At 55.2% G+C, this 127,106-nt stretch overlaps 44 protein-coding genes and 1 non-coding gene across 45 annotated transcripts; 21 read left to right on the plus strand and 24 right to left on the minus strand.

The window, feature by feature from the left end:
- Positions 1-1,066: 1,066 nt before the first annotated feature.
- Positions 1,067-3,810, minus strand: EV422DRAFT_534850 (uncharacterized protein). Its single transcript, XM_053070699.1, has one exon. The coding sequence runs from the start codon at positions 3,444-3,446 to the stop codon at positions 1,182-1,184; it is 2,265 nt and encodes a 754-aa protein (XP_052924339.1). The 5' UTR covers positions 3,447-3,810; the 3' UTR covers positions 1,067-1,181.
- Positions 3,811-3,918: 108 nt separating this feature from the next.
- EV422DRAFT_534855 (uncharacterized protein) lies at positions 3,919-4,743 on the plus strand. Its single transcript, XM_053070700.1, has 3 exons — positions 3,919-4,117; positions 4,210-4,270; positions 4,353-4,743. The coding sequence occupies exons 1-3, from the start codon at positions 4,082-4,084 to the stop codon at positions 4,556-4,558; spliced, it is 303 nt and encodes a 100-aa protein (XP_052924340.1). The 5' UTR covers positions 3,919-4,081; the 3' UTR covers positions 4,559-4,743.
- Positions 4,744-5,261: 518 nt separating this feature from the next.
- EV422DRAFT_113877 (uncharacterized protein) lies at positions 5,262-7,556 on the minus strand. Its single transcript, XM_053064623.1, has 2 exons — positions 6,570-7,556; positions 5,262-6,500 (listed from the first exon to the last, which is right to left on the minus strand). The coding sequence occupies exons 1-2, from the start codon at positions 7,394-7,396 to the stop codon at positions 5,552-5,554; spliced, it is 1,776 nt and encodes a 591-aa protein (XP_052924341.1). The 5' UTR covers positions 7,397-7,556; the 3' UTR covers positions 5,262-5,551.
- Positions 7,557-8,040: 484 nt separating this feature from the next.
- EV422DRAFT_558770 (uncharacterized protein) lies at positions 8,041-8,372 on the minus strand (the record flags this gene model as incomplete). Its single annotated transcript, XM_053071929.1, has 1 exon — positions 8,041-8,372. A coding segment is annotated over one exon (317 nt), but the record flags the coding sequence as incomplete, so codon positions are not given.
- Positions 8,373-10,215: 1,843 nt separating this feature from the next.
- Positions 10,216-13,773, plus strand: EV422DRAFT_497948 (uncharacterized protein; the record flags this gene model as incomplete). Its single annotated transcript, XM_053067978.1, has 7 exons — positions 10,216-11,952; positions 12,222-12,332; positions 12,410-12,487; positions 12,557-12,667; positions 12,751-12,826; positions 12,904-13,040; positions 13,117-13,773. 7 exons carry the CDS (start codon positions 10,216-10,218, stop codon positions 13,771-13,773), a joined length of 2,907 nt encoding a protein of 968 aa, XP_052924343.1.
- A 6,351-nt stretch (positions 13,774-20,124) lies between these two features.
- Positions 20,125-20,894, minus strand: EV422DRAFT_114041 (uncharacterized protein). The gene has a single exon (XM_053064624.1). The coding sequence runs from the start codon at positions 20,755-20,757 to the stop codon at positions 20,308-20,310; it is 450 nt and encodes a 149-aa protein (XP_052924344.1). The 5' UTR covers positions 20,758-20,894; the 3' UTR covers positions 20,125-20,307.
- A 641-nt stretch (positions 20,895-21,535) lies between these two features.
- Positions 21,536-22,916, minus strand: EV422DRAFT_114118 (uncharacterized protein). The gene is made up of 3 exons (XM_053064625.1): positions 22,671-22,916; positions 22,160-22,607; positions 21,536-22,095 (listed from the first exon to the last, which is right to left on the minus strand). Exons 1-3 carry the CDS (start codon positions 22,689-22,691, stop codon positions 21,791-21,793), a joined length of 774 nt encoding a protein of 257 aa, XP_052924345.1. The 5' UTR covers positions 22,692-22,916; the 3' UTR covers positions 21,536-21,790.
- A 714-nt stretch (positions 22,917-23,630) lies between these two features.
- EV422DRAFT_568901 (uncharacterized protein) lies at positions 23,631-24,557 on the minus strand (the record flags this gene model as incomplete). Its single annotated transcript, XM_053072697.1, has 3 exons — positions 23,631-23,716; positions 23,788-24,033; positions 24,098-24,557. 3 exons carry the CDS (start codon positions 24,555-24,557, stop codon positions 23,631-23,633), a joined length of 792 nt encoding a protein of 263 aa, XP_052924346.1.
- Positions 24,558-25,115: 558 nt separating this feature from the next.
- On the plus strand, positions 25,116-28,057 carry EV422DRAFT_568902 (uncharacterized protein; the record flags this gene model as incomplete). Its single annotated transcript, XM_053072698.1, has 8 exons — positions 25,116-25,149; positions 25,193-25,487; positions 25,549-25,637; positions 25,694-25,871; positions 25,938-26,055; positions 26,120-26,304; positions 26,371-26,623; positions 26,687-28,057. The coding sequence occupies 8 exons, from the start codon at positions 25,116-25,118 to the stop codon at positions 28,055-28,057; spliced, it is 2,523 nt and encodes an 840-aa protein (XP_052924347.1).
- A 566-nt stretch (positions 28,058-28,623) lies between these two features.
- Positions 28,624-30,956, plus strand: EV422DRAFT_568903 (kinase-like domain-containing protein; the record flags this gene model as incomplete). Its single annotated transcript, XM_053072699.1, has 5 exons — positions 28,624-28,848; positions 28,931-29,011; positions 29,083-29,294; positions 29,363-30,642; positions 30,751-30,956. The coding sequence occupies 5 exons, from the start codon at positions 28,624-28,626 to the stop codon at positions 30,954-30,956; spliced, it is 2,004 nt and encodes a 667-aa protein (XP_052924348.1).
- Positions 30,957-31,673: 717 nt separating this feature from the next.
- EV422DRAFT_507521 (ribosomal protein S5, C-terminal domain-containing protein) lies at positions 31,674-32,281 on the minus strand (the record flags this gene model as incomplete). Its single annotated transcript, XM_053068666.1, has 2 exons — positions 31,674-31,924; positions 32,008-32,281. 2 exons carry the CDS (start codon positions 32,279-32,281, stop codon positions 31,674-31,676), a joined length of 525 nt encoding a protein of 174 aa, XP_052924349.1.
- A 675-nt stretch (positions 32,282-32,956) lies between these two features.
- On the plus strand, positions 32,957-34,846 carry EV422DRAFT_114182 (WD40-repeat-containing domain protein). Its single transcript, XM_053064626.1, has 7 exons — positions 32,957-33,194; positions 33,258-33,327; positions 33,476-33,557; positions 33,622-33,757; positions 33,817-34,009; positions 34,069-34,498; positions 34,582-34,846. Exons 1-7 carry the CDS (start codon positions 33,041-33,043, stop codon positions 34,726-34,728), a joined length of 1,212 nt encoding a protein of 403 aa, XP_052924350.1. The 5' UTR covers positions 32,957-33,040; the 3' UTR covers positions 34,729-34,846.
- A 117-nt stretch (positions 34,847-34,963) lies between these two features.
- EV422DRAFT_568906 (kinase-like domain-containing protein) lies at positions 34,964-37,078 on the minus strand (the record flags this gene model as incomplete). Its single annotated transcript, XM_053072700.1, has 3 exons — positions 34,964-36,036; positions 36,105-36,799; positions 36,903-37,078. 3 exons carry the CDS (start codon positions 37,076-37,078, stop codon positions 34,964-34,966), a joined length of 1,944 nt encoding a protein of 647 aa, XP_052924351.1.
- A 2,288-nt stretch (positions 37,079-39,366) lies between these two features.
- Positions 39,367-40,390, minus strand: EV422DRAFT_534879 (uncharacterized protein). Its single transcript, XM_053070701.1, has one exon. It carries the CDS (start codon positions 40,173-40,175, stop codon positions 39,711-39,713), a length of 465 nt encoding a protein of 154 aa, XP_052924352.1. The 5' UTR covers positions 40,176-40,390; the 3' UTR covers positions 39,367-39,710.
- Positions 40,391-40,466: 76 nt separating this feature from the next.
- Positions 40,467-44,834, plus strand: EV422DRAFT_534882 (uncharacterized protein). The gene is made up of 13 exons (XM_053070702.1): positions 40,467-40,588; positions 40,663-40,746; positions 40,821-40,906; positions 40,979-41,061; positions 41,137-41,271; positions 41,344-41,541; positions 41,607-42,749; positions 42,818-43,264; positions 43,325-43,511; positions 43,593-43,861; positions 43,935-44,039; positions 44,115-44,299; positions 44,381-44,834. The coding sequence occupies exons 2-13, from the start codon at positions 40,676-40,678 to the stop codon at positions 44,517-44,519; spliced, it is 3,048 nt and encodes a 1,015-aa protein (XP_052924353.1). The 5' UTR covers positions 40,467-40,588; positions 40,663-40,675; the 3' UTR covers positions 44,520-44,834.
- A 397-nt stretch (positions 44,835-45,231) lies between these two features.
- On the minus strand, positions 45,232-46,536 carry EV422DRAFT_568908 (protein YIPF6; the record flags this gene model as incomplete). Its single annotated transcript, XM_053072701.1, has 7 exons — positions 45,232-45,246; positions 45,337-45,431; positions 45,509-45,645; positions 45,729-45,848; positions 45,938-45,980; positions 46,049-46,130; positions 46,204-46,536. The coding sequence occupies 7 exons, from the start codon at positions 46,534-46,536 to the stop codon at positions 45,232-45,234; spliced, it is 825 nt and encodes a 274-aa protein (XP_052924354.1).
- A 2,037-nt stretch (positions 46,537-48,573) lies between these two features.
- On the plus strand, positions 48,574-51,505 carry EV422DRAFT_534892 (uncharacterized protein). Its single transcript, XM_053070703.1, has 10 exons — positions 48,574-48,869; positions 48,962-49,015; positions 49,113-49,167; positions 49,256-49,400; positions 49,467-49,546; positions 49,623-49,799; positions 49,865-50,080; positions 50,157-50,342; positions 50,413-50,559; positions 50,625-51,505. The coding sequence occupies exons 1-10, from the start codon at positions 48,691-48,693 to the stop codon at positions 51,174-51,176; spliced, it is 1,791 nt and encodes a 596-aa protein (XP_052924355.1). The 5' UTR covers positions 48,574-48,690; the 3' UTR covers positions 51,177-51,505.
- EV422DRAFT_598946 (putative glucose-6-phosphate 1-epimerase-like protein) lies at positions 51,296-52,847 on the plus strand (the record flags this gene model as incomplete). The annotated part of the gene is made up of 4 exons (XM_053073648.1): positions 51,296-51,879; positions 51,963-52,488; positions 52,595-52,677; positions 52,755-52,847. The coding sequence occupies exons 1-4, from the start codon at positions 51,700-51,702 to the stop codon at positions 52,845-52,847; spliced, it is 882 nt and encodes a 293-aa protein (XP_052924356.1). The 5' UTR covers positions 51,296-51,699.
- Positions 52,848-53,394: 547 nt separating this feature from the next.
- EV422DRAFT_568912 (uncharacterized protein) lies at positions 53,395-57,982 on the minus strand (the record flags this gene model as incomplete). Its single annotated transcript, XM_053072702.1, has 5 exons — positions 53,395-53,603; positions 53,701-53,882; positions 53,973-54,310; positions 54,385-54,810; positions 54,923-57,982. The coding sequence occupies 5 exons, from the start codon at positions 57,980-57,982 to the stop codon at positions 53,395-53,397; spliced, it is 4,215 nt and encodes a 1,404-aa protein (XP_052924357.1).
- Positions 57,983-58,944: 962 nt separating this feature from the next.
- Positions 58,945-60,275, plus strand: EV422DRAFT_568913 (short-chain dehydrogenase/reductase SDR; the record flags this gene model as incomplete). Its single annotated transcript, XM_053072703.1, has 5 exons — positions 58,945-59,161; positions 59,352-59,488; positions 59,558-59,851; positions 59,922-60,034; positions 60,110-60,275. 5 exons carry the CDS (start codon positions 58,945-58,947, stop codon positions 60,273-60,275), a joined length of 927 nt encoding a protein of 308 aa, XP_052924358.1.
- A 484-nt stretch (positions 60,276-60,759) lies between these two features.
- On the minus strand, positions 60,760-61,713 carry EV422DRAFT_114390 (uncharacterized protein). The gene has a single exon (XM_053064627.1). It carries the CDS (start codon positions 61,478-61,480, stop codon positions 60,887-60,889), a length of 594 nt encoding a protein of 197 aa, XP_052924359.1. The 5' UTR covers positions 61,481-61,713; the 3' UTR covers positions 60,760-60,886.
- Positions 61,714-64,123: 2,410 nt separating this feature from the next.
- On the minus strand, positions 64,124-66,528 carry EV422DRAFT_497889 (uncharacterized protein; the record flags this gene model as incomplete). Its single annotated transcript, XM_053067973.1, has 6 exons — positions 64,124-64,204; positions 64,290-64,670; positions 64,741-65,417; positions 65,483-65,680; positions 65,756-66,143; positions 66,223-66,528. 6 exons carry the CDS (start codon positions 66,526-66,528, stop codon positions 64,124-64,126), a joined length of 2,031 nt encoding a protein of 676 aa, XP_052924360.1.
- Positions 66,529-67,442: 914 nt separating this feature from the next.
- Positions 67,443-68,820, minus strand: EV422DRAFT_534912 (uncharacterized protein). The gene has a single exon (XM_053070704.1). It carries the CDS (start codon positions 68,418-68,420, stop codon positions 67,749-67,751), a length of 672 nt encoding a protein of 223 aa, XP_052924361.1. The 5' UTR covers positions 68,421-68,820; the 3' UTR covers positions 67,443-67,748.
- A 109-nt stretch (positions 68,821-68,929) lies between these two features.
- EV422DRAFT_534914 (uncharacterized protein) lies at positions 68,930-70,557 on the plus strand. The gene is made up of 5 exons (XM_053070705.1): positions 68,930-69,281; positions 69,347-69,354; positions 69,428-69,482; positions 69,574-70,260; positions 70,332-70,557. The coding sequence occupies exons 1-5, from the start codon at positions 69,243-69,245 to the stop codon at positions 70,449-70,451; spliced, it is 909 nt and encodes a 302-aa protein (XP_052924362.1). The 5' UTR covers positions 68,930-69,242; the 3' UTR covers positions 70,452-70,557.
- A 298-nt stretch (positions 70,558-70,855) lies between these two features.
- EV422DRAFT_114800 (AAA domain-containing protein) lies at positions 70,856-73,178 on the plus strand. Its single transcript, XM_053064629.1, has 7 exons — positions 70,856-71,033; positions 71,100-71,197; positions 71,271-71,365; positions 71,430-71,780; positions 71,870-72,317; positions 72,441-72,516; positions 72,581-73,178. Coding segments are annotated over exons 1-7 (1,581 nt in total). The 5' UTR covers positions 70,856-71,031; the 3' UTR covers positions 73,092-73,178.
- A 29-nt stretch (positions 73,179-73,207) lies between these two features.
- On the plus strand, positions 73,208-74,054 carry EV422DRAFT_114727 (AAA domain-containing protein). Its single transcript, XM_053064628.1, has 5 exons — positions 73,208-73,294; positions 73,382-73,455; positions 73,525-73,652; positions 73,736-73,815; positions 73,914-74,054. Exons 2-5 carry the CDS (start codon positions 73,411-73,413, stop codon positions 74,006-74,008), a joined length of 348 nt encoding a protein of 115 aa, XP_052924364.1. The 5' UTR covers positions 73,208-73,294; positions 73,382-73,410; the 3' UTR covers positions 74,009-74,054.
- A 701-nt stretch (positions 74,055-74,755) lies between these two features.
- EV422DRAFT_534920 (uncharacterized protein) lies at positions 74,756-75,605 on the plus strand. Its single transcript, XM_053070706.1, has one exon. The coding sequence runs from the start codon at positions 74,825-74,827 to the stop codon at positions 75,455-75,457; it is 633 nt and encodes a 210-aa protein (XP_052924365.1). The 5' UTR covers positions 74,756-74,824; the 3' UTR covers positions 75,458-75,605.
- On the minus strand, positions 75,606-77,336 carry EV422DRAFT_534922 (WD40-repeat-containing domain protein). The gene is made up of 5 exons (XM_053070707.1): positions 77,110-77,336; positions 76,850-76,980; positions 76,694-76,776; positions 76,211-76,619; positions 75,606-76,127 (listed from the first exon to the last, which is right to left on the minus strand). Exons 1-5 carry the CDS (start codon positions 77,236-77,238, stop codon positions 75,872-75,874), a joined length of 1,008 nt encoding a protein of 335 aa, XP_052924366.1. The 5' UTR covers positions 77,239-77,336; the 3' UTR covers positions 75,606-75,871.
- Positions 77,337-80,547, plus strand: EV422DRAFT_534924 (import receptor). Its single transcript, XM_053070708.1, has 9 exons — positions 77,337-77,734; positions 78,056-78,171; positions 78,230-78,385; positions 78,444-78,480; positions 78,551-78,640; positions 78,706-79,089; positions 79,166-79,342; positions 79,430-79,735; positions 79,824-80,547. The coding sequence occupies exons 1-9, from the start codon at positions 77,455-77,457 to the stop codon at positions 80,126-80,128; spliced, it is 1,851 nt and encodes a 616-aa protein (XP_052924367.1). The 5' UTR covers positions 77,337-77,454; the 3' UTR covers positions 80,129-80,547.
- A 656-nt stretch (positions 80,548-81,203) lies between these two features.
- EV422DRAFT_114981 (SOR/SNZ family-domain-containing protein) lies at positions 81,204-82,269 on the plus strand. Its single transcript, XM_053064630.1, has 2 exons — positions 81,204-82,092; positions 82,174-82,269. The coding sequence occupies exons 1-2, from the start codon at positions 81,334-81,336 to the stop codon at positions 82,231-82,233; spliced, it is 819 nt and encodes a 272-aa protein (XP_052924368.1). The 5' UTR covers positions 81,204-81,333; the 3' UTR covers positions 82,234-82,269.
- A 1,692-nt stretch (positions 82,270-83,961) lies between these two features.
- Positions 83,962-84,841, minus strand: EV422DRAFT_568921 (uncharacterized protein; the record flags this gene model as incomplete). Its single annotated transcript, XM_053072704.1, has 3 exons — positions 83,962-84,343; positions 84,433-84,522; positions 84,591-84,841. The coding sequence occupies 3 exons, from the start codon at positions 84,839-84,841 to the stop codon at positions 83,962-83,964; spliced, it is 723 nt and encodes a 240-aa protein (XP_052924369.1).
- Positions 84,842-85,873: 1,032 nt separating this feature from the next.
- EV422DRAFT_534935 (uncharacterized protein) lies at positions 85,874-86,597 on the plus strand. The gene is made up of 2 exons (XM_053070709.1): positions 85,874-86,262; positions 86,334-86,597. Exons 1-2 carry the CDS (start codon positions 86,183-86,185, stop codon positions 86,533-86,535), a joined length of 282 nt encoding a protein of 93 aa, XP_052924370.1. The 5' UTR covers positions 85,874-86,182; the 3' UTR covers positions 86,536-86,597.
- Positions 86,598-86,666: 69 nt separating this feature from the next.
- Positions 86,667-86,749, plus strand: EV422DRAFT_t93. Its single transcript has one exon. It is a non-coding gene; the product is annotated as a tRNA-Leu (tRNA).
- Positions 86,750-86,861: 112 nt separating this feature from the next.
- On the minus strand, positions 86,862-90,094 carry EV422DRAFT_534940 (uncharacterized protein). Its single transcript, XM_053070710.1, has 4 exons — positions 89,951-90,094; positions 89,252-89,813; positions 87,836-88,829; positions 86,862-87,750 (listed from the first exon to the last, which is right to left on the minus strand). The coding sequence occupies exons 2-4, from the start codon at positions 89,612-89,614 to the stop codon at positions 87,212-87,214; spliced, it is 1,896 nt and encodes a 631-aa protein (XP_052924371.1). The 5' UTR covers positions 89,615-89,813; positions 89,951-90,094; the 3' UTR covers positions 86,862-87,211.
- Positions 90,095-90,996: 902 nt separating this feature from the next.
- Positions 90,997-93,161, minus strand: EV422DRAFT_534946 (uncharacterized protein). Its single transcript, XM_053070711.1, has 7 exons — positions 92,904-93,161; positions 92,658-92,755; positions 92,439-92,582; positions 92,266-92,373; positions 92,052-92,193; positions 91,749-91,967; positions 90,997-91,644 (listed from the first exon to the last, which is right to left on the minus strand). Exons 1-7 carry the CDS (start codon positions 93,137-93,139, stop codon positions 91,326-91,328), a joined length of 1,266 nt encoding a protein of 421 aa, XP_052924372.1. The 5' UTR covers positions 93,140-93,161; the 3' UTR covers positions 90,997-91,325.
- On the plus strand, positions 93,060-94,986 carry EV422DRAFT_574182 (Non-canonical ubiquitin conjugating enzyme 1). Its single transcript, XM_053073183.1, has 5 exons — positions 93,060-93,592; positions 93,734-93,793; positions 93,875-94,166; positions 94,263-94,397; positions 94,527-94,986. Exons 1-5 carry the CDS (start codon positions 93,474-93,476, stop codon positions 94,848-94,850), a joined length of 930 nt encoding a protein of 309 aa, XP_052924373.1. The 5' UTR covers positions 93,060-93,473; the 3' UTR covers positions 94,851-94,986.
- On the minus strand, positions 94,987-96,951 carry EV422DRAFT_534952 (uncharacterized protein). Its single transcript, XM_053070712.1, has 2 exons — positions 96,756-96,951; positions 94,987-96,687 (listed from the first exon to the last, which is right to left on the minus strand). Exons 1-2 carry the CDS (start codon positions 96,843-96,845, stop codon positions 95,116-95,118), a joined length of 1,662 nt encoding a protein of 553 aa, XP_052924374.1. The 5' UTR covers positions 96,846-96,951; the 3' UTR covers positions 94,987-95,115.
- Positions 96,952-97,036: 85 nt separating this feature from the next.
- EV422DRAFT_534953 (uncharacterized protein) lies at positions 97,037-98,437 on the minus strand. The gene is made up of 5 exons (XM_053070713.1): positions 98,215-98,437; positions 98,033-98,135; positions 97,745-97,807; positions 97,604-97,679; positions 97,037-97,538 (listed from the first exon to the last, which is right to left on the minus strand). The coding sequence occupies exons 1-5, from the start codon at positions 98,351-98,353 to the stop codon at positions 97,437-97,439; spliced, it is 483 nt and encodes a 160-aa protein (XP_052924375.1). The 5' UTR covers positions 98,354-98,437; the 3' UTR covers positions 97,037-97,436.
- Positions 98,438-99,601: 1,164 nt separating this feature from the next.
- Positions 99,602-100,691, plus strand: EV422DRAFT_497883 (S-adenosyl-L-methionine-dependent methyltransferase; the record flags this gene model as incomplete). The annotated part of the gene is made up of 2 exons (XM_053067972.1): positions 99,602-99,946; positions 100,017-100,691. The coding sequence occupies 2 exons, from the start codon at positions 99,602-99,604 to the stop codon at positions 100,689-100,691; spliced, it is 1,020 nt and encodes a 339-aa protein (XP_052924376.1).
- Positions 100,692-107,414: 6,723 nt separating this feature from the next.
- Positions 107,415-108,815, minus strand: EV422DRAFT_115397 (uncharacterized protein). The gene is made up of 3 exons (XM_053064632.1): positions 108,492-108,815; positions 107,669-108,418; positions 107,415-107,566 (listed from the first exon to the last, which is right to left on the minus strand). The coding sequence occupies exons 1-3, from the start codon at positions 108,612-108,614 to the stop codon at positions 107,456-107,458; spliced, it is 984 nt and encodes a 327-aa protein (XP_052924377.1). The 5' UTR covers positions 108,615-108,815; the 3' UTR covers positions 107,415-107,455.
- A 2,518-nt stretch (positions 108,816-111,333) lies between these two features.
- EV422DRAFT_115417 (glycosyltransferase family 2 protein) lies at positions 111,334-115,993 on the plus strand. The gene is made up of 7 exons (XM_053064634.1): positions 111,334-111,425; positions 111,525-112,706; positions 112,795-113,492; positions 113,561-114,385; positions 114,459-114,705; positions 114,778-114,886; positions 114,952-115,993. Exons 2-7 carry the CDS (start codon positions 111,611-111,613, stop codon positions 115,766-115,768), a joined length of 3,792 nt encoding a protein of 1,263 aa, XP_052924378.1. The 5' UTR covers positions 111,334-111,425; positions 111,525-111,610; the 3' UTR covers positions 115,769-115,993.
- Positions 115,994-116,157: 164 nt separating this feature from the next.
- EV422DRAFT_115414 (Extradiol ring-cleavage dioxygenase, class III enzyme, subunit B) lies at positions 116,158-117,740 on the minus strand. The gene has a single exon (XM_053064633.1). It carries the CDS (start codon positions 117,420-117,422, stop codon positions 116,547-116,549), a length of 876 nt encoding a protein of 291 aa, XP_052924379.1. The 5' UTR covers positions 117,423-117,740; the 3' UTR covers positions 116,158-116,546.
- A 3,116-nt stretch (positions 117,741-120,856) lies between these two features.
- On the plus strand, positions 120,857-122,626 carry EV422DRAFT_507545 (uncharacterized protein; the record flags this gene model as incomplete). The annotated part of the gene is made up of 2 exons (XM_053068667.1): positions 120,857-120,955; positions 121,013-122,626. The coding sequence occupies 2 exons, from the start codon at positions 120,857-120,859 to the stop codon at positions 122,624-122,626; spliced, it is 1,713 nt and encodes a 570-aa protein (XP_052924380.1).
- Positions 122,627-123,531: 905 nt separating this feature from the next.
- EV422DRAFT_598977 (uncharacterized protein) lies at positions 123,532-123,980 on the minus strand (the record flags this gene model as incomplete). The annotated part of the gene is made up of 1 exon (XM_053073649.1): positions 123,532-123,980. A coding segment is annotated over one exon (357 nt), but the record flags the coding sequence as incomplete, so codon positions are not given.
- Positions 123,745-126,103, minus strand: EV422DRAFT_621215 (uncharacterized protein; the record flags this gene model as incomplete). Its single annotated transcript, XM_053074129.1, has 8 exons — positions 123,745-123,990; positions 124,051-124,249; positions 124,317-124,486; positions 124,735-125,012; positions 125,075-125,283; positions 125,363-125,887; positions 125,969-125,978; positions 126,047-126,103. The coding sequence occupies 7 exons, from the start codon at positions 126,101-126,103 to the stop codon at positions 124,227-124,229; spliced, it is 1,272 nt and encodes a 423-aa protein (XP_052924382.1). The 3' UTR covers positions 123,745-123,990; positions 124,051-124,226.
- Positions 126,104-127,106: the final 1,003 nt, after the last annotated feature.

Below are 127,106 nucleotides of genomic sequence, written 5' to 3' on the forward strand. Positions count from 1 at the left end.
CCCTATCCTACTACTAATTACGTTGGTCACACGCGCACAAATACTAATCTTCCCTTGAATCTCCCCATCTCCTCGTACGCCGTCGACCTGATCACTTTCACAACGTATTCATCATCAGTTTCAAAGTCTCTGAGTCTCCAGCCTTCGTGTGTTTGGGCTAGATTCGTCTGTTTGGAGCATGTGGACACGTTTTGTGATGACGTTGTATTGTTGACCGTGTTTTGGGTGTGCAGGCTCAACATGCGTAACGAGGAGTTCCAAACGCCTTCCAGTTAGCCTTCTATCCTACGAATGCAAAAACCAACGCTCTCAACGAATGACTTCTATAAGGCAATGGATTCGTATGTTACGGAGTTCAAACGCAACCTGGAGGTTATGCACTCCTGACGATTTGGATAACTTGTGTATTCGTGGCCTTACCCGTGATAAGAACAACTGCAATGTAGACGGGCGTTTACAGGGCTCACAAGGTGATGTCCGCCTATACTGCAGTGGTAACAAAGGATAGACAGACGAGATGATGTGTTCCGTGCTAGTAGAGAGGTACTTGCTTAAAGGAATCCATCATCGCCTATAAAAAATAAGAGATCCGCAAACGGTGTGTCATTAGCTATTGAAGAACACGCTGAGTGTGACTTGGGCGCCATGTTTGTTTTGAAATGCTTTTCTGTCAAACTGACCAGACACATTGAGCAGTTGTCAGTGCACGTTTTTGGCCAGCATTTCTTGGGTGTAATGTGTGTTCCCACGGAGAAGCTGGGGTTGCAGGAAAAAGGAATAGATCAAAGGAAACCTGTGCGTGGGGAACGACTGCGAAGTGTCTGCCCCCAAAAGCTTTCAAAGTGGTGTGGTAGGACATTTATTCAGAAACAAGCATCCCTTTCCTTACACAAAACACATAGAAAACACCAATACCCAGGCGCTCACCCCCAAAAACTATATGTAACCTGCCGACAATCGGGAATCGAACAACCGGCATACCACCGGCATGCATTGCTGGCAACCAGCTCGATACTCATATATACACCTCTCCTCATAATACCGGTGTGACTCCGCACCCCCTCCCCCCATCCCCGACTCCCACCTCCTATTCCGCCCAGGCCAAACAAGCAGCACCCCACGCACCTATCGCCCCCTCCTCGGCGACGAACTGGGCGGCAGGGCGCCGCTCCCTGGGCGCCTCAAAAACACTTCACGATCATCCCCCCGACCTCGGACATGAGCACCAATGGCCAGCTCCATAGTTTCCACACGATCCAGACTGCGGAGCCTACGACGCCGGTTGCGGTTGTTGTCCAGGTGAGGATGCGGAGGCGCCAGGTGTCGGGGGGTTGGGCGGGATGGGGTTGTTTTTGAAGGTGGCGCGGTATGGAGGTGTCGGGTTTTGAGGGGGGTGGTGAGGGCGGGAGTGGGGATGCATCGGTGGCACTGTCCCGTTCCATTTTCCGCTGAAACTGCCTCGTGAACTCGAAATCAAAGTATTCTTGTTCCGCACGCGCCTGTTTACTCGTGATGTAATCCGTCGATCGAGGCGTGTTCGCTCCGCTATTATCGATTTCCGCAGTTGATGTCCGGCTCCTGCTCCCGACGGGCGAAGAGGGAGGTTGTGGTGAATGCTGCGGGGATGGTTTGACGATCTGTACGAGGCAGAGGAGGTGCCGGCTCATATCGCTTGGGTCGGGGGATTCGTTCCCGGGTGCGGGGCACGGACCGACGGTGAAGTGCACCCATGTCGATGGGGGAGGGAATGGTGGGTGGGATATGTGGGGAGAAGGTGATGAGGAATTCTGTGATGAGGTCGAATTTTGTTGTGCGGCGTTCTCGTCCTGTGGTGGCTTCATGTCAGATAGTGACTGCGTCGAAACTGCTGGCCGCAGATCAGGGGACGGTAGGAATGGGCCTGGCGGTAACTCTGTAATGCTCTGCCTTCTCGACAAAGACCGGGGTGGCGGTGGTAGAGGCGGGGTCACTAAGCCTCGCGAACTATCGTGGTTCCAAGGAAAACTGTTATGGCGAGAACGGGTCGAGTCCCGATCTGGCGTCCAGAGATGGCCGAGGCGCGGCTCGGTATTTGAGGACGCGAACACCGATGACATTGTGGGAGTCGTCGACCTGTCCACGTCAGCAGTGACGGAAGTAGTTCGACCGGGTGAAGCGTTTGGAGACGAAGGGTCAGATAACAGCAGCTGCTGCAGCGGATCCATGTCTGACGATATCGTGGAAGTTGAGTGGTGGCGTTGTAATGGTAGGGGCAATGGCGATAATGGCGCCGAAGGTGCGAATGCGGAACAGGAGGCGGACATGGATGCGAACGAGCTCGCCCGGGAATTGACTCTCGCGGTGATGTACGCTTGGATCTCCGCCAGCCGCTCTTCAGTCTCAGGATCCACGTCGTCTTCCTGTTCTTTTTCCGGATCGCTCTCCTCATTTACTACGGTTTCCTGGCTGCCTAGGCTGTTATGATTTGTGCCTGTCTCCTCTGTCGTCGGATTGCTCTTAACCGTTTCGTGGGTCTCTATCTCGAGCCATGTATTCCACGTCCACCTGACCATGAAGACGGCATAACCGAACGGTCTGCACGCGCGGCTGAGACTTCTGCAAAGTTCTGGCACATCTTCTTGGACGATAAAGCGCATGAGGAAACGGTTGAGCAGGAGCTGCGTATCTTGACCCAGGAACGAGGTCATGGGAAACGACTGGATGATCCGCCCAAAACAGTTCAAGCGCAGCACGATTGTTTGAGTTTCCGGCGGTCGCTGGTCAGGTATGCTTCTCGGTATCGAACGGCCCGCATCGTCCGTTGATGCGCCTTCCTCACCCTCGTCTTCCGCAAAACCGGGCGGAATCTCATCTCGTTCGACCTTCACAGCGACGCAGAGGTTCCGAACATGGGTCACATCGTCCATGAACCATAGTACATGGGTGGGGACGGTGTTGGCGTATTCGTTCACGCGATGCCCGCACGCCTGAACATAGAGGCACCCGCTGTTGTCCTCCTCCTTCTCTCCTGCATCGGCCGCGCCGGCAGCAGCCGCCCCTCTCCTCCGCGGCAGGAAGGGCGAGTTTGATATCGGCCGTGGGAGAATTCGGCATAATGTCAGCTTCTGCAGGACACATTGCGGGTTGTTTTGCTTCGCTGTCGCGTTCGTGGAAGCATCCACTATCTGCACAAAGTCGCTCCATTTTTGTCCGACAACCAGAGTCGAAGTGTGCGATGGTCCGTGTGGGTTGGAGTTCAGGAACGCGAAAGCGTCAACGTCGGTAGACGGAGCGAGCAGCAGTCGTAACGCGTGGGTAGAGGCCGATATTATCGTTCCCGTTTCGTAGTCGACAACCACCACCGCGTTCGTTGAGATTGGGCAAGAGGCGAGGGAATGAACACTTGGGTGAGGGCGATGGGTGTGATGGCGTGGTTGGGCCATTGGATGGGAGGTCGTCGCTTCCATCGCGGCTGGCTTTTCTACCTTCCAACCCAACACGGAGCCTCTCCAACCGCTCGACGCCGGTGCTCTTCACACAGCACCAGGGCAAGTCGTGAGAATAACCCGTCCGTTATGGAATGAAATCCTGTACAGAAGTTTGAGTTTCAGAAAGAAATGCAGTCGCATACGCAGCTTGGGAATGCGGATATCGTACGGCTGAAGGTTTGGAAGGCAGGTTGAATACGCGGAGTATGGCCCTCGTCCTTCTTACCCCAAGGGACTCTCCTCGTAGCTGTGTTTTGTTATGCGGGTATAGAGTGCGTACATAAGATACGAGCTTGTGCCGACAGCGTACGAGCCCAAGTTCTGTTTGGGAGCGAGCGAGAGGTTTTTTGTCACGGGGGGGGGGGGGGGGGGGGTTTGCTGAATCCGTTTAATCCGTGTAATCAGACGGGCTGCTGCACTCGGCCTTTGAATTTACTTTAGGCGCGCCATTAGAAGACGTCGGCACGTGGTGGATTCTGGACCATCATTGTTGTTGAGAATTGGCAGCAGGAGAACCTTCCGGGGGAAACGCCTTCCGCGCTGCCCATCCCAAACAGCAACAGCAACAGCAACAGCAACGCATCTCACCTGGTACACCCTCACCACACGGCGCAATGGTGGTCTTGACAGTTCTGAGTAACAAGGAAGAGGTAACGCTACACTGCGTCGTTCGTGGATAGTTGCCGATTCTCACCACTCAGGGGTGTGGTGGGCTGGTCTCTCACGCGCCTGCTTCCGCCAGGAGCTAATCCACAACGAGCTCAAAAAGAATGCGCTGTCGCAATGCTCCCGGCTTGTGCAAGGTTCGTAAAGCAAAGCTCAAACGTTCCCCAGTCCAAGCTCGCTCCTACGTCCGAGCTGAATCTACACCCCCGCCCCGTCCAGAACTCGTTGCCTGCACAAAAGTCCGCACAATAACAGTCTACTGGGCCTGCAAAGACCAAACCGCCGCGCTCAACAAATGCCTGGCGCCATACACCACCGAAAACGAGCGCGACAAGCTACGCGAGAAGCATATCGCGTTGAAGAACGAGTGGATCGCCGCCGGGAAGCCGCTGCAGGAAAAGCCGGGGAGAGGAGCGGGGAAGTAGGGCATCCAGCGGGGGGCGTGATGACTGTTGCGAAAGGGGAAAGATGAGGGAGCTATTGGCCGGACCAGCTTCCGATCGAAACATCACCGACATCGAACCAGGGCGTAGCCGCACGGTAACATATCGCGGAGAACCATAGAACGGCGGAACATCTTACCCAATACCTAGCGGTCGATGGGGGGGAGGGGAGGGGGGGGGGGGGGGGGGGGGGGGGGGAAGGGGGGGACACGCCGGGTACTTCTTTCGAATGGACAGCGAGGCTGGCGCGGATGGGATCGTACCATAGACACCCTCTAGCCTCTCAAATTCCATAGACTCCCTTCTGCGAGAGACGATTGGAGATGATTCCCAGACAGACGGGGCACAAAGCTCCGGAATGCTGATGGAGGATTCTGGGCCAGATAGTAGCCGTCTGGGATTGTCGGGAGGTCGAAAAAGCCGAGTTTTATTCCCGGTATTCCGGTGGCAGCTGTACATGTTTCTATCACATCCGGAAAATTATCGCAATTCATCGTCCCCCTGTCGCTTCAGGCCAGTCCGTACAGTCCTCCCATTGTTGTCTCCTCAGGATGTTCCATCTGGACCCGCATAATGACCTCCCACACGCAAATCCCCAGAAGAACAAAATATCAGATGTTTCGAGATGATAATCATCATATTATGAAATCAGAAACGAAGAAAGAGAGAAATATAGGGGATAGGGGGGGGGGGAGGGGGGGGGGGCGGTACGATGAATGTGCTATTATAATTGTGAATCGGGGTTGTCGTGTATCAAAAGTATAATGTGAGAGAAAAGGTGGGGAGAACCGTATTATGGGGAATGAATCAGAGAGGTGTGTTCGTCCACCAGGTTTGGGTGGGGGCAGCTAACGCGCCCTCAAATCTATATGGTAAGAATAAATATGGGGCGGCAGTGGGGGGTGGCCAAAAGCCGATCGGTCAACGATTGGCGTGTTGAGGGGGCGTGTGCATGCGGCGTGGGGGCTAGACGTCTCAGAGGTCCGTCCACGGTCTGTCCTTGTCGCCAACCACCACGACCACATGGTCCGATTTCGCAGCAGCGTTGTTGCTTTTCACGGTTGCGCACTCGCCCGAACATGGGTACCCACGACACTCGCACATCTCCCCAGCAGACGACGACGTTACAGTCGTATCGCTCGCATCGCTGTCCTCGCGTCTGTGCCGTTGCCGTTTGGTTTTCATCCACGTGCTCTTCTTTGCTAATAACGGTGACGGGACGAGTGACACCGTTGCGGACGTTGCGGGCGATGAGGGGACGGAGGTGTACTGCTTTGCGGGGAAGGGTGATGTGGCGCGGCGTTGGCGGCGAAGGTAGCGGAGCTTGAGGAGGGCGAGGAAGGCGATCAGGGTGAGGGAGATGAGCATGAGAGTTTGGAGAGGGACGATGTCCGTGTTTGCGGGTTCGGTATGAGAGGGGAGGGTGTGGTGTGCGGGGTGATCTGGTGGGGATGGCGAGGTTATTGGTGCGGGCGCGGGGATTTCGGGGACGGTGGATTCGGGTAGTGGGATGTGTTCGGACGCGGGTAGAGCGGGCGCATCGCCGGTCTGTATCTTCTTCTCCGTGCCAAAGATCGGCACCTTCTTCAACCACTTGCCCAACTTGACAAACATCTTTGCGTCGCCTTGGTGCCATGAGCTGGCGCCCAGATGCCTGAACAACGGGGTGTTGACCTTGCCGCTAAGACGATTCCGTTGTCCGCCAAGGACTTTGAGCTCGTCGCGCTCTGGGAAGATGTTGTGCAGCGCGGAGATGTAGGTGCAGCCGGTGCTGAACATCACACTTGCGTATGGCGAGATAAAATACTGGTTGAACAGCTGCAAGTTGTCAATCACGTTGGCGATGAAGCGTGACTTGGCTGGGACCATGATGAAACCGTTGGAGACGCCGATGGGGTGTGCGGCGTTGGCAAGGAATGGGAATCTAAATGGAAGAGAGGATGGTGAGCACATAGTCTTCCAAGGTGCGGATACTGTCCATACGTGTACTCACTTCCTCAAAGGGTCCAACGACCTCCGGCACATCAGGTCCATGTCCAAGTATGTTCCACCATACGTGTACAACACAAGATATCTCAACGAGTCCGCTTTCTGGATGTTGAACCTGTAATTCATCCACGTTTCCCAAAACCACGCATGCTCCTCCTTAATAAACTTCTCCGCTGCCGCGTCATCCCAATACATCCGTTTCCAATGTGGGTGAATGACGCTGCATGCGTTCGCAGCCTGTAACCATTGCTTTGGGGGCTCGGTTTTCATGCCGATGGCGATGTGGTGAAGAATGGGTGGGATAATGAGATCGGACGCCGGTACTGGTGGTCCCCAGTCGAGCGCCTTTTCGGATGCCTGGATGTACGTTTGCGCCGAGGTGCGGGTGAAGGGTAGTTTGTCGAGCTCGATCAGCTGGGATAGTCGTGGCTCGGTTGACGATGCTGGTGGTGGGAGGTCTGTGACTCCTGCTTCCGCCGCTGCTTGCCTTGCAGCGTTCTCCTGCACCTCGACTTCCAGCTCTACCGACTCAGCCTCCTGCTTGAGCTCCTTCACGACCTCCTCAACGTTCTCGCCTGCGACAACCCTCCTCGCAATGGCAAGGTACGCCAAATCGACATCTGGTGGTGGCGGTGCCAGCCCATCCAAATCCCTCGTTAACCCATCGTCGTTTGACCCAATGAAATTGACTGGCTTGAGATTCCACGTTATGAAACAGTTGGCAATGACCCCCATGCAATACAGCCAGTTGCGGTAGACAACGACTAGAGTCGCCGTGGCAGCGAGTACCACGTAGCGCGGCCGTAAACGGCGAATAGATGATATCCGCATGTCTGATCTACCCGCGTTGAGTGTATGGTCTTATATACGCGTTTGTCGTGTCGAAGTTCAAGCAAGTCGGATGTGTCAAGTTTGACGGCGTACAAGGTATACTGTCAAACTCTAGACCTCACGTTGGCAGGGGGTCGACAAGGGAGACGACGAACGGTGTGAGGGACAAGCAGGGGTGGATAGGCTGTCTGCGGAGACGGTATTCGGAGAGCGCGTTGCGTCCTCGCTTTATATCAGTGGAATGGGCCCACCTCAATGATTCCTGTCATAAAGAAAAAAATAGCTATGAGAAAGAGTGCTTTTGCCCAGAAATGGTAGCGGAGTCTGGGCGCCTCGTAGCGCTTGGATCGGGGCCCGGGGCGCTTAGGAAATAGGGAACATCAACAAGCTCAAGCCTGAATGGGATCCTCTCAATGAGGCCAGACCCGTGGGAAAGGCACAATGTCATGGCAAGCACGAGCGTCAGAGCCAAGCGAAAGCTTATGGCTCATAGAGTGCGATCGGAGCTGATCCGAACAGAATAGCGACACCGTACCCCACAGCCGAGTCCACCCCATGTAATTATGGTGCGTATGCTACTCCTTTGGGCGACTTCACTTACCTATTGGCGATATGCCAAGAATCGGAGTTTATTTACCGAGACTTGGTGGTAGAGACGTTCAATTGGCTATGTAGCATAAAGGAAGAGGAGTCAGTGGAGAACTTGGAGAGCGCCAGTGAGCGGCAGGCAGGGCAATGCTGCGACGGGATACTAGGACAGGACAATATAGTACGTACGTCAGCTTGCTCAGCAAATGTTCCCACGTGTGCGGAATTTCTCGACCTCTAGCAACGTTGACGAAGTGGAATTCAATTGGGTGGTGGCGGCCGGGGTTATATGTACCGACTGTGGGCTGGGAGGCGGAGAGCGGAATGGCAACGCTGCCGACTGTTGTGTAGCGGGATAAGGGGGGGGGGGGGGGGGGGGGGGGAAGGGCAGCTTTCCAGGATGTTCCCAAGGAGGAGTGCGAGTGGGGTTGTTGGTTGAGGAGGGGGGGGGGGGGGGGCCTAAGAGCGTAGGGTCATGTCTGCAATAAGAACAATACGTCGCCGAGAACGCTTGGCGTCTGTCCCGTTGCGCAAAATGTGGCAGCGTACAGGACAGAGGAATTGCAGCCGGCGGTGACTGGTAGCGAGCGGCCAGGCCCCCGTCCGCCCGTCATGTCCATTGAGTGAGGGGGCAAAAGTTGGGCCGCAGCGCGCCCAGGCTCCGAGGATTCCACGATTCACACGCCCGCAGCACCCACCATACCATGATGAACAACATGAACTACTACTAACTACTACGGGCTGTGAGAGAAAAAACTTCATGCTCCAGGCTCACAGGATCGCCACCCAATCATTGGATGTTGTTTCCACCTTCATATCTATATAGCCTCTCTTAGTCCCGCTCTAATCAAAATGGACCCTCATCGGCAGACTCATGCATGGCTGATTCAGTGATTCCACCACCCATGCCTTGAAACCCGGGACTGGGAATTCCGTGCCACCATGATGTTGTGGGGAAATTCACGCCGAAACCTCAAAGCCTCTCTCTCTCAAGACTCAATTCGCCGTTCGGAGCCTGGGCGGATCCAAATCGAATGCAAATCCGTCGCGCATCATCATCAAAAGCTGTTTCAGCAGTGAGCACTACTCTTCTATTTGTGGCCGTAGCATTTTTCGATGTGCGCCGCCCGATTGGTGGCCGCTCTGTTCCGTTCTCCCAATTGAGCCCTTAAAACTGAACGTGAAGTCACGTGCGAGGACGAGATCGCAGCCGTATGGACTTTCGTTCCTCGATGGTTAGGGTTAAGGGTATAGGGCTGGGTGTCGATGATCTCACCGCTTTTTGACTGCACCAAAACCACGCATCGTGAAGATCAAAAAAGACATCTTGCACGTCGGCTGCTACATATCTTATATAGCGACAAGAAAGTTGGGGGGCTGGGAGGAGAGTGCAGTAAAAGGGAATATGTTGCTGGCCCCTGTGACAATCCTCGTTCCCTACCTTTCACTCCGAGTGTTGGCGCGGCTGTATATGTACCGGGATACGGAAGGTCTGCACCTCAACTAACGTCATGCCCAGAAAGAAACCAAACAGTGCCAGTCTGAAGGCCGATAGCGGCAACGCCGAGGCGGAAGAAGAACCGGCGATACCCACTCCTTTCTCCGCAACCCCGCTCCCAGCCACATCCGCCGACCATGAACTCCAAATGGATTCCGTAGACAGCCCGGGCTCCATCGAAGCGATCCACCCCCACTTTGACCCAGCGTCTGTAGAAGCAACCCTTCTCGAAGCGATCGATAATAGGAGCGATGCGGCGAGCTCGGATAGGAGTGATACGGGAGTAGGGGAGGAGGAAAGGCAGTCGAGGACGCCGGAGAACCTTGTTGCGAAGGAGCATATCTTGGAACGCGCTGAGGAAATTGCGACTGTGACGTTCAAGAAAGCGAGATCGCCTGAGCGGCAGGCAAAGGAAGAGAGGGAGGGTGGTGTGAAAAGCGACGACGGCAATTGGTCTGCGGGAGGCAAGGGTATTGTCTCACATACATTGGACGAGAACGATGTGGATGAAGAGAGGGGTCGGGAAATGCCATTGACGTTGGCTCAACAGGGAGTTGGAACCAGTGAAAACCCCGAAGAGGATGATGATGAGGAGGAGAGCGAAGAAGAAGAGGATGAAGAGGAAGATGAAGATGAAGAGGAGGAGGAGGAAGAGGAGGAAGATGATGAAGAGGAAGAAGAGGGAGACGAGAAAGCTGACGCAGACGAGGAGGAAGTAAGCGGAGACGCAGGGATGAAGAGCCAAGACAATGACGAAGATGAGGAAGACGAGCCAAAGCTTAAATACGAGCGACTGGCCGGAACTCTCAGCGAAACCTTGAAAAAGGACGCCGTGAGTTCCATGTCCGTCTCCGACCGGTTTCTGGCTCTCGGGACACATTGGGGCGTTGTGCACATTCTCGATCTCATAGGGACGGAGGTCAAGCAGTACCGGTCACACTCAGCCACGATCAACTCACTGAGCATTGATACCAACGGCGAATATGTCGCTAGTGCGTCTGATGATGGCAAGGTAGTCATCAACAGCCTCTATACCTCCGAGAACCAAATCATCAACTACAAACGACCGGTCAAAGCGATCGCCCTAGAGCCTGACTACAGCAAGAAAAGTACGCGACAGTTCGTATCAGGCGGCATGGCCGAAGTCCTGAGCATGTCCGGCAAAGGCTGGTTTGGAACCCGGGACGCGACGATCAGCTCCGGCGAAGGGCCCATCTACTCCGTCCTCTGGCGCGAGAATTTCATCGCCTGGGCCAACGAAGCCGGCGTCAAAATCTACGACGTAGCCGCGCAACAAAAATTCGCCTACGTCGACCGGCCCCCCAACAGCCCACGCGCCGACCTCTTCCGCTGCCACCTCGTCTGGAAATCCGACACTCAGCTCCTGATCGGGTGGGCAGACAGCGTCAAACTCTGCGTCATCAAAGAACGCTCCAAAATGGACATCTCGTCGGGCTTACCCTCCCGCTACGTCGAGATCGTCTGTCAGTTCAGGACCGAATTCATCATCAGCGGCATAGCGCCCTTCGACACCGACATCGTCCTCCTCGCCTACATGGCCGACATGACCGCCTTCAAAAACGTCGACGTCATCCAATCAGGCCCTGCAAAGCGATCCAAAGCAAAGCCTCCCGAAATCCACATCGTCACACCTACCGGCCAAACAGTTGCCACAGACGTCCTCTCCCTCTTCGGCTACGAGCTCTACAATGCGAACGATTACAGACTCGAATACCTCCCGGCGAGTGGCAACCCGGCCGATAACACCTTTTACATCGTCTCACCAAAAGACATTGTCGTCGCGAAACCGCGGGATCTAGATGACCACGTCGAGTGGCTCGTCGAACGCAAACGCTATGAGGAGGCCCTTTTGGCTGCTGAGAGCGCCGGGCCGAACCACGAGGGACGGCTGCAGGTGCATTCGATCGTCAGTATTGGGTTGAAGTACCTGGAAACGCTGCTCGATGAAGGGCGGTTTGCGGAAGCCGCAGCCAGTTGTCGCAAGATCCTACGCACTGATGCGAAATTGTGGGAAGACTGGATTGGGAAATACGCCGCTGCAGGGCAGTTGAACGTTATCTACACGTATATACCCACCCACGACCCGCAGTTGCCGCCGGAACTCTATACCCGCGTCCTAGACTTTCTGCTGCATAACGACCTCCCAGCCCTCCGCGCCGTCCTCGACACATGGCAGGCACAAATCTACGACGTCGGAGCTATGGTCACCAGCGTCGAAGAGATGCTTGCGAAGGACACGGAAAACGACTTGTTGAGGGATATCGCCATACTGCTACATACCCACTACAAGAAATTCGACCGCGCGCTCTACTACGCACTCACCCTCCGCCGCCCTGACGCCCTTGACCTCGTCAAACAGCACAACCTGTACGCCTTCGTCCAAAACCACGCCCTCCTAGTCATGCAGTACGACGACTACGTAGTCACCACCGACCCGCACATCGCTAACGTGATTGAGAAGGCAATTGCGGCGTACGAAAAGGGGTCGTCAATGGCGTCGTTGGATGCGGATGAGGGGGACGGGGTGACGGTGGAGCAACTGGGGGAGATTGGACGGGATGCGATGTTGGGGAGGGTGAGGGCTGCTGTGTTCCAGAAGGGGGTGGGGATTTTGGTCGAGTTTCCTGATCGGATTTTGGTGGGTTGGAGTCGGTTACTAACCATGTGAGTTGGAGACGTTTTCAGCTCACCTTTGACCTTCGGGTTTGATGAAACTAGGCACATCAAGTTGTGGAACAACTGAAACCGACAACAAAGTACCTGCATATCTTCCTCGACGCGCTGTTCCGCAGGAATCGGTTGGAGAATAGCGAGTTTCATCCCATGCAGGTGCGTGGCGTTTCCGAACCGCTGGATTATGCTGCTTTTCCTTCCCCATACGAAAGCTGAACAGTGCAGTTTTGTAGGTCGGCTTGTATGCGGAATACGATTATCCCCGCCTCATGGAGTTTCTAAGGACTAGTAGTTTTTACTCGGTGGAGAAGGTGCGTCATCGGCAAAAGCCACCGGCTATATTCCAGTACGCGCGTGTCCCCTTACAATCAGTCTCCTAGGCGTATAAAACCTGCGAGCAGCGCGACCTCGTCCCCGAGATGGTCTTCCTGCTAGGCAAGATGGGCGACAATCGACGGGCGCTGAACTTGATTATTTCGCGGTTGGGTGATGTTAAGAGGGTGAGTAATCCCATCACCTCGCCTGGTATAATGGAGGACGTGGGAACTGACTAGGCTCTTTGGTTGGGTAACAGGCTATAGAGTTTGCAAAGGAGCAGAACGATGAAGAGCTGTGGGAGGATTTGTTGACTTATTCTATGGATAAACCCAGTACGTTTTGTCTCATCTCTCATGGCCATTACCAACCGCATAATGTTGACACTAAAAACGCCCTATCTTTCGCACAGTATTCATCGTGGGCCTACTCGAACACCTGGGCTCCCATATCAACCCCGTCCGCCTGATCCGCCGCATCCCGGACGGGCTGGAGATTCCGGGACTGAAGGACGCTTTGATCAAGATTATGACTGATTATGGGATCCAGGTAACGTTTTTATGCGTCAGATAAGCTTCACTCGAAAGTGCCAAGGAATTGACGCCTTCACTCTCGATTCGGAAAGATGTCCCTCCGCGAAGGCTGCGAAAAGATCCTTGTCAGCGATACCGTCTCCCTTCTCGAAACCCTCTACAAAGCGCAGCGGCGCGGCCTCACGTTCACCGAAGATGTCGCGTGTTCGATCTGTGATATTCCGCTGGAGCGAGCGAGTACGGTCACGCCCGCGGCGGCTATGGAGGAGGATGTGGATGGGGAACTGGAGGTGGAGAAGGCAACGATTGTCGTGTTTTTCTGTAGGCACGTGGTTCATAAAGGGTGTTTAAGGGCGCCTGTGGACGAGATGTCGCAGACCCGGGCGGGTGCGGATACACCAAGTAAAACAAGCGGCCGCGGGACACCGGTACAAGGAATCAGCAAACCTCCCACACCCGTCTACCCCCACTACCACCCCCGCGACACAGACCGTGACCTTGCCATCCGCCGCGTCTACGACCGTCCTTCTCAAATCTCCACCCCCGCAAAAGCCCAACTTCTCTCCCCGTCCTCTGCATCTATACCCACAATAGCCCTCTCGTCATTGGCGTCAGAGGGAGCACCACCGAGTAGGAAAACAAGGGTGTTGTCACTGGGATCCGGGCATGGGTTTAGGCCGCCGAAACCGGTGCTGGTGTGTCCGATTTGTAGACGGGATAAAGGGCCGAGGAGGGGGGTGGGGGTATGATGGGTGCTGCTTCTGTAGATGTCCCTCTTCCTGGCCGTATTTGCTGAATCTTGTATTTGTTTTTTTGGGTTTCTTTCGTGTACGTTTTGTTGGGGGTTATGGCGGTAGTGACTACATGGTGCAGATGGGTATCGGCTCTCTTCATGACGGGTTCTTATGGTCTTCATGAACATGGATATGGGAATCCGTTGCATCGACGGCGTTGCCGGCATTGGTCAAGCCCTTCTACTAAGGTTTATGATGTAGATTACGGGTTGTCCTTCATGACGTCTCATAAGGTTTTCGAAATGTTGACCATTACCCAGCCTGGGGCCTCTGATCGAGTCGGCTATCGACCGATCCATTCAGCCAACCCCTTGGGCGAGTCCCACAGCGGTATCCCCGCCCGCGTGATGCTTTCTGCTCCGAAGCCCGTCCGGCGTGCACGGAAGGTGTCGTTTGCTCTTTCCAACTGTCAAAACGCGTGATTTGCTCAGCGGAAACGTGGGGCGGCAAACTCCGCTCTTCCTGGCCGATGACGGCCTGTTACGACACATGGAGGAATGTAGACATGGAGGGAATGTCATATCAGTGCCCCCCAATAATCTGAGACATGGATATGAAAGGTTAACATCGAACGTGAGGGTGGTGCGAGTTTTTTGCCAGCAGACAAGTAGTATGATGCAGCTGGTGAGAGAAATGAAAACCATCTCTTGGTTGAACGCGGCCCGTCAAGAATTTAGAGTTGCGAGTAAACTGTCGAGGCGGGAAAGCATGAACGACACTTTTGCCCTGGCCGCTCCAACTTCCAACCGGCAGTACGCGCCAGGAGAACGAAAAAAACCGACACTTTTGACTGGTGTCGCTCGGTTTTCGGGGGCGAAAAATCGGGACCTTCGTATGATGGCCAGCCCACGGTGAGCCTAACCTTTCATGACCATTACAATTAGCCTTTAACCCGGCGTCGCGCGCCTGCACCAACCAGATGCCCGAGAACGTCGCAATCCCATCCCGTCTTTGCGCTCTTGGCGGAAGGCCCGGCTCGGGAGGAAGTGCAGAGAGCTTGCACGCCAGAGCTGCCAGTTCGTAGAGCGTATAAAAGGCGACCAGATCCGTTCGCCCGCTTGCAACTTTTGTTTTCAATCCCACTTCTCGCCCAGCTCATCTGTCCTGGCTTTTGACTGCGTTCATCTTGATCGCGACTGGCCCTTACGTCAAACAAATACGGACAGCGCATCGTCTTCACTTCCGAATCAGTCTAGAACAACCGTCATTTGACGTGGTATACGACAGACTCACACAATATGCAGTACTCGCTCGCGATTTTGGCGGCGGCGCTTTTGGCGTCGAACGTCGCTGCTGTTCCTGCGCAGAAAGCAGGTGATTTGACCAAACATTTGGGGTGCTTTGGTGGATGGTTCGTCGTGGCTCTCGGACCACATCAGTCTCATTCATTGTGCATTTTCTCTTCCCTGTTTCACAGATCCTGCTTCGCTCATTGAAGACAATTGGACCGAATTCTGGGACATCGAGGAATCGACGACAACTTCTACAAGTCCCGCGTCGACATGGGCGTCTCTGGCCACTTTAGCGCCCCGAGCATTCGAGCGTCGACAAGTCGGAGGACGTACTGTCAGAATACGCTGTCTCGAGAACTGTGCCACTGCTTACAAGCGCACCAACGCAATCTGCAAGCTTCGACCCAACGACAGAAACTGTGCACGGTACCGCGACCAGTTCGACCGGATCTGCAAGTCCAACTGTAACACCAACAACCCCGTGCTTACCTCGGCCGTCGTCGCTGGCTTGACACCGGCTACCAGCACCAGTCGCGCAGTGGCACTGCCAACTCCTGTACGTCAATCCACTACCGCTGCCGTTGTGCCATCATCTGCTGCTCCCAAGCCCACCACCGTCATTGTTGCTGGCACCACAAGTATCGTCAACCCTGCGCGTACCACCGCTGCTGTCCCCGCCGAAACCACACCCGTCGTATCTGGGTCCACCGCTGTTACACCCATCGAGACCACGGCTGCTCCTGTGCCGGCTGGTACTACACTCTTCGTGGATGGCACCACCATCATCGTTCCCGCTGAAGAAACCACCATTGTTGCCCCGGCTGAAACCATCATCATCGTTGACGGTACCACCATTGCCACCGCAGCTCAAGAGACCACGGCGGCACCTGCTCCCGCGGCAACCACTATCATCGTCGACGGCTCAACCGTCATCGTGCCTGGTGAAGAGACCACTGCCGTTGTCGAGCCCGCTACTACAATCATCATCCCAGCCGAAACGACCCTCATCGCGCCAGAGGCGACTACCTTCGTCGTCGGCGGAGTTACCACCATTGTCGTGCCAGCCGAAACTCAAGTCGTTGAGCCCGGAACCACCGAGATCGTACCGGCTCGTACCACAGTGTTCACACCCGAGGAGACTACCTTCATCGTCGCGGAGACCACCGTTGTCGTTCCTGCTGAGGAAACCACCGCCGCTGAGCCTGCGCAACCTCAAGCCACGACCTTCATTGTTCAAGGCACCACTACTATCGTCACGCCCGAGGAAACCTCCATCGTTGAGCCAGGCACTACTGAGGTCATCGCTGGTGAGACCACGATTATCGCGCCTGAGGCTACTACCATCATCGAGGGTGTCACCACGGTCGTTGCTCCGGAAGAAACCACGATCATTATCGAAGGCACAACTACCTTCACCGGTCCCGAGGATACCGTCGTTCCCGAAGCTTCTACCACAGTTTTCATTCCAGGCGCTACAACCATCGTGACTCCTGAAGAAACCTCTGTGGTTGCTCCCGGCACTACCGTCGTTACCCCCGGCGACACGATCATCGTCGTTCCCGGAGCCACAACGGCCATTGAAGAGACAACCATTTTCGGTGCACCTGAGACCACCACCATTCCCGGCGGCGAGGCTACAACCATTGAAGCGACAACCACCACCGAGGCTGCGCCTCTCGAGACTACCAAGGTTATCATCGGCACAACTGACATCTTCGTCAGTGGCACCACCGAGAAAGTCTTCCTCACTTCTGAAATCGTGCGCGGAGGAGAGCTCACTGAGGCCAGTGCCGTTCCTACTACCTTCGGTATTGTCATTACTCTTGAGCCAACTGCTACCGACGATGAGACCACATTGCTCACCTTCAGCACTGTCGTCACGCCCACTCCAGATGCCACGCGTACCCAACTCGACTTCACTACCGACCTCAGCGCGGCCACTACTTCCGCTGGAGGTGTTGTCGTCATCCCCGGATCTCCCACCACGACCTCCGGCGAAGAGGCTACCCGCGCACCGGAGGCTACCACTGTCGTCATCGGTGGAGCCACCACGGTCATCATTCCGGGCGAAGAAACTACCGTCATCGAGGAACCGGCTACAACCGTCATCAGCTCTGAGGAGACCACCGCCGCTGTCCCTGAAGAGACCACCTTCATCGTCGGAGGCGCCACCACGATCGTATCGCCCGAAGCGACCGAGGTCGTTGAGCCGGGCACCACCGAAATCATCCCGGCCCGCACAACCGTCTTTGTACCCGAAGCAACTACCGTCGTCGTGGATGGCGTCACCACCGTGATCATCCCGGAAGGCACCACCGTGGTTGAACCCGCTACCACGGAGTTCATTCCTGCTCGCACCACTATCATCGCTGTCCAGGAGACCACCGTCATCGTCAACGAACCGACTACGATCATCAACCCCGAGGTGACTGCTACTTCTGCAGCGGAGCCGTCGCCTACCCCAGACGTCCTCTCGGAAGCCATCTTGGACTGCCTGGACAACTGTGACAATGCATACGAACAAATCACCGATTCGTGCACGTCTGATGGCCAAGACAGCGGCACTACTGACACCGAGAGCTGCCTTGAGTTTAGGAATATCTATGGTATATTGTCATTGTTCTCGAGCATTCCCACTCTACTACAACATTTCCTAATCTCCACCCTTCGTATCAGCCGACCAATGTAGGTTGTCTTGCCGCGGCCAAGCCTTTACCGAGTCCGTCCAAGCTGTCGACACCTCGTCCGAGGCTGGCCAAGCCGAGCCTACTGCTACCACCGAGAATGTCGATGCAGCGGGCGATATCTTAACCACGGCCGCAGAAGCAATCGATGCTATCCAAACTACGGCCGCAGAAGCGATCGATGCTATCCAAACCACCGCTGAAGCTGAGATCACTCGAGCTGCGACCCTCGCTCCTGGAGTGCCCATCGTCAGCGTCGAGACCACACCCGCAGCCATTGTCAGCACTGTCGCCGGAGCCGCCGGAGCGGTTGAAACCTCAGCTATCTCCGCCATCGAGTCGGTATTGAGCACCGCTGCTGCAGCCGTCGAAACCGGTGCACCCGAAGCCAGCCCCATCGTCAACATCGGAACCACCGCAGCTGAAGTCGCTAGCACGATCGCTGACATTGCAGGAGCCGCCGAGACTTCCATCGCCTCGGTCGCCGAGGCAGTGGCCAGCACAGCCGCCGTTGTTGCTTCGCCTACTGCAGCAAGTGGACCAAGTGCCAGTCCTGTCCAACCCCGACCTACCACCGTTGCAGTCGCCCGCACCATCGATGAAGCTGCCCAAACCACCGCCATCGTGTCTGAGGCTGAGGGCATCCGAAGCACCATCGCTGCTGCCGCGACCAGCGCCATTGCGGAGATTTCCGTCACACCTATTGTTATCGCTCCATCCGCTGCAGCAACGGCATCTCCCGTGGCTCAGATCGTCAGCACGCTCGTGGCCTCTGCGGAAGCTGCTCAAACTTCAGCAATCATTTCCGCTGTTGAACAAGGTTTCAGCACCGTCGCGGCTGCCGAGACGAGCGCCATCGAGGCCGTGTCTCCGTCCGCCGTCGCTGTCGTGTCAGAGACACCCTCCGCCGGAGATGTCTCTGCCCCAACTCCCACGCCTACTGCGGCTCCATTGGGTGCCGTCGCTTCTCAATTAGGTAAGACTTCATACCGCTCTCATCGAAACTATCTTTTTGTGCATGTTTCCTGATTCACGGTCTCGCAATAGGTGACGTCCTTACAACAATCCTCTCCAACATCTCCGCCACCGCCACTGCAGCCGCAACCGCTTTCTAAAGGCTGACGCCGACCGCAATAGCTAAGCATCCAATCACCATACATCCGGAGTAGTCCCGACATTCGACTATACATTATTTGCGTTCTCTTTCCACATCATCGCCTCCAGTCACCGCATGTTCATTGTGAGCGATGACCGTCCGAGCGATGTGTCTGTGACATTATTTTCCTTCTTCTTGTGTACGTTTATGTTTTGTTTTGCCTCTACCCCCCAACTTGTTGATATGAGGGCACATACAGTTGAGGTTTTGTATTCGAATATTCGGACAATAGTACAGTCGTAAAACGTAATTATTGAGCACAGCTACATACATACTTCGAATTTTTTCACCTTTGCCCAGGGCAGCAGAGTAGGAACGGGCGAAAAGGAGCTGTTCTAGCCTACGCCGTGCCCAATGCGGTAAACTCCCTCCCGCGTGGTTTTTGATACAGAGAGATACTTATTGATGTGGTGCCCATACGAGGGAGAACACATTTCCCACCATCTTCCTCTTTCGGTTCACCACCATTAGACTTGATACAAAGGATTGACTGCTCCATCAGTGCTTCTGGCCGATTTCGATCTTTTTGAAATGGAGGCGAACAGCAGTGGCGGAACGCCCGGTATGATATATCTCGTTCAGCACGTCGGCGATTTCTTGCCAGCTTTTATCCAGTTTTCGCCCGAAGACTATGGAGCCCTCTTCATGAGGGGTCCAAGGAATCTATGCAGCAGTTTTTCGGGGTGATGGGTTAGGCCGTTGACCGGTGATTAACCCGGGAACAGGCATATATGCACACACCGGTCTTTCATGCTTGGGCTTTTGCTCTTCAGACCCGTTCATTGTTGCTTCGAGGTGGATGAGTGGACCTGGGTTAGTTCTCTGGATAAAACAAAGCCTATGAATGCGGAAGAGACTTTATGGGTTGGGAGCAGGAGAGGGTGTGTTGCTTCGAGGTGGATGAGTGGACTTGGGATAGTTCTTTGGATAAAACAACCCCGCCTGGGAGCTTTCAATTCGATGCATCCCGAACATGAAGCCTAAGAGGCCCCCCCCCGTTGACTCATGACGTTCAAGTACAGTACATCAGTGAACTCGTGGGGAAGACCGCCGTTGGGGGTGGTGACGGGGGGCCGGCCAGCCGCGACATAGTATTAGCCCAAATGCCGTCAATTCCAACGCCCGTCGTAACCTCCGTTTTGGCATCCTACTGTCAAGTACGGTCATTGCCACACTACCAACATGGAGAACAGCCTAGTCAAGAAACATTACGCCGATTATATTCACAAAACCCTTCTGCGATGAACTATTTTTTGACTAATTACAGAAGGGATTTAGAAAGCTATTTACAAGAGGAGAACGAGATCGGCTGGCTTTCGGTCGCTTCATTTGTGCTAGCACTAGTGGCCAGCGACTTTGACTTTCTCCGCATGCTTTCGAACAGCATTCGGCGTGCGGTCCGTGTGGTACACCTGGTTCAACAAGTCGGTGATCTCTTGCCAGCCTTTGCCCATGTGGCGTAATACCAATATCGGACCCCCTTCGTATTCTGTCCATCCGCCCTTCTCCTTTCCTTGGTTAGGTCTTTGAGCAAAACCCGGTTATCGATGACGAGGACCTCTGCACCACATACCGGCTTATCATGCTTGAGCTTTTGTTCCTCGGATCCGTTCATTGTTGCTTTTCGAGAACGATGAGCGCGAGTGTGGTACTTTCGTTTTACAGAATAAAGCGTTGGGTTGTGGAAGCGACTCGATGGGTTGGATCCAGACTTTCGCAACGGCGGTGAAACCACATACAACGTGCTTTTCTGTGGAGGTGTCCGTAAAATGATGGAGAAAAGGAACCCCCCAATGACACATTCGAGCGATGCGCTTACCCCCACCCCATATGGAGAGCGGTCTAATTGCGAAGCATGCGCTACCATTTGACACGCCGGTGGGGCAAGGATACAGCAACACCAACATACGACACCACCACCGACAGCACGAACAACGCCATCAACATCAACACCATCATCGACAATGCGCCTCCTCGTCGACGACACTGAGACAATCGGTTTGAGCTTCTCAACATCTCACCTCATCGAAGTCGCAGTGGCCTCGTTCTGCACGTCGACACGAACGATCCTCACGAGCCTACAGTTCATCATCCCCAGAGAAGGGGTAAACCAAGCCGAGCACATCAACGGCATTACGCAGGCTATGCTCGCGCAGGCGGCCGTGCCCGGAACACAGGCCATGCTCGAACATATGTGGTCCAGCAGCGATTGCATAATCGCACACAACGCAGGTTTTGATCGACCTTTTCTAAGCCGCCCACTTCCCGACGTTGCCCGATAAACCCTGGTTGTGCACGGTGGCCGACATCTCGTTCCCTCGCACGAAGAGATCCAAGGTGCTGACGCACATTGCGGTCGATCACGACATACCCGTTCACAAGACACTTCGTGCACTTGATGACGTGCTGTTGCTCGCTCAACTGCTCGCCGTTGCTCGAGTCGCAAGTGCGCCACAGCCTTTCCATGGTATTGTCGACGTCTGCATCTGCGCCGGCGGCCGTTCCTGTTCCTGCACCGCCCACACCTGTGTCGGCCGTGTCCGTGCGTTTAGTGTCTGGTTCCTCAAAGTAATGAACTGGGTAATGATCAAAGTAATCATGCAATACATAAATACGCAAATACGCAAATACACAATTGAAATGCTATCTGCCATGCATAAGATGCTCGAGACGTTTGCATCCGGTCGCTGTTGTGGCGTATCAAATGGACTCCCACCGAAAAGAGCTTTACAGAGAAAAACGAGGACCCTTTTACCTTTTGCCCCCCAGACTATGAACGAATTTACGCTACCCCTCGCAACGGCTACTTTGGTCGGAGGGCTCAAAGCTCCCCTCGACTATGTACACGACGCAACTATGAATGTTTTCGCATTGGGCCATGATGACGGTGTTGAACGCCATCACCCATCATACTCAGACGAATCGTCAACAAGCAAAGCAGCCTCGTCAAAGCGCTTCAGGTTATCAAGCCGTCGCTGATTGCCTGCTATGGCTGCTTGGCGCTTGCTGTGGCGGATCGGTGCTGTATTCGCCGGGCTGACGCGCTTCCCGTGATTGTTGATGTGTGGAGCGGGATCGACCGCTTGCACTTGGAACGGTGTTGCGATGTGCTGCTCGCCATTCATGGGTTCGGCAGGATGGTGGTCTGATTCGTGGACGTTGATGTTGTCGTTGTGCGTGTCCTCAGAAGGACCATTTCGGGAATCTTGAAGCGCGAGTTTGTCAGCAGTGGTTCTCCCTACAACCAGCCATGTATATCCATATCATACCGATGGTTGTTGCGTCTGTTTCATGAGCGGCCCCCTGGTGCATCTCTTCCTTGAGAGGTGGGGCCTCATTTTGGCTTTCACCAGTTAATCGGGAACCTTGTGTGTCCATGTCCACATGACTATTGAATGCTTCTGAGTTATTCCTGCCAGTTTCTGTTGGTACATCTTTCTTGCCTTTGGCACTCTTCCCAGTTTTACGTGGTTTCTTTGTTGTCTGTTTGCTTTCCTGCTTGACCGGGGGAGATGCCCCACATCTGGAAGCCACCTCAGGGTATTCACGCAGAATGACTTGATGCCAATGGACTCCAATTGCCGCGGGCGTGCGATCGGTGCCAAAGCCTTTGGCTAGGTTGTTGGAGATTTCAGGCCATCCTCTGCCCATTAATTTCCCCATAATTATTGCGCCGTCTTCTAGCTTGCTGTATGCAGCAGCTTTTTTTACAGGGGCCTGCAGAAAACAAAGCGATATCAGATTGGGGATTAAGCTTTTGGGAAGTTCAGCATGACCAACCTTTTTCTTTTCATCAGGCATTGTGGCATGCTCAGCCTGGAACCGAGTTAACTACTTGCTAAGTTCTACCTCAGGTGGGGAAGATTGGAATGAAGCTTTCGAAAAGACGAGCAACGTGCAGGTTTCTGGCTGCTGGGATGCAAACTTTGCCTCGGGGACTTGGACTTCGTGGAGAGGTGGAAAACAGAGGCAACTGTGACGCGGGTTCTGGAATTATGTCACGAATGGGGGGAGAACAACGTGCGAGAGTTGGAAGGCCGTTGAGGAAGGGAGAAAGGGGGGGGGGGCAAGGACGAGCGGGTGCAAATGCAAGAAATTCGACAGCGCGTAGCATCCCGTGAGTCATGTGCTGTCAATCGTCTCGCTTTGTCGTCGGGCTTAAGTGTTCGGACGGGATGCTTGTGCTGTGAAAGGAGTAAGAGTGTAGATGAAGAGCAATCTGGCGTCGCAGCATTTTGCTCACAGGTTTGAAGAGGTCAGCCGGGATCCAGCAGACTTTGACTGGAATTGTAAAAAGGACTCTTGCGGGCTTAGCAAGAGGGCTTAAGGATTCGCAACGATGCAAACCTTGAGGATCTGGACAAGCTCAGTGAGATCCGTATAATGCGGTTCACATCATATATGTACAAGACGTCGATGGTTCTGTCCTTCTCGTCCTTAAAAGTCCTGTGGTCCAATGGGTGGGGTAACGTCCTAGGGAAGCTATCCGTGTCGAGCCTTTTTGCTGTCAAAATGTCTGGGATTGGCCTATCAGGGAGGTCCCTCTCCTTCGTGTCCTTCTTAGCACCCTTCTTGGTGTTTCTTGTAGCCATATGAAGGCCTGCATTCGACGTAGCGACAGCAGGCCCCACTTGCGTCAACACAGTAGCCGTCGTTGTCGAGACCATACACATTGTAGTTGCCGTAACAGAAGCAGTAGTAGTTGCGGTACCCCTAGCACTCCCCGCGCGAGTCTTCATATCAGAGCCGACTGGTTTGATTGTCGGTTGGATTGTCGCCGTGGTCGTCTCCGTCACCAGCAGCAGCAGCAGCTCTATCACCAGCATCTGAGAAATAGGAACCCGAGGTGAGAGGGATGACAAGTATGTATCGCCATGGAATGAGTTGCCATCATCACGATCATCGCCTCTATCGCCTCCGCCTCCAATGTCATCTTCCTGGTCCTCATCCTCACTCTCGTCCTCATCCTCATCCTCATGCTCACCCCCGTCCTCGTCCTTCTCGTTACCCCCCCGTCCATTTTGCCTTCGCTGGCCTTCCCGCCCAGACTGGATCTCTCTGCCTCTCCACGCGTAACGCAGCTCATCCTGGGCCAGGCCAGCCAAGTCACGCTGCCGAAAGAGAAGTAACCTGGATGCCAGGTCTATGAGCGCGCCGATGGTGAAGAAAACTGGTCCTTCCCTGTGAAATATGATTTGCACAGGTACGCCAGAAGCTATTGTTCTTATCGTGGCCCTCGTGACGACGATTGCATAGCTGAGTCTGGAGCTGCCGAAACGCCTCTTCGCGCCGGCCTTCCGGAGTTTGAAGGGTGCGTTGCGGAGGAAAATGCATTGGCTGTTTGCCCGCGCTCCACTGAAGGATCTCTGTGGCGATAACCAGTATGTGTTCGGGAATAAGCGCCTCTCCCGGCGCGTCGAACTTTTTCAGATCTCGTGCCTGCTGGCGAACCATTGCCTCCAAAAATGTTCTGGTGGCCGGATCGGTGATGGATTCGAGCGGTGGCAAGACTTCTCCAGCCTCCCATATCTTTGCGGTGCCGCGGTAAAGGAATCCACCCTTGACATGACAAGCACCAAGGCTTGCGGCGGTATGGTTCTTCAAACGGCAAGTGCCATGTGGTGTAGTAGTGCGGGAAAGCAGTTGGACGGCCACATTTGTGCGCATACGTTTGATCAAGCAGGTCACATTTGGGTCACATTGCCCCGCCGGACGGTTGGCAAGGTAGTTGCAAGGGGAGATCTCGTTGCGCCTGACACGGCGGTTGTGCAGTATTGGGAGCAGCGATGGCAATGCGGGCAGAGTACCAGAGCGTAAGAAGCCGCGACTGACGGAGATGAGTACGTTGGTGCACGGGAAGGGTTTAAGAGCGGCCTTGTAGAGCGAAGAATTCCGAGCGAGGGCAAAGGTCCTTCCGATTGGACAAATGAAAGTGCTCAGTTAAACAACCACCCCGCCGCGCCCATCAGCCCATCAGCCAGCACATACCCAGTCAGATACCCAGTACAGACGGGCGGACAGAAGATACTCCGGACGCATAGCTTTTTGGATTTTACACTTGGGACTAGGGGCGGCTTGGAGATATTCTGGCATTACACTGCAAGAGCCGCAGCGTATTCCGCGGTTTTGGCCTCCACTGCTCCGGCTTGCAAGCGCACAGCGTCCCCGCCCATTGGCAGCATGTGGGTCCTGGTAGGGGACACAGACGGTTTGAAAGGTACAGACATGGAAGGCGGAAAGGGCCTTGCTCTGCTACCACGTATGTGTGCAGCGCTCAAGGACTCACTTTACCATCTCTCCAGACTTTTCCATGTGGCTGCAACCCGGCAAAACATACACAGTTGGCCGTAAAGATGCAGACATCACGCTTGCGACGGACAAGGCAGTCAGTCGAAAACACGCAACCATAACCGTAGCAGAGGCTATACCCATCGAGCAGATTGGCGACCTGGCTGCAAGGTGTAAAGTCACGGCCACGGACCAGAATTCCAAGTTCGGCACGTATGTGGGAACGGGATCGCTGCAGAGGATACCGGGCAGCCAGGAGTTGAAGGATGGTGAAATTGTCGCCTTTGGACACGATAACTCCGCATTTCGGTATTTGCTGACATTAGTTGGCACGTCAATGGGGTTCAATCACTAACCCACATCGAAACAGGTTAACGTATGTACCGGTGGTGCTGTGCACATCGGGAAAGCTACGCACTAAGCAACGCAACGAGCTGCATGCAACTGCTCGGCAATTTGGTGAGTTGGTCTCGCAGACGGCTGCCGGTCATTGCAGAAAGTTCATGAGATCCCAGATTTCAGGATCGTGAAGGAATGGACGCCAGATGCGACGCACCTAGTGATGGCCGCGTTACGCGTGACGATGAAAGTTGTCCTGGCGATCGCGAATCGCCGGTATGTTGTGACGGAGGATTGGGTGAAGGAGTTTGCGAATGTAGACCCGGCACGGTTTGTTATGCCGGATCCCAATAGGTAAGAGAGGATCCCCTGGACCGGTTTTGTCGTTCGGCTACTGACGGGGATTGGTTGGAACATAAGGTTTTTGCCACCGATAATGGAAGAGGTGATCCAAGTCACCCCTGCCGCCTTTGAAGCGAATCCGGCTCGTGCAAATCTGCTTTCTGGCTACGACTTCTTCGTGTTCAGTGACAACGAGGTGACCTTTTCCATCGGGTTTTTGTGGGAAAGAATCTCCCAGTCCACTGACCTTTACAATACAGATGTCAGTTATGGGGAAGATCGTCACGGCAGTCGGAGGAACTATCTCTCAAATCTCATTCCCGTCAAACCCGCGTGAAACATCTCAACTGAAAACGAAACTGGGGAACTGTCGCCATCCCTGCGTCATTCAACCGTTTGACTCTCCGGACGACGGTTGGGCTAACGTACAGTCTGTCCTCGAAGAGTAAGCATTTCGAACGCATCGTGTCATTGGGCAGCCGGAGCTCCATTGACATTTAAATTTCTGCAGCCTGAACCTTCGCACCCTACAACAGGACGATGTAGCGAGATCGGTGATATACGTCGATGCGCAATACTGTGACGCTCTCACTCGTCCCGATGACATGGTAGAGGCTTCGCGGACTACCGCGAGGCAATTGGCGCAGACTTCATCGAATCCACCTCCTCCTGAGACGGGTTTCGGAGGAGGTGGTGAGCACAATGCGGATGTCCATCAAAATGCAGGTGGATCGTCGCTGTTACCGGTAAAAGATGAATCACAGGTACGAACGTGCAACTGTAGAAAGGTACTGGCCGTACGCAAAGCCTGATCCTTTGATATACAGCAACCCGCCGTAGTACCATCCAAAGGACGGGACTTTGACGACTTCCTAGACGTGCTGATGGACGATGACCTGCCAGCCCCACCTCCCTCTTCGACAAATCTCGCTATCCCTGCACAGCCAGTGAAATCAGAAATCAGCGGCTCTGGAAAGACGAAAGGGCGGCTACGGCCGCAGTCTACTGTCAGTTTGGCTGAGAAGTTGGGGATACGTGTTCAGTCGCAGTCTCAGCCCCAGCATGTGGATGATGATGGTGACCGTATGGAGGGGGTGGAAGGGGCGGGAACCGGGCGGAAAAGGCCGCGAGGGGTTGCGGCGACACCACAAGCCGCCTCCGCATCCAGAGCTACGCCTGAGCATACCGCGGCAATCGCACAGGAAGAGGGCATACCCGAAAGCCCACCACGGCGCTCGAAGCGGGCAAAACTCGCCGCAAACGACGAGCCAGCACCGCCGCAACCCACCGTCACAGCCTCACCGTTCGAACTTTCACAACCACAACTCAAAGCAAAAGTCACCTCCGACCCAAGCCAAATGGACAAACTGACAAAACTAGTAGTCGTCAACGTGGTCCCGCTCATCGTCCAGAAAGGGCGCGGAGTCGATACTGCCAACGGGCGAACAACGACGAATGCAGGCCCGAATTTCAAGCGGTTTCGGAAAGTGCAGCATGGAGCCCGAGCGGGGTTGAATCAACAGGGCGGAGCCGGTGGCGCTGGACAGCCTAGAGCGTATATCGCGGTAGTCGACCCAAATAAAGACGATTCGCGGGTCGTCGGGGCAAGAAAGAATACAGGGAATGGAAAGAGTTCCGAGTGGGCGCCGCGGGTGTCCCAACCAGCCGCGTCGTCTTCTCTCCGAGCGAATGGAAAGCGACCGTCGTCTGCTGGGACTGGACAGGAAGACGATCCGGAATTCACTTCAGGCCCCGTTCGACGCGTGCAGCGACCTACCCGGACACTCGCCGTGACTGGTAAACGGAAGCCCAGCGAGGAACACATTGTTATTGAGGATAGCGCGGATGAGGATGTGGGAACGAGGAGAAAAACACCGGCTGCGCGGCCTGTACTCTCCGACGATGACGACGATGAAGACGACCCCAGCTACGTTGCAAACCTACCGATTTCCGGGTCTTCAACCCCTTTAAAAGCATCCGCATCAACATTATCCTCAACCAAACGCAGAGCCCCGCTGTCAAGCAGTTCCCGCCGACATACAGTCCTAGACAGCGATGACGACGATGAATTCGGAACATCTGGAGGTTTTTCGTCGGCGTCGGCAAGGGGTCGTGTGATGGGTGAGGCTGAGGGGGGGTCGGATGAGGACGAGGGCATTACGTTTTCGAAGTTTGCTGCTACTCGGAGGAAGCGGTGATGATGGGATCGTAGACGTAGGATGGGAGGTCGGTTAGATAGGAGGTGGGCAGTGATAGATACTCTTCGTGTTCGTAGCCTTCGTTATCGCTATTAGGCTTGTATTGTGTGAGGGCGTGGCATCCCTCATCATCTGTGTATGTATGTGCAGGTACAGTACGAAAGTCGGGAGTAACGGGAGCCCTGCTGGCGCGTTGTGACTGTCAACGCGCGAGTCACGGCCCCCACGCGTCCGATTCCTCCTGTCAATTACCCCCTTCTCCCTGGACCCCTCCCACCCAGGAGGCACGCTAAATTGTGGCATTTGCAGGAGTTCATGGCCACTTGCTTTGCAGGGCGGATCTATAAGGAGCTGGCGACGACTCTACAAAAGCTGCCATGAGGTTTCTGTTGCGTCCAGAGTTTTCATTCCCTGCCTTTTTTTTTCGGAAACTCTGGGTTGCGTCGAGGATGGGGCCATAGACTATAACCTCTATCAACCTTTAGGGTCCGCCATCAGCTTTATATTACTACTTCCTGTGATTTTGAGAAGCCCTCGCCTCGCCCCACCAACACAGCAAACAAACAATGAACGGTTCCCTGACCCCCCCGCACTCGACAGCACAAAAACCAAGCAGCAGCAGCTATCCCCGGCCCCGTCGTTCCAAACCTTCCCTGACGAAGCGTCTGCGGCCTACTGTGCTTCAGAAAGCGGCGACACCTGTTGATAGGTTCAACCCCGAACAAATCATGAAGGTCCCACGGACAGGGAGGGATCTGCGGGGGTGTACGGTGGCGAAGCGGTGGAAGATTGTACGTTCTGCGCGGGGTTATGTAATGCATTTTTTCCCTCGGGGTCTCCGTACATCAGATTTTGCTAATCGTTTTGGTGTAGGTGGACAGCATTGCATCGGGCGGTTTTGGCGACGTTTACCGAGTCGTAGACATTTACAGCCATCGCAGCTACGCCATGAAGGTGCGGTATCGTTTCTCAATACAATACCCCATCGCCTGTTCCCCCACCTGATTCAGATCCACGCCATACAGGTGGAAAAACCCAAACCCTCCCGCTCACCCCTCAAAGTTGAAATCTCTCTCCTGCGGCAGTACCACGAGCGTGTGCGGAAGCAGAGGGAGGTGGCGGCGTTTCCGGAGATGGTTGGGCATGGGAAGTTTACGCTTCCTGGGGGTTGTGATGAGGGCGATGGTGAGACGGAGGTCACGTATTCGTTTTTGGTGATGGGGTTACTGGGGCCGAGGTGAGGGGGTTATATCACTTGAACGCGCATGGGAGAATTCACCAAGGTCCTGACACGACGCGCTTTAGTTTAGCGGAGGTGAAGAAACGCACGCCCGGCCATCGGTTCTCCGCCAAAGTGACGGCGCACCTCGCCACCAAGATGCTCGCGGCGCTGCGGGTCCTGCACGGCATGGGGATCTGCCACCGGGACGTCAAGCCGGCCAATTTCTGCACCGCCGGGTTCGACACGTCGCTTCTGACCAGTCACACCCATGCCGTCGAAGACACCCTCGCATCCACCGGCATCCTCCTGATCGACTTTGGCATGGCCCGCCGGCACTCCCATGCCGGGACGCTCAAACCTGCCCGCGCCGGCATCGGGTTCCGCGGCACCTCCCGCTACGCCTCCCTCCGCGCCCACTCCGGCCTCGATCTCGGCCCCGTCGACGACTTGTGGTCACTGCTCTACACCGTCATCGATTGTCTGAAGGGGGGTTTACCGTGGAGCCGGTTGCGCGCGGAGGAGGTTGAGGCGTGTAAGAGGCGGCATCATGCGGGGGAGATGGAGGAGGGGGAGGAAAATGTGCTGGAGGGTGTGCCGAGGGCTGTGAGGGTGTTGTGGGACTATTTGAGTGGGTTGGGGTATGAGAGTAGGATTGATTACGGGCGGGTTGACGCGTTGTTGGAGGGGATTGGGGAGGCGGGGGATGGGGTGGGTGATGAGGAGGAGCGATGGGAGGTGGGTAGTGGGGATGGAGACGGGGCTGTGGCGATGTCTGCAAGTGCGGATGGGCCGATGGAGCGCACTGGTAGCCCGCTACTGCCCTTCGAACGGGATGGACTGCTCAACGACGGCGGGGAGGTGGAAAGTGCGTCGCAACCCACATCAGTGGATACCGACCGCCGGCTTCCGAACCAGCCATCGCCTCTTGCTCTTCAGGTGGAGTCCCACGCCAACGACGCCGACGTTGCAAAGCCCGCACTTACCCAACACGAGACCCAAACCCGGATACCCTCAGCATCCGCATCCCATCACTCATCACCGCATCCCTCAACATCCCCGGACATCCCACAGCCATACCCACGTACACGACAACGAACCACCCGCCCACCTCTCTCCTATGGCCGGTACCTCGCCTCAACGCCCGCAGAGCCGTACACACGGGTCTCGACAGTTCTAGAAGACCGCCATGCCGCCCTCCTCCCCCACCCGGGCCCGAAGGCCGACGCAGACACTATGGATCAGATAATACCATTGATGCAGGGGTTGGGGTGTGAAGGAAAGGAGGAGGCCCCGACTTTGGGACCGCCCATGAGACCGGATGGGCAGTACATGCCACGCCCGCCGCCGTCTGCGCCGCCGGATGGTGTATATATGCGTTATATCCGACGGTTGAGGATTGCGGCGACTCATACGTGAAGTGCGAGGATATGTCCCCAATCGTCTGCTCCCACGCGCATCACCCCCGCTGTAGCCACCCTGTTCACGCCCAAACATGACGGCGATGTCTTTCAGGTCTCCGCGCGGTCGCTGCGACGCATCGGAGGCACGCGGACGGCCCCGAAGTGGGTCACGCACCTCGATCCAGACCTGATCACGTCAAACCACACCACACCACTTCAGACCGCCTCTTCATCACGGCCTATGCATGAGAGTACCCGGTCTCACGGCGACGGCTGAGAGAAGCATTCCTGAGCGACCGGCGGACATGGAAGAGATGGCGAGGTTGCGAATGGGACGGTGCTCGGCTGGACCGCACAAGCGCCCTTACAAACGATGGCATTTCGGACTGCGATGCTGCGCCCGTTCTTGCCGGGGGCATGTCTCGGCCATTCCCTTATCCCGGCTAGCATGGTCGCTCATACAAATGACGACCGGTTGCAGCGCAGCGTGTCCCGACATGTTTACATATGTACACCTCGCATCATCTCGCGCACGCCAATCTGTCCCGCGCACACCATCTGACGGGGATCGTCCCCGTTAGGACTGAGGGACCAACTTTTTCTGGACGACTACACATATAGCAGCAGTGCGATTCGAGAGCATTTGACGATGTTTATGTCACAGATTCATAATGAACACAATCGCATGCGGTACATATACAGGTCATTGCACACGGTCATCCACTTTCCAGTTTTTTTTTTCCATTTCCCCTGCCACTATTATAGTGATGGGTGGATTATGTCGTAGTTTATTGTCGTTTCGTTCGCCTCCGTCATCGAGACCCGGCGCGATCCTCGTGCTTTTGGGTGCATGAATACACTCTTCACGGAGCACGTAAACGACCAGACCGAACACCGTCTATTGCGAACTGCCCATAGGCGATATCTACAAGCTCTAATAAAAGGACCTTTCGGCCTCCCTCAGCGCATATACAACCATCCAGCTTCGCCACCCTCATCGCTCCGGCTTAGCCGTATCCCTCGTATTCTCCGCATTATGCCCATAATACGCCAGCTCAACATCCATAACCTTCTTCCCCCTCGCCAAGGCAATATCCTCCGGCCGCCTCTGTTGCGCGAGCGCCGCAAAGGTGGCTTTGATCACGTTCATGGGGTTGCGCGAGCCGTAGACTTTGGCGCCCAGATCGGAGATGCCGATGCAACGGCAGATCTCGTGGATGTGGTTGTTTGCGACAATTCCGTAACCTAGGGGAATCACGAATGAGTTAGACCATACGCTCATGGGAGATAGTTATGAGTGGTTGTTCAATGGTAAAATGGAAACGCACCTGGAGGCGCACTCCTCAAATGTAACTGCACCGACTTCCAATTGAAATCGATGTTTGAGAAGATCGTCCGGTTATTGAACCTCGAAAAGGTCGTCATGTTCTTCTCGGCCGACCTCGTCGCTTTCTGCACCGCCGCGGCAGCATCAACAGCCCTGCCCTCGCCATATCCCGCCGCCCCCTGGCCATTCCCCACCACGACGAGAGCAGAGACGGACCGCACTTTTCCACCAGAGTTGACGCGGGCGACGTTACGAACGTGCAGCACTCGTTTCATAAGCGGGGGTCCTCTTTTGAAGTCGTTGTCTTTGTCACGGGGTGGGCCGCCTTTTCGGCGGTAAGGGCGCGGACCGCTGGTGTTTCTGCTGTAGTTTTCGCTTCTGGGTTCGGGCGCTAACGATTTTGAGGCTACTGGCTCTGGGGCAGCTGGCGTAGCCACTGCTGATTCTGAGGGGGTGGACTCTGTTGAGAATGGTGCTTTTTGTTGAAGGGGCGATGGTACAATTCGGGATAGTGCGCCAATAACAGGTGCCGTTCGAGACGCTATTGGGCGAGCTTCACGGGGAATGAGCGCTTTAGCATTGGTGCGGCGGTTAGTTCGCCTGCTGCAAAAGTCATTAGGAAACTCACCTTGTGCTGGCGATCTGCCGTGAAAGCTCCGCAGACCAAGGGAGGCGGCGCATCTTGGCAGGCTTGTCACAGCCGTAGCGGGCGATATCCTTGCTGCCATTGCGCTTAGGCACATACGTTGTGGTAGGGTTGCTGCCATTGCCGCGACTTTGGGGCAAAAGATGGCTGGGAGCTTTCTCGTCGTTGGCTTGCGACCGAGTCTCTCGGAGGGCTCATGTTTAAATCTAACGCACGTGACTGAGCAGTTAATCCCTCTGCTTACGTAACATTCAGAAGCGTTCGAACGCGTGAGTCCCTCCTTCCCCATTCGGCCGGCAATCACCCTCTTGATCTGGCAGAGAAGGAGTGAAGTCGGTCCATCTCCCAAAGCGAAAACGCCGAAAACACAGAACACCAGGCCCGAAAAATGTCATTGAAAACGCAATCACATCTCTTCGGAAGCACAAGCTCCCTAGGCGCAGCATCCAGCCTGCTGCCCACGGCCCTCTCGCGTGAAATGTCCCGGGACAGGCTGGCAGGCGAGGCAGCCAAATTGAAGAAACCGAAGCTGTCCTCATTAAGTATGCCCTGATTTTCAGAGAGCTTTTAGGAGGAGATCTTGTGTTGATGGTTTCTTCTTCTAGGCAACCTGGTCAGCCAGCGCGACTCGTCTGCGACGGGCCAATTGGCGCCGCGGCCAGGAATTCCTCTCAAGTGCGTTTTTTGATCAGGGTGAGGGTCTAAATGGATGTGAGGGAATTGAGCATTTGGAGCTATTGAGATGGGCAGAATGGGGCTTGGATGCAAACCCTGATATTGGAATGCATGGGTGAAGCGGGACTGATTTCGAATCGTCTTGCAGGGCATCATCGGAGGTATACAGCGTGAAATTCTCGCTAAACGACGAGTATATTGCATCGGGCCTAGGGGACTCCAAGATACTGGTAAGCATAAAGATACGATGTCTGCAGCTAGTATCGTCAATGCTCAGTGAAGTTCCGTCTCCAGATCATCTCAACCCAAACGGGCGAGCCACTCAACCTCCTAACCCCAACAACACTGGACACCTACCTTCCCTGCACATCCCTCGCCTTCCGTCCCGACAGCAACGCATACAAAAACAAAAACGTCCTGGCCGCTGCATGTACGGCCAATCTTCCTCACACCTCAAACCCTCATTACAAACACTAACTCCATTACTAGATGCATCCGGCCACATCATCCACTGGCACACGACCTCCAACCAGATCATCTCGACCATCGACGAGGGCGATCATCAGACCCAGTGTGTGGTGTACAACAACGCCGGCACGAAGTTTGCGACGGGTGGGAGTGATTGTAATGTTAGGGTGTATGATGGTGTGCAGATGAAGGAGGTCGTTAAGATGAATACCGGGTATGTTGGGAACAAGTCGGGGGAAGGCACATCTGCGAGAGGCTCACAAGTTCCAACAGCACCGGCGGCGCCATCCCCGAAACCGCCGGCCACTCCAACCGCATCTTCACCGTCAAATTCCACCCCACTTCTCCACACATCCTCTACAGCGGCGGCTGGGACAACACGATCCAAATCTGGGACACCCGCTCGCAAAAATCCATCCGGAGTATCTACGGCCCGCATATTTGCGGCGACGCACTCGACCTCCTTCCCAATTCCGATCTTCTCCTCACCGGATCATACCGCAAGGACTCCCCCCTGCAGCTATGGTCGTTCGACGAAGGCAGGGTGGTGGAGACGTTGGCGTGGACGTTACCGGAAACTCCCGGGGAGGCGGTACCCGGGTCGTTCTTGTATTCGGCTAGTTTTAGCAAGAGTGGGAAGTATGTGCTTGCGGCGGGGGGTATGATGAATCAGGTTAAGTTGTTTAGTTTGGCGCTGAAGAGGGTGAGTTTCGTTGTTTTTCTTCCCGCTGACGTTGATCTCGAGACACGGAGACTCATATCAACCCATCTTGTTGATTTATACAGCCGGTCGGGATGGTCGTCAACCTCCCCGCGACCGTCTACTCCGCCGCTATCAGCTATAAGGAGAAAACGGTCGCGTTCGGGGGCGCCGATGGCGGGCTGTGGATCTATGATGTTGATACCAACGGGCTTACGGATTTCGTGTATTGAGTTGTTGGGGAGGCTCGATGGTGTTTTGGGTATTGTGGGTGGACGGATGTGATTGCTGAGCAACGGGGGAGACAGACAGGACCTGGTTGATTGAGAACCATCTCCATGTATAGATGATATCATCGTGAGATCCTATCAAAAACTAAAGGAAGCCCAGCTGTCCTATGTCTGCGTCCTACAAAAACCATCTACATCAAAAAAGAAACACTACGCCGTAACAGAACCTTGCCCACCCTCACCCTTTTCTAACATTCTCCACCGGCCCCTTACACTCCCCACACCCCCCAACTCTGGGACACACCGCGGTCCCCGAACAATGCACACAAACATTCCCCCCACCATTAACCAGCACCCTCCCCACAACAAGCACAGGCGCCAACACCAGCATCCCCGCGGCAACCGGCAGCGCGGCGATCCAAACCAGCAGGCCGTTGTTCATGGTGCCGTCCGGCCCGTGCCGGCAGGGGAGGAGGGCAAGACCGAGCAGGCCGCGTGTGTAGCAGGAGGTTACGGTGCCGGTGCCCCAGCAGGTATTGCACATTTTTTGGATAGGTGGGGAGGGGGTGGTGGTTGTTGACGGGGCGGGAATGCGTAGGGGCTGCGTGGCTGGGCTGCGGTTGGCGAGTTCGTGGGATTCTTCTGGTACCGAGACCGATACCGAGACCGGGATGTCGGCCGTTCCGTCGTCCTTCGTGGTCGCGTCGCTCGAGGCTAGCCCCGCCGATCCAGCGTACCCCGAATCCGACGCCGCCAGTTTTCCCCCTTGCAGCGCCATCCCAGTCCGTTCCGCCCCTCTCCCCACCGCCTGTCCCAACGCAACCGTCACCTCCGCCATCCCCGGCCTGCACCCCGGCTCCGCCTGCCACATCCGCTCCGCAAGCGCCCACACACCACTATCACTCCCGCGCGGCCGCTCCGGCCTCTTGCCATCAAGCACCAGCGCTCTAAACGCGGCGTTATCCACCACATGCTCCCACGGCACCTCCCCACCGCTCATTGTCTCCCACACCACCATGCCGAAGGAGTACACGTCACTAGCGGTCGTGAGCTTCCCACCCTGCAATCGTTCCGGCGCCGCCCACCGCATCGTTCCCGGCCCGTCCTGGTATGATTTATAACTCTTGGAATTCGAGTGGGCGCGGATGGCCGCGAATCCGAAATCGGTGAGCTGCACGTGGCCCGCGCCGTCAACGAGCATGTTGTCGGATTTGAGGTCTCCGTGCACGATCCCCTTTTTGTGCATGAAGGTGATGGCTTGGGCGGCTTCGTAGAGGAGGCGGAGGGAGGACTGCGGGTGGGTTTTTATGTCTGGGTGTGCCGCTAGAAAATGAGACGTAGTCGAAATGCAGGTAAGTTGGTTCAAGGCCGAGACTTACATTGCCGCAAAGTCCCGTTCGGCATATACGGACACACCATGAACGGCTGCTTCGAACTAACGCCTGCCCCCAGAATCGGCAAAATATTCGGATGCCTTAACGAATACCACACCCGCACTTCATGCTCAAACTTCCCCCGGTCCACATCCCCATCTACCAGTTCCTTAATCGCCACATCCGTATGCCCGTCCATCACCCCTTTATAAACCGTGCTGAACCCGCCGCGCGCAATCACCTCGCCCTTTTCGATATCGAAATGCGTCATCCGCCATTCTTCGACGGGCGTGTCCTGTGAGCCAGAGACGCGGAGGAGGGTCGTGTAGGCCGCGCGCGCGAATTTGGCTTCCGTTGCTTCGCCTCCTGCATGGTTACTCCCCAATTGCTCCATCTTCCGCGCCAAGGCCTCCAACGCCTCCCTGATCTCATTCGTGCGGATATTCAACGCGTTCAGTAACAGGTTGTCGTTAGCGAGCAGCGTTTCCAGCTTTGCATTGAGGTCAGCCGCGTCGGCTTCGCGGGCCTGCCGGTCGAGACGGTCGTCGATGGCGAGGGCGACGTTGAGATCGGTCGCGAGCAATGTTAGGTCGGAGTTGAAACCGTCCAGGCGGTGTGCGATTTCGTTGTGGCGGAGGAAACGCTCGATTAGGGTTAGGGATTGGAGTTTTTCGATGTAGAGTTGGATTTTCTTGAAGAGACTGAATGGAAGAGAGAATGGGGATGAGAGGCGAGCGATGGTTGGCTACTGATGCATGGAACGACATCCTGGTCGCTCCGTATCGCTCGCTGTCACTCACGCACCTCTCAACAGCCTCGACCTGGTTGCTCGAAACCCCTCCCTCATCCAACCGCTTCAGAGCCTTCACAAACTCATCAACCCTCCCACTAAGCACAACACATTGCTCGCGGTTGGCAGGCAGCGCGTGGACGCCGTGTTTGATCCAGAGGGCGATCTTGTAGATTTCACCGGGTGACATTGGGAGCATTTTTTGGGAGTGCGGAGACGACCAGAAGAGCGAAGTGGGGGGATGCTATCCTGGATGAAATTCAACGAGGAGGCACCCTGAACGAGCGGCCGCCGTGGGCAGGGGGTCTATCATTCTCATCTTGCCTTTTATCTGTGTTCGCCAAACTTCGATGAATTTGTCGGTGAGCTCCGCGATGGAAGTTCTCGTCTGCCGCAATAATTGGTGATCGGGTGCAACGTTGAACAAAAGCGCAGCGAACGTATGACAAGGGCTTGTTGCTGTTGTGGGACAGTGGGAGTCGGGCGACGGGCAGAGTCGGGACCGCTGAAAGTGAATTCGGGTTTGAGCGTGAGGGGAAAGGAAATAGTGCTTGCCACTGCTTGGAGACCTTCTGGACGAGATGGACGCGCCCAAGACTAGGCATCGGGGCCATGAGGACTATGAGGAAGCCAAGATTGGAGTGGTGCCATCGCGTCCAAAAACGTTGCGAAGAACAGAAGCCCCCCGCACCCATCGAACGTGGGGAACAGACTGCGTCCTGGACATGGACGACCGCGGCCACCCTACCCGCCCCCTTGAGTGGTTTGTGCATGACTTTGTCAATTGAACCGTACATGGTGCAGTGCCCTTCACTTACGTTACCCTCTTGTAGGAACCATGGCTGCACCGGAAAACCGAAATCCTGCCCAACACGCGCAGATCACAGACCCAACATCCGGCTGAAACCTCTTGCATCGGAATCTTCAACCACCTGGCTGCCCCTCTCTACCTTACTCCTGTTCCTGCGTGTTCGTGCTCAACCGGTCTGTCAGAGGACGTCTCTGAACGCCATTTTTTGCTCCAATACTGGCTGCCGCCCGATTGGGCAACCGTTCAGGCAGAGCACAGCGCGAAGCATCAATCGCCGGAAAGCAAGGTATACCCAGAGGATCCGATAGCTTATTTCATGGAACAGATGAACAGCGTCGCCGTCGAGGTCCTTCGCCGCTCCTATCCGAGGTGCCACCCAACAAGCTCTATGACCTGATCACAGAACTAGCTGGCCCAATACACAGCTCAGTTCCTTGACAAATATTCGCGTCAGAAGCAACAGAAGCATTCATAGCCAAAGAAGCTCAAACGAACTTCAGCTCCCACCCCCCACGGGTTCAAAAAGATGAGGACATTCCAGCCCAAACATCGGAGGTCGTATCTGACCTGATTCTGCGCACGCTTTTTGCCCTCCGCCGATACGTCCAGGAGGGAAATGCCGACATCAAGCCTTCTGTGGCCCGACTGCTCAAGCGGAATCTGCCAGCTGTGACCGAACGGTTAATGTTGCCTGGCATGCTTGACGATTCCCAGCGCAGATGGCTTGCCGAATGGTGCCCAACACCACTCCTCCGAGAAGTGACGCACAAGAATACTCACCCTGGCGTTTACCTCTATACCGTCGACAACCAGAAATATGTTGGGGTGAGGAAAAGATGGACATATTGATGACCTCCGTTGAAAGTTTGGAACGGAATGGGCTCAACGCCCAGCTGGTCTGAATGGGACCTTCCTTTTCATTGTTTTTGGGAGTCAGTCTCAACTTTCCGCTTGGGAGGCCGCCGGAGCGAGACGAGCCAAAGTCAGTCAAAAGGCACAAGGAAAAGCGCATCATTTCAAGCGCAGATATGCCAATCCCAAGCGGACGCAGCTTCAGCAGTCTCTCAACAATAAAGGAATTCGGTCACTTTCCCATCAAGTCGCAGCCTTGCACTCCTGGAAAGGAAGAAGGTCAAGATAAGCGCGCAAGGTTATTCGGGATATCGAACCTCAGCAACTACAGTGTGCCCCTCCTTTCAGTTCACCCTGTAACAACATCTATTTTGTAAATACCAAAGGATGTGCTGGGCTCAACAACTTCGTGGATACCATCGAGCAGCTGAAGTCGGCGGTACTGAAGCCATTTTGGGTATTCATGTCAACACCGGCGGACCACACCCGAAACCCAATTTGACCTGGGTCCCATATTGTCCCACTAGAATATGAATGGTCCCACTTCCAGAATATCAGCAAGCATGTGGGCACAGCGGCCGTCGGGGTTCTGACATACAAATGAGCTGCTCCGTGTTCTCTGTCAAAAAGGCCAAGGCGCGCGAAAATGCCGTCAATTTGGCATGTCAATTTGGCATGTCCCATGTCGGAAGTTTGTCCCAACAGCACGCTGTGCTCTGTCCATGTACATGTACTATACATGTACTGAGCTTTCTCCCCTTTTCTTTTCGAGGGCCCAAATACCACTTCTGAAACCCTTGAATATATGGGACCACCCTCTTTAACCCATCCAAACCCATGCACTCCCCAGGAACTTCCCAGCGCACTCGAATACGCCTAAGAGATGGGTATGGAAGCTGTGTCTATCGCCTTTGATAAGTTCACTCAACGTGAAACTAGAAGCAGCTTAGGGAGCACACCTCCTCTTCATCCCATGTGGACTCCAGAGGACAACGTTCATCACGCAGAGCACGCCATACTTGACCGGGCATTTGCTATGTTCATTGTTGTGTAGACTCCCAGGGGCTTGATACATGGTGTATAGTTCCCAAACACTTATCACCGGCTACCCAAACATATACAGTACGCTATGACACTTTTGAAGTTGTGCCGCCAATGACTATGTACACTTGATGCATGACAAAGACAGAAGAGGTATATAGTGGGTGCACATGGACCACTGTTTCCGATAGTGATGGCTAATAGGGTTGAGCTCCGACGAGAAGACTATAAGCGAAGTTACGCCCCCGAAGCCGGTTGACATCACGAAATTCTGCAACTCGGTGTCCAGCTCCGAGAACAGCTCGTGGTTATGGATGTGGTCAATCAAAGCGACAAGGCGGACATGATCGAACTTTCCGCTATCCAATGCCCGGTTTTTATACATCTCAACAGTGGCATCATAGAGGCGGTCCCCCGGGATACCTGTGTCCACAATCTCCAATACTCCTCCACCATTGTACTCCTCTGGTTCCTGCATCCAGAGCTCTTCCATGCCACCGGATCCACCTTCATCATACGTCCAATCCTCACGAGGAATATAGCAGAGGAATATAGCGAAGCAGCCGCATAGGATTTCGCTCATTCCATCGCGGAAGTAGCGTATTGTACGTACTGTTCGCAAGTCACTTTTAGCAAGCAGATTCTTTCCGGAAACTCCCAGGCGATTTCACGTTCCAGAGACCACGGGAGCTGCACGCGAATCTGTGTCAAACTAGGAAACGGTTCCCAGTCGTCAAATCAAGGTCGACCCCAGAGAGAAAGAGGGGGGCATTGCAAAAGCGAAGAAGGGACGCGTGGGCGTGTTCTCCAGTCGTGCCTGGTTTGAAATGGGCCCCTCCCACAACTGCTCCCAGAACGTCCGGATGCCAGACCCCTTCATTCGCAGTTTCATTCTACACTGACAACAGCAGCATCGCTCGGTTCCCACGGACTCATCACATAAGCTTACACTACTACACTCCTCAGCTGCTACCACCAACTGCCCACTGACTGAAGGTGCGACCCCAGCTGCCCCCTCCCCCGCTTTTCCCACGGCATTCTGACCGATCTACGCTTCCCCATCTCCGCAGTCTCTCTGCAACCATGGCTACTCCTATGGAAATTGCCTCGGTCGATGCGACCACCATCGATGAGAGTCTATATTCTCGCCAACTGTAGGTTTCCAATTTGTCGCTGCAGTTTGGGCGTGACGTGGAATGATCTAATGTCAAAACCTGGTGCCGTTTAGCTACGTCTTGGGACATGCTGCCATGGCGAGGATGAGCGCGTCTAATGTGCTCATTATTGGCCTTAAGGGACTAGGAGTCGAAATCGGTAGGCTGCCGGAAAGAAGTTCTGGTGGGGGCTCTTTATCTTGCTACCGCACCTGACCAACATCGCCCATAGCCAAGAACGTTATTCTGGCCGGTGTCAAGTCTGTCACTCTATATGACCCCAACCCCGTACAAGTCGCCGACATGTCGTCTCAGGTAAGAGGTCGCATGCATTCCTACACTTGCCCTTTGACCGAGGTGGTTGATTGTTCTCTTCCGCACACCGCACAGTTCTTCCTATACCAGGAGGATCTCGGCAAACCAAGAGCGGACGTTACATCTCATCGTCTCGCTGAGCTCAATGCCTACGTCCCGGTCTCAGTTCTTCATGGAGAGCTGACTCCGGAGCAGCTGTCCCACTACCAAGTGAGCGCCGGGAATGCATATATGATAAGAAAGTCCGCAGGCTCCAACTAAACCCCCTTTCATCGACAATAGGTTGTCGTTTGCACGGAAACGCCATTAGCGAAACAGTTGTCTATCAATGAAGTGACGCATAAGCTTGGAACAGCCTTCATTTCCGCAGATGTCCGCGGTCTATTCGGTTATGCCTTCGCTGACTTTGGCCCGGAGTTCACCGTCATCGACACGACTGGAGAAGAGGCCGTCACTGGGATTGTTGCCAACGTCTCTCACGTACGTAGCGTGAGCGGATCCTACTGGATTGTTTCTCCTCCGACTCACCGCAATACTCTCATCAGGATAAGGAAGGCGTCGTGGCGTGCTTAGAAGAAACCAGGCACGGACTCGAAGATGGAGACTACGTCACCTTTACCGAGGTTGTTGGAATGCCCGAACTGAACGGAATAAAGCCGAGGAAAGTTGAGGTCACAGGCCCGTACACATTCAAGATCGGAGACACATCCGCCTTTGGGGCATACAAGTCTGGGGGCATCTTCACACAAGTTAAAATGCCAAAAACCCTCAAGTTCAAGAGTCTGAAGGAGTCATTAGCGAATCCCGATCACGTCATCTCCGACTTTGCAAAGTTCGACCGGCCCGCCCAACTGCATCTTGCCTTCCAAGCGCTTGACGCGTTTGCGACGAAGCACAACGGGGAGCTGCCCCGTCCCAGGAACGAACAGGATGCGGCTGAGGTCCTTGCGATTGTGAAGGAGCTGAATGAGAAGGCGACCGACAAGGCTGAGATCAACGACGACCTGATCAAGGAGGTCTCTTTCCAGGCTCGCGGTGACCTGGCGCCCATGGGTGCTGTTATCGGTGGATTGGTCGCGCAAGAAGTGCTCAAAGCTTGCAGTGGAAAGTTCCATCCCATCTACCAATACTTCTACTTCGACTCCCTCGAATCGCTGCCCAAAGGCCTGAAACTGACGGAAGAGAACACTAAAGCCCGCGGCTCGCGTTACGACGGACAGATCGCGGTCTTTGGCACAGATTTCCAGCAAGTTATCGCCGACACGCGGGAGTTCGTCGTCGGCGCGGGTGCCATCGGCTGCGAGATGCTAAAGAACTGGGCCATGATGGGTCTCGGGACCGGCCCCAAGGGACAGATTTTCGTCACGGACATGGACTCGATCGAGAAGTCGAATCTGAACCGTCAATTTCTCTTCCGTCCGGGAGATGTTAGCAAATTGAAGTCGGAATGCGCCGCGGCCGCGGTGGAACGCATGAACCCTGATGTGCACGGAAAGATCACCTCCTTCCAGGAGCGGGTGGGGACTGAGACGGAAAACATTTTTGACGACAAATTTTGGGAGGGGTTGACGGGAGTCACGAATGCTTTGGACAATGTTGAGGCGAGGAAGTATGTCGATCGCCGATGTGTTTACTTTGCCAAGCCGTTGTTGGAGTCGGGCACGCTTGGAACGAAGGGCAACACACAGGTATGTCTCCGGATTTCTAAATGTGATCGTGATTGTAGGCAACAACTAAGCGTGTGACTATGTTATAGGTCGTCATCCCGTACCTCACAGAGTCCTACTCTTCATCACAAGATCCTCCGGAAAAGTCCATCCCCATTTGCACTCTGAAGAACTTCCCCAACGCCATCGAGCACACGATCCAATGGGCCCGTGACCTCTTCGAAGGCCTGTTCAGACAGCCAGCCGAAAACGTAAACCTCTACCTCAGCCAGCCCAACTACATCGAACAACTGATGAGCCAAGGCGGGAACCAGAAAGAGGGCATCGAAAGCATCGTCAACTTCCTTGTGACGGAGAAGCCCACCCTGTTCGAGGAATGCGTTGCTTGGGCTCGGTTCAAGTTTGAGGAGCTGTATTCGAATCAGATCAAGCAGTTACTGTTCAATTTCCCGAAGGATGCTGTTACATCTACAGGAACGCCGTTCTGGTCGGGACCGAAAAGGGCGCCCGATGCTGTTACTTTTGATCCCGAGAACGTAAGTTTGTGATCATATGATGTCTCATGCTGGTCAACCGCTTCTAATAATTGTCTCCAGTCCCTCCACCTTGACTTTATCATCACGGGCGCCAACCTGCATGCGTTCAACTACGGCATCAGGGGCCGCACGGACGAGGAATACTTCAAACAAGTTCTGAAAACGATCGACGTGCCGGAGTTTGTCCCCAAGGCGGGAGTCAAAATCCAGGTTCAGGAAAACGAGGCGGCTCAGGCTGGGCATGCTGGTGAGTAGCGGTCGATTTTCGCTTCTTCAATGCTTCTCGAAATTTCTTTGCTCAAGCCTCCGTTCACTCCCGTCCACTCAGACGAAGACGAACTCGACACTCTGGTCAAGTCCCTCCCCCCACCCTCCCACCTCGCCGGCCTGCGCCTCAAGCCGGTCGAATTCGAGAAGGACGACGACAGCAACTTCCACATCGATTTCATCACTGCCGCGTCAAACCTGCGTGCCACCAACTACGCCATCACGCTTGCGGACCGGCACCGGACCAAGTTTATTGCGGGCAAGATTATTCCGGCGATTGCGACTACGACTGCTTTGGTTACTGGGTTGGTTTGTTTGGAGCTGTACAAGGTTTGTACTTTAGAGGACGGTCTTGCTTTTGGGTTTTGGTTTGACGATTCTGATCCAACGCTTCCGCTGTCAGATTTTGGGAGGCGCCGACAAGATCGAGGACTTCAAAAACGGGTTTATCAACCTGGCCTTACCCTTCTTCGGATTCTCGGAGCCCATCGCCGCGCAGAAGTTGAAGGTACATTCCCATCCCCTCCCCCCTCTCATCCCCCCGCGTCAGTCACAATAATCAACACCCCCCTCTCTCCTCCAGTACCACGAAACAGAATTCAGCCTCTGGGACCGCTTCGAAGTACAAGGCGACGTGACCCTCAAGCAGCTAATCGACCACTTCAAGGAGAAGTACGAGTTGGAGATCACGATGCTGTCGTGCGAGGCGACTATGCTGTATTCGTTCTTTATGGCGAAGAAGAAGTTGGAGGAGCGGTTGACGTTTCCGTAAGTCTCTTCTTGCATTATCACGTTTTGAAATGTTTTCCCAGGGATGTTGTAACTTATTATTTGGTTTATGTACGGTAGGATTTCGAAAATCATCGAAACGATCCAAAAGAAGCCCATCCCCCCGCACGTCCGGGCCCTGGTGCTCATTGCGTGCGTGAACGATCGCGAGGGGGAGGATGTCGAGGTGCCGTATATTCGGGTTGTTATTCGGCCGTAGATTGTGTAGATTCCTTGGGAAGATCACAGGCTATGCTGGCTTGCGGTGATGTGAGACTCGCGTCCTGTAACGGAGTACGGCGCGGAGTACAGTACGGCGCTGTCTCTGGTTCTCTTCCGTACTTTATGTAGCTATAGCCCCCCCTTCTTCGTTGTGCTAGGGCTTTACCCTTCCTTTTTTTGTTGTTTCTACTCCCTTTTACGGTTTTTGTAACTGGTTGTACGCCTTTACCCTTTTGCAAAGATTTGACGTATGTAGATTGCTCCTGTTCCTGCTGCGTTTTTAATGCCATCGATCTCTCTACCGTGCACTTCAAACTCCATGGGGGGGTTGGGTGAACCTACTCACTTCAGGTTCTATCTCCGCCGAATGAGAGAAACACGGGCAAACCGTCTTCATCTTTTTCATGACCCCTCCTCCCTCCGTTCTTGGTTGGAGTGCATGCGCATGGCCCGGAATCGGGTAAAAAAGTATATTTCATAAACGGGGTCGTTCCATGCCCCGTCCGTAAGCAAAACGGGGGCTTAGATACATACAAAGGCGCCTCCGTGTCGTCGCGGGACCCCCTGGCGGAGAAGTGCCGTCCCGACTCCGAGGGATCACGGTCCGAACCTCCTCAGCACACACCCACCCCCCCCCCCCCCCCCCCTCCCTCACACACACACACACATAGACATATATGCCCAGCATTGCACGCAACCCCGCGGCCGGTCTAAGAGATCAGGATCTAGAAACCGGCGATCGGGAGTGTTAGCCAGACAGAATCCGCAGGTGTACGTCTCAAACGGCGCGAACGGGGGGGACCCAAAAAACGCACCATCCACCCGATCACGAAATAGAACAAGAAGATGGGATAGATCGCCAGCACGCGGCGTTGGTTCAGGTTCAGGTCCGAGAAGAAGCCTATGGAGGCTGGTGTGCCATCCGAAAAATTCGTAAGTGATTGATTGATGCATTGAGGAGGGAGTGGGGAGGGGGGGGGTGGTTACCGTAGACGGCCCAGAGAAAGGCGCCGAGGATGACAATCATGCGCACAAAGACGGGGCGGATGATCCCACAGACGATGGAGGCGATGACGAGGGGGAAGACGCAGTAGCCGAGGACGCAGACGGATTGGAAGAATGATCTTTGTGGTGGGTGGTGATGGGTTAGTGGTGGTGGGGGGTTGATGAAAGGATTGGGGGGGGTTTGTTGGGACACTTTTTTTACATTTTACCACCGAGGAGTTTGGCGTTCAATGTCACTGCTGCGGCGCCGCACCACAGGATGATGAAGATGGCAGTGAACATGCCGGCGGCTTGGTCGTTGGGGGCTGTTATGCTGAGGCGGCTGTTTTTGCGGGGGGAGATGCCAGGAACGAGGGTAAGCTGGGGTTTGTGAATGATGATATCTGCGTGGGGCGGTGGGGATCCCCTTACATGGAGAGGACGAGACATAGGAGTAGCGGGCCCCATAGATCCCCTGTGCGAAACGCAAGGGTGTCAGCTGATGCAAATGTGAGATGAGTGGTCCACGAAGCGAAAACGGACAATCTTTGAGGATATTCGTCGTATTCGGCCGAGGTAGCAGCACTTGTTTCAGCTTGGCCCAGATGTTCAGCAGATCGCGTCGCTGTAGCAGCGAAAGTAAACGTGTCAACAAGTTGCATGTAACTGCACACTCCATTCCCAGCAAAGTAACATACAATGGTCTCCCAAACAGGCTCGTCCAACGTATCCAGCGTCGGTCTCGGCTGTCCCTCCGCGTTCCCATACCCCATATGCCCCGTCACGGTCGGTGCACTGACAGGGATGGTGACCGACGACAGGTCCCCCGCAGCACCTCCCATCCCCGATGCCGGGCGAGCTGGTGATGGTGCACCGCCGCCGAAGCCTGTTTGTGATTTACCACTTGGGTTGTTGCTGTTGGGGTTGTTTCCGAGGGAGGATTGTTCGGAGGCAAAGTCGCCGAAGGTGTAGGGTTGGAAGTCGTTGGCGCCGCTGCCGGTGGGGTTGCTGCCTGTGCCGTAGGCGCTCATCTTGATATAGCGATATGGTGATATACGGGACTGATATAGTGTGAGGGAGGATAGAGTATGTACTGTATGTATAGGAGGGTTGTTCCAGAGGGCGATGGGCGTTGGTTGCGAGAAGGGCGAAGGAGGCCGCGCGCGGAAGGTGTTCCAACACTGCGGAGGGCACTATCTATTCGTTCTCCCACTTTCAGACCCCCATTGCGGCTTCCTATAATATACAACCACCGCTAGACTGCAGACTGCAGACGGCCGCTTTGCCAGGTCATAGCTCGTCGGCAGAAATCTGACCACCGCCCATCTTCGGTCTACGCGAACAGAACCCTGTCTCATCTTCGCGGGGAACCGGCCATCTTCTTACGCCTCTTCGCCAAAGGGAACATCTTCCGCCGAGCCAACGCCGCTGAAACGTTGCGATGGAAAGGTGCGTAGCAAAGAGACGGCTCACACTCAACTGCATATTCTTTTCGCACGGTTTTTACGCGTAGAGCTAGCTCTGCATATCGCCGTTCGCATATATAAAGGGTACGTAGATAGCGTTCCAACCTTCCCGTCCACCTCGGCAGATATGATGAGCACAACCCCATCGCGAGAATGCGGACGAGGACGTAGACTATAGACTCTCATGTTGCCCAGAAGCGACGAGTTTCGGAAACCACTACCGGAGAACAGCTCCACATCTCTATGACCATGGCCCGTTTCGACAAAGTCGTCTTCCATCTCTTACGCCGTGGATAAGGCCGTGAATGGAGTCGACCGTCCGTATGCCTTTGGATGGATTGATGGACACCAGTTCTTCACCCTCGCCGAATCAGTCTGCCATCAGCACGCCCCCAAAACCACCCACTTCTGAAACCTCGGCATCGACTTCTCCGTCTGGCCCAGCTTCCCCCGCCTACGCACAGTAGCAGGCCACGCCGAACAACTCAGCGAAGAAAGATGGTGGAGAGTCGCGAGCATAAGGAGCGTGTGGATTTGGGGATCACGTTGACGAGCAGGAAGTTTGATGAGGTGCGGTGTAGGGCGATGCCGCCGCGTTATAGGTCGTTTCGCGATTTACAAGGACAGCCGGTGCCTGAGGTGGAAGATTGGAAAAAGGTAGAAAAGTTTTCCTTCTTTCTTCCTGGGCCGCGGCGGACAATCGCAAATGTAAGATCAACGGAGATGCGCTGTACATAAAGGTGGGTGGAACGGAGAACAGTTCAAACATTTGACATGAGATTGGATGGCGGGAGGCGATGTAACTTCAAAATCCCAGGAACGCAGACGGAAAACGGGGGTGCAGTTCAGTCATCTTGTAAATAAGAAAAGATACATTTCAAAAAACATATTTCCGGCGTCAAGCCGTCGGATTTCGCATCCAAATCCCTCACAAATTCTCAGGTCAAAATGCCCCCCCAAAAAAACAACCTCTCTCACCCCCTTCCCTCAGCCCCCCTCTCCCCGACCCTAAACTCCCTATCCCTCTCGGCACTCATCACATCGCGTTTCGAGAACGAGTTGTTGTCCCCCGCGCTCAACAAGTCCAACGTGCTCTTGCCCTTCCCATCCTTCTTCTCATCGTTTGCGAATGAGTAGAGGTTTTGAGTCGACGATGAAGGGACGGAGGTGGTGATGGACGAGAGAGAGAGGGAGGATTGCCGGATGCGGTCGGGGAAGTAGGCGAGGGGGGAGGAGGGGTGGTCGGGGTTTAGAAGGCCTGTTTTGGTGTTGCGGGTTAGATATGGGGAGGGGAGGAAGGGCAGGGAAGGTGGGATCGTGACGTACCTGTCCAGGAATCTTTTGTGGCGGATGCGACGGGGTTGGCCAGTGGGTTCGACATTGCGTTCTTTTTCCGGTTGTGGTGGTAGTAGTAGTCTGGGTTCGATGGATGTTTGCTTTCTCCAGCTGAGGCACTTGTTGCATAAACAACAACAGCAACAAGCTCAACCGAAACCACATGGATGAAAGCCACGACGCCCCCATTGTTTGCGCGCTGTCGATATCCCGTCAAAGAATCATCCCGACTGGCTACGTAATCCCTTCCGATGCCCCGATTTTTTTCGGCGACGCAAAGCCTCGAATCGACTCCAACCTCACACCGATTAACAGCATCGCAAAATCCGAGCAAGAAGAAATACCCCGGAGAATCCAACCCCCGCCCCACCCTTCCAAAAAAAAATGTCAGACCCCGACCGCCCCAAATCCGCCGTCCCCCCCAGCTCCGCCGACGGCGCCAAACCCACCAAAAAAGGCAAGAAGAAAACCGGCAAGAAAAAACTCCCGGCCATCCCGCGCGACATGGCGCTGAATGCCAAGGGGGAGCTGGTGCCGAGTCGGGAATATGTGTTAGAGCAGACGTAGGTGTGTTTGATTTGCGGGGGGGCTATTCGGGAAAGTGCGGTGATGGGTTAGGACTGACTTGGAACTGTACCGTTTGGTGGGACGGTAGGTTGGAGGCGACGAGCAAGAGTCTGGATTCGTATCGGGAGCGGATGACTGGGTTGTACGTATCGGTTTTCGATTTCAGTGTTTCTGTCATGCAATCATGCGGGACATGGGAATGCTGGTGGGGCTGATTGATGCTGGGGATTCCATGATAGAGTGCATACAAACGAAGACCTCCAAGAAGCCCGCGAGCAGCAGGAAAAAGATGCGGTATTTATCCCCCCTCCCCCCCCCCCCCCCCCCCCCGGCCCCCTCCCTCCTAACCAACCCCCGTATCCCACTCTCCCATGTTTCAAAGCTGGACGTCATCTCCGCCCTCCACCGCGAGAACGAAAAACGCGAGCTGCGAATCAAAGAATTACGCGAGAAGATGGAGGAGAGTGCGCGGTTGAGTGCGGAGGAGAGGGGGGAGTTGATTGAGGAGTATGAGAGGAAGATATCAGGTGGGAGCGAGCCGCGAGGGGGGAGGGGGAAGGCGCGGAGGGGTGAGTTGATGATTTTTTGCTTAGATCTGTCGACGATGATGGCGGAGAAGGAGGCGGCGTATAATGTGATGCAGCAGGAGTTTTCGACCATTAAGGATTTCCGGGTGAGTTTCCACCCGTTTTCTGAATCGTAACCTCGCCAAAAAAGAAAGTACCAACTGCGGCATGTTTGCTTCCTAGAAAAAACGGCACGACCTCATCAAAGAGCTCGAGCAGCAGAAGATCCTGTTGACGGATACAGAGCGCCGACACGGCGAGACGGTGGCGCGGATGGAGCGCAAGTTTTTTGAGGAGAAGATTCGGCTGCAGAAGGAGGCTAATCGGAAGATTTCTGAGCTTGCTACCAAAGCCCACAAAGTACGATTTTCATCCCCCCATCTACGTTTTCACCCTATCCAGAAGGGACTAACACCGCCCCTCAGGAAGCAGTATCGAACCTAAAAGAAACCGAGAAAGAAGTCTTCCGCCAAAACATGAGGATGACGGAAGCGCTCCGGTACCACGTACAGGAAGGCGAGGAGCTCAATAAAGCGAACGCGGAGCTAGTGCTGACGAACAAGCAGCTGCTGGAGGAGAAGAATCTGCATGATGTGATGGTCAAGGAGAAGATTTTGCAGAATAAGCAGCAGAGTAAAGATGTATGTCAACAACCCTTCCTGCAGTTTCGGAATGTGGAGAGCGGGTGGGGCAATTGATAGATTGTGAATTGCGCAGATAAAAGAACAACAACAAAAGATCCAAAGCCTGGAACATACCCTCTCGCACGTCGTCCGCGAGTTCGAGCGGGAACGAGATATCATGGCGCAGCGGGCGCAGCGCGAGCTGCAGGAGGTGCGGACGATCGCGGCGGGGTTGAAGGAGAGTTTGGATCGCAAGTCGAAGGAGATGAGACATATCAAGGTTTGTGTCACTTGTCCCTGGGGTGAAACATAGTTCTCAGATTTCTGATGGACTTTTGGGATGTCAACAGAGACTAGCACAACATATCCTCGACCAACGCACGGATCTCGAACGGTTCTTCATGGATGCGCTCGACCACGTGCGGGGCGAGATCGAGCAGGAGCAGGAGAACGCAAAGAAGGCTGTGCAGGCGGAATACACACGGCGGATGAAGGCCGTAAGATTCTCTCACACTACAGATAACCTGCCTCCCCCGAAAATCTGACCCGTTTCCCTTTACAGATCCTAACAAGTAAAGGCATCCCAACCCCACAACCCACCACCGACGCCAAAGCAGGCGCCCTGCCCGCCTCAATCATCATGCCCTTACCCGCACCACCTTCACCAGCGGCCGACTCCGCACCCGCCCGCGTAGACCTCTCCGACCTTACATGGGCCGACAAAGAACGCATCATGCGTCTCTTGTTTGCACGCATGAATGGTGTGTCGCTTGTCGGCAAGACCGGGGGGAATTATGCGGATGCGCCGCCGCCTGCATCGCTTCACACCAGTAATGGGACTGGGGAGAGTCATTCCGCGGCTGGTACGACCCATCTCCCGGCACCATCGCACCACCCAGCACACCACCAACACCATCAAGCAGAGAACACGCATCACATCCCGCGAAACTTTAACACGGACTTGGACGACGACGATGGGAGTGGGAATGATGCGGGCGATGAGGAGGCGCTCATGCCTGTGATTGTTACTGAGGAGTTTGGGAAGGAGGGCGAGGCGGAAGATGAGGGGGCGGTGGGGATGGGGCTGGCTTTGCCGACTTTTGTCATCAGTTAAGGTGGTCGTTTGGGTCCTAGTAAAATGATGACTCTCATGACATTTGCTAGAAGGAAAAAGACATCGATGTGAAGGTGAAGAGGAATGTGGGATGTTTTTCTTTTCAGTCTCGGTGGCGACATCCGGTCAGAATCGGACACACGAGTTGGCCGACTTCGAACGTTCAGCCTGTGCATGCTCGCCTGCCCGGCTCCAGATCCAGCTCGAGTGATTTCCAGTTCGGCCGCCAGCAGAGGGACTAGGCTTCCCCACTGGCAGACCCTCCAGATGCAGGCTGCGAGTGTACATACATATACAGTATATAAGGGTGCTGCAACGTCTTTGTGCGTCCTGTCAGTCTGTTCTCGGTGTCGAAGATTCCCGTCAGCAGATTGAGCCCAGAGGCTTCGTGACGTCCGCCCTTCGCAATCCTCCCTCCCGACATCGCTCTCATCCCAACCAAGGCCAGACAGAGATCGCAACCAAGCATCCCCCACACACTCCCAACACAAACCCTCATCACAACCACGCCCACCGCAACAAAATGCCCGTCGACACGTCCAACCCCACAAAAGTCATCCTCACCCACAACACCTCCACCGCCGAAATCTACTACTTTGGCGCAACCCTCACATCCTGGAAACCTCACGGGACCGAACGCCTCTTCCTTTCCTCCAAGGCTATTCTCGATGGCTCCAAAGCCATCCGGGGCGGAATTCCAATCGTAACTATCCTCCCACTTCCATCACGTGCCGAAACTGGGAAGTCCAACTGAACGATCTCCACAATCTTACTTTATTATCTTAGGTGTTCCCGCACTTCGGCACCATCCCCTCCTCCAAACTCCCGCAACACGGGTTCGCCCGCAACTCGCTCTGGAAACTCGACGGCATCCCATCCGAATCCACCACCGAAACCACCGTAACCCTCTCCCTCTCCCCGGACTCCGTGCCGCCCAACCTCCGTGAACTGTGGCCGCACGCATTCCACCTCGCCTACACCGTGACCCTCACCGACGGCGAGCTCAAAACCGCCCTCGGGATAACCAACCCCTCCCCCGCCGCGTGGGACTTCACCACCCTGCTGCACACCTACCTCCGCGTCGGCGACATCGCCCCGGTGCGCGTCGCGGGGCTGCACGGGGTGCCGTTTGTCGACAAGGTGGCGGCCGAGGGGGAGGAGGCGACGGCCGTCGAGGGACGGGAGGCTGTGAGCGTGGCGAGGGAGGTGGATCGGGTGTATGGACCCGTGCAGAACGATGAGCTGGTGGTGAAGGGGACCGGGGTGGGCGATGGGACTGTCTTTGTACATAAGCAGAACTTCCCGGATGTGGGTGAGTTTGCCGGACGAAAAGAAACGGGTTTTGCGTTTCCCCCCTTTGCGGGATATGCTATTTGGAAGTGTGACTGATGGCCTGGACATGTTCTCTCCACACACAGTGGTATGGAACCCCTGGATCGAGAAAGCCAAAGGCATGGCCGATTTCGCCGACGACGAGTACCACAACATGATCTGCGTCGAGGTACGTCCCCACCCCTTCTTCCCATTCCCAGCATGGAACCCTCACCCGCATCCCCCGTCCATCTCGCTTTTTCCCAGGTCGGCCACGTCTCAACACCCGTAACCCTCGCCCCCGGCCAAACATGGCAAGGCTCGCAGACCCTCGGCGCCCGTAAAGGCGCCGCGTTGTGAATGAATGGATTCCGATGGCGAGCGGCGCTCTATATTGTATATACCGATTCATAAAAGAACGTTGCGAAAAAGCCTCGGGAAATCAGCTCCCAAGGCGTAGTTTCCGCTCGTCCCATAGACTCGGATGAACCCCTCCTCCCATGTCCGCATTTTCGCATAAGAAAGAAAAAAAACGACGTATTGCGACCAAAACGGATAGATGAAAAACTTGGGGGGCGTTGTGCTTCATTTTCCAAAAAAAAAAAAAGAGAATGTATGATCGAAAAAACCTCCCAAAAATGTTGTAATGAAATAACCAATCGCAACACACAGAATATCTAATGAGTCTATCCCGCAGGGGCAAGTCACAAAAAAGGGGGAGGGGCGGGCGGGGGTTCATTATATACAGTTTATGCCCGGGGCCGTGGTGGGTTACTTGTTAAGGAGGTCAGCAAGAACGCCGAAAAAACAAATGCAGCAAGGGTGAATGTAAGGCCGGTTGGTGTCGGGGCGGACCGAAACGAAAAGGAACCGGTGAGGTAAAGGCCAAGCAAAGCGGGGTGGGGTGTCACGACGCTCCGACTTTCTTCAACCCGGCCCCCCTCGCGATCCTCTCGATCGTCTGTTCCTTGACGACCTTCCCCGCCGCCTGGCCCAGCCCATCCACAACAATCGCAGCGTCAGGACTGAAAGTGGTGAGAACCGTGCGGGCGGCGCTCAGCAGCCGCCGGCCGAATTTCCAGATTTGGAACCAGAGCCAGAGTGTGAAGCCTAGGACTGCGGAGGAAAATAATAAAAGTGAGTTCAGATGCGGGGCGGGATAGGGAAGAAGAGGATGCGGTGGGGGGTACGGGAAGCAAAAAACAATACGTACATCCAAGCAACCAAGCAATAACCGAATAGTACCAATCCTCAAACGACCCCAGTGTATTCGGCGTCCCCTCGATCTGCTGGATGGCTTCTTCCATCACCTTCAACTGCCGCGAGATGTCTTCCGTGACTTCTTGCGTCATGGCGTCTAGGCCGGTCACCATGGCGCTGACGTGGGTGTGTGAGCTGTACGGGATGAATTGAGTGGGAGAGATTGCATTGTGTCAGTGGATTTAGGGGCGACATGGAGGGGAGCGACGCAAGGGGGGAACTCACCCAGAATTGGAAGCAGCGATATCCTGGCATTTGGCATCCATAGCATCCAATCCGGCCCTCACAGCCTCCAACATGATCCTTAACCTGTCCTCCTCCGTGTCCATTCCCTTCTCAAATCCCGTATCAAACTTGGCGTCGACGTCCGTAGAGTTTTGGAAGATATGCGGCCGGTGGTCGTTGACGTCGTGTGAACTCGCAGAGCGCAGGATAAGCGGTATATGCGCGTCCCCGGTCGTGACAGCTTCGAGATTAGCAGCCGAGGACGCGCGCGAGGAGGAAGGAATAAGCGCGGCAGGTGACCAGCGGAGTGTGAATTGAGCTTGAGCGGCGATTCGGTCCTGCGATATCATCACAAGATATAAGTATCAACACACAGGGTGCAACCCACAGCATTGTGAACGAGACAACCTACCTCAACAGCCCCCCTGAAATCCTGCACACCAATAATCATCACATCCATGCGTCCCGTCAACGCCGTCAGGGCTTCCACCCACTCCGATTCCTCAGCTGTCAAGGGTGACTCCGGGTCGCGTTTCGATGGATACGTCCGGGTCTCCTCCGGGGAGGCGGTGCGGCGGGTATTGTACGCATGCGAATGGGACTGCGGTCGACCGCGATGCCCCCGGTCATGCTCCTCGTCGCCAGAGGTGGCGGAGGTGCCTGCGTCGTAAGCGGGGTTGTTGGTAATTTCGTTGGGACGTTTCTTGGTGCGGTGGAAGCGGTGGGGTTTGGGTGTGGTTGCTGTGCCGCTGCGGTGTGCGTCGTCGCTTCCATGTTGGGAGTTTTTGCCAAGGGAGGTTGAGGAGGCGTTCATGGAGCGGTTGCCCATAAAAGTTCGCTGGGTGAGATGAGGATAGAACGTAAGCTTAGTTCCGTTGCCCCGCTATGATAACAATACGTGCACCGGAGAACACGTTCCACGCTCGCAAGTGGTAATATGCTCAACTCACCATCAACTTCCTCCTCTTCTTGACCTTCTCCGGCGCCTCCAAATAAGTACTACTTCCACTCTTCGACCTCACCATCGCCTTCCCGTCCCTATCCTCCTCCCCATCCGTACTACTACTCTCATACGCCCACAAATGCCCCTCCTCAACCTCCGCCGACGTCCGGCGATCTTTCTTCCCCGGTTTACTCTTAGCGTCGTCGGCAAACACGGCGTCAAAGTCGGAGGATAGGCCGCGATGGTGGCTGCTTCCGTCCAAGCCGCTGTCCGGGTTGGTGGTTTCGCCCCACAGTTTTTTGCGACCGATTTTGTCGATCATGCCTTTTAGACGGCCTGAGGTTGGGCCCGCGGTGCGCTTATCGGCCTCGTCGGTGTCCGAGCCGAGACTCTCGTCGTGGAAGAGGGTGGGTTCCGTGGCGTTGCGGGCGGCGTTCAGCATGATGCGTTTCGATAATAGGCTCGGGGTATGTTCGCCGCTAGGCGGCAGCGAGTCATGATCGCCTTTATTTGTCCTCTGCTTGTCGCGCCACTCGGCCTCATTATATGATTGGGACCGCTGGGGAGCGAGGTGTCCCAATCTGTTCTTTTTCCCCAACTGCCTGGCTGCACCAGCGCTCTTTGCACCCCCGCTCTTCCCAACCGCTTTGACGTCGATGGTGAGGTCCAAATGGTTGTAGCTCTCCATCTCGCTCTGCGAGGTCGCTGGCAGGTCGTTCGGAGGGGCTTCCGACACCGCGTTGGCAGCCTGCTTCAGGGGGCTCGGGGCACGCATTTTCGGGCCGGTGCGAATGGACCCATCAGCAGATTTGAGCGTGCGCGGGGATCCCTGCCGTGAGCGATCGGTGTCAATGCTCTCCTTTGCATCCGCACCAGTCTCCGCGTCGTGCATGGCCGTCGTGGCGTTGATAGACACGGACTGCCTCCTGATCCGCGTGTTGATGAGATGTTCGACGGTCCCCGCCAGGCTCTTCTTCCGTTCCAGGTTCCCCAGGTCGGACGATGAGGAGCCCGCGCCAAAGCCGCTGATGACATCGGCCTTTTTGTCGCGGAGACGATCCCAGAAGGCGGATTTTTTTCGCTTGTACAGCCGTGTAAGGGATTCCCGCTGCTCGCCGGTGGATATGTCCTCGACGCTTTTGCGTTGGTGTTGCTCAAGATCCATTTCCGAGGCGAGGTTGGATACGGAGGATGCTGTTGTCTCCAAAGAGAGCTTGCCTTCCGGTTCCGACCCATCTGAGAGGTGCTTGGAGAAACCGGATCGCTGATCCGCCATGGAATTCCGGAGTGAGTTCTCCCCAGATACGAGGCCGAATCCCGCATCAGATAACCGGCGATCCTTTTCCTCCATCCCTTGCCGCGGGCTATCGTCTCCCCGCGAGTCCCCGTCGCCCGAACTGACCGCCCCCGTCAGGAACTGGGCAAACAGAGACGGACCTCCCGTATTGCTCTCCATCCCACCTGCTGGGCTGACACGTTGCGCTGCGCCTTCCATCGAGTCCATCGAGTCCACTGACCGACGGTCAGACTTCAACCTGCGGGTATCTTCGTCGCTGCGGGATAAGCGACGATCGAGTGGCGGACGGTCCGACTCTTCATCCGAGCCGCGAGACTTTTTGCCGCGAGCGCGCCGCCACCGCTTCTGCAACCCTCTCACAACAGTCCCGATCCCCTCATCCATCGATTCGACCGAACTCTGTGCGGAATGGTCATCCGTCTCATACTCCATGTCGGAACCGTTGGGCTTTTCGCCATAGAACTCTGTCAGCTCGCTGTTCCCGACAAGCCAGGTATAGTACCGCAATTTCCATCGCTTTTGCTCCTCTGCGCCGGATCGGACTGCACGTTGCCACATCGTCCGACGCCATCGGATGATCTGCAACGGGTTATATGGGGTGTCCTCCTTTGCCAGGACGACGGATATCTGGTTGTAGCGGGTTTCTAGATACGCTTTGCAACGAGCGGCGCGAAGAAGGGTCTCCGGCGAAGCTACAAATTGCGGATCAGCTGGGGTGGGTTGACTTTCGGCAGCGGTTTCTGGGGATTTTGTGACGGCGGCTGCGACCGGCGCTGCTGGACCGTTTTCCGGCAAGGTCGCCAGATGATTTTCGTCGGCGGTCCGACGGGAGGATCTGATGGACCGACGTGGTTCCATAATAGCATTGGTAATTACAGTTGCACCGAGCGTCTTGTCGGCCTGTGCTTTCTCGAGGTATTTTTGCGAAGCTATGTCCATAACTTGAAGTACATACGGATCATCATCTGGCACGCTTGAGAGCAACGAGCTTAGAGGCGGGGTCCCCGGGTTCGACTCGATCTGCGAGAAGCTGGTAACGCTCTGGCGGGAGTCGTACGAGGAATGGGAGATGACTGATTGTGGGTATCCGGACGAGACGCTTATGGCCTGAGAAGTCAAGGATGGCCGTCGAAAACGCATAGAATACGCCGGCATAGAGGCGTTTGGTGGTGTCAACAAACCGGACGGGTAGGTATCTACAGTCAAGCCGATATTTACAGGGCTGCCTCCACTTTGAGACACATTGCGAGTAGCGGGAGCGCTGGCGAAGGGCGAATCGCGATCGCGGAGATGTGAGGGAAGATGGTGAGTCCCGTAGGACTGCCCTCCCATACTCACGTGCCGATTGAGAGGTGACCCTTGGGGTCTCCGTCGTCCTGACCCAGTAGATATGCCCTCTGCCGCATAGGAGAACCGACGGCCAGCAGCGGGATCCTCGTTTGCGACTGAGATGGGTGCTTGCGATGTTGCTGCCACCGTGGACGGCGACGCTTTGGAGTCCCTGGCGCTATTCTCAGTGGGGACAGTTGGGGCGTGAGAGAGTGCGCCAAGGGTTCGACCGGATGGAGAGAGTGTGAGCCCGCGCGGAAACTCGTAACTGGTTCTGTCATCTTCGGAGCTGGATGGTGGGACGGTGGCGATAGTGGGGATGGGTAATGGTATTGGTATCTGTAGTGGCGAGGCTGCCGCGGCTGGTGGTTGTGTGGTTGCTGTGGGAGTTGGGGAGGGGGCGGGTGTTGTAGTAGTGTTTCTCGTGGCCTTTTTCCCCATCTCCCGATCATGTTTTGGTGGACGATGAGAGCAGCTTCAGCGGGCAGGCGGCCGGGGACGTTTGCGAAGAATCCTCTGGGGGGGGGGGGGGGGGGGGGGTGGGGGTATAACGATCTCTTGCCTACGTACGTGAAGTGGCCTACTGTCCGTATGAAGCAGCAGTGGGTTCTTGGTGGGCGTGGGAATATTGGGGGTTTGCGGCGAGACGAGAAACAAGAGAAGCACGCAGCGGAAGGGGCGATTGACGGCATCATGGATGATTCATGCTCTTCGAGAGCACTCGCAACCCACGTGTATATGTATAATAAGACTTGCTTACTTTGCATGCCTTTCTCTTGGGACACCGGCGGGTATGCATGTGCATAAATACAGTCATACCTACTATATGTACAATAATGTGCCTTTCATGTTGTTCTGCACGGGGGGCGTCCGATCCAAGAAGAGGAGGAAAGACGCAGAGCCCAGCCTCGCCCAGCGCCTCGCCTTTCCGCAACGCGTCTGGGACGTCATCAAGCCTTCGTGCGCTCGTTCACCTGAGAGCACTCCCTCGAAATGGGCGCTGGGAACGACGGGCTTGGAAGATACCTGGCAAATCCAATGATGAAGATCACCGTCACCTCTGATGTCTAGTATCGATCTATGGATTCATTTCACACGAGAAAATGGCGGGGGGACAAGAAGGACGGCATTTGAGCTATCCCTCGTCACTCTGTCGTCACATCAGGCAATGAACATGAATCGTCCCTTCAGAGTTCTTCCCCTCCCCTTTCGAGAGCGGTATGCATATAAAAGGGGGCGGCAAGGGTGTCCTCACCGCCCGTCGTCCAATCCCACATTGGACGCAGAAAGATAGATAGATGCTCCGCACGTTAACTCGCAGCATCCGAACTACAAAACCCACTCCTATTCGTGCATCCCACTTCAAATCCATCTCCCTCTTCACCCTCACCCCAACACGCGCAATGTCCTCCTCCAAAGCAAAGGACACAACCGCCTATCCCCAACCAGGCCAGGTACCGCCGCAAACCCAACTGCACCACGACCAACCCGGACTCCAGTCAGAGATGACTCCCAAGCCTAATGATACGGAACTGGAGGCGGAGAATAAGGGGTTGGAGGAGTATAGGGGGAGCGGGAAGTTGGAGGGGAAGGTGGCGTTGATCACTGGTGGGGATTCCGGTGGGTATTGAAATGAAGCACTGAGGGAGTTGTAGTACGCGAGCGGAGCGAGCGAACAATCATCTTATTACACACGCATCGTGCTTGATGATGGTTGACGTTGGCTGATTCGATGGGCGGTGGTGAATGGGTCGATGGTTGATGGTTGACGTATTGATGTACACATCCATCGCTCTCCTCCTCCCCTCAGGAATCGGGCGCTCCGCCGCCATCATGTTCGCGAAAGAAGGCGCGAACGTCGCCATCGCCTACACGCCGCAAGAAGAACAGGACGCGCAGGAAGTCAAGCAGCGGATCGAGGCTGAGGGGCGTCAATGCTTGTTACTGGTACGTTCCCACCACCCATACGGCCCACCACCGCACCGCATCTGATGCCCCGTTCCTCCCTTCGTTTAGCCCACCGACATCTCCATCGAACAGAACTGTTCAGACATCGTCTCCCGCACCGTCTCGACCCTCGGTCACCTCGACATCCTAGTCAACAACGCCGCAGTCCAATACATCATCCCCGACATAACTCAGCTCACAACCGCCCAACTCGAAAAAACATTCAAAACAAACATCTTCTCCATGTTCTGGCTCGTCAAGGCCGCCGTGCCCCATCTGAAGACGGGCGCGAGCATCATCAACACGACGAGCGTGACGGCGTACAAGGGGAGTCCCAGTCTGCTTGATTACAGTAGCACGAAGGTACGTTCATGGGGGGGAGGTGTAAGCACGTACGGCAGATGAGAATTGACGCTTGTGATTTTTCGTATAGGGCGCGATCGTCTCCTTCACCCGCTCGCTCGCCCTGCAACTCGCCCCCAAGGGCATCCGCGTCAACGCCATCGCCCCCGGTCCCATCTGGACGCCTCTCCAACCCGTCTCGCGGTCCGTTATCCCTCCCCTCTCGTCTCTCCCCCCCTTCCATCCCCCTCACACTAACTCAACCATTTCTATTCGTAGATCGGAGGAAAGTATCAAGGAATGGCAGGAAAAGACCCCCCCGCTCGGCAGGATCGGGCAGCCGGCAGAGTGTGGGCCCAGCTATGTGTTTTTGGCGAGTAAGGAGGGGAGCTATTACACGGGGCAGGTGTTGCATCCCAATGGGGGGCAGTGGTTGGGTGGATAAGAAGAGGTGGAGAGAGAGGGGAGGGTTGAATTGGGAGGCGCGGAAGGTTTCTTTTTCCCGCTGTTCTTGTATATTTGTTTCCGGAATTCGAAATCTACTGCTGAGCTTTGACCAACATGGCGGAGTTTGAGCATAGGGCAGAAAGGACGAAGGAAAACTAGGATTCACAAAGAGCAGTAAACACCCGCAAACTGTAAAGCAAGCTCAAGCCGGGGGGGGACGCTCGGGACGTGCGCAAGCAGCAGGCCCTCCGCTGGCGAGCGCATCCGATCCCAACGACCGACTGCCCTGCACGGTCGACAGCTCGCGTTGACCGTGTCCTGCCGGGTTTCCCTCTCTTCGCGCATAGCCCACATAGCTTAACCCACATAGCTTAGTGCACATAGCGACCGTAGATGAATAAATGCGTTCTACAGCGGCTTGCCATTCCTCATCTTCCTTTTTGTTCCCCAGATCCCCACTGCGCGAAGCAAGGAAGGATCTTCTCGATATCGTATTCGGCGTCGTCGTGCGGTAGTAATTGCGCTTCGATAGTGGCGCTTCGTTGATGGGTTACATCGCGAGCACTCGAAGATATGCCGCTCTTTTATTCGCTGTGAGCAGACCCAACGTCAGATACATGCGGGGATACACGAAACTGAGCTTGAACGTTCGCCACTTGACGGCAGCTGAGTGGGTGTTTTGAAGGCGTTGGGCATCAGAACATATATGCGGAATTGTACATCCGTCTCCGTCCAACGATCTTCTTCCTCGTTCAGCAACTCGCTCCCAGTGGTTGCATCCCCACCTTCCGTCTCCCCGTGTGACGTCCCCTCCTCCTCTGCCTCCCAGTCTTCGGTGCCGTCGTCATCATCGTCGTTGTCTTCAAAGTTCATCTCTTCCCCCTCCACCGCTTCAAGATTCTCCCCCGTCTCCTTCGCATTCTGGTAGCGGGCCTGGTGATGTGCGACGAGGGTCCTCAGGTGGCGGCCTGCTTCATCCGAGTCCGCACCCTCCAACGCCCGACGGCGAATCTTACAGCGTGCTCGCAGCGACGCCTTCTCTTTCTCACACACCGGGCCAGCTCCTCTTTTGCAAAGCTCCAATTTGTCATGGTCCCGCGCCCCTCGTCTTCCTGGTCTCCAGGGGCAGCGTTGAAAGGCCAAACTCGTGGGACGGCACGTACAGTTTTTCGCCATTCTGCCCCGTGTTGGATGCCTTCCCATCCAGCGTATGTCTTTACCGACAGAGACCGATGGTGATGTTTTTCCTCGGCAGGCCCGGACTCGTCACTCCCGTCCCAACCCTCCACCTGAATATGGCTAGATCCGGCCGCCTCAGTCCGCATTCCGGCACTATCATGGCATGTCCCCTCCACCAGCGTGCTCCCGCTCTCGCTTTGTCGAGATTGAACGCGAGGTTTCTCGTCCTGTGTCCTCTCGACAGATGTGCTTCCGAAAAGGAGTTCCATCTGAATGAACAACGGCCAGTGAGATATCTAAACTGTCTCGTTTCGCTGGATCCGGGTGAATGGGTTCATCTTCATCTGTGACAAACGCCTTGAAGGCTTCAGCTGCTTGTCCTTGCTGATCATCCCGCCCCTTGAGAATGACTTGAACTTTGTGACCTATCACTATAGCTATCCATCCCCACATCATGAGTCAATAGGCAACTTTGAGGATTGACCAAATATGGGGATGGATAGCTACAGAGTGATAGGCCCCGACTCTCCTCCGCGAGCAAGTCCATTTCACCGCGACCGTTTCGTAACCGGGACGCCCAAGATCTGGCGGCACTCAGCTTTAGACTCTAGCAGCTTGGTGTGCTGCTCCGACTTCCCCCCGAGGAATAGCCAGTTTCCCGCCAAGTATCTGGTGCAGCGTTCGAGTGTTGTCCAGCTCAACAGCCAGGCCTGTACGTGCTTTCTCGACTGGGCCAGCTATTCCAGTAGTAGACTGCGTCATTTTGCTCGTCGATCCAAATGTTGCGTTTCTTCATCCGCGTTTCGAAATACCACACTTCGGCGTCCGTTGCTTCATGTCCCCTCCTCAGCCGGCGATGACTATGTAAGAAGCCACCTTGTTCAGCTCCTCTGCCTTTCACGGAAATTGCGTGACTTGACGTCTCTTCACCACCCAACCGCTGAACGCTGGGTCCCAGTTGTGGGTGCGCCAATAGTAGAACCGAACTGCAGCCCAGTTTGGCTTCTTGAACTCGAGGCACCATTGTCGTAGAAACAGAATCCCCGCTGCATATCGTTGAGCTGGTCTTAACCTGCATCCCAGTCTGACCACTGACCATCCCGCAGACAACGCTATCGTGATAACAACAGTGGCACGGATATCCTCTGTGCTGCTGTCCGCATTTTCATACCCGATCCAACTACACCCCTGTCGCGCGGCACTGGACTCGATCCTAGCATATTTTTGATCGCCCATCTTGTGTCGCTTTGTCAAGGAAGTTATTTAAGCTAATCCTAATCCCCAGTACGACTAGGGCCGTGCCACATGTCACTCTGCGTTCATAAACCATCAACGCTTCCCAGTATGTCGTCCAAGGTCCTTCGTCCGACGCCCACTATGAAATAGGTGAGTGAAAGTTTCCAACCGCTCTGTTGATATTGACCATCTTCCGCACATCATCAGACGTGAGGCGTTTAACGTTCTGCGGGGCTTTGAGCTTCCTGAACTTGTTTGAACTGGCGGTTCAACTCCTCAACCCTTCACGGACTCGGTCAGGTTTGGCATGTCGGCCAATACTTCAGGGTGATTGAACGGTCGTCCATGAAAGGCAGTGACGAGAAATACGCTGTCTGCAAATGGCGACCGCTTGTAAGATTGCACGTTTCTTCGCCTCGACCGTGCGAACGAAGTTAGCCTCGGCTTCGGCGACGTCCGCGAGGGCGTTGTCGGTGGCCAGGTCCACCTCCGTGTTCGTGCGTGAGATCCAGCTTCAGACCGTAAGGCTCCGGGCAGTTCCTCCATTGAAACTGATTTCGCTTTCCGTTTTTTCTTGCAATTGCTATTGTGACAGCGAATTTCGAATCCCGGTTTCGACAGGGTGAGATAAATGTGGTTGCCGGAGTGTTCCCGCTTTGCAACTAAATCTTGCTCGAATTCCGTAATTCGAGGATTGGTGTAAGGGGCGAATCGTCCGCCACGACCGCCACGACTACCTCGACCGCGACTGGCTCCACGGCCGCCACGAGCACTTGTTGCCGAGGCAATCGGACGAGATGTATTGGCTTGGTTGCCATCAGTGAACCCGTGAGCCACATGGGCACGACGAGCTGCAGTGATAGCTTGATCGAGAGTGATAGGGGTGTTGATATTGGTAGTGCCCGAGACTTCGAAGTTCGTAACGGCTTCAACGAGATAATGACCGATCACTGTATTCTTGAGAAGACCGGCCTTGAAGTAGCGAATTTGATCGATAAGAGGAATCGTGCCTTGAGTATTGTCGAGACGATGAGCGGCTTTGAGCTCATTATTGGTGTCTTGAAACTCCTTGATGTATTTCTCAAGAGAGTCACCGAGCTTGAGGTTGGATAACTTGAGCTCAATAGTATTACGCAGGTTGCGGGGGTAAAAGTGAGCGATAGGAGCCGTTTGAAAAGCTGCCCAATTTGCGGGAGGTCCGGCGGCGTAAGTCGTATTGTACCACTTGAAGCGCGTCTGGTTACCCCCAACACTGTTTTGACCCCGAGACAACCCGCCCTTCGTCCGCGCTTTCCTTTCTGCTCCCTGCGTATATCGTCGACAGACATGTATTGGCAAAAGACGGGAGAATAGTACTATCTTACGCGGTCCCACGGGAGGGGCTATTTTTAAAGGAAATGTGCAAATGTATGGGATCTACTGTGTGGGGTTCTACAGCTTGGCTTTCACATCGGCGGCAGCGGCGGCGTTCAGGTCCTTGTACATTGCGTCGATAACCTCGCGGTATTTTTTCTGTAGGTTGAAAAAAAAAAACATCAATCAAAACGAACAAAACGAACAAAATCGCCCCCAAGTCATTGTTAGAGATGTCACCTACCGCAACCTCCACCCTCTTCAACTTGAAGGTCGGCGTCATCATCTCATTCTCAACGCCCCACGGCTCACACTCCAAATGCACTCTCTTCACAAACTCAAAGCCCCTCAATTTATCCTGCCGTCCCAACCTCCTCAAATCCTCTTCGATCGCTTTCCTGAACTTTGGGTCCTCGCACAGCGTCACGACGCGCGGGTCCATGGGTACGCCGGGGGCGAGGGGGGCTCCGGGGGGCGAGGAGGCGGGGAGGAGGCCGGATTGGATGGCGTACTGGATGGCGTATTCGGGGTCGGGGACGACGATCCCGACCAGTTCGGATTGGAGGGAGTCGCCGTGGACGTACATTTGGGCGACGAAGTTGGAGCGGATGTATGTGTTTTCAATCTAGAGATTCAGGGAGTGTTAGTGGACGGGATCCCTGTAACATTCAAAACGTTTGGCCCGCGGGAATTACCTTCTCAGGCGCACAGTACTCTCCCTGCGCCAACTTGAAGATATTCTTCTTCCTATCCACAATAGCCAACCGTCCCTTCTCATCAATCACACCAATATCCCCCGTCTTAAACCACCCGTCCTCCGTCAGACACTCCGCAGTCTTCTCCGGTTCCTTCAGGTACCCGCCAAAGATATTGGCACCCCGGACCCAGATCTCGCCCTTGTTCTCGCGGGCATGGTATCCCATCTCGGGCACGGACACGAGCTTAAGTTCCGCGGACGACATGATGGGGCCGACGTTACCCGCGCTGAAATCGCCGGGCCATTGAGCAGACACGCCGGCGGTGGTCTCGGTGGCGCCGTAGCCCTCGGAGATCTGGAACCCCAAGGCGGCACGGAGGAACATCAGCGTCTCCTTCCCGAGCGGGGCGGAACCCGACAAAAGGTACTTCATGCGACCGCCGAGGACGGCTTTGATTTTGTTGAAGACGAGGGGGTCCCATAAAGGGTGGGTCATCTGGCCCTTTTTGAGGTTCTCGAGCTTGGCGTTAAGGGCCATGCGGAAGAGACCGGCTTTGACCGCGCCGCCGCTGTTGGCGCCCATGACGATCTTGTCGTGAATGCGGTTGAGGAGGCGGGGGACGGAGGGGAAGAAGTCGGGCTTGAGGGCTCCGAAATCTTCCATCAATAAGGCGACTGCGAAGAGGGGAGTTCAGCTTCAGCATTGAGCGTGACTTTGAAATGACGAGGCAGTAACCTACCATCACCACGAGAAAAGCCTATTGCTGCCCCCTTTCCGATGATTGTGACGATGGTAACCCTTTCGAAGACGTGCGCCAAAGGCAAGTAGCAGCATTCGACACCCGTGTCATCGATGGGGATGAGGGGCTCAGTGGCGCGCTGGACCGCAACCGCGTTTTTGTGCGAAAGAAGGGCGCCTTTTGGTACTCCGGTAGTTCCTGAGGGGATTCCTGAGGTGAGACCCAACCCAAATTGCGCATAATCAATATGACCTTCCAACTATTCACGCGCACCTGATGTGTAACAAATGCACCAGATGTCCTCCGGAGCGGGTTCACGCACAGGTCTCGGGTTGGCCTTCCCAAGCTCCTCAACCTCCTCAAACGCATACAACGCAATCCCCTTCTCCGCAGCCCATTCCTTCAGAATCTGCAGCTTCGACGGGTCCGTTTCCGGCGTGGTCAAGTTTTTCATAACGACCAGCACTTTGAGGTCGGGCAGCTCCCCGGAGATTTTGAGCAGGCTGGGGATCTTATCCTCGGTCGTCACGCAGATCGGGATTTCGGAGTGGTGGAGAATGTATTGGCTGGCTTCTGGGCCGAGGGTGTCGTACAGCGCGACGGAGGCGTTGGAGTAGGCGTCGGCTCCCCAGTCGGCGATTAGCCATTCCGGACGGTTGATCTGCAAAACAGATGAAAATGGGTAAAAATGCCATGAGAGAGGGATGACGGCGGTGAATGTGGCATATTTCCGGACTTACGGAGTAGATTCCGAGGTTGTACTTTGTCAAAGCATCCCCACCGACAACCTCCGTATAGAGGTACTGACATCCGGCGCCAAAGTTCAGACGCCTCTCTCCAACCGTTTTCCAGTCCTGCCATTCGTATCCGCTCCAGACAGCGGCACCGGTCTTGTCGCGGCCGATAACGTGTCGGTGACCGAGACAGCGGTTTTTGGGGGTGGTCCTGATCGCGTTCTCGACGAGGTCGTAGACGGTTTTGATCTTTGGGTAGTCAAAGACCAGTTGTTCTGGCGACAACGCATTGCGGAAGATGCCTGGGAACATAGAGGTGTGAGTGGCACGACGACAGATGGGCCCTGGATGAAACGCTCGCGACATGGAAGATTGCGCGATCGACAATTCGATACCCTGCTCTCACCGCTCGTGACAAGGAGGTTGGGCAGTGTGTGATCCGCAATCCTGAACCTCCGGCCTCGCCGCCGTCAAGCATCCCTGTGCCCACGGCACAGTCCTCAAGCATTCTCCTCGCTATCGCTCGGAAGCCTCGAGCACTCCCATCCCAAATTCCCATCCCTCCCCGTTTTCTCTCCCAATGACCTACCAGTCTCGTTATCCCCCTTCCGCGTCCCAGGCAACTCAATGGCCTGCTTATCGAATTTCGCCAGCTCCTCGGGCGTGTAGTGGTACACATCGACGTCGCCGTACGTTTTTTGATGGTGGGGCATGGTTGTGGATGGGGGGGGTCAACTTGCTGGGGAGATGGCGAAGTGTTAGAGAGTGATGGGGTGGTGGTGGGGAGTGAGAAGGGATGTATATAAGTACCTTGACGGTTGATTGTTGTTTGTGGATGGGAGGGGGGGTGGGTGATCTATAGCGGCAAGGTAAACGACGACGGTTGGGTGGGTGGGAGGGTGCTGGGTAAATTGCAGGCGCGGACTTGGACGGAAATCCGTTCCCACTCAGGAGTTAAAGTGACTTCACATGCCGGCGTCGCACCCAGCCGGTTTCCTCCTCCAAGAGAGAGGAGACGCGTGACCAATCTCCATCTGTCGGATGTCCCCAGGTGACCCCCCAAACACGCGCATGTTATGATGTACATATGGCAGTTGGCCGCTCTCGTCGGCCGCTCTGCTGGGGTGGAGCATTTCTTTTGTTTTTGAAATTTGAAGTGTCGCAGGAGATGTACAGTATGTACAGTATATATTCAGCAAAGAAGAAGCCGCGCCTCATTCTGCTAGTCTCCACTGTAGCCTGTAGGCAAGCGATGTACTGCGTTAGACCCCGGCGGGTGACACCCATGCTCGATTTGGGGTTTCGGGTGCGCCATGCATAGTTTCTCAAGGAAAAAGGCCAGCTTTCCTTCGTTTTAAAGAAATACACAAAAAGACGGTGTGCAGAGTGGTGTAGCGAGAGAGTGACGCTTGGGAACAGCGAGGGGTAGGTAAAAGGGTATGACAAAATTTCAATAGCCAAAATGGGTATCTCCATTGAGATATAAGAAACAAAATAGCGGATTGGAATGGGGGAACTCATGGCACGCGGAATCAAAGCGACTGTGACAGCTGCTCACTCGACGACGGTAACCTATCCGGCGCCCTCGGCAGGGTCCTCGACGCCCTCCTCAACACCGTATCCAGATCCGTTTTCGACAATTTCCGCACCGTCTCCTTGAACTTATCCGCCAGCTTCGGCTTCTCTAGCGGCGACGTCGGTTCCGGTAACGCGCCGTGGGGCAAAGCGACCAGCGGTGGACCTGGCTGTTTCTTGACAAACGCCATACGCAGAAGCGCGTAACCGCGGTTCATGTGCAGGTTCCAGTGTAGATCGACCTTGACCTCCGCCTCCTCCATCTCCAGCACTTTCGCGTCTTTTATGGAATGTTTCCCCTTTGCGATACATTCCTCCTTATCCCCCTCGCGTTTCAGCGTCCACACCTCGATATACACATGATGCGTGTCCTGCGTGATGGGTAGGGTTGTTGGGAAGGTGTCGAGGGTGTGTGTGATGAGGCGTGGTGGGGAAAACCCGCGGCGGCCGAGGGTTGGCCGCCGCTCGGTCGGGGAGGCGCTGGTGGGTGGGCAGACGTGGGTATTCCGCCAGTCGGAGCCGTCGAGGGAGAGGCGGGTGTAGAGTTCGCGGTCTTTGAGGTTGACGTCGCGAGGGAGCGAGCAGGAGAGGACGGAGATGTCTAGGTTCCCTAGGACCTCGACATACATTTGGCTAGGCGATTCTCAGTGATTCTCAGGGGTGAGGTTTCTTCTCGCCTGTGTGGGCTGGGCGGGTCTGTCGGGCGGTATTTTTGCTCGTCCTCTGTTACCTTCCCACTCAGCGTATGCGTGATTCTCAGGCGAGTCTGCAGGCGTTGACGGTGTGCGTTCTGGGAAGTTGAGCAAGTTGCAGATTGGCCTCAAGATGGCGGACCTTCCTCTCTCGGACTGCTTGCGATATTCGAGGGATAAGTTGTGAATACTGCTATATTGATAGCGACGAGTGCCGGAGCTGTTGCGGCGGTGGTGCTGTTGCGGGTTGGTTCGAACGTTGTGGCGGTGGTGGTTGGTTGGTTGGTTGTTGCAGTTGCAGTTTTGTTGAGTTTGTTCTGACTGAGTTTGCAGGCTGAGAAAAGAGGGGCCTAGTTCCAATAACAACATCGCATAGTGATCGCTGCCCGTGACTGACTCCAAGTGATGACAGCGCGCTGTGACTCCCCTCCCTTGCAATTAATCATCAGAGGTCAGGAAACGGCTTGGCCACAGACAGACAGCCCAGTCAATTCAGCAAGTAGGTTCGGACGGGCTCGGGGAAAAAGGCCACCTTCCCACGCATTTCTTCTGGGAAATGGGCTATCGCCACTCTGCTCTCCAACCACCACCTACCTTGCTCAGGAGTGCCCACGAGACGGACCGCCATTCAACCAGGAGCAGAGTGGAGTTGGGTGCGGGCGACTGCGTGCCGCGGAAAGTGAGGGAGGGAAATGGCTTGCTGAGCACCATCGCGGCCACCATCCTGCGAATTGCAGGACAGAAAACGAGAAAACGATAATGGCCGCAACCCGCTTTTCCGCCCTTTATTGTAGTCAGGTGCGTTGCTGCATCGCCTTTCAGGTTATTGCCCCCATGAACACTTATCGGATTCTCAATTCTAGCTTTACAGGTAAGCCCCGTGGGAAATTGCAACCAACTTGCTCAAAGGAGCTTAGTCCCTGACCCAGCTATCCAATTCGTAGAAACAAAAAAGTCAAAAACTGGCTGGACGGCTACGTCGAGGTCAATGGCAGCAAGGTACATCCCTATCTTCAACCTCGTCTTCCATTTTCCCATTTTCAAGTTGTCTGAGCCTCACGATTCTTTCGTGTTTTCCCACGCATTGTAGATAACACTCCTAGACGAGCGAAACGAGGTTGTAGAGTCGCTGTATCGGACGGGAAGGAGACTGGGGGAGGGTGATGATGTGGAGTTTGATAAGTGGTATTGTACGGTTGAGGGAGCTTTGCAGAATGTGGGTGGGACGGCTCCTGTCGCGAAGAAGATGTCGCAATCAACCCCAAGATACGACACGCCACGGACCCCACTCCCCGCCCCCCAATCAACCAGCGTCCGCAAAAAGTTCTCGCTCACGGTAACCCCGCGCGCACCGACACCGATCCAGGCATCCTCCACCCAAGACGACGAAGCGCCGATGCCTAGCCCACTCCCAAAGTCCATCAGTCATCGCGTATCAGAACCTCTTCGGGAAATAGAGCAACCTCACGAAACTATCCGTGCTCGTGCCAACGCGCAACCACAATCACAGCTACAGCTCCAAACGCCATCGAAACCGGCAACGCCAGTCAATCCACGTGCGCCGAGAAGTTCTGATGAGCTCCTGCAGCTGTTTGGCATGTCGGATGAGGAGGATGATGAGTTGGACGCGCCTGTGCCGATCGTATTTGACGCTGCTGCAACTGCGGTGATGCAAGATGGTGTGCCGCTTGCGTCGGCGAGTCCTAGGTTGAATGGCACTAAACGGCCGGCGGACGTGGGGACATCATTAGTATCGGAGGGCGGGGAGGATTTGGTGGTAAGCTTTTGGCCGTCATTTCACAACGAGTATCACTTTCGCTTAGCCGACCCTAACAAACATCCTCCCAGGTTTCAAAGCGCAGACGAATCGTACCCAGCGTCGACGCCGTTTCAGAACCGCCAAAGAGCGCATCAACCATACCCGCGGTGAACCAACCAGCCGGAACTCCATCTAAACCGTTAGTCTAAAAAAAATTCGCCTCCCCCCATTCGTATAGCACGGCGTATCACAAAATCAGACTGACTGACTTTTTGTATTCTACACTCCATTGTACATACCTCGAATACATACACAGTCGACCGTTACCGCACCTGTTGCATAATATTGTGGATTGTTTGAAGTTTCCGGGTCCTCAAGGTGCGTTAGATGGACTGGTTGAACACTTACGCTTGAGGGAAGGTGCATGATGATCACTGTCTTGACCCATCGCTCCAACCCAGATTGCCAAAAACTTAAACCCGAAAAAATCCAACGCACTACCCGCATCCCCGCCAGTTTCGTAAGACACCCTAATCTCTCATGCCCATCCGCTCCCGGCATCAACAACAACTGACCTCACACGAATTTTTTAACAGAAAACAGTAAACGCTTACAAAGAGTCCTTCCTCCGCGCCCTCACCGAAAACCTCCAGATCCAACTCCGTACATCCGCGATCAACTACCACGCCGCCCTCCGAGAGGCCAAAAACAAAAACAAGAAGATTGATAATCTCACGGAATACCTGCGAGCAAAAGGACTGCCGTATTATGAGCGGTGTCAATTGACGTATGTGCATTGGAGTTTGTTGATACCCCATCACACCATCTTTCGTTTTGACGGGCCTCTTTTTGTGCAGGTGGTATAACGCCCCGTACCAAACTGGCAACAAGAAACGGCCCAAGAATCTGTTGTTGGCGTTTGAAAATAAAGAGCATTATTCGGTTTATTCCAAAGGTATCGTCACATCACATCACATCCGCATGAAGACCACCCGTGCATTTTTTTAACGTACCCTCATCTACTACAGACGACCTGTGGGCCATCTCCGGCGACCCAGACTTCACCACAACCTTCATCGGCCGCTCCCAATTCTACGGCGCCTCACGAAATTCCGTCATGGAGGTACTTCCCCCCCTTCCCTTCCCCATAATCCACCCACCCACTAACCCCGTCTATCCGCACGTAGATAATCCCCATGTCCCCCCACGACACAACCCTAGCCAACACCCTCCTCACAACAACCCACACCGCCTGGGCGCTCCGTGTCGCTTCGGCGAGTTCGGATATTCTGATGATGGATAATCTCCGTGACAATCTCGGAAGAACAGGTCTATTGACGACGGTGTTGGACCCCAGCGCGGGTGGTGGGGGTGCGGGCGGGACAGGAGGGACGGGGACGGCGAAGGCGAAGGCAAAGGGGAGGGGGTTCAAAGCGCCGTCGAGCGCTGCGTTGGTGGACGGTGAGAAACTGGAGGATTATTGGCGGGTTATGGCGGATGTTGCCGGGAGTTACGGGTTGAATGAGAGTCAGAGGGAGGTATGTACATGATGGGTGGGGGGATCGGGGGTCCTTTTCCCGGTTTTTTTTTTTCGTGTGCCGGCTGATGAGAGTTCCTTGCCGGATAGGTTTTGACGCAGTTTGCGTCAAGCATCGCCGTCCCGGGCACCCCCCCGATCTGTCTCGCCCACGGCGTCTTCGGCGCCGGCAAGAGTTTCCTCGTCTCCGTCATCGTCATCTTCCTGCACAAGGCCATGGCCTCCGGGTGTCTCCGCAAACCGGACAAGTTCAAAGTCCTGGTGGCGTCCATGACGAACGTCGCTGTGGATCGGATCCTGCTGGAGTTGCTCAGGCTTGAGTTCAGAGATTTCGTGAGGGTGGGCAGTTTGAAGAAGATTGCGAAGCCGGTGTTGCCGTTCACCGCGCAGGCGAAGAATGATCATGAGGATACGCGGGATCTGCAGGATTTGTTGAATGGCGAGCTGACGCCGGAGGAGCGGAGAGATGTGGAGGAAACGATGGCGAAGTTTAAGAAGAATATGAACAAGTCGATTACGGAGAAGGCTTTTCTTGTTGGTAAGATTTATTCCCGTTTCTCGAACTGAGTGTTCTCACTCGGAGATATGTTGGCGGAAAGAGGGGGGGAGGAGGGGGAGCCTTGGCTGATTTCGTTCTTTTTGGTTTGTGTGGTGGGTGTAGGAGCGACCTGTTTGGCAACGACGTTCGAGAGCTTCGACTGGTATCAGAACACCGTCGTCATCCTCGACGAGTGCAGGTGCGTCCGCTTCCCGCCTGAAACCCTCCCCATACCTAACCCCACCCCCACCCCCCCCACGCAGTCAAATGACAGAACCCATGTCCCTCCTCCCCCTCGCGCGCTTCGGCAGCCAAAAAGCGCTGCTTGTCGGCGACCCGCTCCAGCTGCCCCCGACGATCCCGACCACCGCCGACCCCAGCCGCAAAGACGGGTTGGAACGCACGTTGTTTGAGCGGTTGGCGGAAAGTGGGTTGACGCCGGTCTTGTTGAGGACGCAGTATCGGGTGAGTTGCGCAAAAATCAATCATCCGTCTCACGCTTTCCTTCCTTGGTTTTTTTTTGCTTCTGACATCTCTTCTGGTCCTTCTCATGTAAGTGTCATCCAGCGATCGCACAAATCAGCAACGAGCTCTTCTACCAAGGCCAGCTCACGCACGGGAAAACGGCCCAGGAGCTGTGTCCGCTCTACAACGGGTTACCGACACTTTCGTTCGTTGATGTGCCGAAAGGGCAGGAGGTGCGTGTGCTCCAGGAAACATTCTTCTGCGCACATACTAAGATTGCTTATGATGCTTCTTTTTTCTGGGGGGTAGGCTCAACAGAAAGGCGGGACGTGGGCTAATTTCGAGGGTGAGAGATTGATCGACATATATGTGCCCTGGATGATGCGAAGATGAGGACTTATGGTTTCTGTTTTTCTGTTCATCGCGCGCAGAGGCCCACCTGATCGTCACGGCGACACGCAAACTCCTCGACATTGGCGTTGATGCGAATGAGATTGGGGTCATTGCTTTGTGTAAGGGTTTTCGAATGATTTTTTGCGTAAGGCGGGGATCGGATCGAGATCAAACGTGCATACTGACTCGAATTCAATGACCCATAGACCGCGGTCAAGCGGAAGTCATCCAAACAATGCTCCGCGGCGAAATGGCGACGAAGAAGAAGGGCGGGGTGCAGGTAAAAAATCAAAAAGTGCGGTGCTTTCTTGAAGAGTTAATACTCACAACCCCCCGGGTCTTTTTGAAGGTCTCCACAGTCGACGCCTTCCAAGGCGCCGAGAAAACCGTCATCCTCCTCTCGACCGTGCGCACGCGCTACGTCGGGTTCATTGATGAACCGAGGAGGGTGAATGTCGCGTTGACGAGGGCCAAGCGGTAAGCAGTGGAGCCAAACTCGCCGACATGAGTATGGAATCGGGGACTGACTACGACCATTGTTGGTTTTTCTTTTATTTTAGCCATCTCTTCATATTCGGCAACAAGACCCTGTTATCGCGCGATAAGCTGTGGGGGAAGGTGTTGGCACATAGCTGTACAGGTAGGTGGGATAATCCACATTTGGTGTTCCTGCCTGTGGGCAACCGGACACGCGAGAATGGAGTGAAATGCGTATCTCACCGGTATTGATGCAAACAGAATCGGGCGAAACAGGGACCCTCCACCCCGCCGGATTCATAACGCTCCTGGACCGCATTGCTGCGGATGTCGCTGCTGCGGATGCGATGGCGTAGCGCCGGAGCACGTATCATTGACGGGCGGGATATCTGCGGCGTACCTGTTTCTTTCTTTTTGGATGGCCCCTCCGTTGCGGCGTTTTGACTTTTCACACCTGGATTTGAATGTAGACGCACATCCCAACACGGACATATGTCCATATCACGCTTGGCATGGTACGAGCATCGTGTCTTTGCAATATACACACGGGGAATATAGATGATAGAAGAACGGAGGCAAAAGAAATTCTTAATACTGTATGCATACATGGGATGGGCGGACGTGACAGAGACCATGAAACCCGCCCAAACCCCGTCAACGTAAAACACACACACGCACACACACACACACATCGCGAGCAGCCCACCTTTGCCCCTTCTGCGTAAGAACCAGCGTCAACGACGCGTTAGCGAGTTCGAATCTCCGAGACTTCGCGTAAGGGAAACCCCGACCAAAAACGCGTTGTGGATTACTTAATCCAAACTGACAGGTTTTGATTACACGTCTTCAACCTGTCAGTGTTTCCCCGGCGATTTTTGCATCCGATGATTTCTCAATGTATGGGCCTTGAGAAGCCCAGAGTTCCCGGATGCTGTTTGTTGTGGTACCGCAGATGTGGACTTCCTCGGCACGGCAGAAAGGAATGGAAGTACGTATGGGGAACGCATGTGGGGCATCACCCGACGCGCTTTGCTTGACTAAACTATTGTAGCCGGGGAAAGCTGAAAACTGCCCACGGCTCGATGACACGGGCATTGTGCGAAAACAAAAGGCTGCGGGAGGGGACCCAAGTCAGTCACATTACCTTTCCCGTTTTTCTGAGCGTTGCCGTCATGGGTACGGAAATGCTGGCGGCCCCGAGATCCAGACGACCCAACAACGCGGAGGACCCCTATTCCTCCGTGCATTTTGCACAGGGGGGACTGACTCTCTTCCCCCTTCTCTCCTTTTTTGGAGGCCATGAAAGACTTGGTACGATGGTAGGCTGCTGCGTAGCCGAAAGGGCCAGGATACTCTTCCGCTGCCATGATTCTTTTGTCACACCTACGGGATTGACACCGTGTACAATTGCAAAAAGCTACAAGCAACACTTCGCTCATTCTCCTTCCTCGGGGTTTCATAGCCCCACCACGACGATTCTCCCGCCATGCGCAATCCCATCTGACCCGTCCGACCCTCCGCGTTCTTCCCAAAGCGTGTTCGGAAAGATGCTGGCGGCCTCCAAAATCACCAGCGGGGGGGTGAATGCTAACGACGAAAACTGCCCACCCTTTGCCGCTGGCACCTCCAGCCGGGATGGGGTTCGTGTTTCGGCGGCCGCTGTCTCTAACGGGCTCGCGGCTCGCGGCTGGCACGTACCTGAGGGGTGCGATGGGTGTGAAACAGTGCTTTTCAAGGGGACGATGTGCGCCAGATGCAGGTTCGAGTTTGCGACTAGGTACCGCGGATACGACTTGGGCGAATAAGGGGTTCCTCTTGTATCCAGGTGGATCGCCCTCAGGGGCGGCGACCTGTCCTATGCTGATGTGGTGCAGCTTGGCGATTTTGGATTGCGATGCAGGTTTGTGAGGGTCGAAGCTCGAACGCGTCGATTCACGCGTCAGGATCGTCCTTCCCCGCTTTTTGGCTGCATTCGAGATGTGAAGGCTCCGTAACCACCATCGGAAGGTTATTTTCGGTCCTCCTATATACATTACTCGATTATTGCGGCTTCCCCTCCGCGGACTTGGGGAGGCTACATACGTTCGCACCATCCTTCTGGTATTCCGCCCCGGTGCGTCGCCCTACGTACCACCGTCCCGCCCTGGCACACACACCTACACCCATACTGAAAATACTCTCCCACGCGACTACTCTCACCCCTCCCACCTCCCCTCCACTCACGCCGCAACCTTGGCCTTACTCCTACACTCATTCTCGCCCACCTGTCTCACAAACACGCTATCCGGCGGGTGATCCTTCTCGCCCTCATCGAACGAGTAGCTGCTCGCGACGGCCAGCATGGATCCGTCGCAGTTGAAGGCCAGCGACGAGATGCCGGTTGGGTAGCGCGGGTATTGCCGCATGCGCTTTTTGTTAAGGTGGTCCCAGATGTAGACGACGCCGTCGCTGCCGCCTGAGGCGAAGGTGCCGTGGCTGTGTCAAGGGGAAGAAGTGGGTTTGAGGGTGAGAATGGAAGCCAACGCAGCATGCAGAGATACACGCGGCACGATACATACATGGGATGAAACGCGATCGCATTGACAGGGAAGATGTGTTCCGTGTCATCCACCACCTGCCGATGGCACTTAAACGCATATTTCCTTGCCTGCGACTCCTTCGACGGGTCAAAGTACTCGACCGCGATCCGTCCCTCAATCGACCCGCTGACAAATCCTTCCCCGTTAGGCATACACCGCAACACCCTCGTCATGAATTTCAGCGAGCTCTCCCGTGGCTGGAGGGTCTCCTTCATGTTGCGGATGTCGTAGACGAAGAGGCTCCGTCCGGCGGTTGCGACGACGAGGGTGTGCCCGACTACGTCCATGGAGAAGACTTTGGCGGGTTGGGCGTATTTGCCGAGGGAGGCATTGGTGCGTGGGTCCCAGAGCCCGATGTGGTGGTCCCAACTTCCGGTTAAGATCTGGCCTGTTTGTGATGATGAAGGAGTCAGTGCTTGTCTGGGAGAGGTAGTATATTCTTTGAAGGGGATGTGCTCTTACCTGTCTCTGGCGCATGCACGACGCACCGAATCGCATCGTCATGGCTCCCAATCACCGTTTCTCCGGGTGCATTCACATCGAAACTTTGGAGAGTTCGAACACACGATCAGTCGTGCTTTCTTGAATTCGCCGAGCCACTCCCACACCCAAACCCACCTCTTCAGCTTCTTATCCACGCCAACGCTAAAACACCGATTCCCGGACGAAAAGCAGACGTCCAATGTGGCGGCCTTTTGATTCCACTCGCGTTTTAAAGTGTCGGTTGTAACATCGTACAGTCGCAGTTTCTGCAGGGACGGAAACGGCCATAAGAATTCTTTGTCGAACCCGAGCACACTCAGACGCCCCTTTGCCCGTTATACAGCAGATATGCGAGTACTGCTCTATGTTTCGACGTATTGCTCCAGTCGCCGTACCTTATCCCAACTTCCCACGAGCAGCAAGCTGGGGTCGTCTGGACTGAACTTGACACTCGATATGCCGTCCGTGGGAGGGTTTGAGAGCTCGTGGCCCAGAGTAGCAGTTGCGCTGCCTGCGAGTGCCATTATGTTGCGTCGAAGTGAGTGATCTTGCAGTCCATGTGCAGCCAATCCCCGCCGGGTATAAGAATCAGTACTGTATAAGAATGCAGAGAGACGCGGCCAAGCCACAGTTCGCATTGTCTCGCAAATCTCGCCCTCAAACGCCCGACGGGAACTCCCTGCTAGCGCAAACGGAACTCCACAGCCCCGCCGCCCCCCCTGCCTGAACCCAAACCCACAATGGCCTCCACCGCACCCGCAGCATCAGCAGCCTCCCGCTTCTCCAAAGACGCTACCTGGAAGACCGTCCTGGCCGTCACCGTCGCGGGTGTCGTCGTCGGCGCAGGTGCATGGTACCTGCTCTCCCAGCGCCCGTCGGAGAACAGCAAGAAGGCACAACCGACTCCGAAGAAGCCGTCGTCTTCTACGGGAGCGTCGAATCTGAAGCGCAAGACGAAGAGTAAAACGACGTTGGTGGAGAAGAAGAATGTAACGGTCGCTGAGGCTGCGGCTCCTAGTTGTAAGTAGGAGGGAGGGATGGCAGATCAGCGTGGATGATGGAGCGGTTGATAGAGTGTGACGGCGAGAAGACTACGTCATGTTCCAATCAAGGAGAAGAGGTCTGAGAGTGTCAGCGGAGCGGTGGGGGCTCACTAGCAAGCGACACGAAGCCGGCTGGGCCGTATGCGCAAGGATGCTTGGGGATGGCAGGTGTGGGCCTGTGAGCGCTAGAGGGCTACGTTCCACTCGTTTCTTAGTAGAAGCTCCCGCACATGGCCGGACATTGTCCCTCTCGTCCCTCAATATCAGTGTCCTCAACGATGGTTCATTCTCCTTCTAGTGGATGACTTGACACCGGCAGAGGCCGCAACAGTTGCGCCCGCCGAAACCGTCGAAGGCGTCCAAGCCTACCCGCAGAACCTGTTCCCCGCCAATCCAGACGCCCTCTCCGAAAAGGTTAGTCCGCACATGCAGCCAATCTGACGGACTGTAGTAGTGACTCTCTTCTCAATAGGAACGAGCAGACCTAGCCAAATCCGCAAAGACACTGGGCAACAAGTACTACGGCGAGAAGAAGTACCAGGAGGCGATCGATCTGTACAGCCAGGCGATCGTGTTGCAGCCTGATGCTGTTTTCTATAGCAATAGGGCTGCGTGTTATGCTAACCTCGTAAGCAGCCGTGGAGACTCTGTTGGGATGCTCTGGTACTAACACACTTGGGAAATAGAATGACTACGATAATGTCATCAATGACTGCACGGAAGGTGGGTTGATACACCGGGCTCCCTTTCTCCCCAACGGCATGCGGATTGACGCTCTTCTTACCCTTATCAGCATTGAAACTGGACAACCAGTACCTGAAAGCGCTTAACCGCCGCGCCCAGGCCTACGAGAGCCAGGAAAAGTGGTCAGAGTCTCTCAACGGTATGCTATCAGCGTCTGAACTTGGCCCGAAGGTTACAGACGCTGACACCCGATCACCCGCACAGACTACACAGTGATGTGCGTCCTCGAAGAGTTCAAGAACGAAAGCGTCCTCGGCTCCTGCGACCGCATCCTCAAAAACTTTGCGCAATCCAAAGCGCAAGAGCAGATCAAAAACAAGGTTCCCCGCCTCCCCTCCGACACCTTCATCACCGCCTTCATGGACTCCTTCCGTCTCACCAGCAAAGGCGCGAAAACCATCGTGCAGCACAAAGCCGAAAAGCCGGGCGACAAGCTGGTCAAGAAGGCGTTCCAGGGAATCATTGACCATAAGTGGGACGAGGCGCAGACGGCGACGGTGGAGGCGGTTGAGAGCGGGGAGCTGAGCGCGTTTTGGGAGCCGTTGGCGTATAATCTGAGGGCGACTTTTGGGTTTTTGAGGGGTGATGGTTAGTACGCCGAAACGCTGGATATACCCAACTCCGTCCTGATGTTCCTAATGATCTTTTTCATTTCCTTCAACAGTGGACCTGGCAATGACGGACCTAGAGAAATCGCTAGAAGCCGACCCGAAGAACGTCAACACGATCATCAAGCGCGCGTCGATCTACATGGAGCGCGCGGAGGTCGAGAAGGCGATCGAGGAGTATAACCGCGCCATTGAGCTGGATCCGAGGGATCCTGATGTCTACTACCACAGGGGTGTGTACTTGTTTTCGTGGTTGTGGTGGGTGGTGGTGTGAACGAGGCTCTCGAAGAATGCTGAACTCCTCCCCCTCCGAAATCCAGGCCAAATCCGCGTCCTAACCAACGACAACCAAGGCGCCATCGACGACTACAAAAAGTCGATCTCCCTCGACAGCGATTTCGTCTATGCGCACATCCAGCTAGGTGTGGCGCAGTACAAGCTCGGCGATGTTGGGGGCGCCCAGACGACGTTTGAGAAGGCGAGGAGGAAGTTCAAGAACTCGCCCGAGGTGTATAACTACAATGGAGAGATTCTGTTGGATACGCAGCAGTATGAGGAGGCGTTGAAGAATTTCGATAAGGCGTTGGGGATTGCGCCCAATTCGCCTTTGCCTTATATCAACAAGGGTAAGGGGATGAGAGAGAGAGAGAGAGACAAGAGAGCGCCATCAGCTGACTGTTCGGCCGTTCGTCTCTGTCTATGAATTTTTTGTAGCCATTTTGTACCTGCAATGGAAACAAGACGCGACGACCGCCGAAATCGAATGCCGCAAAGCGATCGCGGTCGACCCGTACTGCGACATTGCGTACGCGCAACTCGCGCAGTTGCTGCTGCACCAAGGCAAATTCAGCGACTCGCTGGACGCGTACGACAAAGCGGCGGCGTTGGCGCGGACGGAGCCTGAGCTTGCGAACGCGTTGGCGTTGAGGGAGGCTGCGGCGGCGCAGTTGCATGTTGCGACGTATTATCCGGAGGTCATTGCAAGGTTGAGGGGGGGTGCCGGGTTCGGGGTTGAGTAAGGGATGCTGTCATATGCGACCCGATTTCAACCGATCCCAACGCCATCATCACCCACACATATGAAACCGATCCGCACCCGCACATATCTTCATTTTCCCGACACCCGCCCGAAAAGAGACGGGCCGCCGACAGAGGGAAGAAATGGAACACTTTCGCCGTCGGTCCCGTAGTTCACCACCACAACCCACCAATGTCCGATCCACTTGCCCATCATCGTCTCCCGCTCGCATATATCACGGCTTTGTTGAGTGAGTAGTAATACATAGTCATTATCCAACCCCTTCATTTCACCAGACGAGGGGTGCGGGTTGTATGTATGTAGTTGTTGTGGGTTTCTTCCTCCTTTTTTTATATTTCATGTTATTGGTAATATGTACATCTTCATTTCGATCCTATGGGAGTTAGCGATGCGGGTGACTCATTCGACTCCCTCCCCAATGGAGGGCGCGCGTGATCTTCCTAGTGTGTGTATTATTCATCCGCGTCGCATTGCATTCATTTGGGGAAGATCTGATCTGCTTGCCCATCAACACAGAAAAAGGACAACAACCAGCAACCCCCCCCCTTCCGACAACAAACCCACGTTCCCACACCCCCCCCTTCCAACAGCACGCAAAACATGTCCTTCAACACTCCCTCCAACCTCGTCCCAAAGCAGAACGGCACAGCCAACGGCCACGGCCACGCCGCTGACGCCTCGTTTGTCGTCAAGGCTGGGTTGGCCCAGAACTTGAAGGTGAGAACACTCGAACGAACAACACTGGTGTGGTGGAGTCATTGGACGAGAGGTGGAGAGGGCAGGGTGGAATGGGGAGGGAGAGGAGAGGAGGCGGGGAGGAATGGGAGCTATGCATTGGGGAGACGGGTGTTATTCCGGAGTTTATTGGATGGGTGGCTTTGTACGATTGGAGAAAGCAATTTGGACAATGCTGCAGGCATGTAGGTGGAGGGTTGGTATGTGGGTTGTGGAGGGGAGGGTGTAGTCGAGGGGTTTTATAGGGGTTGGAGTTGGGGATGCGGAAGAATGGAGTCTGGGCATTCTTCGCTCAGTCGAGGGAGGATTCTTTCTTTGGGTTGCAGGGGGTGCCACTGCTTCGGCAGCCACATGGTTGCCCCACATGTGTGGGAACTCCCAGATCGTGCTTTGGAAACCGGGATGGTGGTGTTAACCGAAAATGATTCCATTCCTTAGGGAGGAGTGATCATGGACGTTGTGAATGCCGAGCAAGCACGCATAGCAGAGGAAGCCGGAGCATGCGCCGTCATGGCCCTCGAGCGTGTTCCCGCCGACATCCGCAAAGACGGCGGCGTAGCCCGCATGTCGGACCCCAAGATGATCAAAGAGATCATTGCAGCAGTCACCATCCCTGTCATGGCCAAAGTCCGGATTGGCCACTTTGTCGAAGCCCAGATCCTCGAACACCTCAACGTCGACTACATCGACGAGTCGGAGGTCCTGACCCCCGCCGACGAGCAGCACCACATCGACAAATCCAAGTTCAAGGTCCCCTACGTCTGCGGCGCCAAGAACCTCGGCGAGGCATTGCGCCGCATCAACGAGGGCGCGGCGATGATCCGCACCAAAGGCGAGGCCGGCACCGGTAACGTCGTCGAGGCCGTCCGCCACGCTCGTCAACTCACCTCCGAGATCCGCCGCGTGCAGAACATGGCTGAGGAGGAGCTGTACGTCTACGCAAAGGACATCCAGGCGCCATTCCACCTCGTCAAGGAGACCGCACGACTCGGTCGTCTGCCCGTTGTCAACTTTGCCGCGGGAGGCGTCGCGACACCCGCTGACGCCGCCCTCATGATGCAGCTTGGCATGGACGGCGTGTTTGTCGGTTCGGGCATCTTCAAGTCTGGAAACCCCGCCCAGCGCGCAAAGGCGATCGTGCAGGCCGTCACCCACTACCAGGACCCCGCGGTGCTTGCGGCCGTTTCGGAAGACCTGGGAGAGCCGATGGTGGGTATTTCAAATGCCGAAAGAATTCTATGCCGAGGCGCGGAAACTAGGCTAACTAAGGGTCAATTCCCCCAAAACTAGGTCGGAATCAACTGCGATATCCTCCCCGAGGACCAGAAGTTTGCCAAGCGTGGTTGGTAAACAACACCATTCGTGGACATATCTTTGAAATCAACACCCTCGACTCGGATCCCTTAAAAGTCGATCAACACTTCACAATCCGTAACATAGATACATAGCACCCCCGAACACCCCACGCACCAGCAAAACCATGTCCACATTTCCCCACTTATTTCTATTTGTAGTCCGTGCCATGCTCTGGTATCGTCTGTCACGTCCACATATTAATTTCTGCATAGAGAGATTATTCATTTGCTTGTTCTGCATGTCTTGCCCGCCCATTTTCGTTACACACTCCGATTAAGCGATCTCCAAGCGCAGCCCGTGCTTGCCCATGCGGTGCTTCACCGGACTGAATCACCTACCGTACCCTATGCAGGTCTGTCAAGAGGCTCATCCCCGAAGCCGATTACCATGACGGTCTGTCAACCATACGCCCCAAGCTCACCCTTCTCTGATATCTGACGGCGAGATAGAAGCCATTTTGCGGACTGAACCCAATCCTGGCCATATACTTTACTTTGCTTGTATCGGTGGCTTTATCGTGCAGGATGGCTGAGTGAGGGCGGCGCGGGCGGAGCTTTGAACAGGGCGTTTTGCTGGGTAGACGTGCGACCAGAGCCGATGCACGGCTAGCCGATGAAACCCATCGATGGTGAGGTTTAACATGCACAGGGACATGCGAGAGAGTAAACCTTAAGAGGAGGTGAAAGCGTCTACCCTGCCGGTCCCTTCGCCGTTCTCCGCTGGCAGGGACCCCTCGCGCAAACGCAGAGCGCCGGTGAGGCCCATCTCCTCTTCCGATAAATATCCCTCGGACTCGGCACTCAATACCCACTTCCCAGACCTCAGGGCGAAACCCCCAACGGTCGCTCAGCGCCCTACGTTCTCCGCAGACGGGCCCGTCTGGAATCTGCCTGCGCGTAGACGCAGAGGATCGACAGGTTTGAGGGATCGAACGTTTTTTCCCGTTGTATTGTGCTCTACCGGAATGGTGTACGGTTGTCTGTCACACACGCATAGTCAGTTCCGCGTTAGGCCCTTTGGTTCTTTGAGGAAGTATCATGAATGACTTTTGGAAGTTGAAGCAAGTCGTGGTACACCATACATCCCTTTTCTTCCTTTCGTTCCCATCGACAACTACCGCCGGCGGTGATGGGAAAACGAGGGAGAAAACATAACCAGTGTTCTTGTCCATAGAAGGATAGGAGTTCATTGACCTGCCTAACTTCCTGTTGACGCCAAACGCGTCCGCAACGAGGCGCCAGGAAAACTGTCAGTGATTAGCGAATCGTGATTAGCTAATCTTGACGCGTTCTCTCTCCGCGACCAGATTCCGAGCTGAACATGACCCATGTCCGACGAAATAAACGCTCGTTGTAAAGACCGAGGTCGAGTGATGAATCTCCTGTGCTTCCAGTATGTCCAGTACAACACAGCAGCGATTGCCAACGAGTTTGCGCATGTATATCTAGACACGACACAGTAGCTCCAAGTTCAAACGGCTACTGTTGGGCTTCACACCTTCGCATCCTTTTTCACACGCGTGCAGCTTGTTGGCACGATAAATGGACCGGATAATGGAGTAGATTCACTTCGTTAGGACGATCTGATTTGCGGCGTATGAACTTGGATGGGAACCCGTATGAACTTGGTTAGGTATTTGCGTAGAAAGTTATAAATCAGCATGTAAATAAGAAAAAGATGTGCGTATCAAAATATACTGCTCTATGTGAACTGAAAATGCGTTCAGGATAGCTCAAGAGAGGGGTTGGCTGCCAGGGCCTGGCGAATCACAGCTAGGCGGTCACGGACAGGGCGCATGATGGCGGCACCTTTCACGAGGTCGGAGATGATACCCGCCTCCGTGGAGAGGTAGAGGTTTTGGACGCAGCCCACGAACACCGCCTTGCAGACATTGCCAGAATGTGCCGTCGGCTTCACAAGAAAGACCAAGGCCTTTTCTTTGAAGAAAAGGATCCACGGAACCTCAAGCTGATGCGTCCTGGCCAGCAGACTCACGGCGGTGTCCTGAGCACTCCGCGCCGATTTGCGGATTCTACTGATCGAGCTGGCCTGCTGTCGCTCCCCCAAGGCTCTCGCCCGAAAAGATCTCCTCGCCACGTGCTTCCTGAGTTGATTGGTCGCAAATCGTCCAGTCAACCAAACGAACGCTTTCCAGTCCACGGACCGCCTGGTGAGCGCTGCTGCCGGTCTCACCGTACTGAATCAGCATTCCTGGGTCTTCGAGGAGGTCCATCCAGCGGGACCATATCTGGCGATCTATGGCCTGCCTCCGAGTGCATCAAGCTACGGTTGGATCATCAAAGACACGTTAGGACCTGGAGCCAAAATCAATGACAAGACGATGAACATACCATTTCCTGAGCACGTCTAGTGCGTCATGGACAAAAACGGTCGTCGTGTCTAGAGACACGCCGATCTCTGCTCCAACACCTGCCACTCCATGGCTTTTCAGTCGAGCCAACGCTTCCTTCATCCGTTTCAAGGGCATGCCCACCAGCCCTTCGATCGGCTGCAATTTGCTGGTGTCGAACTCATTCCCCGCCAACGTGTTGCCCAGGATGTGATGGTACAGGGTGATGCGGGCGGGTACGCCGCAGAGCATTATGCCGCTGGCATTCAGGGAATCCTCGTCCGCTTCGTCCAGGAGACCCTTGAGTTTACGCCGCTTCCGGGCTCCTTCGCTCTCGTCACTATCGCCACCAGAGTCTGCGCTTGCTGTGCGCTTGCGGCCTGACGTCCCTTCCAGTGCGGTCCCAGGGGCGGTCTTCAGAAAACGAGAAAAAACAAGAACTTCAGATTGACGCACATCATTCAACGTGCTTTGGAAGTGTTCACCTTTGTGATTGATGAATTCCTACCACATGAGGAAGGCATGTCATGCACTTTCCATCATCCACCAGACAGTTGGGAAGGTGGACTCACGAAATTACGCGTCCGTTGGTGGCATTTGGTGCCTCTCGAGCCACTCTGGAGCTGCGCTGCTGCGGAGGCGAGAAGCAGTGGACCTGGAAGGCTCGGGCGGACGAGGTGAGGGAGAAGGAGAAGGGTTTCCCACGGGTTTCCCACTCAACATCGGTTGCAGTCGTCGCAGGCTCCTGGCTCCTCCGAAAACCGCCCGTTGCGTTTCTCCCGGAACTCTGAAGACACGCATTGAAGAAAGCTGCCCTCCTCCGCAAACACGGTGAGTGTGATGTCGCCCACATCCTTTATTTTCCACTGGGACAGGTGGACGTGCGCCTGGGTCAAGCCTGGGGGTGTCTGTCACGCAGGCGCTTTCGGTCCTTTGCTTTCTGGCTTCCTGCTTTGGCAGACCAGAAGCTTAGGCCCCTCCTATACTTCGTTTATAGGGGGATGGTGGGGTAGCCCATATCAACGTGCATCTCCGACTTCGAGCCTCATCGGAGTTGTCAACTCGCGGTGGGGTAAGACTCGGCCCTGCTCTCTCCTGAAGTCTGGACTGCTATTGAGTCCCACTTGAACGGTCATACCTGAAAACTGAGCTGCAGATGTGGAGGGGATGACTGTTTTGCTCTTGGGTTCGCCCCACAGTATTGGAAGAGCAGGGGCCTCGGCCCACAATGTGTAATCCCAAATTGCACCGTTACTTCTCAAACAACATACTGACCGTGACTTCTACTCTTCTTTCTTTCCCTGGTTCGTGATTTTCACCACTCTTCACATTCGGCTCGTATATGTCAACATGGTGCCGAGAGCGACGGCTTAAGGGAACATCTCACGGACGGATTTCACCACCCGCTACCCAAATCGGCTTAACCCAACACATCCCTCATCATCACTTCAAGTGCATCTACCACTCTAAACTCGGCAAATCGTCCTCTGTAGAGTCCTTAAACACGGTCAGCACCCGACATGCCCCTCCAATGCCCGATAACTCGCCCCTCCATGCCTGCATCGCGCCTCGTTCGGAAGCGAATTGGAGAGAATGGTGTCCACCCTCCCTGTAGTGAAGAGCATCATCTGCCTTCTCTGTACGCTCTATTTCACTTACGGGTTTTCTCGCATGTACGTAGGCGACGTTGTTGGATGTTGGGGCAAATATATCACCGGAGTTGAGATTTTCTGCGTCCCTACAGACGGGTTGAACGATCTACGTCAACATACATTGTGGTAGTGCAACAGATATGGGCAATGAATACCGTTTATGCTTCTAGAGGACCATATATTCAACTGCATCGCACACCACAAAAACACCTTGCTGAGACTTGTTACGTTAAACTGACGCGCATCCGCCCGCCCGCAATATCCCACTGGACGTACTGTAGATCTAGAGCGTGAAGGAGAGATGGAACCTATCTGCTGCCCTCAACCACTCCATGTATTATGCACTCTATAAAATGATCACAGGCCCTTGTTTTTCGGCCTTTGTTTTTAGTATCCCATTTTGCATGCCATAGAGGATTTAACGAGCACGGATGGCCGAGTTGGTCTAAGGCGTTGGTCTCAAGTTCCAATCTCGTAAGAGGCGCGAGTTCGAATCTCGCTTCGTGCACAATCTTTTTGTCTCTCCAAATCGTCAGCCCCCCTCCACAATTTTGCTCTTTGGCGGCCCTTCTCAATAGATCATTCCTTCCATCAGCGAAAGACCTCTGCTGTAGAGGCTTCTTCGATCAATACCACCGATGACCAGAAATCCTATTTACAGACCATACAAAACATACAAATTTACAACACCCCCATTCCCCTCTTCGCCCAATCGCACGCCAGCGCACAGCAGAAGCGAAACCAGAGAAACAAACGATCAAGAGAGTACCTAAGAAACAAAAGGGGGTCGCTGCGAGGGAAGACGGGGGGAGGTGGGCACGCCGTCTGGGGAGTCTATGGGAGTGAAATGTGGCATACGCGGGTGTGGGAGGAGGCGCGAGGCAAGGGGAGGAGGGGACCAAAAACTGAAATGTGCAAGACGATAACGAGAGCGGTGTGCTGCTGCGGTGCTATAGACGAAGCGAAACATCTACGCGTGCTGAATGGCGTCCTGCCTTGCTGTGTCCGTTGTTCCGCTGGTTGTGGTGTCGATCACCTCCGCTGGAGCGGCAGCGGTCTCCGCCCCACCCTCTGCACCCTCACCCCCGCTTCTCTCCACACCCAGAGACACAGCAGTCGCGGGTGAAACAGCCCCACCCGCAAACCTCTCCGCCAGCAACGGCGAAATAAACAACGCCGCCGGTCCCCTCGACACACGCACGTTTGCCGATCGTCGTTGCCACGGTGGCATCACTGTTGTGCTGGGTGGTCGTCTTGATGTCGCTGTCTGTGTCCCCGTTTCACTCTGTTGCGCCGTATCAGGCGTAGATGAAGAAACAACCTGTGCATCCTCTCGGGCATTCGCAACACCACCCCCCTCCTCAGCCATAGTAATATCCAACAACTCCAAATCGCCGGCATTGAACCCAAACCCAGCCGCGCGTTTCTCCCATTCGAGACGCACGTGTTCCGGGGTCGCGTCTTTTTTGCAGAGGGGGCATTGGGAGGATTGTTCTGTTAGCCATGGGTCTGTAGAAATATTCAACGAGATTGTCAATGAATGCGTGTACGTAAAAGGCAAAGAACAGATGATGGAGAACGTGGTAATACGCACCAATACACTCAGCATGGAAACAATGCCCGCACGGCAACTCTCTCAACGTCACGCCTTCCTCATACTCGTCCAGGCAGATCGCGCACGTGTCCGCTGAGACGCCACCGTCCACTGTATGCGCCGACCGGCCGGAGCGGACGGTTCGGATCGAGCGGATGGATTTGGCGCGGCGGGTCGAGGCGAGGGAGGGTTGGCGAAGGAGGGTGGGTGGGGATTCCGTGGTGTCGACGGCGTCCGTGAGGGGGTGGAGTGGTTCCGGGTCCGTAGTGGGAGTGGCGGGAGTGGGAGTAAGGGGCGGCTCAGCGGCTGGTGCGACCGCATTCCGTGCAACAGGCGGTGACACTTTTGTCACGTGTGGATCAACGATTTTCTCGTTGGTAGCCATCTTCTCCGCACCATCAAATTTCGCAGTGGCCCCACCACCCTTAGAATGAAACACCTTGATCGGGAACGTATCCACCACCCCCTGCGGCAGCGTATGCCTCCCATCCCTCCTCCCACCCACCATCCACCCAACACCCAATTCTTCATGCGCTCCAGTTCTCAACACGTCCCTGTACATCTGCAACCGCCGATGCGCGAGCCAGCAATGTACGGTGATGGTGAACGACGCGATGCATGCAAAGAGGACGGCGGCGGAGAGGAGGACGTATCGCCATACGCGATTGTTGAGGGGGTCTTCGATGACCATGGCTCGCATAAGTCTGTTGGCTCCGACGGGGCGTAGTGTTGAGTGGAGCATGTTGTAAATGGTATTGTCGATAGTGAGGATCGGGTACGCGGTGTTGTACTCCTTCGTGACGGGCGGGTCGGGGAGCAGGACGAAGAAGCCGCGGAGGTACGTGGAGGATTCAAGGTTGCGGATTCTGCGGGTGAGACTGCAGTTGGACTTTGGGGTCTCGTCGGAGGCGTTGATGAGTGCGATGAAGGTGTAGTTGGTGTTGGCGAGGGAGGGGTTAGGGTCGCAACCATTTCCAAAATCGCGCATGATGCCCTGTGAATGATCGGATGAAGTAGACGTCAGTTGATGGTTGATGGATGAAACGATACCTTGGAATTGATGGTTGATGGATGATGGATGGTTGATGATTTAACGATACCCTGCTCGCTCCGCTCGCGACGAGGAGATTGGGCTGCGTGTGCTAAGCTCGCCGGCGCTCGCTAAGAACTGCAGTTAGGGGAAACATTGCGCCTTTGGCGCAATGGGAACTCGCTTCACTCGCGAAGGGGCGTTCGCTGTGGTCGACCTAGCGGTCTCCCAGACCGAACCATCCCGGCACCTCCCTTTCGCTCGTTGCAGACGGGCCACCATCGCTCGCTTCGCTCACGGCTCGCATAACATGGCTCGCGCCTCAAGCAAGTCCTCACTCCGTTCGGAACCCTCAAGTATTCTCCTCGCTCCGCTCGAAAACTCACCGCAACCCCGCCACTGATATCCCCACTATCAATCAACCTATCGACGCCATCGGGAAACGACTGCTGAGTTCCATCAATCCTCCAAGCCGTAATATCGCTAACCGCCGGCTCATACTCCACGGGCACGACATAGATCGAGATGGCGTTCACCCCCCCGTAGTTAAGTGCTAGGAGAAGGGTGAAAACGAGCAAGAGGAAGATATGGCGGCCTGGCATGGTTGTACGGGTTTGGCGGGAGAGGCGAACTTGGCGCTTGTAACTTTGTGAAGTTACGGGAGTGGTGGTGGTGGTGGTGGTAGTGGTAGGTTTAAGGGAGCTGCGTGCGCTATCACCGTCGTCTTCTCCGTCGCTGGTGACCAACATTCGTGATGCTATGACCGACCGTACGAGGGAACGCGAAGTTTGATTTGCTGAAGTGTGTGAGCTATTTAACAACTTGTGGGGAAAGTCTTCGTCTGGTCCTCGTCCAGTTTCGGACGGAAAACAATAAGGTGTTGTTGGGCGACGAGACCGACCGGTGTTATACTGGTGTCGTTGGGAGAGATTGGCTGCGAGTACAGTTCTGTAGGAGTGGAAAATATGAGAGGCCGGATAATAATTCCCACTGACAAATGTGGGGAGCGGGTTTTCGCGGTTGACCGTCTGTGCCTACACGTTCGTGCTGGGGTAGGCAGAACACCATGCTGCGTACGTACATACCTGAAGTCAGTGGTGTTTGGCAAGAGGGGATGCAGCTGACGAGGACGAGTATGTAGTTGCGACTCCCAATGCAGTCACTGGCATGTCCGTCTGGTTGTGGGCTGGGCTGGAGGTGGGTGCTGGGAGACTGGGAGTGAAACATAGGCCTCTCCTTCTCTCTCTGATTCATGCGAAGTCTCCGGGGGGGTCTCTCTGAGTGATTGAGTGATTGCGTCACGGCGTCGCTCCGGTTAACTCACAGTGATTCACAGTAACTAACCGCTGCGTATGGCTGACTGACTCATCGCTTGACGGCCTTCTACCGTTTCTGAGGACGTTTACGACAGGACAGGAATCCAAATGCCATCCATCCCTTTGGACCTCCTGAAATCATCAGAACCTTCAACGTGGCGAAGATTCTTCGGGGCTTGCGTGGCTTCAAGTGGGAACAGCCAGGACCATACCGACCCCGGACGATGATGGTATCCAGAACACCTCAAGAAAACGACAGTAGAGAAACAGCATCAATCTCTGCAATGTCCCTCGTACTCCTCGCTATCTGCAGCCGATCTTGTTGTCTTCATCACCAGCTCCACCTCCGCCGCCATCAACTCCGTCAGGGCCTTGATTTGGACTTGGTGGGTCAATGGTAGTGGCGGCGGCTAGGCCTGGAGCGTGTAATGCGATATGTATGCAGAGACGGTATGCGTTGTATTGTCAATGGTGGGTATGGTGACAGTCATGTCACCATGTCACAGAGTCAGGGTAGCGTCGTTAGCGATTCCCATATAATGATTGAGGTCTGAGACTTTTAGACAGACTTCAAAGGAGACGCAGCTACATTTGGCAAGGCGGTGATTTTAAGAAGAGGAGTGAAGCATTCCATGAATTTTTGTAGCTTCTGGCAATCTCAACGGACTTGGGTCCAAATAGGCCAGATGCTTCTTGGCAGTCGTCAAAGACTTCGAACATCCCGGAAAGAAATGTCCGAAAGAGAGCCTCACGTGACGAAACATCTATTACGTGATCGCTTTTATTCAGCGACACGTTGCTCACGCGTCAAAGCGCTTGGGAAATCGGTACCCGCCTTCTTGCCCAACAGAAAGGTAATGCACTGTAGTAATCCTCGCCCATTCTAGAGTAGGGAAGTTCAAGCCATCGCATGCGCGCTATTCAGGATATATACAGATGCATACAGCTTTGTCTATGGTTATGAGGCAAAACCATAAAGCACGGGGAAATGAATCAGATATCTGTGTTTACAAGCCGGCCCAAACGTGAAGGGGCATTGAATGATAATAAGCAATGAAACAGGGAGGAAGGGACGATAGTGACGCCGATCGCTTGCGAATACGCAATGTTAGAAAGTGATGATGCCGTGGTCGACAGGATAGATTTACATAACGAAAACCTTCTTCTCGCCCGCAAACCCCTCACCCGCCTTCCCCACCGCCGCCAGCAACCTACTCTCCTCCTCCTTCCCCACGCCTTTGGCAAACCCCACCTTCCCCCACCGCACCTCCCTCAACTGGCCCTTGGCAATCATGCCACACAAATCCACCAGCATGCGCTCACGCAGGGAGTTGTCGTGCCGTGCGTTCCAGCGGGCCATCCAGAAGCCGTGACAGGAGAGGTTTTTGAAGATGAAGGGGGAGGTCGGGAAGGTCAGCGGGGTGCGGGACATGGCGCCATAGGTTACGAGGTGGGCATCGTGGCTTCAATCAAAAATCATAGTCGGTGGGTAAGTCGGACACTCGGAACATGAATCAAACACCAGCTCTCACAGTCAATCAAACAACAACTCTCGATCACAACTCACCCCAGAAGCCTCACAAGGTTAGTAGCGCTCTGCCCGCCCACACAATTGAACGCCAGCTTGACGCTTCCCCCTCCCTTCTTGTAGTCCCCATCGTCGTTACTGGTAGCAGCAAGTGCTTTGATCTTTGCAGCTGTCTCGGGTGTCCGCAGATCTTGTTCGGTGATGACCAGGTCGGCGCCCAGGGAGGTGAGGTGGGCGCGGAGGTCATCAATGTTGGGTCTAGTGGGGGATAGTATGAGTGACCTAGTGATCGTGAAGGGATGTGTGGTGAACTTGCATCATCGAACCGATCTTTGCTCATACCTATCACGCACGACATTGACGGTTTTGAACCCCCACGCCTTCGCGAGCTGGATAACGGCCTGACCGACCCCCGAGTTGGCGCCGTTCTGGATAACCACATCCCCCGGCTTCAGGTCAACGAAATCTTTCAGCATTCTGTATGCTGGGATAGGGTCAGTTCAGTCTTCAGCGTGCCAAGTCGTCCTTTTTCACAGTCCATATGTGTTTTTCTCACCAGTGCACGGGTTGACGCTAATAGTAGCAGCTGCAATTTTCGACACGCCCTCCTTCGGCAACTTGATCAGCTCCGCCTCCGTAAAACGTGCATGCGTTCTCCATGTTCCTACATCATAACTCAACCCTCAATAGACCGCTCACCACATCCGCATGTCACAAAATGCAACGTACCAAATCCGCTGTCCTCAGGAATGACCCAATCGCCAACCTTCAAACCCTTAATATCGCTGCCGGCCGCGATCACTTCCGCGACCCCTTCGTTCCCGCCGATGGCGCCGAATGTGTCGTTGAAGGTTGGTTTGATGGGGTATGCACCTGTGGGAGATGCGTTGTTGTGGGAAAATGTTCCGATGCGGTGATCTTCATATACTCTTGGACAGACAAACCCACCTTGGATCTGATTGATGTCCGCCGGATTGATAGGACTCGCCAAGAAACGGACGTGTACGGTTGAGGATGTGAGCGGTGGGAGCGGCACTTGTACCAATCTAGGATTCGCCGTTAAAGGACAGTAAGGACAAATGAAGGATCTCCAAATCAATCTCTTCTTCCTGCGTTAAGATTCTGGTGGTATCCCGCATCCTTCCGTCCCTTCTTCCCTCTCCTCCAACCTGTCCCCAACACAAAATCACACACCTCAACACATCAGTAGGGTTCCCAAACTGCTTATATGTCAATGCCGCATACGATGTTGGAGCCACGCCCGCTCCTGCGCCAGCGTTCGTACTGTAAGCATGCGCTGAAGAGGGGATGGCGGCGGCGGGGATTGCGAGCGGGCTGGCAAGAGGGATGGCGAGGTTGTGGTGGGTGAGGTGACGCGCGAGGGCGTGGATGCGCAGCGTCGAGGGGAGGGTGCGGGCGGAGCGGGACATGGTTTACGAGTGGGTTTGCTAGCGATGGGACGGGATGGAACCTAAGCGCCGCCCAGTCTTGCTTGTGATGGGAACCGGTGGGAGAGAGCCCTCACGCGTCTTTCCGCTTCTGTTTGCGTTTTGCCGGACAGCTGTCGAGCGCATCCTACCAGGCGACGGGGCACAGTAGGCACAGTAGCCCCCAATCTGCGTCTCCCCCTCTTACCTTCGCAAAACCTGTGGTTTGTCAGACATCAAAGTAGGGACGAGCGGCAGGGCTTTCTGTTGGGCCCATACAAATATCACTGCAACATCACGAACTCTCATCGCGAACCCCAGAAGTACTCCTGCGACAATGTCAGGAGCATCCCGCTCAGCGGCCGTCAAACGGCTCATGAAAGAACTGTCGGATTTGCAGGCTGACCCGAGCCCGGAGTTCACCGCCGCGCCGTTGGAGGATAATCTGTTTGAATGGTGGGTTGGGGCTTGTCAGGGGATGTGGGCTCTCCGTGTTGAGGCAGGTCCGGCTGTATATGCCAGGGTTGCTGGCGAATTGAGTTGGTATCCATTGAATGTTTTGATGTTCTGTCTCCTGATGGTCTTTCTGTTGCGCAGGCATTTTACGATCCGCGGACCGCCGGAGGCCGGGTTTGAAGGCGGGCGCTATCACGGCAGGTACGCTTAACGTCTCAATCGTACATGACCGTAGCGTTCATCAGAAGATCTAACACCCCACAACCCATAATCGCTCTCTAGACTCATCTTCCCCCCCGACTACCCGTTCAAACCCCCCAACATCTCCTTCCTAACCCCCAACGGGCGTTTCGAGGTCGGCAAAAAGATCTGTCTCTCCATCACCGGCCACCACCCCGAATACTGGCGGCCAGCCTGGGGCGTGCGACTCGCTCTCGTTGCGCTGATTTCGTTTTTGCCGACTAAAGGGGATGGCGCGATTGGGGCGCTGGATTATACGGTTGAGGAACGCAGGGTGTTGGCGGGGAGGAGTCGGGGGTGGAGGTGTGGGGTTTGTGGGGTTTGTTGTGGGGATGTGTTACCTGATGAAGCCGTGGCGCCGAGTGAGAGGGTGCGCGGGGAGGCGGAGATTAGGTTTTCGACTGCGGAGTCGACCTCGGCGGGTTTGGAGAAGGGCAGTGACGAGAGTGGCGAGGGACAGGGACGGGCGGGACAAAATATGGGACCGGGTGCTGCTGATGCTGCTACTGGGGATGCAAAACCTTCTCAGGCGACGGCCGAGTCCACGCCGGACGCCAATATCCCCGTCTCTCCTATCGCGGCACCTCCTACGTCCATAGCCGCCCATCAACCTCTACCCCAGTCGACCCAACCAATCGACTCAAAACCCTCCACATCACAACTCAGACCTCAACCCGCCACCCCCGTTGCGAAGATCCCACCATCACCGTCTGCCGTCCCGCCACCAGCATCATCATCATCCTCATCATCCACCACCGCCCCTCCCTCACAACCGCCTGCCCCCCACGCCGTAACAATCTCACCCACCCCTTTACCCCACCTCGATCCCACCCCAACCCCGACCCCCACACCTGTACCCCAACCCGCACCCCCGCAACACCTAACAGAAATCCTCCGAACAATCGACCGCGCCCTCGCCCTCGTCTTCCTCCTCCTCGCGTACTTTGTCATCAGGCGCGTGTCGAAGCTTGTTGAGGGGGAGGCGAAGGGTGGTGCCGGGCGGTTTTGGGCCGAATGAGTTGGACTGGAAGGGGTGATTAAGGGATGTGTAGGCCGGGCGTGTCTCGTGTGTTCCTCTGTTTTGGGTTGGGTTTTCTGTTTTGGGAATGGTCAATGGAATTCATATATAACATAAGAACAATCATAAATCCGGTATTCGCCCATAAGTTTGATTTCTGAGTTTAACTTTCTGCGTTTTACAGTATCATATTTACGTTGGGGTCGAAGGGGGTATACAACATCCCACAAAAGGGAAGAATTTTTTATGTGAAGCGCTACATAGTCTACACCAAACTTTCCATCTCGACGACAACCCGTTCCTCCGAATACGTCACACCCCACGCATCGTCCTCCTGACCATCCTCCTGCTGCTCATCCCGACCCTCACAATCAACCGCACAGGTATATACAATAACCGTCCCGAAATCCATACCGGCGGCGTGCCGGTCCAGGAAAGTTGATAGTGTGTTTTTCGGTTCCCGTTGTGATTTGTGCGGGGAGGGTGGTTGGGACGGAAGGCTGTTGGACGATTGTTGCGCCGCTGATGATGGTAATTGCTGATGTGGTGTTGTCGGGTCCTTCGCACGTTTCACAGCCCTCGGCACACACTCCTCCGTCGGCAACAACCCCAACACCATCGGCATCAACTGGCACTCAAACACCCGGTCGCCTCCACACCGTGTGCATTTGCCCCGTCCTTTATCGTCGCGACTCTCCCGATAATGCACAACCTCCCCGCCCACCCCGTAACGCACACACTGCTCTGGATCCGCTTCAACGCATTTCGCGAACCGTTTGAATGATTTGGTGTAGTGTTTTGGGGCGGTTTTTTCGTACGTTTCGCCTGTCCATGTTGCGTCCTCCGCTGAATTCGAGGTGGTGGGGCCGGTGGTGTCCAAAGTGGTTTCGGTGCGTTGGTATTCGGCGAGGAGAGCCAGTTCGTGGGCGTAGGTGTCTTCGGAGGGTGTGTCAGAGGGCTCGGGGACGAATTCGAGGGGGTAGGCTGGGAAGGTTGGGGATGACGACCAGGTTAAGGTTGGGGTGGAGAGTGTGAGATTTGTTTCCAGGGAAGCCGTTAGTGCTTCGATGGCGGGGTCCGTCGTTAATTCCGTGTTGGGCTCTGGCAGGGCTGCAGTGGCATCGTTTTCTCCGTCTACTAGCGTATCCCCACGATCGACAACGCCCTCTCCGTTTTTAGGTTTCTTCTTCGTTTTCTTCTTCTTCGGCTTCTTCTGTTTCTCAGCGGCCCCATCCTCGTCCTCATCATCGCCCCAACCATACTTCCGATCCCGCAACTCCAACAGACTCTGCAAGTCGCTCGCAGGCGACGGTGCCGGTGATCCAGCAGCAAATCCAAACGGCGATGGAGCGGGCGAGGGCGACGCCGGCGCAGGTGACTCACTTCCAAACAGCATAGGCGTTTTGGTGGGCGTCGGGCCCGTGAACGTATCTCCAAATGAGAACGTGGCTGGTGTCGGCAAAAAGGACGGCGGTGTGGCCACGGTAGCAGCAGTCGTCACAGGTGTTTGGAACCCGTTCTTTCCGTTCCCCGTCATCGTCGTCGTCGGTGTATCCGGAAACACGTTCGCCTTCTCCTTCTTCGGTGTCGCCAACCCCACCTCCGCAGCCTCCCGTCTAACCCGTTCCCTCCTCCTCTTAACAGCCTTAACACACCTCCAGCTCCCCTCCCTAGCCCCACACATCCTCCGATTGCATCCAAAGATATACAGCACGCGATCGGGTTTATCGAATTCGGCGCGTTGGGCGAGGAGTTGCGCGATGAGGAAGAGGGGCGCGGTGCAGGAGGTGCAGGTGGACCATGTTGCAGGTGGGGGGCGGTGCGGGGTGAACCAGACCTGTTGAGGGATATAAGACGTGAGTTTCTCGACGGGTACGGGCGGAAGGGAAGAGAGTAGAAACTTACGGGACGACCACCAATTTTGTCGAGGTACGGGTCTGTGTCGTCTGCGAAGGGGAGCTTGTCGCACGGATAGCCGATATGTAAGGCGGTCATTGCGACGTAAGGAGGACTCTTGGTGTTGCTGCGAATAAATTGCCCTTCTGCCCGTCCCGCACTCTCTGTTTCTCATATGCTGGCATGTGTGAAAGTGGACAGAGAGTGTTTCTCAGGGAAAAAAACAAAGGGGGAAAATGGGGAGCAAACGAGGCCTCGTGACTCGCGAATGCAATTTATTTCACGTTGGTCTCCAGCTCGCACAAGAACATCCTGCTTTCCGTTCACGTTCACACTGCCAGAATCATATTCACTATTCATGTGGTATATATCATCGGCCAGACTGCAACCTGCAAGCCGTTCCTTCCACAATCCGCCGTCGGTAGGTGGTACTGATTGCTCTTGGGAACCAGCAACCGTCCGCTCCGATCCATATTCGATTTGTATACACGCCACGGCCCCCATCGCTCAGGCGCGCAGGAACGACGTCGCTGCCTCAGCCGCTTCCCCAAGTGCGATCCCCAAAGCCCTGCCAAAAAAAAGTTCAACGTCCATACGTCACATACAACAACCGTAGTATGACATTGAGGAGGATCATCCCCCTCTCCCTCCGAAACCGTTCGCCCAACTTCCCCACATTTCATGAATTCCTCATCCCAGTCGATCGCTCATGAATTCTTCTTCGAGCAATTGCTTTTGCTTTTCTCGGAAATCCCTCTGGAGTCGTGGGTCATCTCCTTCGATGCCGATACCCTGGGAGGATTGTGTCAGGAATTTGTACTGTGCCCTGTACACAGCAATACTCCTTTGAGACATACCATTTGTGCCGTCTTGGCCTCAATGACATAGTGGTTGTCGCAGTTTGGGCAAAACTCGTCTTCCTCCTCGTAGTTGCTAAAAACAGATATCATTAGCTGGGAATACTCAACCTCAGAATTCCCAGACCTTGATATACTCACGACATGTCTTTCCGAAACACCTTCTTGCACTTCTTACACGCAAAGCACATTTCCAGCGTTTTCCTACGTGTACGAAACGAGTCAGAAGAATTCCGTAGCAAAGACGTCGTTGCGGGAATAATCGGCGAAGGGCATTCTGGCGCCTAAGAGGCAGTGTGGATTTGCACACTCCTGCGCCTTCCTCCATCAGATGTCGCCCGCTCCCACGGCTTCGCTATCCCGCCAACCCACTCATCCCTTCCCTCAATCCAGTCCCTCCGCCTGCCCCCCGTGCCTCCTTCCTCATACCTCAAATTATGGTCCGAAACCTCAGCGTGACATTCTGGACAGTCGAACCACTTCTTGCAGCAGGGCGCACGGACAGCGACCTGTGCGTTCAATACGTGTTTGCCTGTGATTGGAGATAATTGTCAGAAGTTGGACTTCGCGGGGTTGCAGGAAGAGAAACGCTTAACGGCGCAGGGACTTACACATGGGTGAGTTAGAGCGAGCGTTGAGAGAACAGAGAGGTGTCGGTAGTCGATTCGGGCCCGTGAGAATAGCCGGGTTTGCGAGCGATGCTGCTGTGCAAATGGCGAGGGTTCTGATCAGTGAGAATTGCCCAAGCATATTCGGACGGAACGCGCGACGCAAGGGAACTTTATCTCAGTCATGTCATCGCTGGTCATGTGATTCCGCAGAGTTTATTTCCCGTGAGGTTTGTCGTTTCTCGCTCTCTTTTCTCCTCGTCTTTTCCCTTGGCAAACCGCCTTACCACTGACACCCCCATCACGCTCTCGCCGCTATGTCCGCTGTCGGGAGCAGCAGCAGGAGCTTCGGCCTCAGGCCCACAGAGGCCACCACAGCCACCACCACCACCAACGGCTTCCTCGCACCCATTGCCCACCCCGCCGCCACAGACGCTTTCGAAGTCGCCTCCTCTATCGGCGACGCAGAGCGGGACTTGCACTCCGAGTTTGGCGACGAGCAGGATACGAACTGGGATGATTGGGAGGATGAGGAGGGTGGCGAGGAGTGTAGATGTTTGGTTTGTGAGCTGGTTTTGGGGAGTGTTGGGGAGGCACTGAGCCACGCGAAGGAACAGCATGGGTTTGATTTGGGTGCGCTGAGGAGGGATTTAGGTGAGTCTCCCAAGTGAGCTGAGAAGGAAGCGAGGCGATGGTGGTCGTCTGCGGCGACCGATGCGAGACCGATGCGAAGCGAGGTACAGGGTTGGTTCGGACTCGGAGACCGAGCGTAAGGAGGTTGCCTCGGTCCGGGAGACCGCCAGGTGGCTGCGAGCGGACCGAGCCACATTGACGCCAAAGGCGCAATACTCCCCTCACTCTCGGGCGTTCTCTACTCACCTACCTACCAACCAACCAGCCGTCGCTCACGCCTCTAATTTCTATAGGTCTCGACTTTTATGGCTCGATCCGGTTGATCAACTACATCCGAACATGCACAAAGGAGAAGAAGGCTGTATCGGCGGAAAAGATTCTGAAGGAAGGCAAAGATGCTGCGTGGGCAACGGATGACACGTACCTCCGGCCTGTGTTGGACGACGACCCATTGCTGTATGCTTTCGAGGATGAGGATGACGAAGAGGAGGAAAATGTTGTGGTGGAGCCGATCCCTAACGGAAAGGACGCGGCTCCCACGTCCGTCGAAGATGAGTTGCGGGCAAAATTGGCCCTAGCGGAACAGCGCGCATCCCTCGCCGAACGGAGACTTGACGAGCTTACAAGGGCGTTCGGGCAATACAAAGACATGGTACGCGAAGCCTTCCTCGACGAACCCAAAGCCACCAACGTCCACGCCGACTCCGACACCGATGACGACGAAACCGCCGACCCCGATGTCGATCCTACATGGGAGATGGACTACTACTTTGGGTCCTACGCCGAGTCGGAGATCCACGAGTCTATGTTGAAGGACCGCACGAGGACGGAAGCGTACCGCGATTTCATCTACCACAACAAAGACTACTTCAAGGATAAGATCGTCCTGGATGTGGGGTGCGGAACGGGGATTTTGTCCATGTTTGCGGCAAAGGCTGGCGCGAAGAAAGTGTTTGCGGTTGACAACTCAACGATTATCAACAAGGCGAAGCGGATTGTGAAGGATAATGGATTGGATCAGATCATTACGTTCGTTCAGGGGAAGGTGGAAGAGATCAGCCTTCCGGTGGAACATGTCGATATTATCATTTCTGAGTGGATGGTATGCACCTGCTTTTTCCTGGTATTCTGTTGCACACACTTGCTAAACAGCGTTACTCTACGTGATTCAGGGCTACTTCCTCCTCTACGAAGGCATGCTCGACTCCGTCCTGCACGCGCGCGACCGCTGGCTCCGACCCAACACCGGTCTAATGGCCCCCTCCCGCACCGACATCCTCCTCACCGCCATCCAAGACGAAGAATGGATCAATGACAAATACCACTTCTGGAACGAAGTCTACGGCTTCAACATGGCCGTTATGAAACGCGGCTTCCTCAACGACGGCTGCGTCGACCACTACGACCCGGACATGATCGTCGCGGACGTGCAGACCGTGAAACGCATCGATATCGGATCCACTACCGTCGCCGACCTCGATTTCACCTCGCCTATCACCCTCACGGCCACGAAAGACGCCCGCGTGAACGGGCTTCTAGGGTGGTTCGACACCTTCTTCACGGCGCGCGATGAGGCTGGCAACGCGACATCGTCCCCCGAGCAGATCGAAGACGTCACCTTCTCCACAGGGCCGTACACGACCCCGACCCACTGGAAGCAGACCGCGTTCCCGTTCGAGCATGCGTTGGAGGTGCGTAAGGGCGAGACCATTTCGGGCACGTTTGAGTGCAGGAAACATTCGGATAACCATCGTGAGTTGACGGTTATCGTGGATGTGTGTGTGAGGGATGCGGAGGGAAGTGTGAGGGATGGGAGTGCGGTTAGGAAGGAGTATATTGTTAGGTAGTGGGGCGTGGATTTAGATAGCCTTTTGCATAGCTCTCGACGCACACCCCCGAATTGGCCTGGGCCGCAGGGCGGCTAGAGCATTAATCGAGCAAAAAGGGTTTGGGAATTGGAAACTTGGCGTAGCTTCCTTAGTTTGTACATGTATTTATCCATTTTTATAAGCATTAGCATTATCATCTCCGCAAATATTAGCCCAGGCTTTGCAGTGCATGTGGTGCTGGGAACCTTTCTCTTACTTTGCCCACGGTTGCGCTGACGCTATCGCCCTTGTAAGTGACAAGTGATCGCGTGCGTCCAATCACCGAGGAAACCTTGGCACAAGTAAGAGTGGGCGAAACCTGTGCCTTGCTGCACTCTTTGTGGACTACATAAAGAGGAGAATACGCAGTCCAAACATTGGGAACAAAGCTCAAACCCATTGCAAAACTTGGCAGGAGAACCACGAAAGGGTCGGCACTGCGGGGAATCTTGCAGGCAGTGATTGGACCCGCCAACGCCGATGCCACCCCGCAGGGAGAGGAAAGAGCGCCCGAACTTTTGAACAAGATCTTTCTGGCAGATGCGAGTCGCCAAGGCAATCGGTCACAGTGCTGTGAGCTTTTGCGGTCATTGACGGGAGAACGTCTGGGGCGGTCTGAAAGGGAAGTGCGGTCGTTGCAGTGCGATTGGATCTCGAGGTGTTGCAATCTCGGGCCGCCCGGGCCACTTGCTCTCCCTGGTCGGGGGAATCAACCGCGGCATTCATGCGGAACAGACATCGACTGGAAGCCGTTTCCTTTTCTTTCGAGGTCCTTCAAGAAAATGGAATGGTCGGACAAGTCGATGCGGGGTAGCGTCAACTTGCATGCCGACCTGCATGAAACTGATCCCACGCCTGCTGAAAATGCCCAGCTCGCCGATGAGATAGCCAGCATTGCGCTTTGGTCTTGGTCTTACAGATCCGCCCCGAGTCCGCGGGCGCTTTATGGGTTTACTACTTGCACATCCGGATTCATCAGAGGACGACGAGTCTTGCCGCAACGCTGCCAACTCGCGAGTGAAACGTGATTTTGCTCACGAGTTTGCAGGAGTTGCGGCGAGTCTTTGGTTGCGACGCGACACGGACTTGCATTGGCGAGGAGGACTGAGGACATTGAGCAGACGGACACAGCCTTGGATTGAGAGCCCTCGGGGCCATCGGCAACATCGGTTGAAGTGCCTCGTTGGAGATCAGTTTGTTGCTTCCGAAAATTTTGGCAATACCCTTAGCTTGTATCGGGTTCCGCCGCGGGAGGGCCCGTCGTATTCCGATGGTGCCCATGGATGTTGGGGTGGACGCCATCGTTATCCGGGAAAACTTTCGCTTTAAACGAAGACGCCTCACCCGAAGGCATGCCCAAAAGTAGTAGGCGCTACCGCAGCAGGCGTGTCAATGAGCCCAACGAGCACGGTTCTATATCAGATGAGGAAGATGAAGTTAACCAGCACGGGATGCGGGACGACTCGGAAAAAATTAGGCTTCCGCTGCACATTCTGAGTCGGGTGCGAGGTTTTGCCCGCTGACTCTCAGATAGCGCGGTCATTGTCAAGGAACGAAGAGGGCGTCAGAATCCTCATTCTATGGTGGTGCGCGCGATGATACCCCGTAGAGTAAAGCCGATTATTGTCTGGGGTTCTGCAAACGGAGCAGTGACTGGGTGCCTTCGCCTTACCGTGAACACCGGTCTCCAAACCATCCAAAACTGTCTCAGAACCCGGCGGAGGAATTCAACACCCATGTCAGCTGCCTATGGTTTTCAACGGGGCACTGTACAAGGACCCAATTCATTTGGAGCAGATGCAAAATTCATCGTGGGTGTACCGGAAACCCCATATTACTATCTCAGTGGAGATGAAGAAGAAGGTAGATGAGCTGGAGATGAGCTGGAGACCGGAGAGCCGCTGACGCAGATGCCACTCAGAGCACAACAAGCACTTTTAGCCAACGAAACCACAACATCATTCCAAGCAGGAAAAAGACAGCAGCTCGTACGCTGCTACCTCAACTCAAACAGAGTTTACACTCTGTACCCATAGCCTCCCGACTCCCTTGTTCAAGAGGGTGGACTTGGTCAGCGTTTCCCGCGACAGTAGAGCCACAGCGAGCCAAAAGTTACCTGCGAAAGAAAACGTTCGGCTTCGCCAAAGGGGCTCAATTTTCCCGGAATGAAGCGTGAATCTTACACGACGGGCAGTGGCGCTTATGTAGCGCGTAACTCGGACATTACGTGATCCACGGCACGGATGGAAAGAAACGCGCATGTTGGTTGATTCACTCTGTTCGCGATTTATGGCCTCCAGGCCGACTGGGGAAAGACCAGATGGCTGGGCAAGTTCTTGGAAACCACAGAAAATCCGCTGCGTTCGTACCCCATGTGATGTATCGACGGAGCCAGGAGAGCGGCCATACCTCAGTGTTACGGATGGAAACCATAGGAAGTGATGGAAGGGCATCTACAGCGCTTGCAGCGTTGTAGACGATGTAATGTTTCGCGCGTGCATCCGTGTTCCAAGAAAACCGTGATCTCCGGCGAACCTGAACGCATACCGCCAGGCAAGCACGAAATGCATCACTACAGGAGGCGGCCGTCCGTACGTACGCAGCAGAATCTCTGGAGAAACCATCCGCCAAGAGCCCGCGATCATGGAGATCGACGATGTTTTGCTGTTTTCCGCCAGCGCCGACCTTTCCGCCGTCACGCCGACGCGTGGGCTGCTTTCGGACGCGTTTCAGGACCGACGCGTCGGCTTCGCTCACAGGTCCCGTTGTCGTTGTCGTAGGCTGCTTCCCTGGTGTTCTCCGCTATGGGTGAAATGAGAGTATACAGACAATTAGAAACTATGTTGTTGGGTTCTACGTACTGATCATTGTCGTCTGTTCTTTTTCCTTCAGACGGGAGTCTCTGCAACGCTGTCAGCCTTCTCCCACTCGGGCTCTGGCTCGGCCAGGGTCCTCGTGTCTCTGGCCGTGTCGTTCTTCCGCTCGGCTACTTGACCGATATGATGTATTCCCGAAGTGTTTTGCGTTGGAAATGGGAACGGGGGAGCGCGTTGGTTACAGTAACACGAACAATGAGCGACTCGTCTACAACGAGAGGTACAACGAGAGCGTGTCCGGAACTTCGAAAGGGGAAGGCGGGGATAGCCTTCTGATAAGCGCCAGCGAAGTGCGGGCGGAGATCTCTCAAGACAGGAACCACCATCTCTATGCGTTCAAAGCCCGTGAAACTGCTCGAAGATTTCATCCGGCGCATGCGAGCAGCAACGTCCGAGTTGTTCCGGGAGCCCTGAAGACATGTCTTGGTGTACGAGGTGGCGTTCTCCGCGAGTTGACCCACCACAAATCCTAGGAACGATGCCTATCGAACCGCTTACAATAGGACAACGGTGATGCTACTCCGCCGCAAAGCTGATCGGCGCCAGGCTATCCCGTTACCGCTTCAGCCCTGCCTGGACGACAACGTACACCATTTTCAAGCGTCCCTGGTGGAAGGAGAGTAGGTGATCGGGGCCAGGCTACAAATGCATCAGGGAGAATCAGGGGTAGAAAGGCCATCGAGGAGCGAGTGTCTTCACTACGACGCACCAGAGCAGAGATCCGCCCTTTCCTGTCATCTATGCAGCATTGTCAATGACACGAGGAAGATCGAGTTCATGCAGATTACGCGTACATAGCGGTTCAGTGCTGGCATCAATCATCACCCCACGCCTTTTGCGCTTACACCAGCGGAAAGAGAACGGATGGACTTCCGTTAGACACGGAAGAAGTTGTTCGAGAAACAGCGAGGAGATCGCTCCGGGCAGATTCACCCTTTGAACCGAAGGATCTGTTTGGCTCTCTGCTAGCTGCCTCATGTCGAACCGATTTTGTATACGGAGGGACGTCATGGGGAGATGTCGTCGATGCAGATGCGGAGGAGCCGATTCTGGGAAAGGGGAAGCAAAGGGTTAGCTCGCACCCCCCGCATCCTGAGGAACGGGTCAGCCCCGTCCGATGAAAACGAACACGAAACGAACACCCGTTTTGGAAAGAAGTGATAGATGCCGAGCGTTAGAACTTTGCGGTCCCGCATTGGGACATTTCTTGTGACTCCAATCTCCTTTACATCCGGGAAAGAAACCATTGATGTGCGAGAAGAAAGCTCCTTATCAAAAACGAAACTTGATATTTGTAAAAAGCCAAAAAAAACGGCGTGAAATCTACATGTTTATCTACAGAAATGTTTGGTATGTCACAGAAGGATGGGGTTTCCTTTCTACAAATGCTCTAATCGGAATCTACAAGTGGAGGTGAAGGGGAAGGGGTGATATACAAATGAGAGGGCTTCCTAGTCTGATCCGTATCGATCGAGAGTACAAGCTATCTACAAAGAAGGAAGAGGGGCGAGATCTACGCGGACTTGGACTGCGGCAAGTCCGTCGCGAAGGTGGTCTCGATGCCTAAAGATTTGTTGAAATCGTCCGCAACCTTGCCCAAGGTCTGCAACTGCTGGACGGTCAACGCCGAGATCTTGGCTCCTTTCGCACCAGCCGCCGCCGCCGCTTTCACGACCTCCTGCGCGTTACGGCAGGCCGTGATCGCCGCGTCCCCGGGGTTGCACTGGCCAGCGAGACGGGTGCAGATGGCGGTGGCGATGGAGGTCGGGTCGAGCGCGGAGGCGGTGTTACCAGCGACTTGGTCGTCGTCGCCGAAACCGGCTGGGATGAAGCGGACTTGGTCCGCGTGGTCGGGGAGGTCGTCGACCTGGAGGCCGACGGCGAGGGCGAAGGCGGAGCCGAAACATTGGTCGACGCCGGTGCCGTCGGAGTTGGTGTCGGGACCGGGGTTGGTGTCGATGGGGGCGGCGGTTTCGGTTGCGGCGGGAGCCGTTTCGGTGGCGGTTTCGGTGGCACTCTCGGTAGCAGCGGGAGCGGTGGTCTCGGCGGCGGTCTCGGTAGGAGTCTCAGCGGCGGCGGTGGTCTCGCTGGCGGTCTCGGTGGCGCTTTCAGTGACGGCAGTGGTGGTCTCGCTGGCAATCTCGGTGGCACTTTCAGTGACGGCGGGAGCGGTCTCGGTCGCAGTCTCGGTAGGCGTCCCACCAGCAGCAGATGTCGTCTCAACAGGGCTCGCGGTGATTTCAGCAGGCGGCGCATCTTCCTTTCCAGCCGGCAACGTCTCCGCAAACGTCGTGGTGATCCCAATAGCTTTGTTAAACTTATCAGCAACCTCTCCAAGCGCCCTCAACTTGCCTGCGTCCAACGCAGTAATCTTGGCACCTTTAAGTCCAGCAGCAACAACAGCCTGCTGAGCAGCCCTGCACGCCGTCACAATCTCCTTCGCAGCTTTACACTGATCACCCAGGCGATCACAGATGAAGTTGGCGATGATGGCTGGGTTCAAGGCAGAGGACTGACCACCGAAGATGGGATCCTTTTGGAACCCGCCGGGGATGAAACGAACCTCCTGCGCGCGCTCGCCAGAGGGGTCGGCGCCGAGAGCGACTTTGAGTTCGGCGGCGGCAGGGGAGCAGGTGCCAAGGCTGCTGGCAGGTGGAGTGTTGGAGCCGGAGCCGCCGGTGTTGGAGCCCGCGCCCTGTTGGGCAGAGGTGGGAAGCGTTGTAGCGAAGTTGGTGGTGATTCCCAGGGCCGCGTTGAACGTATCTGCGACTTGTCCGAGAGCCTTAAGCATATCCGCATCCAGAGCCGAGATTTTCGCACCCTTGACACCACTGGCAGCAACGGCTTGCTGCGCGGTCCTGCAAGCACCAACCGTTGCCGCGCCCGCTTTGCACTGATCATTCAACCGGTCACAGATGAAGTTGGCGATAATAGCCGGGTTGAGCGCTGAGCCTTGGGATCCGAAGATAGCGTCTTTCTGGAAGCCGGCGGGGACGAAACGCACTTCTTGGGCCCGTTCGCCGGCGGGGTCGGCGCCGAGCGCGACCGTTAAGGCTGCTGCGGTGCTGGAGCAGGAGCCGAGACCGGATGATGCAGGGGGGGTGTTGGTGTTACCGGAACCGGAACCGCTGGAGGGAGAGACGGCCGAGTTGGGGAGTGTAGCTGCAAAGTCACTCTTCAAGCCAATTGCCGCGTTGAAGGTGTCAGCGAGTTGACCAAGAGCCTTCAATTTCGCGGCATCTAAGTTCGTAATCTTCGCGCCCTTGATTCCCTGACCAGCGCTGGCAGCGACAACCTGCTGAGCAGCACGACACGCAGTAACGGTGCTCGCAGCGGCTTTACATTGGTCGTTCAATCTGTCGCAGATGAAGTTCGCAATAATAGCGGGGTTGAGCGCCGAGCCTTGAGATCCGAAGATGGGGTCTTTCTGGAAACCGCCCGGGATGAAACGGACTTCTTGGGCGCGGTCGCCTGAGGGATCGGCGCCGAGGGCGACGGTGAGGGTTGCGGCGGAGGCGGTGCAGGAGCCGAGAGGGGCGGCTTGGTTGTTTCCGCCTTGGTTGCTGTTTCCGCCTTGGTTGTTGTTTCCACCTTGGTTGTTGTTTCCGCCTTGGTTGTTGTTTCCACCTTGGTTGTTGTTTCCGCCTTGGTTGTTGTTTCCACCTTGGTTGTTGTTTCCGCCCTGGTTGTTGTTTCCACCTTGGTTGTTGTTGTTTTCACCTTGGTTGTTGTTTCCACCCTGGTTGTTGTTTCCACCCTGGTTCGATCCGGTGTTGGCACCCTGAGCCTGAGCCGGAAGCGACGTGGCCAAATCGGTAGTGATACCAATTTTGCTGTTGAATTGGTCGGCCAACGCACCCAGCGCCTTCAACTGCTCAGCGCTGAGGTTGGTGACTTTCCCGCCTTTCGTGCCGGCGCCCGCGGCGGTCGCGACGACCTGTTGGGCGGCTCTGCAGGCGGTGACGGTGGCGGCGCTGGCTTTGCATTGGTCGTTTAGGCGGTCGCAGATCTATCGAAGGGAATGCAGTGTGAGAGTTGGCTCTACAGTTTTCAGACTAATACGGAGAGAGGGGCACTTACGAAGTTGGCCACGATAGCGCCATTGAGAGCAGATCCCTGTCCACCAAAGATAGCATCCTTCTGGAACCCCGCAGGCACAAACCTGACCTCCTGGGCGCGTTCGCCAGAGCTATCAACCCCAACACCCACAATAAGTGCCGCGGCGCTAGCCGAACAGCTACCGAGATCCTTGTCTCCCTGTGGAGGTGTAGCAACTTGCGTCTGAGTCGCAGGTGGTGTCTGGTCCTGAGTCTGAGTCTTTGCGGGCGGTGCCTGCGTCTGGGCAGGCGGTGGGGTCTGGTCCTGAGTCTGAGTCTGCGCAGGGGGCGCGACCCCGGAATCCTTGAAGTCGGTAAATCCGGCCAGCTTGACCTGCTCCGCGATCGACTGCCCTCTACACGACTTGTTCTTGCCTCCCTTCAACGCCGTCGCGAGTGTCGCGTCCGCGATGGTGTTATACGCCGCCGCACCTACAAGGCCGTCGACATCGGATATATGCGGGAGGATACCGCGTAGCTGCTTGGTAGCAGGGAGGTTCCCGTCGTTACAGAAGACGGGCCGGCCGGCGCCGTTGGCTGGGTTGAAGTTCTGTTCGGCGTTGACGAGCTTCATGGCTGCGAAGAGGGGTGCTTGGTCGGCGGGGTTGGAGCGGGGCGCGGCGACGATTTGGTCGGCGAGGCGGAGCTTGGCGCAAGGGTCGGCGGCGCCGAGGAGGGTGCTGGGGACGGTGCCGGAGAGGGTGCCTGAGAGGCCTGGTTGGGCAAAGTTCAGCTGTGGTGAAAAAGCATCGTTAGCATCAGATTGGGACATCACTACGGAATGTGATGTTCAGCGCAATACATACCCCGCTAATCTCACCCTGCACCGCGGGGTTCTGCTGTCCGAACCTTCGCGCGCTGAGCGTCGGCAGAGCAAGGCTCTGACCCGCCAGCGAGGAGAGTAGCAGTGATGCTAGAACCGCCTTCATGATGGAGTGAAGGTGGTATGAACTTGATGAATTGCTTTGGTGATGATGGTGATGACGAGGAAAGTTTGAGGGGACAGCCTAGGGTGGCGCCCTTTTATGCGTATGTTGTGAGAGAGAATGGCTCCGGCGGAGGAGAGTCGAGCGATTACGCCGTCGTGGAAATCAATGGGGTAATGGAGCATGGAAGTGAGTGTTCGTACTAAATGACGGGCTAACCCTTCCCCTCATCGCTAAAGCCGAAACGCGTTTTGCGAGAGACAACGCGCCTCCCTCCCTCTTTCCTCACACACACACACACACCCGCACACTGGGACTTTGCGGATGAAGCCTCCCTCCCACATCCCATACGGCGATGGCGGTATTGTTACCACACTATACGAACTCTTTGGACATCGTACAATGACGCCCAATGACCGAGGGTACAGTATACGATCAATCACTCCCTCCCGGTGGAAATCCGTCGGCCACAGGTCACATCAATGGGCATGTTCTCTCTCAGGCGTGAATGGACAATGCGGATTGGAGCAACCGGCGTCACAGGAGGGTTGAACATATATGCGCCGCACAAATCATTTGCCACCCGTTTCGCATTGTCTTGGCCGTGGATTTGCTGCTCGACCCAGGTGTGCGTTTCCGCCGCACGCTGAAACACGGGGGCAGAAATGTAACTGTCAGAACTGACATCTCCGACCATTTGGACAGCGCGACGAGGCGACATTGATTTGTGGCATGCTGTCAGTGGATAAACGGGCCCGATGGAACGGTGTTTAATCGATTTCATTTGTGCATCGACCACGTGACTCGCTTTGTACAAGTAGCGGCGGCAACGCGCTACGAAGTCTTTTCTGACGGCTTCCAAGAGGGCCATCACCTATTAGGACCCGCTTATCAACATCCCCAACTTGAAGCGATATTCCTTGAGCGTACCCGTTCATCAAAAATCTTTAGTGAAATACCAAACCTGCTTGTTTTTGTTGTTTCCTCAGTCGCGACGGGCTCGCCGTGGAGAAAGTAACGTCTTGGAGACAGCTGGGCGTTGGCGAGGCTGCATGGTGTTATAGCAATCTACCAGATGATGGTAGAGCGCAGAGAAACGGGATCGAGCTGTCCAAGTCCGCGTTCTACGGCTGGACATGGTGTATTTCCCGACGAGCAGATGCGCGCGGTGGCACCCAACGTATGGCGCAACCGCTGTTCAAATCAACCAATTTGAACGAACGACATCTGGAAAAGTCCGACCTCGACCGCTGGTGGAGACTCGAGAGGGATACCTTATCCATGATGTAACAAAAGCGAAGAGAGCGGGATTGAGCTGACCCAAACCCTAAAAAAACGTGGGATTATGGGCGATCGACTGCCATTGTCCATGGATGCGGGCATAAAATATCTTTGCGCAAAGGATTTGCGGCTCGTGTACTGTACATGTACATGTTACAGGCTGCATGCATACCGTCTCGTGATGAAACCTGTCCAAATCTCTTCTAATCCCCAGCAGCGACCACAGCTTGTCGATCTTGGCACTCATATAGAGAGGTCTACGTCATCGTCTGTCCATGCCTGTCCATTGCTTGACGTCTCAAACAAGAAAGAACACTGGTATTTGTACCCGTAGACAGAGTTCCAGTCAGAACTCACCGTCCTCCCCCGCACCGAGTTCCCAGCAACACCAGCCACTGAAATAAAATTTGAGAGCCAAGATTCTGCGCTTGCCTATATCATCAATCACCAATAGCGAAAAAGCTGATGGATCCTTCCTAGGATCTGGAATTGAATAAATAATTGATCCTCGTTTTGTTGGACAGAGCACGTTCATCAGTGTGTGAAAACTCTAAATGGGAGCTAATCATTTTTGATTGAAGGGCTGTGCGAACGGGTGTGCGGTTTGACTTAAGTTCATTACGGAGTTATGTTCCTGATGGGTTGGGGGTGAAAGATTATTGGGTCCGTCTTGTGATGAGGAGGAGGGAGGAGCCTTTATGAGGATCCTAATCATTTTGGGGGGTTGAAGTTGATGCCGCTTTCCGCCGCCGTGACTGTACTGTGCTGCTGCTGCTGAGCCTTTTGCTTTGCTTTGCTTTGGCGGCGCGCCCCCCCGCCCCCCCCCCCCCCCCCCCCCCCCCCTGTCGTGTTTCGCTTACCCTGTTCTGTTCTGTGGGTTTGCTTGCTCATCATTTTCATTCCGAACGGCATTATCACGGCCTTCTCAGTCCGTCATCAAGGGTTACCCGCTGACCGCCCTTTTCCCCTCGTCCCTTTGCTTACTACCGCTCAGACCACCAACAACAACCCACCGTCAACATCCTTCAACAGACAAACAAGAGATCACTCGCTCAGCACAGAGGAAACTTCACTTACGGGCTGGGCTGTTGGAGAGAGGCCGGGTCATCACTTTGTCAGCAGGGCTTTAGAACATTCGCGCCAGCCCCATAGAGAGACGTGCATTTTCCCACGGAAACTTGCACCTTCGTTCTTATACAACATAGACCTGACGCCCCGCCCCGCCTGCCCGCCTGAGTATATATTAGTAGGGGCGTTGTGCAGCTGTCAGTGGCTTCGAATCTGTCACTTCCCAGGTAAACGGAGTGGAGTCTTGCTTTTGTTTGCCTTCCCGCGCGAATGGAGGAATTGCCCCTTTCGCTTTTGGGTTGGCACAGCTAGGACAGTTTGTTGACAGTTCGTCTTCCTCTTTCTGTCATCCGCTTGCAGCTGGTTTGGTGTGGCTTGACGGCTTATAGAGTGTATATACTCCCTCCGGTAAAAGTTCGGTTGAACACACCTTTGTCCCCACCAAGTGGAAGACGGACCTCACCTGTAAGTGCCGCTGCTTGTGGGTTCTTTGCGCCGGAGTAGAGTAGGTTGGTGTCACTTGTCAAGGGGGACGTCATAACTGAAGGTCGTCCGCAACTGCAGGAAACTTGCAAACACAAATTCTCCAGCACATGCACCACCCAATTAGCGCTGCATCAAAAACAGTCTAGACTTCCTCCCTCTGTTCGATGCTCGGAACCCTCGACCGAAAACCACTTCCAGATACCGACGGCGACGCTCTACTGATGGAGACCGGTAGCCAAGCGGCCTCGGAGGCCTCCTCTGTTCCGGAGGGGCGTGCTCCCCACCCGGCATCCTACGCCATCTCTCCGTTCGAAACACCGACATCTCACTACTCGTTTGACAGGCGGCCGGACAATGTCAGGGTGGGGAACAGGCCAGCTGCGTCCGGTCGACCGCCCGTCGAGGATCATTCGCATATCTTTCCGGCCCGGCACAAGTTTGAGATTGAGAATGGGAACCTTGTGCGTAGACAGACGGGAGGTGGTGGGTTGGGGCGGAAGAACACCCTGTCCAAGCCCGAGCGTTCGAGGAGTACGCGACGAGCGCTGATGCGTCGCCCCTCCGCCGCGCCGCCAGCAGCTCGTGCGGGCGCCACCTCCGTCGCACGACCCGAACCGTCACCACTCGGAAAACAGAAGAAGGAGGAGGATCCGAACGAAGATAGCCAAATATGGCCCTGGTCGGCGCGGATCCTGACATGCTGTTGCTTGCCTTTCTGCTTGACGGCGTTGGGAAAGAGAGACAGAGCGGTGCAGCAGGCGTGGCGTGAGAAGGTCGCGTTGTGCATGATCATCCTCGTGCTGTGTCTGGCGGTCGTGTTTTTGACGGTGGGACTCCGGCGGGTGCTGTGCCCGGATACGAACGATGGCCTCCTCTCGCCCATGTTCAGCGCGACGCCGTCGCACGACTACTTACCCGCAGACGTGAAGGACGTCGTGGTCGGCGGTTACTCGTACGACTTTGAAGAAGTAAAGAAAAATCTCGGAGCGAACGGCTTTATTTTGACCGACGACTTCAAGGGCAAAGATATCACCAAGCTCTTTGGCGTCGCGCAAAATGACGCCAATTGCCAGGCCGTCATTCCGGCTACCGGGACCTGTGCAGCCCCTGAAGTGGCGTCTATCACGCGTCCTGCTCCTGGGCAGTGCGCTCGGATTGGGTGGGTCACTGGAATCAGCAATAGGGCCAGGCGGTACATGGAATGGACGGATTTGAATCATACAAAGCAGACCCCTAACGTCTTCACAGTGTTCAATGGAGGTAAGGATCCCGGTTCCAGTCTGTGTGCTCGGTGGTCGGATTGCAGATTCGTTGAACTAAGCACAATTGCAAACTCCGTTTCACACAGTCATAGTAAATATCACGGAGTTTTTGAGCGGGGGCGTCTCACGAACAGGGCCATATGCTTTCCTAGCGGACAGCATCGGCAGGGACGGCACGTACCACTTCATGCGCAAGGATGAAAACCGCAAAGCCATGAACTGCCTTCGCGCGGCCTACCACGTCGGCTACATCGGCGTCGAGCGCAACGGCTGTATCGCCGCCCAAGTCATCGAGACCATCACCCTGGTCGTCATCTCGGGCGTCGTGCTCTCCAAATTCTTCATGGCTGTCTGGTTCCACTGGTTTGGTCTGCCCAAACTCAAGCCCACCAACTCGATGCTGAGCAACGACAACAAGAGCAAACGGCTCTCCCGCGCCAGCGCCCGCTACTCGATCGCCATGAACAACCGCCACTCTGTCATTGGGTCGTATACCCCCTATCAGAGCCAGGACCTGTATACCATCATGCTCGTGACGTGTTACTCTGAAGGGCATGATGGAATACGCGGGACGCTGGACTCGTTGGCGGGCACCGAGTACCCGGACAGCAGGAAATTGCTGTTCGTGATTGCGGATGGGATGATTACGGGGTCTGGGGAGGAAAAGTCGACGCCGGATATTATTTTGGGGATGATGCAGTTTGATCCGGGGATGACGGAGCCGGAGCCGAGGAGTTATATTGCGATTGCGGACGGGGAGAAGCAGCATAATATGGCTAAAGTGGTATGTACAAAGTACTGAACGGTGGCTCAAGGTCGATGGAACAGTGAACTCATCTTATCTCCCTCTAGTATGCTGGATACTACATTGTAGGCAGCCGTCGGGTCCCCATGGTGACTGTCGTGAAGTGCGGCACCCCGGCCGAAGCGAGCGCCGCCAAGCCCGGAAACCGCGGCAAGCGCGATTCCCAAATGGTCATCATGAACTTCCTCAGCCGCACGCTCTTCAATGACCGCATGACCGCGCTCGACTACGAGATCTTCACGGCCATGAACAGCGTCGCCACCACCGCCGACAAATACGAAGTTATCCTCATGGTCGACGCAGACACAAAAGTCGCACCCGACTCGCTCAAACACATGGTCAACGTCATGAAAACGGACGTGAATGTCATGGGACTCTGTGGGGAGACCCGCATCGCCAACAAAACGGCCAGTCTGACATCCGCCATCCAGGTGTTTGAGTACTACATCTCCCACCATCTCGGCAAGGCGTTCGAGTCGGTGTTTGGAGGCGTTACCTGCCTCCCTGGCTGTTTCTGCATGTACCGCATCAAAGCGCCCAAGGGAGAGAACGGGATCACCGTGCCCATCCTCACCAACCCGGACATCGTCGAGGAGTACAGTGAGAATATCGTCGAAACCCTTCACAAGAAGAATCTCTTGCTACTGGGCGAAGACCGGTTCTTGACGACGCTGATGTTGAGGAACTTCCCGCACCGCAAGATGATATTCGTACCCCAGGCGGTGTGCTGGACGATGGTGCCGGACCAGTTCAAGGTGTTGCTGAGTCAGCGGAGACGGTGGATCAATAGTACGGTGCATAATTTGCTGGAATTGGTGCTTGTGAGGGATCTGTGTGGGACATTCTGTTTTAGTATGCAGTTCGTCGTCTTGGTAAGCAACCATGTATCATTTTTCCCTCTCTCAACCACCCCGCAATCATTAACCAACTCCATGTCCCCCACAGCTCGAACTCATCGGCACAGTCGTTCTCCCCGCCGCCATCTGCCTCACCCTCTACCTAATCCTCTCCGCGGCCATCAACCACAATGCGGAATTAGTCCCCTTCCTCATGCTCGCAGCGATCCTGGGCCTCCCCGGCTTTTTGATTGTGATTACTACCAGGAAGATGATCTATGTGTTGTGGATGATGGTGTATTTGGTGTCGCTGCCGATTTGGAATTTTGTGCTGCCGGTTTATGCTTATTGGCATTGTAAGTTTTTTTTGTGGGGTTTTGGGGGGTGGGGTTGGGAGATGGGGATGCTGATTTTTCTCCTTTGCGTAGTTGATGATTTTTCATGGGGTGAGACCAGGAAGGTTGAGGGCGAGACGAGGGAGGAGGCGCATGGAGGGAAGATTGGGCAGTTTGAGTCGAGGGCTGTTGCTATGAAGAAGTAGGTTTTCTGTCTTCGACTTTTCTGGGGAAGGTGCAGTGCTGACTGTCATTCTTGCATTACAGATGGGTCGAGTGGGAAAAAGAAAAACAAAGCGCCGGACAAAGTGCTCCCGAAAAGGAACGTGAAAAGAGCCGCCGCTTCTCCGCCTGGGGCGGTCGCCCGCCATCCGCATACGGTGGCGTCTACGGCGTCAAACCCCAAGGCTCCCAATCCCAACTCCAACTCAACAACGTCCGTGGCCGGTCCACCGACGTCGTCGCAGGTGCTAACAGCGGAAGCAGCACAAGCTCCCTGACCCTCACGAACAACCCCCGCTCCCAAACCGCGCCCATCCCCAACAACAACTCCGGGATGATGACCGATAGCAACAACATGCAATTCTCCCCCCCACCACGCAACCGCTCCTCAATCATCTACCCCCCGGGGAATCCCACCCACGCCCATTTCTCCGAACACCCGCCCATGCCCAATTTCCCGTCCTCCGGCCGCAATCCCAATCTCCTCCCCCCACCGCCGCTGATGATGGGCGGCCTCAACTCACCCAACGCTGGGGCGATTCATACAAGTCCGGTATCATACCACCACCACTCGCCCACGTCCCCTGTGGGTGGACAGTACCCGCCTGGACCTGCACCTGCCGCGGGACCGTACGCGGCGGTACCGGACCAGGACGGGGGTTATGCGTCGGCGTTGTATGGGCAGCCGGCCCAACAGCAACCCATCCACCCGCCGGTTCCGAGACCAAGACCGAGGTCGACGTATGAGTTGATTGCGAGGGGACAGGAGAATGTATGGAGTCCGACGAATAACTCGACGACGGGCTTTGATGGTGCGAGCTCGTCGGGAGCAAGCCAAGGGAGGGGCGGGAAGAGGAAGTGAACTGAACTGAGCTGAAGGCTGTGAAAAGCGGTTCTGTTTCGGTTTTCCTCTCTGCGACGACGGTTGTTTTGGTCCTCCCCGGCCGTTCTTTCTTTCGATGCGGCGACTGGACCCGGACCCCCCATTCTTTTCAACTTTTCTCTCTCTCCGGGTTTTGGTCTTCGAATCCCCCCCCCTTTGTGCCGTAGGTTTCGCCCCACCTACTCTCATGGCCAAATAACCACAGCACCAACACCGATACGGCGTATGCGGCTTCCCTCCATCGTCACCCCATCTTTACCAAAACGACCTCGTCCCTTCCTTCACACCTTATAGATATAACTACCCCATTCTTTGTTCCGCTCTGTGATATACATCCCTCCCTCTCTTTGTTGTTCTAATTACCGTTCTCCTGGTTGACCTTTTTTTTCCTTACACTTGTACGTTTTTTCTTGAATGTTGTGTGAAGAATGGATGTATACTACGTACTGTTCTCCTCTTCGATGGGCGTGGTGGTATGCGGGTGCTGTGTGAAGTTTTTGGGAAAGATGGTTGCGAAAATTTCCGTTGGCCAGATTTTTTTCGCCAAGTTGGGGGATGTGTGTTTGCCTTTTGGGATTTCCTTTATGTATTTTGAGATGAGACCAGACCAAAATGAAAGATAGGCTACGCTATGTGATGACGTGACGATACGCAAAACACTGCCCTAATAAGTTTCCAGGAGCCCATCTGGCAAACGCTACAGTAGCATGAGAAAGAAAGACGACCCTCCGAACGAATCCGAATCGCATCGAATTGATCACCGCCAAACATACGCCCCCTGCGTAAACCCCCACGCCTCCCACCTCAACACCCTCTCTCCCTTTGAGTCCCCACCGGCGCCCGCACACACAACCGCAGGCATGAAATGCTCGGCGCCACCGACGGGATGCGCGTCCCGGGCGCCGTCCCACTGTTCCCACGCGCTGAACGCGCGCCCGCGTTCCGCAGCGTCCGCGATGCCGACCGAGGCTTCTAACGCGGTGTCGAACGGGGCGTTGGGTGGTTGTGAGTTCGCTGGGGGTGCGCGGAAACGGAACGCGCGCATGTTGTGGAACGACATGCCAGACCCGACGACGGCGTAGCCTTCTTTTCGCAACGTGCCCAAGGCCTGGCCGAGCCTATAGTGTTCGTCCGCGGACTGGGAAGCGAGGACGCCGACGACGACGATGGGGATGTCGCGGAGTTGGCGGGATTCGGGGGTGTCGCCGTCGCCGAGGAGGAGTTTGAGCGGGACAAAGACGCCGTGGTCCCAGCCGCGTTGCGCGTCTGTTTGGGTTTGGATACCTGCGGTGGAGAGGGCGGCGATCACTCGTGCTGCTGCGTGCTTGTCGCCCCGCGCGTCGAACTTGACGTTGTATGTCTCTGGTGGGAAGCCGCCGTAATCGTACAGGAGGTGATGGGGCCCGTGGGCGGTTGAGATGTGGACGACGGGGGATTCCCAGTGGGCGGTGATGACGATGAGGGCTTTGGGGGCGGTTGGGGTGAGGAGGAGGGTGCGGGCCTGGGTTGTGAGGAAGGTGTTGAGAGGGATGTGGGCGGGGTCGTTGAGGAGAGGCATGGGGCCGCCGCCGTGAGGGAGGAAGAGGGAGGGCGCTAGGGGGACTGACGTGGTAGAGGTCGGTGGGGAGGTCATTGCCGTCGAGAAGGATCCGAGTCCTGGAGAGGAGGAGGTCGAGGATGGAGTGAGACGGCCGAGAATGGGAGAGCGGAGGAGGGGAAGGAGAATGGCCAGGTGCTTCAGGTGGCGGAAGATGGGTATGGTTGCGATTGTACTTGTCGCGAGAGGGAGATGACTGAGGTGCGAGGTGTGAGATGGAACGGAGGTGTTGCAATCCCGTCAGCTTCGGTCGTCCGTCTCTCAGATTCAGCGGTTGATAGGGGGGAGGGCTCTCCAGTTGCTCGCCACGTCCTTTTATAAGTGCCGGGAGCTAGTATGTACTGTTGTATGTGGTGGAGTGCGTGCAAGACGGGTTTGTCATTGCTGGAGTCCGCGTGTTGGGCGATGCATTTCTCATTGGCGACTCTGCGAGACTACGCGACGGAGTTCCGGAGGCAGGCGTTGCGACTCCGCCGCCCGGGGAACTCCAAATGGGCGAGAGACCGACCACTGGGTTCTGGTATCGTTCCTGTCAATGCCGAGGGACACAGAACGCACTTCCCTCCTCTTCAAACAACCAACCTTACACATCGGCTGGTTGGGGATCTTCATTTATCATTTGGACCACCATATCTGCGAGACGCAATCAAACACCGAAATGTCCCGTTGCTCGAATGTTTGACAGCCCCGAAACTCAGGCGGTAGCTACCAGATCTCGCCTACCTGGCGACGCCAGCAACATCCTTAAAGTGGTAAACGGAAAGCGGAGCGCCAACATAGCACATACTGTGCCCGTTTTGGGGTCAGGGATTTGATGAAGTCGGATTGGGGAAGCGGAAGCTTGTGCCGCACTTTCCGACGTTTGTTATCGATGGAGGCCAAAACGAAGCGGGAGAACAAGAAGAGCATACCGAGGATGCGAACGAGAAACAGCATGTCACTTCATGGATGGGCACAAACGCAATTGCACGATGCGGCAGATGAATTCGCGTTGGGAGCGGGGCAACGTAGTCAGGTCCCATACAGCTTGGTCGTACTGGAACGGACAGGCTGTATGGTACCTGACTGCATTCTGCTTCAAGCCGCCGCGACTTGGCTGATCAGCAAATGTGGAAACGTTTGGAGTGGTGCTTTCTTACAACTTCATCATAACCCCACGGTGAGGGGGGGATGAGAACCCGCGAGCGAAGCTAGCTACCTCAAAGACATTGACTGACAATGCGGTGGACGAGCGAGGCTCACGGGCGAAGACGGGTATTCCGACTCGGGGCATACTGCGACTGCCAAGTTGGTCATCAGACGAAGTGTCCTCGGGACTCAGCTCTCGGTCGAGCAGATCGTGGCTACTGCGACTGAGAGGATGAAGTTCACCACGTCCTCCCTCCGCCGGATCTTATCAGCTACCGTAGGTGGACCTCGGCCGTACGACCGCTCCCGAGAATTTCTTCTCACTTTGGAAGTGGTTATCGCCTTCGGAAAGTGATATCTCTGCACGGTTGGAGGCTTTCATACACAGCGTAGCCGCACAGCTGCAGGCAAAAGGTTCCGAAAAGGACATTGTGAAGGAGAGGGAGCGGGAGAGGGAGAGGGAGGAGTGGATGACCACCGCAGCGGAGGTGAACACGGGGCGCAGACAGCTGGGGCGCAAACACACCCTGGACAACACGGCGTCAAATCCATACCACAATCTGTGGGCGGTTGGCGGAGCGGAAGGAGGGCGTGGGTGCTGCTGCGGCGGAGGAGCTTTTGAAGTGGGCAGGGCAAAACACATGGATCAAGTGTAAGACACGAAGAGCCGATGGCAGGCTACGGCAATGTCTGCAAGGCCACGTTCGTCGGCTGCTTCCAGAACCTCTACCACTCATTCGAGGCGGACATCGTGTCCGACCTCATCAATGCACTTGATGACAAAAACTGAGCGCGAACAAAATGCGAGATATCGTGAAACATCAACCCCACCAACCTTCCGCCCACTTGCCCTAATCACCACGACACATTGGGTGTATTGCATTCTGTCTCACGACAGATTATATGCACTCGAACTCAGGAAACCACCCACGTGTCCCCACCGCACACCCACCGGACAAATGCCCAAGCGCAAGAACACACACAAAGCGCACAAGGACGGTGTGGAGCCACCACGTCCGCTGCCTGGAGGACGGGCATTGTCGGTGGCGTTGAGACATCCCGTGCAGCTTGCAATAAGTGTGGGCGTGCAAAAGCCTATCTCGACGCCATCGCAACCATCCCTGGCAAACCCGTGGTCCCTCCCAACACTATCCCCGCACCCATCCCAGCCCCCACACCCCTCACTCTCCACCTCCCGGCCCGCCCGATGACCATCCCAACCCCCGTCACCGCAGCCCAACCCACTGTCTCCGCCGCCGCTGCCCCCGTCTCCGTGCCCCACCCCCTCGCAATCTCCAGCCTCCTCAACCCCGCCCCTATCCCCAACCCCCTCCCAATCTCCGCCCTCCCCAACCCTGCCCCCATCCCCACCCGCTCCACCCGCGCCGCCGCCATCGCGGGTGTAGCAGCAGCAGCAGCAGCAGCAGCAAGCTCACTCCCACACCCGGCGACGAGGAGGAGGAGGGTTCTGATGCCGCCGAAATCGCCCAGGAGGAGCTGGCGGCACTGGAGGAGGAGGATGCACACTGGCGGGCGTTCGGCAAGGTGGTCAAGGGGACGTGCAGTTTGAGCGCATGTCAGGCAATGAGCGCTCACACCGCACCACTCTTTGACGCTCATCGAGCGCGCCTCGCCGCCGTGAAATAGAAAGCGGAGACGGTGCAGGCCTTTACACCAGCAGACGATGACGCCAAGGATGATGATGATGAGTATACGTCGATGGAATCCCTCCCAGACTCGGAGCCCGTGTTACGGACCTACGGATCTACATCCGGTGGCGACGAGACAGCGGGCTCCGAGTTGTGCGAGGAGGAGGAATATGCATTTTCGTGAGGGTGAGTTCATCAATGTCTCCGAGACAAACTGTCTCCGCCATCTCCACTGCTCCTGACACACGCTCTCTCGTAGGAGGGAAGTTTCAGCAGCACACAGAACACGGGCATTTGATTACCAGACAATGAACTGCTTTCGTAAACGCCGACCACGGGCGGTCATGATACTCGTCCAGATACTCCTCCAACGTTCCCAGTGGCATATTGCTTGTTGATGAGTGGCGATCGTGCCAAGATTTCGGTGGTGATCGTGCCAGATGACAATTGTTGCCGGCAACAATACACAGTCGCGTCTCGGACAAGCTAGACAACTCGCTCAACTCGCTCAACCGTTTCTTCCTCCTTCCGCAACCCGTCACTGCGAGACATCAAGGTTGCATCCCCCAACCCTACACACATGCAAGACCTCCGCCAGCTACAGCAGCCTCCTCTAGGGCCTTCACTTTGGCTCCCCGCTCTCCGTTTCGTGTCTGAGTTACTCTGGACTTGCGATTACTACTGACAATATGCATGGGGAAGGTCACTGTCCGGATCCGCCAAGTCAAGAAGTGGAAAGATACCGGGTTGAAGAAGGCGAGGGAACTGGAGAGGTTGGCGAAGCTCCTGACGGTACGTTGCGTGGTGTCGCGGGAGATTATCCATCTTGTGCTGATTGTTGTGATTCAGATGAAGAACCAGTATGAACAAGGTCATGCACGCCGACAGGCCCAGCATGCCTCGAGCGTCAGTATGGGTATGAAGGCCCACAGCCATCTGGCTGCCGCGCAGCAGACCATCTTCGAGGTGGCGTTCGTCCGGAAGAAGCAAAAGCGTGCGGATAATGAGGAGGACGGTGAGGAGTTGCCTCCGGCGAAGAAACGGAAGGCGGACGACGACGAAGATCGCGACGCGGATGACGACGAAGAAGAACGCGACGCCAGCGAAGAAGGCACCGACGAGGACGGTGAAGGCACTGCTGCCGTGCCCGCTAATGCGCAGTGGACCACACCAACATCCTCAAGCAAAGGATTTGGATTCGTCGATTCGGAGAGTGAAAGTTCGAATTCAACCATGTCATCAGCCCCCGAACCCGATGAGCCAGAGGAGGTGTCGGAGACAAAGCTTCGCGCCTCCCTGCAAGCGCTGAAAGGAAAGATGTGGGAAGTCGGCGGCGTAAATTTGGCCATCAAGATGCGGCGTATGCAGCGCGCAATGTTGGCGCGCCTGGAGAAGACGGGTCCAATCATAGAGACGGCAGCGACGCTTATCAGCGAAAACTGCCTGGTGATCACTGCGGAGAAGCCTAAAAGCTATTTCGCGTTCTCAGACGATGAGTGGGTCGCGGTACGGGGAGCGTTCGCGCAATACCGTCTGAAGCTAGATCATGCTTATGAGGCCTACGCCCATGGCGAGGTTCAAAGGATGCTCACCGCAAGAGATCAGCGGCTACCATATCGCGCGTTGATCCGAGGGGAAGGCACGCAGGAGGACCACGACGTCGCGTTGCTCCTTGATCAGCTGAACAAAAGGCTTCGAACGACGAAACCTGATAGGGGGGTGCACGAAGCCACATGGTGCTGCAGATACATGTTGCCCTACTTTGATGTGCTGAGCCCGGAGATGGTTTGGAAGTACGACAACGGTAGCCACTACGGTCCCAAACGCCCGGACTTTTCAATCGCCGACGATAAGGGCATCGGGCTCGCCAACTTTGAGGTCAAGTCCCCATGGGCCACAGACGCTGCGAAGTACCAGGATATCGCTCGCACCATCCACCGCGGGATCGATGAGATGAAGCTGGACCTGCAGACGTGGCGACCGAAGCGTAGCCCAGCCAGGCTCTGCGTGGCGGTGGCAGCGGAGCAAGGGACGGTGTTCCAACTGATGCTGCACAAAGGCATCTTCGTGGCGGTTGAGATAGGCGTGTGGTGGTTCCCCACAGCGCTGCAAATGCATCAGGAGTGGCAGGTGGCGTCGTCTGTCGCTATGGCTTGCGCGATCATGAAGCGAGCTGGATGGGTGCGCAGGCAGGCGGCCCAGTACGTGAGGCTCGGGGTAAATGCGCCGCGGCTGAGCATCCTGCCGCCAGTGACACCTGTTTCTGTAGCAAAGTCGTCCGCTGCCAAGGGTGCGGCGCAAGCTGCCAAGCGTGCAGGTAAGCCGGGCGGTCCGCGTGCGGCTGTCCCCAATCCGCGGCCCCAGAAGACGAGCGCGGACCTTCCGGTGCAGAGCGTCCAGGTCAGTGCGCGGGCAGTCATGAAGCCTGCCAGTGGTACTTCTTCGAAGAAGCGTCAGGAGTAGGGGCCGTTTCTTCGTCTCGCTTTGTTTGTCGCGGTATACTAGTAGCCGTATGGTGGTGCTTCGTTTCGTCAGATCTCGCCGTGCCTTTTCTTGCAAATGCTTTTTCGGGGAGTTACTAACCGCGGTACCCTTGGCATTTTTTGACTCGTCGTTGGCTGAGAGTCCTATTGAGTCCTATTGTGATGTGGGTTGGTTCGGTGTTGTTATGACCATAAGCTTACCTCATGACAGCACACTGACAGCCGCCAATGTCAAACGCCAATGTCAATGTCAATGTCAATGTCAATGCCTTCTCCTCTCATTTCGCCAATCCCCCGCTCTCCTCTCATCCGCCAATCCCCCATTCGCCGCTCCTCCTCTACCCCGCTCATCTGTGAGCCAATCTCTGGCCATTTGTCAACCCCCCCAGTACTTCTCCACAGCAGCTGTAGCTTGCTCTCTACACGCCTGCTACGCTCGCTCTAGGCTAGGAAGCATGGCTGGCGCTCACCCAGTCCCCTCTTGTTGTTGTCTTTGATCTGCTGGGTTGTTTATTTATAAATAGCCGCCCCCTCTTCGTCCATTCCCGTCCTCCCCAGCAGATCAACACCAGTTTTTCTCATCTCCTGTTCTAGTCCTTGTTTCTTGTTTCGTCAATACAACCTCTTGTCACCTATCGCTCTCGCTCTGTCTTCTCTTCTTCGCTTCCGCATCCGTCGTCGAGATCATAACACACGGTTTGCGAGTTGCTGAGTGGATGACGCGGTGATCTTGAGATCGCTTTGTTATCCTGAACAGCGGTGCTTGGGCTCATAACCTAATAAGGCTATTATGTGCGCTGAGGTTGAATGAGGGAAACGATGTTATTACCAGTAATGTGCTAAAGTTCTATGAGCTATGCTACGAGGGGAAGCTTTTCTACACAAGTTGCCATCATTGGCGACGCCTCAGGCAGAGGTACAATGATGTGGATGGCAGATAACCACCATGGAAAATGGAATGGGGTGAAAATTCTAGACTACCTACGGTTACGGGAGAATGCGTCTGGTCTGTGGCCATTGCCAAACACCACCGAAGGCACAATCGAGAGGAAATTCTTGGTGCTTAGGACGTCCCGATTGTGCACTCTCATCCGTAGTCGTAGTGGTCGTCTTCCAGAAATCTCAAATGGCGTCCAGTCTTGGTTGATACATTCGGGGTTGGGGCAACCCACCAATCCATGGACAAATTCCATTCTTCCCTTTCGAGCTTGCCACGGCTGAGGTGACAGCCGGCGTCGGATGTTTTTCTTCACACGCCCGTGGCAGTCTGGGCACAGGGAGGACGTTCGATACTCATCTAGCAAGTAGCATGGAATGCTGTTTCTTGCAAAGAGTGTGCGGAATCTGATTTCCCCCCATGAGTGAGCGTATTATAATACATAAAAAACAATGATGGTCACTCACCCTTTGGTCTTTGATGACTCCTGAAAGCGCATGGTTTTTCCAGCGTCGCTCCAATCACCCAAGATGACCGAAAAATGCTTTCCATACAGGCGTCGCATGTTCTTGATGAGCTTGCTCTCAGACTTTTGCCGCAGTGAGAACGCCTTGAATCTGCGAGCGACGTGAATCTCATCCTGTTAAAACTCATCCAGGGCGGGATCTGGGATATGGATGTCGGCCCATGTATTACCAAAGTTGAAAATCAAAGTTGAAGTGGAACATCATACCCGCATGTTCGTAATCCACGATGAACGCTGAGAACGCCTCGATGTTCATGCTCTTGTGTGATGGAATATGTGATCCCATCTCTGCGATGCCGGCATTGATCTTTCGCTCCGTCATGTCTCGTTGAAAGTACCGAGACTTTGTCTCGACCGCCCGTTGATTGGATGTGTATCTGGTATGGGGTGGTGCATTGTGAGAACGCTGCAGTGGAATGTCGCCGCAACGGGGATGGTGGGGATGGTGATGGGGGGGATGGTGACGGGGGGGATGGTGGGGATGGGGGCGGGGACAGGGTTGAGGAGGGCGTTGATGGGGATAGCGGCGACAGCGGCGACAGCGGGGACAGCGGGGACAGCGGCGACAGCGGGGACAGGGGCAACAGCGGGGACAGCAGGGCAGTAGTAATCAACTGAAACGTACCGAAATGGCCGCTCCTTCTTGTTGTCTCGACAGAACAGGAGGTCACGCTTGCCTGGATCAATGCAGACGATGTTTGGAGCCTCCCTTAGTTCCGCAATGTGGTGCTCAAAATACAGCTGCTTGACTTCTTCCCGCATTTGGGCCTTGCTGCGCTTCCGGGCCTGATGCCCATACTTGAGCCCTGGCTTCTTGAAGTGGATGGTAGCGGAATACCCGTTTGTGCTGATTGACCCATCAATTTTGAGACCAAGCTTCTTTCGATCCTTGAAGACCTTGTCCTGCAATCCGTCATTCAGCGAGGTAATTGAAATAGGCGCAAAAGGATACAGACTTAACTTACATTCACATTGAGAAACTGCCCCCACAGCTCCCGCTTGCGTTCATCGGTGAAGTTCCCCATGCGACCTTGGCTCAAACCCAGGATATGAATGGCTAGGATCAGCGTGTCAATCCGAACAGATGACTGGATTCGAGATTTGCGCAGCGGGATAGCAGAGAACAGCCGCATTCCACAGCGCTCATAGAGGCGTGAGAGCTCACAATAGGCACCTGTGATGAGGCGAGGCAGGTGCAGACCATGATTATACAAAAGAGGAAGCGGGGGGGGGCCGGAAATATACTAACTCACCCAAATATGGCATTGCGTCCACCGCAAGGCTGTACGCAAGCGGCTCATCCTGGGGAGGAAACAGAGCCCATAACTTGTCGAGGACGGTCCGCTCAAGTCGTGTGAGGCGCGCAAGCTCCTCCTCGGTTGGGTACTCTTCAAACGTCGCAAATTTTGTAAATTGACGGACCCGCTGATAATACTGTCTCCGCTGCGCTCGGTTGGCTCTGGCTCTACGGAGATGCAGTACAACTTGCTTCAAACCAATCCTTTTGTTAACGTAGCGCAGAAATATTTGCATAAAATGCTCTTGTACGTTAACTTTGAGGTTGGTGAAGATGCTCTGAGCCGTGTACGCTGCAGTCTGTTGGCAATATCGCATGCGTATGGGGGCAAATCTGTGAACATCGCAGTACTCTTGAACCCGTGGACGCAACTCTTGCCCGATGACTGGATTGCCATTGTAGCCTGGATTGTTTAGCAGCTCAAATATCACGCTGATGTGCTTGTCCGTGATGTCCGGCAAATCGTGTAGAGGATGATCGGCTGTGGTGGGCAGACCTAGCAGTCAGGACATTGTTATGGGAAATATTATGGGAAATATACAGTGCACCTAAAAAAACTCACCAAGGTAGTACTTGAGAAAGAAGGTGGTGTGGCGCGCAAGGACGTGAACATGGGCTATAAATGCTGTCAGGCGCTCACTTTGAACTTGATTTTGATTATGGATGATTCGGTGAAGGGAAACCTTGGTGCTGGCATGTGTTTGCGGGCGGTGTTATGATCTCGACAAACTGAGGCGGAAGCGAAGTAGAGAAGACAAGGCGAGAGCGATGGGCGACAGGAGATTGTATTGGCAAAACAAGAGACGAGGACTAGAACAAGAGATGAGAAGAACTGGTGTTGATCTGCTGGGGAGGAAGGGAACGGACAAAGAGAGGCCGGCTATTTATAGGTAGGCAACCCAGCAGATCAGAGAACAACAACAACAAGAGGGGACTGGGGGGGCGCCAGCTATGCTCCTAGAGCGTGCGTGGCGAGCGTAGAGAGCATTGCTACAGCTGCTGGCTATGGGGAAGTAGTGGGGGGTGTGGAGAAGCCGAGGGGGGATTGGCGAAATGAGAGGAGAGAGGAGGAGTGGCGATATTGCAAGAGGATTGGCGAAATGAGAGGAGAGAGGGGGAGTGGCATTGACATTGACATTGACACTGACATTGACATTGACATTGACACTGACATTGACACTGACATTGACATTGACATTGGCGTTTGACATTTGGCGGTTGACATTGGCGGCTGTCAGTAGGTAAGCTTATGGTATGGGCGCGTCGTCCATAACATCACCCCTCTCTTTAGCGGCGGCGGCGGCGGCGTCGAGTTTGGTGTGGCCGCAGAGGAGGTGCTACGGGGACAGAGGAAGACTTGTTGGGGTACGCGCTGTGGAAGTCCTGGAGGAGTGCGTCGGTATGGGTGAGGTGTTCCACGGGCTCCCAGGTGTTCTCGGAGTCAGGCCAGCCCTGCCATTTGACCAAGTACTGAAGGCGACAACAATGGATGCGAGAGTCAAGGATGGCTTCAACAACCCACTCTTCTTGACCCTCAATGGTCTCTGAGGGCGCGGGTTCGGGTTCGTGTTGTTCGGGGATGGTGAAGCGGGGTTCGAGGAGCGAGACATGGAAGATATCGTGGATTTTGTACGTAGGCGGGAGCTTGAGCCGGTAGGCGACGGGATTGATTTTTTCGACGATGGGGAATGGCCCAATCT

Source organism: Fimicolochytrium jonesii, assembly GCF_025526975.1.
Source record: "Fimicolochytrium jonesii strain JEL569 chromosome Unknown EV422scaffold_17, whole genome shotgun sequence".
In the NCBI taxonomy this organism is placed as follows: domain Eukaryota; kingdom Fungi; phylum Chytridiomycota; class Chytridiomycetes; order Spizellomycetales; family Powellomycetaceae; genus Fimicolochytrium; species Fimicolochytrium jonesii.

Coding starts and splice junctions, on each gene's coding strand:
- EV422DRAFT_114041 (XM_053064624.1), bottom strand. CDS start 20,757: ATGGTAGCGCATGCTTCGCAATTAGACCGCTCTCCATATGGGGTGGGG.
- EV422DRAFT_114118 (XM_053064625.1), bottom strand. CDS start 22,691: ATGCCTGATGAAAAGAAAAAG. Junction 22,608..22,670: donor TGCCTGATGAAAAGAAAAAG/GTTGGTCATGCT, acceptor TGTTTTCTGCAG/GCCCCTGTAAAAAAAGCTGC. Junction 22,096..22,159: donor AACAGACGCAACAACCATCG/GTATGATATGGA, acceptor TCGCGCTTCAAG/ATTCCCGAAATGGTCCTTCT.
- EV422DRAFT_115417 (XM_053064634.1), top strand. CDS start 111,611: ATGCTCGGAACCCTCGACCGAAAACCACTTCCAGATACCGACGGCGAC. Junction 114,386..114,458: donor GTATGCAGTTCGTCGTCTTG/GTAAGCAACCAT, acceptor TGTCCCCCACAG/CTCGAACTCATCGGCACAGT. Junction 114,887..114,951: donor AGGGCTGTTGCTATGAAGAA/GTAGGTTTTCTG, acceptor CTTGCATTACAG/ATGGGTCGAGTGGGAAAAAG.
- EV422DRAFT_114800 (XM_053064629.1), top strand. Junction 71,781..71,869: donor TGAATGAGAGTCAGAGGGAG/GTATGTACATGA, acceptor CTTGCCGGATAG/GTTTTGACGCAGTTTGCGTC. Junction 72,517..72,580: donor GTCATCCTCGACGAGTGCAG/GTGCGTCCGCTT, acceptor CCCCCCACGCAG/TCAAATGACAGAACCCATGT.
- EV422DRAFT_534953 (XM_053070713.1), bottom strand. CDS start 98,353: ATGCTTGGGCAATTCTCACTGATCAGAACCCTCGCCATTTGCACAGCA. Junction 98,136..98,214: donor TCGCTCTAACTCACCCATGT/GTAAGTCCCTGC, acceptor CTCCAATCACAG/GCAAACACGTATTGAACGCA. Junction 97,680..97,744: donor GTGTTTCGGAAAGACATGTC/GTGAGTATATCA, acceptor ATCTGTTTTTAG/CAACTACGAGGAGGAAGACG.
- EV422DRAFT_534924 (XM_053070708.1), top strand. CDS start 77,455: ATGGCCTCCACCGCACCCGCAGCATCAGCAGCCTCCCGCTTCTCCAAA. Junction 78,386..78,443: donor CTGCGTGTTATGCTAACCTC/GTAAGCAGCCGT, acceptor CTTGGGAAATAG/AATGACTACGATAATGTCAT. Junction 79,736..79,823: donor TTTGCCTTATATCAACAAGG/GTAAGGGGATGA, acceptor AATTTTTTGTAG/CCATTTTGTACCTGCAATGG.
- EV422DRAFT_534912 (XM_053070704.1), bottom strand. CDS start 68,420: ATGTATGTCGAGGTCCTAGGGAACCTAGACATCTCCGTCCTCTCCTGC.
- EV422DRAFT_534920 (XM_053070706.1), top strand. CDS start 74,825: ATGGGTACGGAAATGCTGGCGGCCCCGAGATCCAGACGACCCAACAAC.
- EV422DRAFT_114182 (XM_053064626.1), top strand. CDS start 33,041: ATGTCATTGAAAACGCAATCACATCTCTTCGGAAGCACAAGCTCCCTA. Junction 33,195..33,257: donor ACCGAAGCTGTCCTCATTAA/GTATGCCCTGAT, acceptor TTCTTCTTCTAG/GCAACCTGGTCAGCCAGCGC. Junction 33,758..33,816: donor AAACGTCCTGGCCGCTGCAT/GTACGGCCAATC, acceptor CTCCATTACTAG/ATGCATCCGGCCACATCATC.
- EV422DRAFT_534850 (XM_053070699.1), bottom strand. CDS start 3,446: ATGGAAGCGACGACCTCCCATCCAATGGCCCAACCACGCCATCACACC.
- EV422DRAFT_534879 (XM_053070701.1), bottom strand. CDS start 40,175: ATGAGCGAAATCCTATGCGGCTGCTTCGCTATATTCCTCTGCTATATT.
- EV422DRAFT_534892 (XM_053070703.1), top strand. CDS start 48,691: ATGTCAGACCCCGACCGCCCCAAATCCGCCGTCCCCCCCAGCTCCGCC. Junction 50,081..50,156: donor ATAAGCAGCAGAGTAAAGAT/GTATGTCAACAA, acceptor TGAATTGCGCAG/ATAAAAGAACAACAACAAAA. Junction 50,343..50,412: donor AGGAGATGAGACATATCAAG/GTTTGTGTCACT, acceptor GGATGTCAACAG/AGACTAGCACAACATATCCT.
- EV422DRAFT_534882 (XM_053070702.1), top strand. CDS start 40,676: ATGGCTACTCCTATGGAAATTGCCTCGGTCGATGCGACCACCATCGAT. Junction 40,747..40,820: donor AGTCTATATTCTCGCCAACT/GTAGGTTTCCAA, acceptor GGTGCCGTTTAG/CTACGTCTTGGGACATGCTG. Junction 40,907..40,978: donor GGGACTAGGAGTCGAAATCG/GTAGGCTGCCGG, acceptor CATCGCCCATAG/CCAAGAACGTTATTCTGGCC.
- EV422DRAFT_115397 (XM_053064632.1), bottom strand. CDS start 108,614: ATGAAGGCGGTTCTAGCATCACTGCTACTCTCCTCGCTGGCGGGTCAG. Junction 108,419..108,491: donor TGCAGGGTGAGATTAGCGGG/GTATGTATTGCG, acceptor TTTTCACCACAG/CTGAACTTTGCCCAACCAGG. Junction 107,567..107,668: donor GCGCTATCGTGGCCAACTTC/GTAAGTGCCCCT, acceptor ACCAATGCAAAG/CCAGCGCCGCCACCGTCACC.
- EV422DRAFT_534935 (XM_053070709.1), top strand. CDS start 86,183: ATGGTGTCCACCCTCCCTGTAGTGAAGAGCATCATCTGCCTTCTCTGT. Junction 86,263..86,333: donor ACTTACGGGTTTTCTCGCAT/GTACGTAGGCGA, acceptor GCGTCCCTACAG/ACGGGTTGAACGATCTACGT.
- EV422DRAFT_534855 (XM_053070700.1), top strand. CDS start 4,082: ATGGTGGTCTTGACAGTTCTGAGTAACAAGGAAGAG. Junction 4,118..4,209: donor TTCTGAGTAACAAGGAAGAG/GTAACGCTACAC, acceptor TGCTTCCGCCAG/GAGCTAATCCACAACGAGCT. Junction 4,271..4,352: donor ATGCTCCCGGCTTGTGCAAG/GTTCGTAAAGCA, acceptor CGCCCCGTCCAG/AACTCGTTGCCTGCACAAAA.
- EV422DRAFT_114981 (XM_053064630.1), top strand. CDS start 81,334: ATGGACGTTGTGAATGCCGAGCAAGCACGCATAGCAGAGGAAGCCGGA. Junction 82,093..82,173: donor AAGACCTGGGAGAGCCGATG/GTGGGTATTTCA, acceptor CCCCAAAACTAG/GTCGGAATCAACTGCGATAT.
- EV422DRAFT_534922 (XM_053070707.1), bottom strand. CDS start 77,238: ATGGCACTCGCAGGCAGCGCAACTGCTACTCTGGGCCACGAGCTCTCA. Junction 76,981..77,109: donor TCGTGGGAAGTTGGGATAAG/GTACGGCGACTG, acceptor CCGTCCCTGCAG/AAACTGCGACTGTACGATGT. Junction 76,128..76,210: donor GCGATCGCGTTTCATCCCAT/GTATGTATCGTG, acceptor CCCTTGACACAG/CCACGGCACCTTCGCCTCAG.
- EV422DRAFT_115414 (XM_053064633.1), bottom strand. CDS start 117,422: ATGACCTCCCCACCGACCTCTACCACGTCAGTCCCCCTAGCGCCCTCC.
- EV422DRAFT_534946 (XM_053070711.1), bottom strand. CDS start 93,139: ATGTCCCGCTCCGCCCGCACCCTCCCCTCGACGCTGCGCATCCACGCC. Junction 91,968..92,051: donor GTCAATGTCGTGCGTGATAG/GTATGAGCAAAG, acceptor ATCCCCCACTAG/ACCCAACATTGATGACCTCC. Junction 91,645..91,748: donor AACCTTGTGAGGCTTCTGGG/GTGAGTTGTGAT, acceptor TTTTGATTGAAG/CCACGATGCCCACCTCGTAA.
- EV422DRAFT_534952 (XM_053070712.1), bottom strand. CDS start 96,845: ATGACCGCCTTACATATCGGCTATCCGTGCGACAAGCTCCCCTTCGCA. Junction 96,688..96,755: donor ACAAAATTGGTGGTCGTCCC/GTAAGTTTCTAC, acceptor ATCCCTCAACAG/GTCTGGTTCACCCCGCACCG.
- EV422DRAFT_574182 (XM_053073183.1), top strand. CDS start 93,474: ATGTCAGGAGCATCCCGCTCAGCGGCCGTCAAACGGCTCATGAAAGAA. Junction 93,794..93,874: donor GGCGGGCGCTATCACGGCAG/GTACGCTTAACG, acceptor ATCGCTCTCTAG/ACTCATCTTCCCCCCCGACT. Junction 94,167..94,262: donor GTGGGGTTTGTTGTGGGGAT/GTGTTACCTGAT, acceptor GCGGGTTTGGAG/AAGGGCAGTGACGAGAGTGG.
- EV422DRAFT_113877 (XM_053064623.1), bottom strand. CDS start 7,396: ATGCGGATATCATCTATTCGCCGTTTACGGCCGCGCTACGTGGTACTC. Junction 6,501..6,569: donor TCGTTGGACCCTTTGAGGAA/GTGAGTACACGT, acceptor TCTTCCATTTAG/ATTCCCATTCCTTGCCAACG.
- EV422DRAFT_534914 (XM_053070705.1), top strand. CDS start 69,243: ATGGCCGCAACCCGCTTTTCCGCCCTTTATTGTAGTCAG. Junction 69,483..69,573: donor TCGAGGTCAATGGCAGCAAG/GTACATCCCTAT, acceptor CACGCATTGTAG/ATAACACTCCTAGACGAGCG. Junction 70,261..70,331: donor AGGGCGGGGAGGATTTGGTG/GTAAGCTTTTGG, acceptor ACATCCTCCCAG/GTTTCAAAGCGCAGACGAAT.
- EV422DRAFT_114727 (XM_053064628.1), top strand. CDS start 73,411: ATGCTCCGCGGCGAAATGGCGACGAAGAAGAAGGGCGGGGTGCAG. Junction 73,456..73,524: donor AGAAGAAGGGCGGGGTGCAG/GTAAAAAATCAA, acceptor GTCTTTTTGAAG/GTCTCCACAGTCGACGCCTT. Junction 73,653..73,735: donor GCGTTGACGAGGGCCAAGCG/GTAAGCAGTGGA, acceptor CTTTTATTTTAG/CCATCTCTTCATATTCGGCA.
- EV422DRAFT_534940 (XM_053070710.1), bottom strand. CDS start 89,614: ATGTTGGTCACCAGCGACGGAGAAGACGACGGTGATAGCGCACGCAGC. Junction 88,830..89,251: donor ATATCAGTGGCGGGGTTGCG/GTGAGTTTTCGA, acceptor GATCATTCACAG/GGCATCATGCGCGATTTTGG. Junction 87,751..87,835: donor TTTCCATGCTGAGTGTATTG/GTGCGTATTACC, acceptor ATATTTCTACAG/ACCCATGGCTAACAGAACAA.
- EV422DRAFT_114390 (XM_053064627.1), bottom strand. CDS start 61,480: ATGGGAAGGCATCCAACACGGGGCAGAATGGCGAAAAACTGTACGTGC.